Here is a 144,179-nt window from a genome sequence, read left to right on the forward strand (position 1 = left end):
AGGAAGATTTAATTGCTGGATGGCCCTGTGCTCTCCACATTGTCAGCATTATTGCTGCTAGTTCCCCCAGCAGGTAGGGAGTCTGCCTGGAGACCTTTGTGGGACCTGGTCACTGGAGGTTAAGTTCTCATTTGATGACCGATGTGCACTTCCTCCAGACTCCTTCCCTTGCTCCTGTTCCTAATCAGGTAGGCAATCTAGGATCCCTTCCCCCTTCCCCTCTCCTCAGCAGAGGATGCATTGTTGGACCATGCTCCATGATTAGATGTAGGCAGTTTTGCTTAGAGGCACCGATGGGTGTTTAGGCACATGGGTCCCTGTGCATCCTTATGACCTGCTGGTGTTTTGTGCACCATATGAGTTGCTCTCCATTTCTTCTCTCTGCTTACCCCTGTGGAGGTGTCTTGGCACTTTCTCCTCTTCCAATCAAGCACTTGGGTACCCTTATGGTTCTTTCCTACCAGCCTTCAAGAGCTGGCTGGCTGTCTAATATGAAGAATGGGACATTCTGGATAGTCTGTCTCTCTCTCTTTGATATGAAGGACGGGACATTCTGGGTAGTCTGTCTCTCTCTGACAGGAAGGATGGGAGATTCTGGGTAGTCTGTCTCGGTCACTAATATGAAGGACGGGACATTCTGGGTAGTCTGTCTCTCTCTGATATGAAGGACGGGACATTCTGGGTAGTCTGTCTCTCTCTAATAGGAACGATGGGAGATTCTGGATAGTCTGTCTCTCTCTGATAGGAAGTACAGGACATTCTGGGTAGTCTGTCTCTCTCTGATAGGAAGGATGGGACTTTCTGGGTAGTCTGTCTCTCTCTGATAGGAAGGATGGGACATTCTGGGATGTCTCTCTCTCTCTCTCTCTCTGATAGGAAAGACGGGACATTCTGGGTAGTCTGTCTCTCTCTGATAGGAAGGATAGAACATTCTGGGTAGTCTGTCTCTCTCTGATAGGAAGTATGGGACATTCTGGGTAGTCTGTCTCTCTCTGATAGGAAGGATGGGACATTCTGGGTAGTCTGTCTCTCTCTGATAGGAAGGATGGGACATTCTGGGATGTCTCTCTCTCTCTCTCTCTCTGATAGGAAAGACGGGACATTCTGGGTAGTCTGTCTCTCTCTGATAGGAAGGATAGAACATTCTGGGTAGTCTGTCTCTCTCTGATAGGAAGTATGGGACATTCTGGGTAGTCTGTCTCTCTCTGATAGGAAGGATGGGACATTCTGGGTAGTCTGTCTCTCTCTGATAGGAAGGATGGGACATTCTGGGATGTCTCTCTCTCTCTCTCTCTCTCTCTCTGATAGGAAAGACGGGACATTCTGGGTAGTCTGTCTCTCTCTGATAGGAAGGATAGGACATTCTGGGTAGTTTGTCTCTCTCTGATAGGAAGTACGGGACATTCTGGGTAGTCTGTCTCTCTCTGATAGGAAGGATGGGACATTCTGGGTAGTCTGTCTCTCTCTGATAGGAAGGATGGGAGATTCTGGGTAGTCTGTCTCGGTCTCTGATATGAAGGATGGGACATTCTGGGTAGTCTGTCTCGGTCTCTGATATGAAGGATGGGACATTCTGGGTAGTCTGTCTCTCTCTGATATGAAGGATGGGACATTCTGGGTAGTCTGTCTCTCTCTGATAAGAAGGATGGGACATTCTGCGTAGTCTGTCTCTCTCTGATATGAAGGATGGGACATTCCGGGTAGTCTGTCTCGGTCTCTGATATGAAGGATGGGACATTCTGGGTAGTCTGTCTCTCTCTCTGATATGAAGGATGGGACATTCCGGGTAGTCTGTCTCTCTCTGATATGAAGGACAGGACATTCCGGGTAGTCTGTCTCGGTCTCTGATATGAAGGATGGGACATTCTGGGTAATCTTTCTCTCTCTGATATGAAGGATGGGACATTCTGGGTAGTCTGTCTCTCTCTGATATAAGAGGTAGTCTGTCTGATTTTGGAGGTTTCTGTTTTATTATGTATACCTTTGTTGTTATCTCTGTTTATTTAAGACTTTTCTATCTGTAGTAAAATAACTTTTTTAAACAGTTGGTTGCATAAGAGTTAGGTTTATTGTTTCTTACTTTTTTTTAGTTATTTTGGCACTTCCCTGATATCTCTGTAAGGTAGATACAATGCTGGAATGGGTATTAGGGGACATTTCTCGGGGCTGCAGTTCCTCTGAACTCCACAAGATGGTGATCTCATTTTTACCCAGACAGGACTTCTCTATGGAATACAGACAGGAAGTGATGTCAGGTACAGACAGGAAGTGATGTCAGGAACACACAGGAAGTCATCTGGAAAAAAGACAGGCTGTGCCATGCGGTGTGAAGGATATCGGAGACATTGGTGGACATGGCAGCAGAGGGGGTATTAAGATGTTATGTTCTATTTATACCCAGTAACCCCCCTTCGTGTCCGTCCTCTTCCTCCATAGTCACTGTGACGTCTTTTATCTCCAGCAGATAATAATACACACGTTGATGATACAAATCAATATTTAGATGGACACAAGGATCTCTACAAGAACATCATGAAGGACAATCAGCCGCCCCTCACATCACCGGGTAAGAGGAGACTTTATTGTAAAGGAGAGAGCAGTACGGAGGATCCACCTAGATCCCCCATCATCTGATAAACACATAGAAACAATGGATTCAGTCAGTGTGTGTGTTTCCTACAGATGGATCCAGTCATGGGAACCCACCAGAGAGATGTCCCCGTCCTCTGTATTCCCGGGATTCCACACAGGAAGGTCACACTATCCCTCACCATCATCAGGTAGATGATGACAATTATTGGTAGTTGTGATTTATACACAGCATGTTTGTTACAATGAATGTTTTATTATATCTTTCAGAGTGGAATCCTCGGGGATGATAATATTGATGTTAAAGAAGAGTATAAAGAGGAGGATGAGGAGTATGGAGTGATGGAGGAGTTTTCAGAAGGACACAAGGATATGATGGAGCCACCTAATACCAGGAACCCACCAGAGAGATGTCCCCGTCCTCTGTATTCCCGGGATTCCACACAGGAAGGTCACCATTACAAGGTTGGTGGGATGGAGAATCTAGAACATGGACTCATAGAGACAACGTGTGGATATTTTTATGTGACCTTACATTTTACAGATGATATTTTCTCCCATTTTCTTGATTTAGAGTGGAGATCCAATCGATATAGAATTTGAGGTGAAAGCAGAAGAAGAAGAGGCGTATGTGAGGGATGATCAGCAGTCTATGGAGGAGGATGGAATAACGGGGACATTTATAGAGGAGGACACTCCTACAGAGATCAGCACAGGTGGGTCATGAACACTAAATCCATTCCTCCACCCATACTGCTCACTGATTGGTCCAGAGTAGGGCGGGGACTGGGTGATATCAGCCTGTAATCCCCTGGTCACTTTCCTGAGCTGTGTTCCCCGTTCTGTATTCCTGGATTTCTCTCGGATAATCTTCCTTCTCTGTGCTGCAGACACAATTTATGTATCTAGACTGGATTTATGGAGGTTCTGGGGTTCAGCTGGCAGCAAAATGTTCATTTTCACCATAAGTGTTTCTTGACCTAGGCACCTGGGGTGTGTGCTTTTGATATTCTGCCCTATGTTTGGGTCTAGTAAGATCTCTGACAGAACAATTCTCCCAGGGTTCCTTGCTCTGTTATCTGCTGGCTGTGCCGGGTGGAGGGATATGTCTGTAGTGTCTCAGACCCAAGTCACTGAGTGCAGTCTCAGGAGATGGGAGGCAGCGGTGTTGGACCTACATAGTTACATAGTTAGTCTGGCTGAAAAAAGACATTCCATCTAGTTGTACCATTAAAAATAAAAGTTATAATCCTACACTCACAGTGGATCCACCAGAAGGCAAAATCCAAGCAAAGCACGATCCAATCTGCTCCTGCTGGGATAAAATTCCTTCCTGATCCCCGAGAGGCAATCGGATATTCCCGGGATCAACTTTCCCTATAAATGTTATATCCAGTTATATTCTGTGTATCCAAGAAAGAATCCAGGACTTTCCTACAGCAACCCCCCCCCCTTATGTATTATACATGGAGATCATATCCCCCCCTTATGTATTATACATGGAGATCATATCCCCCCTTATGTATTATACATGGAGATCATATCCCCCTTATGTATTATACATGGAGATCATATCCCCCCTTATGTATTATACATGGAGATCATATCCCCCCTTATGTATTATACATGGAGATCATATCCCCCCTTATGTATTATACATGGAGATCATATCCCCCCTTATGTATTATACATGGAGATCATATCCCCCTTATGTATTATACATGGAGATCATATCCCCCCTTATGTATTATACATGATGATCATATCCCCCCTTATGTATTATACATGGAGATCATATCCCCCTTATGTATTATACATGGAGATCATATCCCCCCTTATGTATTATACATGGTGATCATATCCCCCCCCCCTTATGTATTATACATGGAGATCATATCCCACCTTATGTATTATACATGGTGATCATATCCCCCTTATGTATTATACATGGAGATCATATCCCCAATTATGTATTATACATGGAGATCATATCCCCCCTTATGTATTATACATGGAGATCATATCCCCCTTATGTATTATACATGGAGATCATATCCCCCCTTATGTATTATACATGGAGATCATATCCCCCTTATGTATTATACATGGAGATCATATCCCCCCCTTATGTATTATACATGGAGATCATATCCCCCCTTATGTATTATACATGGAGATCATATCCCCCCTTATGTTTTATACATGGAGATCATATCCCCCCTTATGTATTATACATGGAGATCATATCCCCCTTATGTATTATACATGGAGATCATATCCCCCCTTATGTATTATACATGGAGATCATATCCCCCTTATGTATTATACATGGAGATCATATCCCTCCGTTATGTATTATACATGGAGATCATATCCCTCCCTTATGTATTATACATGGAGATCATATCCCCCTTATGTATTATACATGGAGATCATATCCCCCTTATGTATTATACATGGAGATCATATCCCCCTTATGTATTATACATGGAGATCATATCCCCCCCTTATGTATTATACATGGATATCATATCCCCCTTATGTATTATACATGGAGATCATATCCCCCCCTTATGTATTATACATGGAGATCATATCCCCCCCTTATGTATTATACATGGTGATCATATCCCCCTTATGTATTATACATGGAGATCATATCCCCCCTTATGTATTATACATGGTGATCATATCCCCCCTTATGTATTATACATGGAGATCATATCCCCCCTTATGTATTATACATGGTGATCATATCCCCCCCTTATGTATTATACATGGAGATCATATCCCCCTTATGTATTATACATGGAGATCATATCCCCCCTTATGTATTATACATGGAGATCATATCCCCCTTATGTATTATACATGGAGACCATATCCCCCTTATGTATTATACATGGAGACCATATCCCCCTTATGTATTATACATGGAGATCATATCCCCCCTTATGTATTATACATGGAGATCATATCCCCCCTTATGTATTATACATGGAGATCATATCCCCCCTTATGTATTATACATGGAGATCATATCCCCCCCTTATGTATTATACATGGAGATCATATCCCCTTATGTATTATACATGGTGATCATATCCCCCCTTATGTATTATATATGGAGATCATATCCCCCCTTATGTATTATACATGGAGATCATACCCCCCTTATGTATTACACATGGAGATCATATCCCCCCTTATGTATTATACATGGAGATCATATCCCCCTTATGTATTATACATGGAGATCATATCCCCCCTTATGTATTATACATGGAGATCATATCCCCCCTTATGTATTATACATGGAGATCATATCCCCCCTCTTATGTATTATACATGGAGATCATATCCCCCCTTATGTATTATACATGGAGATCATATCCCCCCTTATGTATTATACACGGAGATCATATCCCCCCTTATGTATTATACACGGAGATCATATCCCCCCTTATGTATTATACACGGAGATCATATCCCCCCCTTATGTATTATACACGGAGATCATATCCCCCCCTTATGTATTATACACGGTGATCATATCCCCCCTTATGTATTATACATGGAGATCATATCCCCCCTCTTATGTATTATACATGGAGATCATATCCCCCCTTATGTATTATACATGGAGATCATATCCCCCCTTATGTATTATACATGGAGATCATATCCCCCCTTATGTATTATACACGGAGATCATATCCCCCCTTATGTATTATACACGGAGATCATATCCCCCCTTATGTATTATACATGGAGATCATATCCCCCTTATGTATTATACATGGAGATCATATCCCCCTTATGTATTATACATGGAGATCATATCCCCCCCTTATGTATTATACATGGAGATCATATCCCCCCTTATGTATTATACATGGAGATCATATCCCCCCTAATGTATTATACATGGAGATCATATCCCCCCCTTATGTATTATACATGGAGATCATATCCCCCCTTATGTATTATACATGGAGATCATATCCCCCCTTATGTATTATACATGGAGATCATATCCCCCCTTATGTATTATACATGGAGATCATATCCCCCCTTATGTATTATACATGGAGATCATATCCCCCCTTATGTATTATATTATGTGTTCTTTTTGTGATTTGGAGCCCAAAACTGAACTGCATATTCCACATGAGGTGTTACCTGATGATTTGTACCCGGGGGGAGGGGGGGGTGATATCTCTCTCTGCAGTCTATACCTCTCCTAATACGAGAGGATTTTGCTCACTTTAGAACACATAGTTTTGCATTGCATGCCATTATTGAGCTTGTGATCTACTAGAAACCCCAGATTCTTTTCCTTCATTGACCACCCCAGATTCTTCACCACTGACCCCTACCCCTCCAGACCCTTCTGCACAATTGCCCCCCAGATCCTTCTCCACCATTGACCCTCCCAGATCCTTCTCCACCATTGTCCCCCAGATCCTTCTCCACCATTGTCCCCCAGATCCTTCTCCACCATTGTCCCCCAGATCCTTCACCATTGACCCCCACAGATCCTTCTCCACCATTGACTCCTCCAGATCATTCTCCACCATTGTCCTCTTCAGATCCCTCTCCATCATTGACCCCCTCCAGTTGTACCCCCCCTAGTATGTATGATGCGTGCTTATTCTTAGCCCCACCCAAGTGCAGAACCTTACATTTATCACCATTAGCCCTCATTGGCCCCATAGTCCCCCAATTACACAGAGCATTGAGGTCGGCTTGTAAGTTGGAGACATCCTGTAAGGACGTTATTCCCCGGCACAGCTTGGTGTCATCTGCAAAGACTGAGATCCCCGACACCATATCGTGTATATAGATTACAGAGTGAGGGTCCCAACACTGAACCCTGGGGTACCCCACTAATAACACTGAGCCTTGGGGTACACCACTGACACCCCCAGACCATTCAGATTATGAATCATTAACCACTACTCTCTGAATACGATCTTTTAGCCAGTTTTCTATCCATTTACATTCAGATTTTCCAGCCCATAGACTTTACCTTACACATTAGCCGTGTATGGGGAACTGTGTCCAAGTATACCACGTCCACGTCCACCCCTCTGTCCAAGTATACCACGTCCACGTCCACCCCTCTGTCCAAGTATACCACGTCCACGTCCACCCCTCTGTCCAAGTGTACCACGTCCACCGCCACCCCTCTGTCCAAGTGTACCACGTCCATCGCCACCCCTCTGTCCAAGTGTACCACGTCCACCGCCATCCCTCTGTCCAAGTATACCAGGTCCACCGCCACCCCTCTGTCCAAATGTACCACGTCCACCGCCACTCCTCTGTCCAAGTATACCACGTCCACCGCCACCCCTCTGTCCAAGTATACCACGTCCACCGCCACCCCTCTGTCCAAGTATACCACGTCCACCGCCACCCCTCTGTCCAAGTATACCACGTCCACCGCCACCCCTCTGTCCAAGTATACCACGTCCACCGCCACCCCTCTGTCCAAGTATACCACGTCCACCGCCACCCCTCTGTCCAAGTATACCACGTCCACCGCCACCCCTCTGTCCAAGTATACCACGTCCACCACCACCCCTCTGTCCAAGTATACCACGTCCACCGCCACCCCTCTGTCCAAGTATACCACGTCCAAGTTTGGGGGAATCAATCAGCTCCTGTCTAGTAATCCTCTTTGTCTTTGTATTTTAGTCCATGGCCGGGAGATGAGGAAAACCTCCGAGGATTGTCTCACTTTGTCTCCAGACTGGAAAGTAGAAGATGAGGACATCACACAGTATAGTCCAGGAGAAAACCCGGCTCCCACCAATGTCCATCCGGCACCACCCTGTGTAGATGGACCATCAGATTCCTCACATCTTGAGGAACCTCAGACTGTGCGGGACCGGGCCGGCCTTCCAACAGGAAAGAGCTTTTCCTGTACTGAGTGCGGGAAGGGTTTCCAGTGTAAATCCAATCTTAATAGGCATAAAAGATCTCACACAGGGGAGAAGCCGTATTCCTGTCCTGAGTGCGGGAAATGTTTTTCAGTCAAGTCCAATCTTTACACACATCAAAGATCTCACACAGGGGAGAAGCCACATTCCTGCCCTGAGTGTGGGAAATGTTTTTTGCAGAAGTCTGATCTTTACACACATCAGAGAACTCACACAGGAGAGAAGCCGTATTCCTGTCCTGATTGTGGGAAATGTTTTTCAAAGAAGTCCAGTCTTCACAGACATCAGAGATCTCACACGGGGGAGAAGCCGTATTCCTGTTCTGTGTGCGGGAAATGTTTTTTGCAGAAGTCTGATCTTTCCACACATGAGAGATCTCACACAGGGGAGAAGCCGTATTCCTGTCCTGAGTGCGGGAAATGTTTTTCACAGAAGTTTGATCTTTACACACATCAGAGATGTCACACAGGGGAGAAGCCGTATTCCTGCCCTGAGTGCGGGAAACGTTTTTCAGTGAAGTCCAATCTTTTCAAACATCAGAGATCTCACACAGGGGAGAAGCCACTTTCCTGTCCTGAGTGTGGAAAATGTTTTTCAAATATGTCCTGTCTTCACAGACATGAGAGATCACACACGAGGGAGAAGCCATATTCCTGTCCTGAGTGCGGGACATGTTTTTCACAGAAGTCCAATCTTCACAGACATCAGAGATCTCACATGGTGGAGAAGCCATATTCCTGCCCTGAGTGTGGGAAATGTTTTTCAGAGAAGTCCTATCTTTCCAGTCATCAGAGATCTCACACAGGGGAGAAGCCGTATTCCTGTTCTGAGTGCGGAAAATGTTTTTCAGATAACTCTAATCTTCACAAACATCAGAGATCTCACACGGGGGAGAAGCCTTATTGCTGTCCTGAGTGTGGGAAATGTTATTCACTGAAGTCCCATCTTTATACACACCAGAGATCCCACACAGGGGAGCAGACATATTCCTGTTCTGAGTGCGGGAAATGTTTTGTATACAAATCAGAACTTGTTATACATCAGAGATATCACACGGGGGAGAAGCCATTTTCTTGTCCTGAGTGCGGGAAATGTTATTCACAGAAGTCCCATCTTTCCAGACATCAGAGATCTCACACGGGGGAGAAGCCACTTTCCTGTCCTGAGTGAGGGAAATGGTCCTCTCTGAAGTCCTGTCTTCCTGTACATCAGGGATCCCACACAACCCTGGAGGTGTATTAGTGCCTTGAGTGCGGGAAATGTCTTCTAGATGAATGTTGCTGGACATCCCAGCTCTCATGTGGGGAAGAAGCACACCCTGATATACACCTCAGATATACTCCATGGCTGATCTTCATCATGGAAGAAACAGTTTGAAAGGAGATCAGAGGCCCCCAAAGACATGGATGAAGTGTGGGACCGGGTCCGCCATTGATGGCAGGAGAAGAATAAAAATGGAGTCAATGTTCTAGCGGAAGCTCTCACAAACACTTGGAGGTCTGATGGAGGTGTGGAAGTGTGAGGTCCTGCCACTGTGACAATGACACAGGGTCCTCCTGGCTGCTGTTTGAGAATCTCCAACATGTATTTTGTGAGCAGAGAAAACTGTGTTCTAGGTTGTCAATGGATTTGGTAGTTCCGGGTCAGGACCTGGAGCTTGAAGGTTCCAGAGATTCTTGGTGGGGACAAGACCTTCAGTCCCATGTCCAGGCTTTGCTAGATGCCTGCAGCCTGTGTGAGTACATAGGTGGGCAGGATCATTATAGGCCAGGTCTTCTGCCATTTGGAGACAGGACCCTGTCAGGAGATCTGGGGGTTCCTGCTGGAGACTTCATCCCTTGTGAGGTGGGATTCCTTGCCCAAGGACTGGGAAAGTTAGGACAGCTCCAAGAGTCTGGGGGACCTGAAGTGGCTTGTGAGTCCAGGGGTCTGGAGGGAGTCCATGGAGGTGGAGGGAGTCCAGAAGTCAATGGAGGAGTGATCAAGCTTGAGGGGGGTGGGGAACCCGATGTAGAGGCCAGGAGTGGACCTGTGTAGTGAGGGGCTGTAACCAAGGCTGAGTAATCCTGAAGAAGTCCTAGTCCGGGGACCAGTGTAAAGATCAGGGGTGCTGCTGAAGTGTAGCCAGGTGAGCTCGCATTTTCAGTGATCTGATGTATTGACAAAGCTGGACAATCCCCTGCGTGGGAAACCTTATGGTGTAAAGACTTTCATTTTCCTTCTTAATAAAAGTGGGCTGCCGTGCCGATAAACCGCAAGTCTTGACTGACGTGGACTCACTTACAAACATCTACCACAGGAGCTAACAAACCCCCATATCACAGAGGGATTTCAGGAAAATACTGCATTGAGGCCACTAGATGGAGCTGACCATCATAGGAAATCATTGTGTAAAATAAATGATGGGCAGAATGTATCTCGGCGGGGGAAATGCTCCTCACATTTGTCCAACTAACTTTCACTTGCAGTAAGTTTTTATAATTAAAGTTTTGTAGGATACATTGTGCAACTCGTACAAATGTTCAGAAGTAACCAACCCATGAAAACAATTCCAGCGTGCATCCGTAAATCATACAAGAGAATACAAGTGATGGATATAAAGATCAATGAGCGCGGCGTGTTACAAGATCGGGTTTACAGTAACCATACACATTGTAAGAATGACAACAAGAGGATAATTAGGGAAGGAGAAGAGAATAAAATGAGGGGGAGGGGAAATCTTGAGTTAGCCATAATTTGGGAGACACTCTTGGATTGGGTGTGAGAGTCGGGTCCTGCACAGAGGATAGGCAAGATACCCAGTAACCAAGGCCTCCCAGGTCAGGGGGCCGAGAGAAAAGGAAGAGGGAAGGAAATAGAACAAGGTGGTAAGATGAAGAACAGAGGGAGGACATCGGGGACCCCCTTACCAGAAACCTGGGGCCTCAATGCCTATAGCAGTGTGTAGGTGTCAGGGGACATGGGGGGGTGAGTGTAATGTATCCACGGGGCCCAGGTTTCTAAGAATTTCTTATTAGGCATCTTTCTTAGACGACATCTTTGCTAAGATGGACTTCCACGAGGGGCCAAGCTCTTGTTTCCAAGTCTTTGTTTTGCCGCTAGTAGAACATTTATAGCCAATTTAAATTGTGAACTCGTAAGGCCTGGGGGTTTCAAATGCCATAAGATGTACCGAGGGTTCCTGGGAAGGTGGCAGATTAGTAACGTTTGTAACCATTTTAGGATTGCCCAAAAGAGGACAGAGAGGCAAGTGAGGGGATATGAAGTTGCTGGAATATTTATCAGAGTTCCAGGTGCAGAGTGTGTGACCCATCAAGAGGCTGATAGACGTAGCTCTGGATTTAGGAGGACTCCATGGGAGTGAATGGTGAGAAGTTTGAGAACAGAGCAATGCTTCTAAGTCAGCCCATAAGGAGCCATGTATTGTGGTGTAAAGGGGGGTTAGTGGGGTAATCTGGGCACCAAGAAATATTTAGTAACATTTGGAACACCCAAACCTCCTTGTTTCTAATGTATAAACATATATAAAGAAAATGCAGCGCTGTGTGATGTTGCTATATTGCGGGCAGATATAAATAATAAATGAAACCAAAGCAAAATTAATAAATAAATCACAGTCCAGTAATGGTGCTCGCTGATTCCCAGTGCAAAAGTTAGAAATGCGCACTAACCAGAAACGTATTAATAATACGCATGTGTATATGATATCATGGAGATTCCCCTCTCTTTTCTGGTCTGGTAATGGGCAGGAGCTGGAGATAGTAGAGATGAAGCACCCTCGTGTGACGAAATGGAGGTCCAGCAGGTCACAGAAATCCTTACAGAAGTGTGTGAAGGATTCTGTAAGGATTTCTGTGACCTGCTGGACCTCCATTTTGCCACACGAGGGTGCTTCATCTCTACTATCTCCAGCTCCTGCCCATTACCAGACCAGAAAAGAGAGGGGAATCTCCATGATATCATATACACATGCGCATTATTAATATGTTTCTGGTTAGTGCGCATTTCTAACTTTTGCACTGGGAATCAGCAAGCACCATTACTGGACTGTGATTTATTTATTTATTTATTCATTTTGCTTTGGTTTCATTTATTATTTATATCTGCCCGCAATATAGTAACATTACACAGCGCTGCATTTTATTTATATATATATTTTTGGGACTTTTATGTGTTTTCCTTGAATGTTCAGCTGCTCACTGTATTTTTTATACTTTAATGTATAAACATAGCATGTCTTGAGATTCGTGGCCCTTTGTCTGCTCAGTTGAATCACAAGACCTGATTTTAAAAAGATTTCAGAGTATAGGAGGAGATGGGGATCGGTGGGGGTGGGGATGGGGAAGAGTACAGGACAAGTAAAGGAGTTTTGGTAAAATTGCCAATTTTCCATCACTGATCCTCCCTATCCAGGAGAGGTGAAGATGAGTCCAGGACAGAAGTAGGACTCTCAAGTATTTGAAAGTGGGGATGTAGTTGGCTTCATGGAGTGTGTTGTACGAGCGAGGGAGATGAATGCCCAAATAATCCAGGTAGGAGGTGGGCCAAGGAAACTATCATTCTGTTTTATAGAGGTGAGCGCTGCATTGGAAGGGAAATGTCTGGAGTACAGAGAATAGGACTGGCAGGGAGGTGTTGGGTTGGACCAAAGTAAGTAAAAGATCATCGGCAAACAAAGTGACTTTACCCAGTTCAGGACCGACCACCACACTTATACTGCAGCAGGGCAGTCCCGCTTCGCCAGATCACATACAGTACATGTACACGTGTGAGCCCACCGCCCTGACTGTGCTGTCACTCGGTACAACACAAACCAATTATCAGGTCCAGGCCAATGATTTCTGGCCTGGACCTGCTGATCACCTGCACCTGCTGATCACCTGGACCTGCTGATCCCCTGTACAGAATCAGAGATCATTCTGTGTCCATATTTATAAACACAGGAACTGGAAAGGTACACTAGTGAAGAGGAGCACAAATAATACAAAGTATTCCCACAAGCAGCTAAAAAAGGTGATCAATAATCAATAAACCAACTTAACAGTGGATTCAACTAAAAAAATGCTGCCCACACCTAATCATACTCATATAAATGTGTAAAAATGTCAATAAATAGAAATACAGCGCCGCGCTTTCCTTAACCGCTTTAAGTCCGCCCTATAATAGAAATACTGCCACAGGGCGGACTCCCTGCACAAAATCATGTGTATATGTATATATATATTTATATATGTGGTTCGTGCTCCTGTGGTGACCGCACGCATGCACCAACCTGCCATTGCCGTGATTCAGTTCCTGACCGATCAATCATCATGTTCAGGCCAGTGATGTTCGGCCTGGATCTGATGATCGATCCCTGCCCTATCAGAGATCTTCCTGTACCTGTGTTTACATTACACAGATACAGGAAATGATGAAATCTTCTCTCTCTGGGCACATTCCATCCCATAGAGAAAAGAAAGATCCATGCACTGCACACACACAGTAAAATCACATTTAAGACACATTTAACCCCTTGATCACCCCCCAGTTAACCCCTTCGCTGCCCAGTCACCAGTGTCATTAGTACAGTGTACAGGTTGTTTGCTGATCACTGTATTAGTGTCACCAGCGACTTCAGATAGCATTAGCGTCAGTTAGTGTCCCTCCCAGATGGTGTCAGATTGTCCGTCACTACATCAGTCATCACATTTAAAAATACAAATTAACTTGTGAGCCACTGAGGTATACTGACAAATATGTGTATTAGGTCGCTGGTTAGTTTGCCCACTCTCAGAAGATGTGCATTTAATATCAATTAAATATTTATGTAATTACCGCGCTCTAATACCAATAACAGTGTTTATAAAAGAATAAAGATACAATATATGGTGACTTATGTGATTAAATAATAAAATTCAATAAAATAAATTAAAATGGTGATATCATAATACCAAATCACTGAATGTGCAATATTCATATAGATGTGCAAATGTTCCATAAATAAACCACAGAAAAATTCATGGTGGAATAAATATAAAAACTAAATACTATATAATGTGAAATCATCAACAATACTGTCCCAAGTGACACTGTGCAAATGATATTCCAGCAAAAGCAGATCTACTCTCCTTCAATATACGGATTGGTTCTTTGCAGTAATGCTGTGAGCCTGTGAGGGATACTCCCTCCTTTGATCCGTTTCTTAATCCACTGCCTTTGTGTTCCTCGTATGTCTCGTGTAAAAGAGGAAAAAACAACATATGGTGCCTTATCCCAGAGATAAAAACAGCTTTAATGTGCTTCCATAATGCACTCACATGTATTATATAACATTGCGCTTTAGATGTGTCAATATCCGCAATTTGCAGTAAAGGACAAAGCAGATATTTGTGTCCACACAAATTCAGTGCTCGCCGTATGGTAGATGAGATGCGCGGTGACGTCACTGCCCCTCCCCAACGCGTTGTGCTACAGGGATTTTGTAGCTTCGTCCGGGGGATGTTGTGTAGCGCAACACGTTGGGGAGGGGCAGTGACGTCACCACGCATCTCATCTACCATACGGCGAGTACTGAAGGTGTGTGGACACACACCCTCTGCTTTGTCCTTTACTGCAAATTGCGGATATTGACACATCTAAAGCGCAATGTTATATAATACATGTGAGTGCATTATGGAAGCACATTAAAGCTGTTATTATCTCTGGGATAAGGCACCATATGTTTTTTATTTCAGTCATCACATTTAACCCCTTGATTGCCAGGAAGACGCTCAAACACAATAAACCTCCATTGCTAGTATAATGTCTGAGCGGATCAATATCTTTGATCAGATCAGCACTATACCAACATTCTCAATAGTATAGAGTCCCCAAAAATGCAGCATTAGTGGGATCAGCCCCGGCACCTGCCAGCACCTGCGTTTAGCCCCTACGATTACCCCCCCCTTCTCCCCCAGCAAGTGCAGTGTCAGTAGGTCACTGTCACAGGATACATTGCACACAAAACCGCAGTGTTGGCAGAATCAGGCCTGATCTCTGTTAGTACTTGGAAGCCAGTTTTTTTGTAGCAGTTCAAGCAGTCCCTGACAGCCAGACGCTCTTTTTCCCGGGAGTCGCGCTAGCTACCTAAAAATTTAGTGGCCAAAATGTCCAACGGAAGGTACTCTAGTGAAGAGGCCTACAGGATTCTGAGCATGTCAGGTGAGAGTGAAGGGGAAGACTCACTGACACAATCAGAATACGAACCTGTAGACAGCTGTGGCACCCTAACAGATCGCTCAGACGATGGAGAAGACGTCCCTGCTAAGGTCAGGTGTACCCGACCCCATTCCCAGGGTGCTGAGGTGTTACAATTGCATGATGACTCTCATATGCAGCAGAGTGCCGGTACTAGTACCATGCTACCTCTTGGTGAACTGGCGATCACCAGCGGCCTAGTACATCCTGGTCTTTCACATACCAGCACTGCAGTATCACTTGGTGACATGGTGAGTCCCATAAGTGCAGTACAAGCTGGTGAGGTGGTGAGTACAAGTATTGTCCCGCAGCCACCAAGAATTCACAGACAGGACTGTAGAGCCCCTAGTATCCTTCCAGATGCGCTTGCAAATCCCGATTGGCAGCCCACAAATTCTGCAGGACCCGTACTTCCCCCATTCACTTCCCAACCCGAAATTCAGGTGGAAACAGCTAATTTAACTCCTCCCCTTGATTTTTTGGAGCTGTTTTTCACGGAGGATCTGTATCAAAGCAATTTACATGCACAACAGTTTATCGCCACCAACCCAAATTCAAACCTTGCCAGACCAGTTACATGAAAACCCATTACGGCTTCTGAATTTAAGGTTTTTTTGCGCCTAACCCTCAACATGGGCATTACTAAAAAAAACGATTTGCAGTTGTATTGGTCCACAGATCCAATTCATCATATGCCGTGTTCTCTGCTGCCATGGCAAGGCATAGATATTAGTATATAATGCAATTTATGCATTTCAATGACAACACACTCTGTTGTCCTCGGGGTGACCCTGAATTTGATTGGCTCCACAAAATTCATCCCCTTGTAAATCACCTTAACCAAAAATCTGCAGATGTCTATACACCCCACCAAAACATCTGCATTGATGAGTCCTTCATTAATTTTTCTGGCCACCTTGCATTCAAACAATTTCTCACCAGCAAGCTGGCCAGATATGGGGTCAGACCTGTATATCAGACCTGTGATTTGGAGGGGTTGGTTCTATCCTGGCGTCAGGGCCTCCAAAACTGTGATGGGTAGTGAGGAAGTGAAATGAGGAAGCTACACACCTTCAGGCTTTCAAAGTGGTCATTGGATTTCAGGCTCCTGTATGTGGCTAGGCTCCCAAAAAGTCTCACACATGTGATATCTCCATACTCGGTAGAAGTAGCGGAATGAATTTCGGGGTGTAATTCCACATATACCCATGGCTTGTGTGAGAAATATATCATTTAAGTGTCAATTTTGTGTAAAAAAGAAAACTTGTGTAAAAAAAAAAGGCATTGCACCAAAGAGGATTACACCAAAGAGTTCCACATTCATATGATTGGTGTTATGGTGTCCAGGAATTCTGGTCAGTTTCTATCATTGCACCATGGAGAGTATTCTTCCCATCCACACTGCAGTGTAGTATGATGGCTGTAGGATGGAGGATAGGAAGTGTCGGTCTCGGGAGGAGAAATAAAGCACAGCGGATCATAGGTACAGATCTATTGAATTTGGACACAGCTATGCCAGCAGACTAAAAAAGAGAGCAAATGGCAGAGTGATCCATCCCGGTTACAGTGTGTTTGTATCTATGATAAATGACAGGCTAAACCCACCTGGAGACTTTCTCCACACCTGGAGTGTGCTGAGTTCTTGGAGAACGTCTACACAGTGTTTCCAGATTGGCTTTATCACCCCAACGAGCTCGCTCCAGTTCATGGATGTCATCATTATGTTTGGAGGATCTCACCAGTCAGGAGCCTTTCCTGTCATCCTACATGTTCCCTTCTGAGGATTGTTCTATCCTTCCAAACAAATGTATGAAATCATGGATGAGTCCTCCTTCTATGTGATCTAGAAGATCTTCAATCACAATGTCTTTATGGATGAAGTGGATGGCCCAGTTTATATATTATTTATTGCTTTACAGCTTTATTCCCTCCAGGATTCATTCTTTATTTATAGAACCATTCAAGGAAGTGTTCTTACTTTGAGAGATCTCCACCACCATTCCTCTGTGACCATTACATCCTTGTCATTTATGTCTAACATCTTCATTATGAGAGGTTTGATTTATATTTTTATACTTTAAAGAATATTTTTACATTTTTGTGAAGAACCGTCCCTTTCTGATAACATTTTGCTTTTTCTGTTTCAGTTTTCTCCCCTTTGTAAAGCTGTATATGTTAGCGGCTGTTATGGAGACAAACATTCTACACTGTTTAGGGAAATGTGACCTTGTAGTCTTTCACTTCTATAGAGTTCATACTGTATTTTTGTGTTGTAGGGTTTTGTTGTGGGTGGGGAAAACCCAGTGCCAGGATGTCTGGTGGGGGTGAAGCTGTATATACTGAGCTGTGCTTAATAAAGATTGATTCATTTCACCCTACGTGAAGTTCCGACTCGTGGTTTGGGATATCAGGGAAAGGATTGGTTTTGAGCTCTAATACCTGCCTTGGCAGAGCACTGGAAGACGTGCCAGAAAAGGGGACCATTGGCTGAGATGCATCGCTCCGCACGAGGAAGCCCAGGCGGAACGGTTCCGCCACAATTTTCTTTACCAAAAAGATTTGATTTCAAAAGGAATCTGTTTTAATTTATTTTCTATATGTAATAAAATATCTTTGTTAAAGTGTTGGTTCCATAAGAGCTAGAATGATTTGTTCTTCCTTATCTTGTGTTATATTTGAATTTCCCTGGTAGCCGTGTAAGGTAGATATTTCACAGGAATGATTATTCAGGCTCCATTCACACAAATGCGTTTTTTAATGCTTTTTGCTTGTTTTTGGAAAGGGTCAGGGACTTATTTTTGAAAGCAAAAAGCAGCATTTTTGCTACAATAGAGTTCAATGGAGTATCTGCTGAAATGCATGGCAGTGTGTTTTTGCATTTTTATTCTGCCCAACAAAAAAATATTTCACTTTGAAAAAAAAGAGCTGAACAAAACACAAAACACGGTGAAAATGCATCACAAACGTATCAACATGCAAGTGTACAATCCAAACACTCATGTTCCTGTGTTAAAAATGGCGGTGTGTATAAGTGGGTGCTGCAGTGACCGTCGGCTGGAACTGAACAGAATCAGCGAGGGAGAATGTCACCAGCACACCGAGGATCACCAATATGGGGCCAAAAGTTTTAATGAACGATCACATAGTTACAGCAAGGCAATGTTTCAGAGTCTCGCAGGACCCCTTCATCAGGCATGTGACAGAGGGGTCCTGCGAGTCTCCAAAATGTTGCCTTGCTGTAACTATGTGATCGTTCATTAAAACTTTTGGACCCATATTGATGATCCTCGGTGTGCTGGTGACATTCACCCTTACAAACATATCAAAAACTCAAAATGAACTGCAAAAAGTACTGCAAAACAAACAAAAAGCAAACTGCAAAGATGTGACTGGAGCCTTACAGATGTTTCTCAGGGCTGCAGTTCCTCTGAGCTCCACAAGGTGGTGATATCACTTCTGCCCAGACAGGAAGTCTCTATGGAAGACAGACAGGAAGTGATGTCAGGCAGGAAGTTCCAGGTGGTTTTGAAGTAGAAAAGAGACGTTACCAGAAGTGGCAGCAAAGGAGGTAATAAGATGTTATTTCCTATTTACATCCAGTAACCCCCTGTCATGTCCGCCCTCTTCCTCCACAGTCACGTCCGCCCTCTCCCTCCACGGTCACGTCCGCCCTCTCCCTCCACGGTCACGTCCGTCCTCTCCCTCCACGGTCACGTCCGTCCTCTCCCTCCATGGTCACGTCCGTCCTCTTCCTCCACGGTCACGTCCGTCCTCTTCCTCCATGGTCACGTCCGTCCTCTTCCTCCATAGTCACGTCCGTCCTTTTCCCCCACAGTCACGTCCGTCCTCTCCCTCCACGGTCACGTCCGTCCTCTACCTCCACGGTCACGTCCGTCCTCTTCCTCCACGGTCACGTCCGTCCTCTTCCTCCACGGTCACGTCCGTCCTCTTCCTCCACGGTCACGTCCGTCCTCTTCCTCCATAGTCACTGTGATGTCTTTTATCTCCAGCAGATGATGATACACACATATATAGTGTGGGAACCCAGATGAACCCCTTCAGGGGCAGAACATTCCCCCACTTCCGGGGCCGGAACATTCTCCTCATTGTGGAGATAAATTCTAGTAATATGGTCCTCTAAACAAACAGCACTGACAATAAATAGACAAGACAAGGACCATCCTGACCATACATGGCCTACAAAGGGCAATGATGACACTACACAGGCAGCCAATGGGCAATCATTACACTATGCAGCCAACACAATGATGGAGTGCCGGGGTCAGGAGTATGGAGCATAGAGCCCCTTACATTGCTGCTCAGGAGGAAGAAAACATTCCTTTTTAACAAGAAATGTATATAAATCTGAGGCTCTTTTAGGAATGTCCGGGGGGGGGTAAAGAATGAAAGGGGCTTTATAGCGACTAAAACATTTAATATGTGTAACATTCGCTGTTTATCTCCTCTTCCCCTCCCCCACCTGTCTCCAGCACCGCACCCGGGGACTAGCAGGGAGGGGAGAGACCTTGCAGTGTAATGAGAACCGATTGGCTGCTCCTCAGGAAAGGGGAGTGTCCAGCTTATCCTTTCTTCCTTTCACTCCCAGAGACATTTTTGCATTTTTTGCACACGTTTAAAAAAATCATTTTAGCCCTAAAGATGACACAAAACCACCAATATATACATTTTCTAAAAGTAGAGACTTTAGAGAATAAAATAGCGGCAGTTCTAATTTTTTATTTCGCAAAATATTATCACAAAGTCTAGGAAATGCCAAATTTCAGTAAAATATACACTTAAGTTAGTTTCAGGGCACAAAAAAGCAATAAATTACACCATAAAAGCCGAGGTTGCAGCGAGTAAATAGATATCCAACATGTCAAACCTTAAGTTGTGTGTGCTGAAATGGTGACAACCTTTAGTCCCGGTATTATCTATAGGGGACACATTTATAGCCCCTTCTAGGTCATCAGTATAGAGTACGGAGGAGGTCTGCTCCTAGAATTATCCTCTCATTCTGGTGTGACCGGCGATATGTAACGTGTATCACAATCAATGTTATCACGTGTAGGCGCTCCAGCGTGTGCTCTTACGTTTGGTTGTGCATATATGTGGGGGTGGAGGGCCTTAAAAAATTTTAAAGGGAGGAGTTATGTACTTGGGTGTAACTTTAATTCTTTACAATTAGGTTCTCTTTATTTAGACATCCAGGGTCTAAAAGACCCCCAATGTCTCCCCTGTACTCCAATGGATGTAATGTAGTGCACATCGCACCGCATTACATTCTTTGCCGGCCTCAATGTGTCAGGAATCAGGGTATGACCAGAGGTATGTGGACTGATGCAGGGAAACGCAGGCTTCAGATATGGTATAAACAATATAATTTATTAAGACTAACAATACAAAACGCAGTGCAAAACTAAACATAAACACAGTGCAAACAAACCAAACCAAACCACCCACAGATAACAATACATACAATGCAAGAGTCGTCAGGCAGGCCGGGTCAGTAGCAAACGGGCAAACGGAGTACCAGGAACAGGCGGGAGAGTGGTCGGGGTCACAAGCTGGGTTCATTAACTCACGGGCAGCGCAGTACAGAGGGTCAGGCAGAGAATGGTCAGGGTCACAAGCCAGGGATCAAGCAGAAGTCCGCAGAGGTCAGGATCAGGCAGGGTCGGCAACAAGTCAGACAGGAACAGGAATACAGGATATAAGATACAGGGGCCCATGGAAAACACACACCATGGCCTTGACTGTGAGTCTGGCCATTCCTTAAATACAACCCCTGCAATCAGCTTCAGGTGATTGCTGAGAGCACCCGCTGGCCAGCCCTGGTACTGCAGCCCACAAGGCAGGTGAGTCCCACCATTATTGGCAAGTCCATTCCTGACAGTACCCCCCCCCAAGGAGCGGCCTCAGGACGCTCCAAACAGTCCTAGCTGGGTAAAATGTTCCACCTCCCGGGTCCGGTAACTGGCGGGATATCAAAGACTGGCACATCGGGCTGGGCACCGGACAGAGGCACATCAGGCTGGGCACCGGACAGAGGCACATCAGGCTGGGCACCGGAGAGAGGCACATCAGGCTGGGCACCGGACAGAGGCACATCGGGCTGGGCACCGGACAGAGGCACATCGGGCTGGGCACCGGACAGAGGCACATCGGACTGGGCAACGGACAGAGGCACATCGGGCTGGGCAACGGACAGAGGCACATCGGGCTGGGCAACGGACAGAGGCACATCGGGCTGGACACCGGACAGAGGCACATCAGGCTGGACACTGGATCACCAGGCGGAGTAGCGGGCACCGGGCCACCAGACGGAGCAGCAGGCACCGGGCCACCAGACAGGGCAGCAGGCACCGGGCCACCAGGCGGAGCAGCAGGCACCGGGCCACCAGGCGGAGCAGCAGGCACCGGGCCACCAGGCGGAGCAGCAGGCACCGGGCCACCGGGCGGAGCAGCAGGCACCGGGCCACCAGGCAGGGCGGCAGGCACCAGGCCCCCAGGCGGAGCACCAGGCACCGGGCCCCCAGGCAGAGCGGTGGGCACCGGGCCCCCAGGCGGAGCGGCAGGCACCGAGTCATCTGGCAAGACAGCGGGCACCGAGTCATCTGGCAAGACAGCGGGCACCGAGTCATCTGGCAAGACCGTGGGCACCGAGTCATCTGGCAAGACCGCCGGCTTCGAGTCATCTGGCAAGACCGCAGGCTTCGAGTCATCTGGCAAGACCACGGGCCCCGAGTCATCTGGCAAGACTGCGCACCCCGAGTCATCTGGCAAGACATCGGGCTCCGAGTCATCTGGCAAGACAGCGGGCTCCGAGTCATCTGGCAAGACAGCGGGCCCCGAGTCACCAGGCACGACAGCGAGCTCTGAGTCAACTGGCACAACAGCGGACACCGGGTCATCAGGTACCGGATCGTCTGGCTCGACAGCGGGCACCAGGTCATCTGGCTCGACAGCGGGCATCGGGTCACCAGGTACGACAACGGGCACCGGCTCATCAGGCAGTGGATCGTCTTGCTCGACAGTGGGCACTGGGTCATCTGGCATCAGGTCATCTGGCTTGACAGCGAGTACCGGGTCATCAGGCATTGGATCGTCTGGCTCGACAGCAGGCATTGGGTCATCAGGCACGACAGCGGGCATCGGGTCACCAGGCATGACAGCGGGCACTGGGTCATCAGGCATTGGATCGTCTGGCTCGACAGCGGGCATTGGGTCACCAGGCATCAGGTCATCTGGCTTGACAGCGGGCACCACGTCATCTGGCAAGGCAGTGGGCACTGAGTCACCAGGCACGACAGTGGGCTCTGAGTCAACTGGCATGACAGCGGGCATCGGGTCACCAGGCACGACAGTGGGCTCTGAGTCAACTGGCAGGATGGTACTGGTTGGAAAGAATTTTTTGCTTTTTTCTCATTTTAGTTACTGGAGCACTGTAAGTAAATGCAGGTCTGTACATGAATGGAGCAGCTGAAGACAGAGAAGAGCTGGAGGATGGAACAGAGGAGGGAGCAGCCGCCACAGCGGACCTCTCCACAGGGCCAAAGAAAGGATAGGTGCAGCGAGTGGGAGCAGGGGACTGGTATGTGGTAGTTAGCAGAGTATACTGGGCCGTCACTGGGGGTGCTGTCGGGGATGCAGGAAGAGTGCCTTGAGCAGAGGAATGATGTTGCAAGCTGACTGAGGGTGGGTGCAACAAATCTGTCCATGTCTGCAGTACTGGTTGAACAAAACTCAGCTTACACATAGCCTGTCTGATCAAAGACTGCACTGCGTTTATACAATCCATAAGCACATGTGATGGACATGCTGCATAGTGCTCATGGAAGCAATCTGGATCCTCCTCCAACAACCATACCAGTGATTCCACTTGATCCACACTAAATGGGGGAAAAAGTCATCCCTGCTTTCAGGGGTACAGGACCGAGCCAACTCAGCACAAACCTGGATCAATGGCTGCACCTCAGAAAACTCTGTGCCCTGATCTACTAGACAATGAGCGATCCTTATACACTCTAGCAGTTGATCCCGGGGATACTCCTTCAGAGTCTGATAAGCATAGTCTTTGTCATCAAACACTAGCAGAGATAAATACACAACCTCATCAACATTCATCCTTCCTAGCAACAATAAGCCAAGATAGCCTCCCTGTGCAGCCACTTCTGGTCAGGATTGGCCTTGGTGTAATGTCAGGAATCAGGGTATGACCAGAGGTGTGTGGACTGACACAGGGAAACGCAGGCTTCAGATATGATATAAACAATATAATTTATTAAGACTAACAATACAAAACGCAGTGCAATATTAAACATAAACACAGTGCAAACAAACCAAACCAAACCACCCACAGATAACAATACATACAATGCAAGAGTCGTCAGGCAGGACGGGTCAGTAGCAAATGGGCAAACGGAGTACCAGGAACAGGCGGGAGAGTGGTCGGGGTCACAAGCTGGGTTCAGTAACTCACAGGCAGCGCAGTACAGAGGGTCAGGCAGAGAATGGTCAGGGTCACAAGCCAGGGATCAAGCAGAAGTCCGCAGATGTCAGGATCAGGCAGGGTCGGCAACAAGCCAGACAGGAACAGGAATACAGGATATAAGATACAGGGGCCCATAGAAAACACACACCACGGCCTTGACTGTGAGTCTGGCCATTCCTTAAATACAACCCCTGCAATCAGCTTCAGGTGTTTGGCTGATTGCAGGGATGAGTCTCTGATTGCTGAGAGCACCCGCTGGCCAGCCCTGGTACTGCAGCCCACAACGCAGGTGAGTCCCACCATTATTAGCAAGTCCATTCCTGACACAATGGTCGGGAAATCTGTCATAACATCACTTCTGGGTCAGGACAAGAAGGAAGTGAACGTGTCCCCTCTACCCTCCGACACCCACTGACCCGGGCCCACAGATGGGCAAGCAGAGCCGGGGAAGCATAGTAGGTACAGGAGAGGTTCACACACACCCACACACAGACCATCCCTGCATGATGAGCCGACATTGACCTCACAGCACTGCCTCAGAGCAAACTAGTCATAGAAAGGATCAGATTTATCATTCCTTGTCTGCAGATCTAATACTCATCAAACCAGTTCAGAGACCAAACAAACCCAACAGAGAAAAGGGGCCCCGGACCTCAAAATTGTAGTAAACACTAAACAGTCCAAACAAAATGTCTTCCCATGGGGGGAGTAGTTCTTCAATGTCCAGCAACCCTCCTATTCCCCCCTCACATCCACATCCTATTATTGTGTGACCAATACCATCCAAATCATTCTTACTTTCATTTCCCAAAGTTATCCGTCTACAAGGAGACCTGTATAGATCACATGATGGCACCAATGAGGATGGAGGAGGACCGGAGTCACATGACTGAGAAGATACTAAACCTCACCCTGGAGATCATCTACCTGCTGACCGGAGAGGTGAGGAGGATTCTGGGAGGTCACATGACATCACTCTCATCTCTATTAATAAACACAGACCTGACCGGAGAGGTGAGGAGGATTCTGGGAGGTCACATGACATCACCCCTATCTCTATTAATAACACACAGACCTGACCGGAGAGGTGAGGAGGATTCTGGGAGTCTAACATGATATTCCTATTGGTTCCTCAATACAGAGATTTTCTCTTCTGAAGTCAGGTGATCATATGACCATCACAGTGCCTCCATGTGACTCCCTAAACCCTGAGAGACACAACATGCAGAAGATTCTAGAAGTCACCAAGAAGATGATGGAGCTGCTGACAGGAGAGGTGAGCGGTGCCGGGAATTCTGGGACATTCTCCAGTAACAGACAAGGGATGTGTCTGGATGGTGACTGTATCATTGTGTGTGTCAGGTTCCTATAAGGTGTCAGGGTGTCACTGTCTATTTCTCCATGGAGGAGTGGGAGTATTTAGAAGGACACAAGGATCTCTACAAGGACGTCATGATGGACAATCAGCCGCCCCTCACATCACCGGGTAAGAGGAGACTTTATTGTAAAGGAGAGAGCAGTACGGAGGATCCACCTAGATCCCCCATCATCTGATAAACACATAGAAACAATGGATTCAGTCAGTGTGTGTGTTTCCTACAGATGGATCCAGTCATGGGAACCCACCAGAGAGATGTCCCCGTCCTCTGTATTCCCGGGATTCCACACAGGAAGGTCACACTATCCCTCACCATCATCAGGTAGATGATGACAATTATTGGTAGTTGTGATTTATACACAGCATGTTTGTTACAATGAATGTTTTATTATATCTTTCAGAGTGGAATCCTCGGGGATGATAATATTGATGTTAAAGAAGAGTATAAAGAGGAGGATGAGGAGTATGGAGTGATGGAGGAGTTTTCAGAAGGACACAAGGATATGATGGAGCCACCTAATACCAGGAACCCACCAGAGAGATGTCCCCGTCCTCTGTATTCCCGGGATTCCACACAGGAAGGTCACACCATCCCTCACTATTACAAGGTTTGTTGAATGGAGCATCTAGAGCTTGGTCTCGTGGAAACAATTTGTGCACTTTTCATGAGAATTTATATTTTACAGATGATATTTTCTCTCATTTCCTTGATTTAGAGTGGAGATCCAATCGATATAGAATTTGAGGTGAAAGCAGAAGAAGAAGAGGCGTATGTGAGGGATGATCAGCAGTCTATGGAGGAGGATGGAATAACGGGGACATTTATAGAGGAGGACACTCCTACAGAGATCAGCACAGGTGGGTCATGAACACTAAATCCATTCCTCCACCCATACTGCTCACTGATTGGTCTAGAGTAGGGCGGGGACTGGGTGATATCAGCCTGTAATCCCCTGGTCACTTTCCTGAGCTGTGTTCCCCGTCCTGTATTCCTGGATTTCTCTCGGATAATCTTCCTTCTCTGTGCTGCAGACACAATTTATGTATCTAGACTGGATTTATGGAGGTTCTGGGGTTCAGCTGGCAGCAAAATGTTGATTTTCACCCTACACAATCCTAGAACTAGGCCCCTAGGGCATGTGCTTTTGATCTTTTGCACAATGTCCAAGTCTAATAAGATCTCTGACAGAACATTTCTCCCAGGGTTCCTTGCTCTGTGGTCTGCTGGCTGTGCCGGGTGGAGGGATATGTCTGTATAGTCTCAGGCCCAAGTCACTGAGTGCAGTCTCAGGAGATGGGAGGCAGCGGTGTGGGATCTCTGCAACTTGTCTTGTGTAGACATTGAAAGTGGTTGTAAACCCTCCTGTAATCCCCTCATCACTGTCCCTCCTATAAAAGACAGTTCTGGTTGTTTCCTCACTCTCTGACTAAGGTCCATGAATAAAGAAATGACCTGGTAGGAGATCAGAGGAGCCATTTCCTAGTTCCCTTGAGGGTGGAATTGTAAGCTCCTCAGAGACCAAGCTGCCTGATGTGGGCGGAGTCCTGGTTTGGGGGAACCAATCACCTCCTGTCTAGTAATCCTCTTTGTCTTTGTATTTTAGTCCATGGCCGGGAGATGAGGAAAACCTCCGAGGATTGTCTCACTTTGTCTCCAGACTGGAAAGTAGAAGATGAGGACATCACACAGTATAGTCCAGGAGAAAACCCGGCTCCCTCCAATGTCCGTCCGGCACCACCCAGTGTAGATGGACCATCGGATTCCTCGTATCCTGAGGAACCTCAGACTGTGCGGGACCGGGCCGGCCTTCCAACAGGGAAGAGGCTCTCCTGTACTGAGTGCACAAAGGGTTTCTGCTATAAATCCCATCTTAATGTGCATAAAAGATCTCACACGGGGGAGAAGCCACATTCCTGTCCTAAATGTGGGAAATGTTTTTCAGATAAGTCCAATATTTACAGACATCAGAGATATCACACGGGGGAGAAGCCGTATTCCTGTCCTGAGTGCGGGAAATGTTTTTCACAGAAGTCAAATCTTTACACACATCAGAGATGTCACACGGGGGAGAAGCCGTATTTGTGTCCTGAGTGTGGGAAATGTTTTTCACGGAAGTCCAATCTTTACACACATCAGAGATGTCACACGGGTGAGAAGCCGTATTCCTGTTCTGAGTGCGGGAAATGTTTTTCAGATAAGTCCAGTCTTTACACACATCAGAGATCTCACACGGGGGAGAAGCCATATTCCTGTCCTAAGTGTGGGAAATGTTTTTCACGGAAGTCGGATCTTTACAGACATCAGAGATCTCACACAGAGAATATCCACTTTCCTGTCCTGAGTGAGGGAAATGTTCCTCACTGAAGTCCTGTCTTCCTGTACATCAGGGGTTCCACACAACCCTGGAGGTGTATTAGTGCCTTGAGTGCGGGAAATGTCTTCTAGATGAATGTTGCTGGACATCCCAGCTCTCATGTGGGGAAGAAGCACACCCTGATATACACCTCAGATATACTCCATGTCTGATCTTCATCTTGGAAGAAACAGTTCAAAAGGAGATCACAGGCCCCCAAAGACATGGATGAAGTGTGGGATCGGGTTGGCCATTGATAGCAGAAGAATAAAAATGGAGTCCTGCCCTGTGATTGGCTGAGTATATTTTGTGGTGGGAGATTTCACAAACACTTGGAGGTCTGTTTAAAAATAAATATTTCTACCTCCTGTATACCGGACACTTCCACCCCCTTCCTGCCCAGGCCGACTGGTAACTATCAGCACTCTCACACTTTGAATGACAATTACACAGTCATGCAACATTGTACCCAAATTATATTTTTGTAATTTTTTCAAATAAATAGATATTTATTTTGGTGATATTTAAACACCACTTTTTACCATTTTTCTTGTTTTTACAAATAAATGGTCTTTCCTTATAAATGTAGACAAAGGTGTATTCTGCGCCATTTCTTGGGTACAATAACCCCAATCAGTGTCTATGATTCAGTGTGTAGGAGAGTTATAGAGTCTACAAACTATGGGATAGATGTCTGAAAATCCATCATGTCTGATGACGGCAGATCTCATTTCTGAGGATCAAAAACACCAGAACGGTACAAATTGTCAGAACTTTATCTGTGAGGAAATAATCCGTATACAATTCATGGAAACAGGCGGGATCTGGAATGAAGGAGATTCCCTACTAATTCTCACAAAGTAACCGACATCCCAGTTCTGTATTTGTGATAATTGGAAGACAAAATAAAACACAATAATGTGCAAAAATATATATTTATTAATAATATAAATCAGTACAAAATGGGGATGAAATATAATAGGTGATGATAAATAATAAACAATACAAGATAACAGTACAATGATCTAATCCACAATAATGGGGAGAAATACAAGCCAGCAATTACTTCCAAATATTAATGAATTACATCCAACTGTCTGGAAATGTCGTGTAAGAAATCAGTAACTCAGCAACATGTGACAACAGATATACAAATCCCCCCGTGATCTCTCTACACCCAGATATTCAACGCTCAACGTGTACCTTGCCATGACTTGATCTGGAATCCCATACACAGGCCAATCCAATCCGCTTACAATCTGAGATGAAGATGTAATGTTACATGAAGTAGTCTGCCTTGTCATATATATACTGTATACATCCGGATAAACCATTGACTAGAAGCCAGAATCAGCTTCAGGGATATGTAAAATCAATCTTCCCCAGAGGAGGGAAATGATAATAATTTATACTGCAGGTAAAATGACGTCACATCCCCTCCTGTGCTCACCAGAACCGTTATCGGACTAAACAATGTATCTGGAGATATAAGGGGAGTACAAGTTATCTGAGGAAAATGAAAGTTCTAGTTCCCAATATGGACTGTATGGTGTCAGTGATGTCAGCTTTCAGTGCGCTCACTTCAGGGGGTGTCTGTGTCCGTCTGTTGCCCCTTGTCTCCTGTCTTGTGGGGTCTTGTTTTGTGATGTGTGTCCTCTTCTCTGTCTCTTACTTTTATCCCTCCAAATAAAACCTAGGCGGGCAAAGCTCATCTCTCCTCACAATGACGTCAGACTAGGTGCTATTTTCTCTACTAATTGATTTCAGTGACCTGAAGGGGGCAGTATAGGATGAGGAATTCTCTGACATGTCTTCTGGAACATGACAAGGGTTGACCTTTAACCTTGGCTGGTAAGGACATGACTACATTTAGAGGGAACTGCTTTTCTGGCAGGTTTGGTGTCACACAGACTGGTACCCATGTCACTGCTAATAATGTATTACTGAAAGTGGTTGTAACCCTAAAAAACACAAATCAGTCCAATCCTGCAGTTGGGTAGATTTTACCTTTACTGAGCCATTCAGCTTAGTCTGGAATCTTGAAGCAATCCCTTTCTCCAGACATCCCGCCTGATCTTCTGAGCAGAATAAATCTGACACCAGCAGAAATATGGTGTCACCACTCCCCTTCTCCTGTGAGTGACAGGCCGTGCTGAGGAGGAGACCAGTATGAGCCTCCATGTAATACACTGCAAGGGGTGGGGGAGGGGGTGTCCTCTCCATGCTGGTCTCTGCCTTCACAAGATCCACAACTCAGCACTCATCATCACCAGTGATTGTTCTTGAGCCGAGGCTGGAGGGGGTATAACTGGGGGATTGTGTGACATCACATCTCCGCCTACTATTCTCTGATCCTAAGCCACGCCCACAGACCAGCAGTTTTTGGAGGGATGAGACAAGCTAAAGGAACATTTTTCTGAGGTACACTCACAGCTGAATGGATGTTTACATTAAAATGTATTCATTTATGGAAAAAAGTACATTTTTTAAAATTTGGGTTTACAACCACTTTAAGTGATTCTGGAGAAAAAAAATCTACCTTTATATCCTACAAATGATGAGGTCATTATACTGAGACTTCTTATCTCACGTCTTCTGTAACATAACAACGTTGTCATACAATGAACTCAAACTAATACTTTATAATGTTACAAACAGAATATCCCCAATATATCAATATGTATTCATTGTTAAACCATTTCATATACTTGGTGTCATTCTGGACTCCAACCTGTCCTCCAGCCCCAAGTCCAATCTTTAACAAACTCATGCAGACTCCACCTCCGCAACATCACCAAAATCCGCACGTTCCTAACCCCAGAAACCACTAAACAGCTCATCCACTCCCTCATCATATCACGACTCGACTACTGCAACTCCCTCCTCACTGGCCTGCCTCACCGCTGGCTATCCCCGCTTCAGTCCATCCTGAATACGGCTGCCAGACTCATTCACCTTTCCAACCGCTCTGTCTCCGCCACCCCCCTCTGTCAATCCCTCCACTGGCCTCCACCCCCCTCTGCCAATCCCTCCACTGGCCTCCACCCCCCTCTGCCAATCCCTCCACTGGTCTCCGCTCAGTGTCCTCCACCCCTCTCTGCCAATCCCTCCACTGGCCTCCACTCAGTGTCCTCCACCCCCCTCTGCCAATCCCTCCACTGGCTTCCGATTGCCCAACAGATCAAATTCAAAATCCTAACACTGACGTACAAAGCCGTCCACCATACTGCCCCGAACTACATCACTGACCTAATATCCAAGTACCACCCAACACGCACACTCCGCTCCTCACAAGACCTCCTACTCTCTCTAGTTCCCTGGTCTCCTCCTCCCATGCCCGCCTCCAGGACTTCTCCAGGGTGTCACCCATCCTCTGGAACTCCCTGCCCCAACCCATCAGATTATCACCTACTCTCCTCTCCTTTAGGCGCACCCTGAAAACCCATCTCTTCAGGGAAGCCTACCCCACCCCCTGCTAACTTGCCGACCTCCTCCACTCTTCCTACCACTCCATCCCCCACAGCTATCTCCTCCTGTACCACCATCCCCTCCCTCCTAGATTGTAAGCTCGAAAGAGCAGGGCCCTCGATCCCGTCATGTATCACATTGTATTGGTATTGTTCTGTCACATGTTCTGTCCCCCTTTGTAATGTACAGCGCTGAGCGAACTATTGGCGCTTTATAAATACTGTATAATAATAATAATAATATATGTATATGGAAATGGAATATAGAATGATAAACCTGGATGACATAAGTAAGCAAGCATTCACTTCATGTAATACTAATAATAATACAATTGACATTTTTGGATCAGATATTCCTGTCACATAATAATAACATCATATACAATGTAAGGTATAATATGCACTCTTTCCAGAGGATCATGGGAAATAATCATTGTGACCAGTTCTTGTGTCCTTTGTTCCATCTAGACATGGACTCATCCATTTATCTTACCACTTGGTGTCATGTCTAGTCTTCATCTTGTAGCCGTCTGATCCCACCATACCTCCCCCCAGATTTATAACCTGGGAACATAAGCTGTAACCACCTTGGAATGCTCTTAGAATCTGAGTTCAGAAACCATGAAATAGAATATACAGAACAAAATGGCTTCCAGCATGTCCATGTAGTGATGATAAGTTCAGCCTTCCTGTTTCATTCTGTGATCCCAGAACAGTGCCGACAACCTGGTGATCTACTATTGGCTCATATCCCTGTGGGGTGGTAACCTGTAGGCACCTGCTGATCTATGATTGGCTCATAACCCTGTGGGGTGGTAACCTGTAGGCACCTGCTGATCTATGATTGGCTCATACCCCTGTGTATCCTGATCAGATGATAATTGCAGCACTCCCAATATTGTTCATGTAATGGAGTGCACAGTGTGTTCCATCCAAGAAGGGCAGCAAGGTAGAAGCCGGCAATTACAGGCCAGTGAGTCTAACATCGGTGGTAGTCAAGTTAATGGAATCACTCCTGAAAGGAAGGATCATTGATCATCTAGAAACACACAACTTGCTGGATCCAAAGCAGCATGGCTTTACTGGGGGCAGACCATGGCAGACTCGACTGATTGGACTTTTTGACTATATTACCAATGATTTGGACCAGGGTGGTGCTGTGGACATAGAATATCTTGATTTCAGCAAGGCATGTGATACAGTTCCACATAATGATCTAATACAGAAGTTGGACAAGCTAGGACTTAGCCCTTGGGGGGTTCAGTGGATGTGCAGTTGGATAAATGATAGATACCAGAGTGTGGTTGTAAATGGGGTTCACTCAGAACAGAGACCAGTCACTAGTGGTGAACCCCAAGGCTCTGTACTAGGACCTGTTCTATTTAATATATATGCAAGTGAGAGAACTAAAGGGTTGTTGGGTAAGGGGATGTCTCTTTGCTAAAGACATAAAGGTGTGTAATAGGGAGGATATCCCTGGAGGTGTCTGTAACATGGAACAGGATTTGGCATTGCTGGAAGATTGATCAGAGAATTGGAAATTGCAGTTCAATGTTTCTAAATGTAAAATAATGCACCGAGGGAAAAAGAAATCCCTTGAGAGAATACAACATGGGGGTTATGTTGCTTGCCAGCACTTCAGAAGAAAAGGATTTGGGGTACTTATTTAGATCTTTTTATCACTAGAGGGGTCACCGGCAGGAGGAAGGAGGTCTCAATTCCTCTATATAAATTGTTACATTACCAGAGGGGTCACCGGCGGGAGGAAGGAGGTCCTGATTCCTCTATATAGATCTTTCTATCACTAGAGGGGTCACCGGCAGGAGGAAGGAGGTCCCGATTCCTCTATATAGATCTATATATCATTAGAGGGGTCACCGGCAGGAGGAAGGAGGTCCTGATTCCTCTATATAGATCTTTATATCACTAGAGGGGTCACCGGCAGAAGGAAGGAGGTCCCGATTCCTCTATATAGATCTATATATCACTAGAGGGGTCACCGGCAGGAGGAAGGAGGTCCCGATTCCTCTATATAGATCTATATATCACTAGAGGGGTCACCGGCAGGAGGAAGGAGGTCCCGATTCCTCTATATAGATCTATCACTAGAGGGGTCACCTGCAGGAGGAAGGAGGTCCTGATTCCTCTATATAGATCTTTCTATCACTCGAGGGGTCACCGGCAGGAGGAAGGAGGTCCTGATTCCTCTGGATAGATCTTTATATCACTAGAGGGGTCACCAGCAACCTCATGTAGAATACTGTGTCCAGTTCTGGAGACCTCACTTACATAAAGGTATTGATAAGATAGAACGAGTCCAGAGACGGGGAATACAAATAGTGATATCAGGAGAGACTTCAGGAACGTAACATGTCCAGTCTGGAGGAGAGAAGGGAAAGGGGAGACATGACTGAAACCTTTACATACAACAAGGGAGTGAAGAAGGTTCAGGAGGGCAGGATTTTCAATATGAAACCAAAATGAAGAACACGAGGACATGACCTCCAACTAACTGGAGGAAAGTTCACAACTAATCTCAGAAAATATTATTTTACTGACAGTAGTAGATGCCGGGAATAAATTTTCAGTAGAGGTAGTGAGCCAGTGACAAATCACAGAAATCATCACAATAGTACACAATGGATGGTTATGAATGAAAGCCATTCATTGTGTACAGCTGTCATGTGATCACTGTGATTGGTCATAGCAATCACATGGTACTGGGCTGGCTTGGTACAATGATTTTTCATCTGGTGGACACAGCAGGTGACATATCAAGATACAGCAGAGCCACTAGACTTGGAGGACTTCATATGATGTCCACCCAGGATGGGAGAGATCCCGCTCAGCTGTCATTCTGCTATAGGCCTGGTGGGAAGCAATTCATTACAGGGGACACTGTACAGGTTCTATATGTAGTCTCGGGGGTCCCTGTGGAAGTCCATGTATGGACATTTCTACCTATGATAAATGACAGGCTAAACCCACCTGGAGACTTTCTCCACACCTGGAGTGTGCTGAGTTCTTGGAGAACGTCTACACAGTGTTTCCAGATTGGCTTTATCACCCCAACGAGCTCGCTCCAGTTCATGGATGTCATCATTATGTTTGGAGGATCTCACCAGTCAGGAGCCTTTCCTGTCATCCTACATGTTCCCTTCTGAGGATTGTTCTATCCTTCCAAACAAATGTATGAAATCATGGATGAGTCCTCCTTCTATGTGATCTAGAAGATCTTCAATCACAATGTCTTTATGGATGAAGTGGATGGCCCAGTTTATATATTATTTATTGCTTTACAGCTTTATTCCCTCCAGGATTCATTCTTTATTTATAGAACCATTCAAGGAAGTGTTCTTACTGTGAGAGATCTCCACCACCATTCCTCTGTGACCATTACATCCTTGTCATTTATGTCTAACATCTTCATTATCAGTGGATTGATAGATATTTTTATACTTTAGGATGTATTTTTGCATACTTTACCCAAAAAGATCTGTTTTGGAGGTTTCTGTTTTATTAGGTATTTTGTTTTTATCTTGTGTTTTGTGTCTTCAAGACTTTTCTATCTGTAGTAAAATATCTTATTTAAACAGTTGGTTGCATAAGAGTTAGGTTTATTGTTTTTTATGTTTTTTAGTTCTTTTTGAACGTCCCTGGTATCTCTGTAAGGTAGATACAATGCTGGAATGGTTATTAGGGGACGCTTCTCGGGGCTGCAGTTCCTATAAAATTTACAAGATGGTGATCTCATTTCTCCCCAGACAAGAAGTCTCCATGGAATACAGACAGGAAGTGATGTCAGGTACAGACAGGAAGTGATGTCAGGTACAGGCAGGACATTCCGAGAGGTGAGTTGGGAGGAAGCAGATCGGAGATATTTGTGGACGTGGCAGCAGAGGAGGTAATAAGATGTTATTTCCTATTTACACCCAGTAACCCCCATCATGTCCGTCCTCTTCCTCCATAGTCATGTCCGTCCTCTTCCTCCATAGTCATGTCCCTCCTCTTCCTCCATAGTCATGTTTGTCCTCTTCCTCCATAGTTATGTCTGTCCTCTTCCTCCATAGTCACGTCCGTCCTCTTCCTCCATAGTCATGTCCGTCATCCTCCTCCATAGTCATGTCCGTCCTCTTCCTCCATAGTCACTGTGACGTCTTTTATCTCCAGCAGATGATGATACACACATATATAGTGTGGGAACCCAGATGAACCCCTTCAGGGGCAGAACATTCCCCCACTTCTAGTAATATGGTCCTCTAAACAAACAGCACTGACAATAAATAGACAAGACAAGGACCATCCTGACCATACATGGCCTACAAAGGGCAATGATGACACTACACAGGCAGCCAATGGGCAATCATTACACTATGCAGCCAACACAATGATGGAGTGCCGGGGTCAGGAGTATGGAGCATAGAGCCCCTTACATTGCTGTATTTACTTTCCAGACCTCCTTACAGAACTCCTATCAGGAAAGGAAGACAACCTTCACCTTCTTACCATCTCATTATTTTCCAGTATACCAAGTGGAATGAAGGAGGTCGGTCTTTCCCCCCTTGGTGGGCACTTGTTCTTAGAGGAGGTCTGTTGGTGCATTTTTTACTAAAAGGTAGTCAGGGGTCAGTGCTGAACATCTTCAGGAGACACTCCAATACCTTCCCATGACACAGGCTCTGGCAGTGCCCGGTGCTGGAATTCAGAGCCCCAGGAACCCACCACCACTCTGTACAATGTCCTGGATATCACAGTATACTTGGCAATGAAGAGAACTAACCCCTCCCTTATGTTGTTCTCCTCCTACCCACGATGGGCTGTCATTGGAGGGAAGAGAACAGACTCCCCCCCAGAGCTCTCTATTACACCAGTAGCATCCTCCTGCTATCCAACCCAATATCTTCTCTTATTGCAGAGAGTGACAGTGACATCACTCCTGTCAATCAGCAGCCTGCTAGAGATTGGAGCCTTGCAGTCAGAGTTCTGGCTATTAAAGTCAGCAACTCCGGCCAAAAGTCCTCAAGTTCCCCTTCGTGGACATCATGATGACCCGACATTGACCTCACAGCACTGCCTCAGAGCAAACAAGTCATAGGAAGGATCAGATTTATCATTCCTTGTCTGCAGATCTAAAACTCATCAAAACCAGTTCAGAGACCAAACAATCCCAACAGAGAAAAGGAGATTTCTGATATGACAGGCCAAGATAGTGCCAGGACCTTCAAGATGTAGCAAATACTAAACAGTTCAGATGAAATGTGTTCCCATGGGGGGAGTAGTTCTTCAATGTCCAGCAACCCTCCTATTCCCCCCTCACATCCACATCCTATTATTGTGTGACCAATACCATCCAAATCATTCTTACTTTAATTTCCCAAAGTTATCCGTCTACAAGGAGACCTGTATAGATCACATGATGGCACCAATGAGGATGGAGGAGGACCGGAGTCACATGACTGAGAAGATACTAAACCTCACCCTGGAGATCATCTACCTGCTGACCGGAGAGGTGAGGAGGATTCTGGGAGGTCACATGACATCACTCTCATCTCTATTAATAAAACACAGACCTGACCGGAGAGGTGAGGAGGATTCTGGGAGGTCACATGACATCACTCTTATCTCTATTAATAAAACACAGACCTGACCGGAGAGGTGAGGAGGATTCTGGGAGGTCACATGACATCACTCTTATCTCTATTAATAAAACACAGACCTGACCAGAGAGGTGAGGAGGATTCTGGGATTCTAACATGATATTCCTATTGGTTCCTCAATACAGAGATTTCCTCTTCTGAAGTCAGGTGATCATATGACCATCACAGTGCCTCCATGTGACTCCCTAAACCCTGAGAGACACAACATGGAGAAGATTCTAGAAGTCACCAAGAAGATGATGGAGCTGCTGACAGGAGAGGTGAGCGGTGCCGGGAATTCTGGGACATTCTCCAGTAACAGACAAGGGATGTGTCTGGATGGTGACTGTATCATTGTGTGTGTCAGGTTCCTATAAGGTGTCAGGGTGTCACTGTCTATTTCTCCATGGAGGAGTGGGAGTATTTAGAAGGACACAAGGATCTCTACAAGGACGTCATGATGGACAATCAGCAGACTTTCAGGAAGATTGTAAGGAAGGAATTTCCCCGGAATGAGACGATATTGAAGCTCACCCTGGAGATCCTCAGCCTGCTGACTGGAGAGGTGAGTGTAATGAAGGGGTTAAATAAAGAAAAACTCCTCTTGTGCTGCCAAACCTAATATGATGAACTAAGAGTGTCTGCAAACACCAAACTGCGTTCCCACAACACTAAAAAATAAATGGAGAGATAAATAGTGCTGCACTACTCACTAAAGCTAACCATAAAGTAAACACCTGACAGAGCCCCTAACTAAGGTGATAGAAGTGCATACCTAGAGAATCACCAAACACAAGGGAAGGAAAAGATCCAAAAACAATGGATGTCCTGCTAGGCAACACCAGATCTTGGTCTTGGTCTTCCAGATATTGCTTTAACTTCCACTGTTCCTGATGACTGCCATTTCTTAATTACATTCCGAACAGAGGATATTGACATCTGAAAACGCTTTGCTATCTTCTTATAGCCTTCTCCAGCTTTGTGAGTGTCAACTATTTTCAGTTTCAGTTTTCTAGACAACTGCTTAGAAGAACCCATGGTGCTGATTGTTGGGGCAAGGTCAGATGAGTCTGGGCATTTAAAACCTTTGAGATTGACATCACCTGGTCTTCCCAGACGATGATTGAGAACAATCCATGACACTGGCAGGTCTCAGCTTGGCAAAGGGGGCAGTGCATGCTATAAATTCTGCAGGGTGTCCAAACTTTTGCAGACGCCATTTTTTTGTTTTCTGTTATTTTGAAAGTGTAAATGATGGAAATAAAATCTAACTTTTGTTGACATATTATAAGAATGTCTAATCTGTAATTTGATGCCTTTTGGAGATTTTTCCATCTTTCCTTGGCTTCTTTATGCACATTAATACAAATTTTTAGCTGGGGTGCCCAAACTTTCCATCCCCACTGTATATATCAAGGCATAAATAATAATATATATAACAAAGCACACAAAATATAAAGATAATAATATTCCATTAAACACCCGGCTGAGCCCTCAACACAGTGACAGTCTATGAATAAATGTCTGTAAATGCAGGAAAAATCAAGATCTGTAATACAGAAAAATCTTCATATCAGCAGATATTCCACATGTGACTTGGAAGACGCCTCCACCAGCGAGCGTGCACGCTCCCCTCCCATTTTCATCTCGGAATATATGTAAAATGTGCTTTAATATCAACCCGAAATCCAACCAGCTCTCCTCTGTAAGTACTTTACTGGCTCCTCCAATTCCTCATCAGAAATCCATGTTCAAAAAAAATCAGAGGACATCTCATAGTGTGATACTTCATGTTTAATGTATAAAACCGGGTATAGAATACTCAAAATCGGGCCAGCAGACCCATACAAGCATTGGTAATAACATACACAGGGACAGGTGTACCAAGATGGCGGCCACCGCCTGACTGGAAATGATGTCATCACACTTTCTTCATTACATAATGAATCATGTGACTTCCTCAGGGACATGGATTCCTGATGGGGAATGGGAGGAGGAGCCAGTAAAGTACTTGCAGAGGACAGCTGGTTGGATTTCAGGTTGATATTAAAGCACATTTGATCTATATTCCCGATATGTTTTGGACTTGGTTTTTTATTTTGTTTTTTGTCTGAGTATAGATCTATGTTTGTCCCAAGCATGTTTGATGATATTTGCTGTTGACTGGCTCACTACCTCTGCTGGAAGTTCACTCCAAACATCAACTACTCTTTCAGTAAAATAATACTTTCTGAGATTAGTTGTGAACTTTCCTCCAGTTAGTTGGAGGTCATGTCCCGTGTTCTTCATTTTGGTTTCATATTGAAAATCCTGCCCTCCTGAACCTTATTCACTCCTTTGTTGTATGTAAAGGTTTCAGTCATGTCTCCCCTTTCCCTTCTCTCCTGCAGACTGGACATGTTACGTTCCTGAAGTCTCTCCTGATATGTTCTATCCCCCCCAGACCTTTCACCATTTTTGTTCCCCGTCTCTGGACTCGTTCTATCTTATCAATATCTTCATGTAAGTGAGGTCTCCAGAACTGGACACAGTATTCTACATGAGGTCCAACTAAAGATCTACTGTATATAGGGGATTCAGGACCTCCTTCTTCCCGCTGGTGACCCCTCTAGTGATATAAAGATCTATATAGAGGAATCAGGACCTCCTTCCTCCCGCCGGTGACCCCTCTAGTGATATAAAGATCTATATAGAGGAATCGGGACCTCCTTCCTCCTGCCGGTGACCCCTCTAGTGATATAAAGATCTATATAGAGGAATCAGGACCTCCTTCCTCCCGCCGGTGACCCCTCTAGTGATATAAAGATCTATATAGAGGAATCAGGACCTCCTTCCTCCCGCTGGGGACCCCTCTAGTGATATAAAGATCTATATAGAGGAATCAGGACCTCCTTCCTCCTGCCGGTGACCCCTCTAGTGATATAAAGATCTATATAGAGGAATCGGGACCTCCTTCCTTCCGCTGGTGACCCCTCTAGTGATATAAAGATCTATATAGAGGAATCAGGACCTCCTTCCTCCTGCCGGTGACCCCTCTATTGATATAAAGATCTATATAGAGGAATCGGGACCTCCTTCCTTCTGCCGGTGACCCCTCTAGTGATATAAAGATCTATATAGAGGAATCAGGACCTCCTTCCTTCTGCCGGGGACCCCTCTAGTGATATAAAGATCTATATAGAGGAATCAGGACCTCCTTCCTCCTGCCGGTGACCCCTCTAGTGATATAAAGATCTATATAGGGGAATCAGGACCTCCTTCCTCCTGCCGGTGACCCCTCTAGTGATATAAAGATCTATATAGAGGAATCGGGACCTCCTTCCTCCTGCCGGTGACCCCTCTAGTGATATAAAGATCTATATAGAGGAATTGGGACCTCCTGCCAGTGACCCCTCTAGTGATGTAAAGATCTATATAGATGAATCGGGACCTCCTGACGGTGACCCCTCTAGTAATATAAAGATCTATATAGAGGAATCGGGACCTCCTTCCTCCCGCCTGTGACCCCTATAGTGATAGGATCTATATAGAGGAATCGGGACCTCCTTCCTCCCGCCTGTGACCCCTATAGTGATATAAAGATCTATATAGAGGAATCGGGACCTCCTTCCTCCTGCCGGTGACCCCTCTAGTGATATAAAGATCTATATAGAGGAATTGGGACCTCCGTCCTCCTTTATGGACCCCTCTAGTTATGCATTCTAGAATTCTGTTCGCTTTCCCCACTGTTTGCTCATTTTGCAATCATCTGAAATAAGTACCCAAGTCCTTTTCCTCTGTAGTGTTGGCCAACACTGTACCTCCAATGTTGTACTCTCTCAAGGGATTATTTTTCCCTGGGTGCATTATGTTACATTTAGAAACATTGAACTGAAATTTCCACTTTTTTGACCAATCTTCTAGCAATGCCAAATCCTGTTCCATGTTACAGCCACCTCCAGGGATATCCTCCCTATTACACACCTTTGTGTCATCAGCAAAGAGACATCCCCTTACCCAACAACCCTTTAGTTCTATCCCTTACATATAGATTACATAGAACAGGTCCCAGTACAGAGCCTTGGGGTACACCACTAGTGACTGCTCTCTGTTCTGAGTGAACCCCATTTACAACCACACTCTGGTATCTATCATTTAGCCAGCTGCACATCCACTGAACCCCCCAAGGGCTAAGTCCTAGCTTGTCCAACTTCTGTATTAGATCATTATGTGGAACTGTATCACATGCCTTGCTGGAATCAAGATATTCTATGTCCACAGCACCACCCTGGTCCAAAACATTGGTGATATAGTAAAAACAAACCCAATCAGATGCCCTGGTCTGCCCTCAGTAAAGCCATGCTGCTTTGGATCCAGCAAGTTGTGTGTTTCTAGATGATCAATGATCCTTCCTTTCAGGAGTGATTGCATTAACTTGACTACCACCGATGTTAGACTCACTGGCCTGTAATTTCCGGCTTCTACCTTGCTGCCCTTCTTGTGGATTGGTACAATATATGCTGTCCGCCAGTCATGGGGAACTTCTCCTGTTAGAAGAGATTGATTAAAAAGATCAGTTACTGGTCCAACAACTAGACCTCGAAGTTCTCTGAGATCTCTGGGATGATCCATCAGGGCCCATTGATTTTTTAATCTTTAACTGAGCCAATTCCTCTGCCTCTGTCTCCGGAAATCCTAAAAATGATCCATCATTACTGGAACCAATATGATCTCCCAACATATTATTGTTAGTATAATTTATTTCTGAGAAGACAAAAGTCATTGTTTAAGTGGTTTGCTACATCCAGGTCTCCCCCAACACAGGTGTTGTGCCCAGATTTCATTTTAGTGATCCCATCATATTTTTTCTATCACTAATGTACCTAAAAAAGGTTTTATCTCCTTTCTTCATAGATTTAGCAATTTCCTCCTCTTTCTGTGCTTTGGCAGCGCTGATAATGTGTTTGGCCTCCTTTTGTATATTTTTTTATCAGTTTTTTCTTCTGTTTATTCTTACTAACTTGCCTGACATATAATCTAGTTGCCTCCAGGATGGTAGACTCTAACAGTGCCCACTGATTACTTACTCCGGTCCTTTTACTCCAACCTTTCAACTCATTTTTTTAGAAATTCGCCCATTTCACCAAAATTTGTCTTTTTGGAATCTAAATCTTTTGTTTTTGATTTTTCAGTTCTTAATTTAATATCAAACCAAAGACATTGGTGATCACTAGAACCCAAGTTTTCTTCTACCTCAATATTAGACAGTTGATCCCCATTTGTCAGTATTAGGTCTAGAATATGATCACCTTGGGTTGGACTTTTTACTGTTTTAGAGAAGCCCCATTCAGTGGTTCCATTACATCCCTGCTCCTGCTTGTAATAACAGTTTGATAATTCCAGTTAATGTCAGGCGTGGTGACGTCACTCTTAATGAAAACCTCCCCCTTCATTGCCATTTGAGTTATCTCATCAATCAAGAAGTCCTCCTAATCTTCAGCCTGTCCTGGGGGTCTGTATATGACACCAATTCTAAGGGAAGATCCCTCTCTGGTTGGAAGGCAGACTCAGAGGGTTTCCAGTATTTCATTTGTTGTTTGAATTAATGTTCTCCTTATGCTATTTCTGACATATATGACAACTCCACCTCCCCTCCCCCTTCTCTGTCTTTCCTGTATAGTGTATAGCCTGGTATAGTTCCCAGTCATCTGAATCCTTGAACCACGTCTCTGTAATTACAAGAAGGTCCAAGTGATCCCTAGACATAAGAGCTGTCAGCTCACAAAGCTTGTTGCCTAAACTCGGAGCATTAGTGCAATGACATGACAAGCACTGCCATCTACTGCTTTATGTTTACCAGCAGAAACTGTAACTGAAGTGACCCCATCAGCCCCGTCCTGAGCAACACCAACCTCACATTTGTTTCAGCCTGCTGGGGACAGAAATGATCCTCAACAATGACATCTCTGCCCCCAATTCTCAGTTTAAATGCATGTCCAAAAACCTCCTAAATTCCATAGTAAGGAGCTGAGCGCCCTTGTGTGAGGGATGCAGACCATCTCTATTGTACAGCTCAATGTCAGACCACCTGATGGCATCATGACTAACAGAACCAAAACCTTCAGCTTTGCACCAATCCTTTCACCAAACATTGGACTCTGCTATACCAAGTACTTCCTCTTGTTGTCCATTATGGACAGGTAAGACCTCTTTGTATCACACAGAACTGTACAGGAGTCATGAAGAAATCTACCGACAATGACACAAGAAGGAGATCTCATCGTATGACCACAAGATCCTCGAGAATCCAGAATCCCATCACCATCCCCCCACCTCCATCCCTGATCCCTACAAGACAGAAGACACAGAAGATTCTAGAAGTCACCAAGAAGATGATGGAGCTGCTGACAGGAGAGGTGAGCGGTGCCGGGAATTCTGGGACATTCTCCAGTAACAGACAAGGGATGTGTCTGGATGGTGACTGTATCATTGTGTGTGTCAGGTTCCTATAAGGTGTCAGGGTGTCACTGTCTATTTCTCCATGGAGGAGTGGGAGTATTTAGAAGGACACAAGGATCTCTACAAGGACGTCATGATGGACAATCAGCCGCCCCTCACATCACCGGGTAAGAGGAGACTTTATTGTAAAGGAGAGAGCAGTACGGAGGATCCACCTAGATCCCCCATCATCTGATAAACACATAGAAACAATGGATTCAGTCAGTGTGTGTGTTTCCTACAGATGGATCCAGTCATGGGAACCCACCAGAGAGATGTCCCCGTCCTCTGTATTCCCGGGATTCCACACAGGAAGGTCACACCATCCCTCACTATTACAAGGTTGGTGGGATGGAGGATCTAGAACATGGACTTGTAAAGATGATGTGTGGATTTTTATGTGACCTTATATTTTACAGATGATATTTTCTCTCATTTCCTTGATTTAGAGTGGAGATCCAATCGATATAGAATTTGAGGTGAAAGCAGAAGAAGAAGAGGCGTATGTGAGGGATGATCAGCAGTCTATGGAGGAGGATGGAATAACGGGGACATTTATAGAGGAGGACACTCCTACAGAGATCAGCACAGGTGGGTCATGAACACTAAATCCATTCCTCCACCCATACTGCTCACTGATTGGTCCAGAGTAGGGCGGGGACTGGGTGATATCAGCCTGTAATCCCCTGGTCACTTTCCTGAGCTGTGTTCCCCGTCCTGTATTCCTGGATTTCTCTCGGATAATCTTCCTTCTCTGTGCTGCAGACACAATTTATGTCTCTAGACTGGATTTATGGAGGTTCTGGGGTTCAGCTGGCAGCAAAATGTTGATTTTTCCTATAAGCATTGCATAATGTAGGCACCCAGGACATGTGACTGGGGTCTCCTGCCTTGTGCCTGACTCCTCCAGGGGACCTTCTCTGTTATCTGCTGGCTGTGCCGGGTGGAGGGATATGTCTGTAGTGTCTCAGACCCAAGTCACTGAGTGCAGTCTCAGGAGATGGGAGGCAGCGGTGTGGGACCTACATAGTTACATAGTTAGTCTGGCTGAAAAAAGACATTCCATCTAGTTGTACCAATAAAAATAAAAGTTATAATCCGACACCCACAGCTGATCCACCAGAAGGCAAAAACCCAGCAAAGCACGATCCAATCTGCTCCTGCAGGGGAAAAAAATCCTTCCTGACCCCCCGAGAGGCAATCGGATATTCCCTGGATCAACTTTCCCTATAAATGTTATATCCAGTTATATTCTGTGTATCCAAGAAAGAATCCAGGACTTTCCTACAGCAACCCCCCCTTATGTATTATACATGGAGATCATATCCCCCCTTATGTATTATACATGGAGATCATATCCCCCCCTTATGTATTATACATGGAGATCATATCCCCCTTATGTATTATACATGGAGAGCGTATCCCCCCCTTATGTATTATACATGGAGATCATATCCCCCCTTATGTATTATACATGGAGATCATATCCCCCCTTATGTATTATACATGGAGATCATATCCCCCCTTATGTATTATACATGGAGATCATATCCACTTTATGTATTATACATGGAGATCATATCCCCCCTTATGTATTATACATGGAGATCATATCCCCCCTTATGTATTATACATGGAGATCATATCCCCCCCTTATGTATTATACATGGAGATCATATCCCCCCCTTATGTATTATACATGGAGATCATATCCCCCTTATGTATTATACATGGAGATCATATCCCCCTTATGTATTATACATGGAGATCATATCCCCCCTTATGTATTATACATGGAGATCATATCCCCCCTTATGTATTATACATGGAGATCATATCCCCCCCTTATGTATTATACATGGAGATCATATCCCCCCCTTATGTATTATACATGGAGATCATATCCCCCTTATGTATTATACATGGAGATCATATCCCCCCTTATGTATTATACATGGAGATCATATCCCCCCTTATGTATTATACATGGAGATCATATCCCCCCTTATGTATTATATATGGAGATCATATCCCCCCTTATGTATTATACATGGAGATCATATCCCCCCCTTATGTATTATACATGGAGATCATATCCCCCCTTATGTATTATACATGGAGATCATACCCCCCCTTATGTATTATACATGGAGAGCATATCCCCCTTATGTATTTTACATGGAGATCATATCCCCTCTTATGTATTATACATGGAGATCATATCCCCCCTTATGTATTATACATGGAGATCATATCCCCCCCCCCTTATGTATTATACATGGAGAGTGTATCCCCCCCTTATGTATTATACATGGAGATCATATCCCCCTTATGTATAATACATGGTGATCATATCCCCCCTTATGTATTATACATGGAGATCATATCCCCCCTTATGTATTATACATGGAGATCATATCCCCCCTTATGTATTATACATGGAGATCATATCCCCCCTTATGTATAATACATTGAGATCATATCCCCCCTTATGTATTATACATGGAGATCATATCCCCCCTTATGTATTATACATGGAGATCATTTCCCCCCCTTATGTATGATACATGGAGATCATATCCCCCTTATGTATTATACAGGGAGATCATATCCCCCTTATGTATTATACATGGAGATCATATCCCCCTTATGTATTATACATGGAGATCATATCCCCCCTTATGTAGTATACATGGTGATCATATCCCCCCTTATGTATTATACATGGAGAAGATATCCCCCCTTATGTATTATATATGGAGATCTTATCCCCCCTTATGTATTATACATGGAGATCATATCCCCCCTTATGTATTATACCTGGAGATCATATCCCCCCTTATGTATTATACATGGAGATTAGAGATGAGCGAAGAAATGAAAAATTCGATTCGACTGATTCGGCGAATTCGTGGACAATATTCGATTCGAGTCGAATAAATTCGCTGTGAATTTAACTTAAAAAAGGGTGTTTCTAGGCTTCAGAGAGACTTAATATTAGTGCAGAACACTGTACCTTTAATTTAAATGCCCTTGGAGTCTGCTGGGGAAGAGAAATAATACTGTCAGTCAGTATGACATGCAGATGAGTGCCGTCGATCTTAGAATCACCGCACACTTCACTCATTTGGGCAGTCACGGGGCCAAAACCAGAGTGTGGAGCCACAGTGTGGCGGTGGAGGCAGCAGCAATGGGAGGCCATACAGCACCCTATGACAAAAATGGAAACCACCAGCAGTGTGAGGAGACCTGAAAGTGGCACATGGCAGAGTGTGGCGATAGAGACAGCAGCAATGGGAGGCCGTACAGGGACCCATGACACACTCTGGACCTGGCAGCAGCATGAGGAGGCGGTACAGGGGCCCATGACAGATTACGGGCCTGGCAGCAGCATGAGGAGTCGGTACAGGGGCCCATGGCAGATTACGGGCCTGGCAGCAGCAATGGGAGGCCGTACAGGGACCCATGACACACTCTGGACCTGGCAGCAGCATGGGGAGGCGGTACAGGGGCCCATGACAGATTACGGGCCTGGCAGCAGCATGAGGAGTCGGTACGGGGGCCCATGACACACTCTGGACCTGGCAGCAGCATGAGGAGGCGGTACAGGGGCGCATGACAGATTACGAGCCTGGCAGCAGCAACTTGGACAGGAGGACGTTCAGCTTCTGCACCGTCGGGTGCGTGCTCGCAAACTGTTGTCTCTTGGAAACGGATTCCAAGAAAGACTGCTGACGGAATCCGTGAAGAGGAGTAGCAGGAGAAGGAGCATCTGAACGAGCGGAATATGCCAACAAGCGACAACAGTGGCCCATGACAGATTACGGGCCTGGCAGCAGCATGAGGAGTCGGTACGGGGGCCCATGGCAGATTACGGGCCTGGCAGCAGCTATGGGAGGCCCGTAATCTGCCAGCACCCTATGACAAAAAATGGAACCCACCAGCAGTGTGAGGAGACCTGAAAGTGGCACATGGCAGAGTGTGGCGATGGAGACAGCAGCAATGGGAGGCCGTACAGGGACCCATGAGAGACTCTGGACCTGGCAGCAGCATGAGGAGGCGGTATAGGGGCCCATGGCAGATTAGGGGCCTGGCAGCAGCTATGGGAGGCCCGTAATCTGCCAGCACCCTATGACAAAAAATGGAACACACCAGCAGTGTGAGGAGACCTGAAAGTGGCACATGGCAGAGTGTGGCGATGGAGGCAGCAGCAATGGGAGGCCGTACAGGGACCCATGAGAGACTCTGGACTTGGCAGCAGCATGAGGAGGCGGTATAGGGGCCCATGGCAGATTAGGGGCCTGGCAGCAGCTATGGGAGGCCCGTAATCTGCCAGCACCCTATGACAAAAAATGGAACACACCAGCAGTGTGAGGAGACCTGAAAGTGGCACATGTTTGGGGCATGATTCATGGCGGATTTAGTCAGTTGTGTCAGGAACTGGTGGTTTGAAATCCAGACTAATCCACGCCTGATTCATTTTCACAAACGTGAGTCTCTCCACACTTTGGGTGGACAGTCGTGTCCTCCGCGGAGTTGCAATACCTCCTGCCGCACTAAACACGCGCTCCGATGCCACGCTACTGGCCGGGCATGACAGCCTTTCAAGGGCAAATTCAGCTAGTTGGGGCCAAAGGTCAAGTTTCGTTGCCCAGTAGTCAAGGGGATTGTCTACCTCGGTTGGCAGGGTGCTGTCCAAGTAGGCCTAAGCCTGTTGTTTGAGGTCCTGCTCCAGGTCCACCTGATGCTGCTGCTGCTGCTGCGGCTGGTTAGTAGTTTCCTCACTGCGCTGGTGAAGAAAGCTACTCATCATCGACTGCAGACTGAGGCAGCCGCTGCTGGTGGAGCTGCCACTGCTCCTACCACCCCACCCCTCCCCTGCTGCCATGGCAGCGGAACACGAGCGCACAGGGCCCACAGTGTCTGAGGATGGACGTTGGCGCAGACAGGCAGAGACCAGCTGACTACATAGGTGTTTTTTATAGTACGTTATTTTGGCCTCCCTCTCAGCAGGTGTGAAAAAGGCCACCATTTTTGAACGGTAGCGAGGGTCCAACAAGGTGGACAGCCAAAAGTCATCCCTCTGTCTGATGGTTATTATTCGGCTGTCGCTACGCAAGCAACCGAGCATGCTATGGGCCATTTGTGCCAAGGAATGCGAGGGACTCCCTGCCTCCATCTCCACAGCATACTGCCACGGTGCGTCTAGGTCCTCTGTCTCCTCTTCCTCCTCCTCTACCAGATGCTCCTGCTCCTCCACTCCTGTCCGCTGAGTGGAAAAACCACCCATTTCACTCAATAATTCCTGAGCACCAATGTCCTCCTCTACCTCCTCCTCTTCTTCCAGTCCTGCCCCCACAGGGGCCATGTGGCGTTGAGATCTGTGCGCCACGTCTACCGCACCCTGACCAGCCATTGTTAACAGCATTTGTTCCAGGACGTGCAACAGAGGAATGACGTCGTTCATCCCATAGTCCTGCCGACTCACGAATAGCGTGGCCTCCTCAAAGGGCCTGAGCAAGCGCAGGTGTCACGCATGAGCTGCCAATGGCTGACATCTAAGTTACACAGGGAGTACCTTTATCTGCTTTTAACATCAGGAAATCTGTGATGGCCTTTTGCTGTTCGTAAAGGCGGTCTAACATATGTAGGGTTGAATTCCACCTTGTTGCAACGTCACAGCATGAGGAGTCGGTATAGGGGCCCATGGCAGATTAGGGGCCTGGCAGCAGTTATGGGAGGCCCATAATCTGCCAGCACCCTATGACAAAAAATGGAACACACCAGCAGTGTGAGGAGACCTGAAAGTGGCACATGGCAGAGTGTGGCGATGGAGACAGCAGCAATGGGAGGCCGTACAGGGACCCATGAGAGACTCTGGACCTGGCAGCAGCATGAGGAGGCGGTATATAGGGGCCTACGGCAGATTAGGGGCCTGGCAGCAGCTATAGGAGGCCCGTAATCTGCCAGCACCCTATGTCAAAAAATTCAACACACCAGCAGTGTGTGAGGAGACCTGAAAGTGGCACATGGCAGAGTGTGGCGATGGAGACAGCAGCAATGGGAGGCCGTACAGGGACCCATGACAGACTCTGGACTTGGCAGCAGCATGAGGAGGCGGTATATAGGGGCTTATGGCAGATTAGGGGCCTGGCAGCAGCTATAGGAGGCCCGTAATCTGCCAGCACCCTATGTCAAAAAATTCAACACACCAGCAGTGTGAGGAGACCTGAAAGTGGCACATGGCAGAGTGTGGCGATGGAGACAGCAGCAATGGGAGGCCGTACAGGGACCCATGACAGACTCTGAACTTGGCAGCAGCATGAGGAGGCGGTATATAGGGGCCCATGGCAGATTAGGGGCCTGGCAGCAGCTATAGGAGGCCCGTAATCTGCCAGCACCCTATGTCAAAAAATTCAACACACCAGCAGTGTGAGGAGACCTGAAAGTGGCACATGGCAGAGTGTGGCGATGGAGACAGCAGCAATGGGAGGCCGTACAGGGACCCATGACAGACTCTGGACTTGGCAGCAGCATGAGGAGGCGGTATATAGGGGCCCATGGCAGATTAGGGGCCTGGCAGCAGCTATGGGAGGCCCGTAATCTGCCAGCACCCTATGTCAAAAAATTCTACACACCAGCAGTGTGTGAGGAGACCTGAAAGTGGCACATGGCAGAGTGTGGCGATGGAGACAGCAGCAATGGGAGGCCGTACAGGGACCCATGACAGACTCTGGACTTGGCAGCAGCATGAGGAGGCGGTATATAGGGGCCCATGGCAGATTAGGGGCCTGGCAGCAGCTATGGGAGGCCCGTAATCTGCCAGCACCCTATGTCAAAAAATTCAACACACCAGCAGTGTGTGAGGAGACCTGAAAGTGGCACATGGCAGAGTGTGGCGATGGAGAAAGCAGCAATGGGAGGCCGTACAGGGACCCATGAGAGACTCTGGACCTGGCAGCAGCATGAGGAGGCGGTATATAGGGGCCTATGGCAGATTAGGGGCCTGGCAGCAGCTATGTGAGGCCCGTAATCTGCCTGCACCCTATGTCAAAAAATTAAACACACCAGCAGTGTGAAGAGACCTGAAAGTGGCACATGGCAGAGTGTGGCGATGGAGACAGCAGCAATGGGAGGCCGTACAGGGACCATGACAGACTCTGGACTTGGCAGCAGCATGAGGAGGCGGTATATAGGGGCCCATGGCAGATTAGGGGCCTGGCAGCAGCTATGTGAGGCCCGTAATCTGCCTGCACCCTATGTCAAAAAATTTAACACACCAGCAGTGTGAAGAGACCTGAAAGTGGCACATGGCAGCAGAGTGTGGCGATGGAGACAGCAGCAATGGGAGGCCGTACAGGGACCATGACAGACTCTGGACTTGGCAGCAGCATGAGGAGGCGGTATATAGGGGCCCATGGCAGATTAGGGGCCTGGCAGCAGCTATGTGAGGCCCGTAATCTGCCTGCACCCTATGTCAAAAAATTAAACACACCAGCAGTGTGAAGAGACCTGAAAGTGGCACATGGCATGAGAGACTCTGGACCTGGCAGCAGCAGGAGGAGGCGGTATAGGGGCCCATGGCTGATTAGGGGCCTGGCAGCAGCTATGTGAGGCCCGTTATCTTGCAGCACCCTATGTCAAAAAATTTAACACACCAGCAGTGTGAAGAGACCTGAAAGTGGCACATGGCAGCAGAGTGTGGCGATGGAGACAGCAGCAATGGGAGGCCGTACAGGGACCCATGAGAGACTCTGGACCTGGCAGCAGCAGGAGGAGGTGGTATATAGGGGCCCATGGCAGATTAGGGGCCTGGCAGCAGCTATGTGAGGCCCGTAATCTGCCTGCACCCTATGTCAAAAAATTTAACACACCAGCAGTGTGAAGAGACCTGAAAGTGGCACATGGCATGAGAGACTCTGGACCTGGCAGCAGCAGGAGGAGGCGGTATAGGGGCCCATGGCTGATTAGGGGCCTGGCAGCAGCTATGTGAGGCCCGTTATCTTGCAGCACCCTATGTCAAAAAATTTAACACACCAGCAGTGTGAAGAGACCTGAAAGTGGCACATGGCAGCAGAGTGTGGCGATGGAGACAGCAGCAATGGGAGGCCGTACAGGGACCCATGAGAGACTCTGGACCTGGCAGCAGCAGGAGGAGGTGGTATATAGGGGCCCATGGCAGATTAGGGGCCTGGCAGCAGCTATGTGAGGCCCGTAATCTGCCTGCACCCTATGTCAAAAAATTTAACACACCAGCAGTGTGAAGAGACCTGAAAGTGGCACATGGCAGCAGAGTGTGGCGATGGAGACAGCAGCAATGGGAGGCCGTACAGGGACCCATGAGAGACTCTGGACCTGGCAGCAGCAGGAGGAGGTGGTATATAGGGGCCTATGGCAGATTAGGGGCCTGGCAGCAGCTATAGGAGGCCCGTAATCTGCCAGCACCCTATGTCAAAAAATTCAACACACCAGCAGTGTGAGGAGACCTGAAAGTGGCACATGTTTGAGGCATGATTCATGGCGGATTTAGTCAGTTGTGTCAGGAACTGGTGGTTTGAAATCCAGACTAATCCACGCCTGATTCATTTTCACAAACGTGAGTCTCTCCACACTTTGGGTGGACAGTCGTGTCCTCCGCGGAGTTACAATACCTCCTGCCGCACTAAACACGCGCTCCGATGCCACGCTACTGGCCGGGCATGACAGCCTTTCAAGGGCAAATTCAGCTAGTTGGGGCCAAAGGTCAAGTTTCGTTGCCCAGTAGTCAAGGGGATTGTCTACCTCGGTTGGCAGGGTGCTGTCCAAGTAGGCCCAAGCCTGTTGTTTGAGCTCCTGCTCCAGGTCCACCTGATGCTGCTGCTGCTGCTGCGGCTGGTTAGTAGTTTCCTCACTGCGCTGGTGAAGAAAGCTACTCATCATCGACTGCAGACTGAGGCAGCCGCTGCTGGTGGAGCTGCCACTGCTCCTACCACCCCACCCCTCCCCTGCTGCCATGCCAGCGGAACGCGAGCGCACAGGGCCCACAGTGTCTGAGGATGGACGATGGCGCACAAAGGCAGAGACCAACTGACTACATAGGTGGTTTTTATAGTACGTAATTTTGGCCTCCCTCTCAGCAGGTGTGAAAAAGGCCACCATTTTGGACCGGTAGCGAGGGTCCAACAAGGTGGACAGCCAAAAGTCATCCCTCTGTCTGATGGTTATTATTCGGCTGTCGCTACGCAAGCAACCGAGCATGCTATGGGCCATTTGTGCCAAGGAATGCGAGGGACTCCCTGCCTCCATCTCCACAGCATACTGCCACGGTGCGTCTGGGTCCTCTGTCTCCTCCTCCTCCTCCTCTACCAGATGCTCCTGCTCCTCCACTCCTGTCCGCTGAGTGGAAAAACCACCCATTTCACTCAATAATTCCTGAGCACAAATGTCCTCCTCTACCTCCTCCTCTTCTTCCTGTCCTGCCCCCACAGGGGTCATGTGGCGTTGAGATCTGTGCGCCACGTCTACCGCACCCTGACCAGCCATTGTTAACAGCATTTGTTCCAGGACGTGCAACAGAGGAATGACGTCGTTCATCCCATAGTCCTGCCGACTCACGAATAGCGTGGCCTCCTCAAAGGGCCTGAGCAAGCGGCAGGTGTCACGCATGAGCTGCCAATGGCTGACATCTAAGTTACACAGGGGAGTACCTTTATCCGCTTGTAACATCAGGAAATCGGTGATGGCCTTTCGCTGCTCGTAAAGGCGGTCTAACATGTGTAGGGTTGAATTCCACCTTGTTGCAACGTCGCAGATCAGGCGATGCTGTGGAATTCCGTTCTGCCGCTGCAGCTCAATGAGGGTGTTCTTTGCGGTGTAGGAATGGCTGAAATGCATGCACAGTTTACGTGACATTTTAAGGATGTCTTGCAGTGGGATGGTGGATTTTAGGAACCGCTTGACAACCAGATTGAACACGTGAGCCATGCATGGCGCATGGCACAACCTTCCTTGACGCAGAGCAGACACCATGTTCTTTCCGTTGTCAGTCAACATGGTTCCGATTTTTAGTTTGCGCGGAGACAGCCATCTGTCGATTTCTCTGTTCATTACACTCAGCAGTTCCTCCCCTGTGTGACTACGTTCGCCAAGGCATACCAGGTGCAGCACAGCGTGACACCGTTGCGCCCTGCACATGTGATATGCCGGTCGGGTAATGGGACTTGGCACGGGGGTGGCGGCTGAGGACACGGCGGAAAAAGAGGTGGTAGAGGCGGACATGCTTGCTGGACCAAGGACGTGCAAACGTGGAGGCAAAAGCGTCGTGACCTGTCCAAGTTGCTGGTGCGGCTGTGCCGGCACCACGTTCACCCAGTGGGCCGTAAATGACATGTACTGTCCCTGACCGTAGTTACAGCTCCACACGTCGGCGCTGCCGTGCACTTTGGCAGAGACCGACATGCTCAAAGACTGGCCCACCATCTCTTCTACATGTGAATGCAGGGCTGGCACTGCCTTTTGGGCAAAGAAATGACGGCTTGGCACTCTCCACCGCGGCGCGGCACAAGCCATCATTTCTCGGAAAGGTGCTGAGTCCACCAGTTGGAAAGGGAGGGACTGCAGCACCAGCAACTTGGACAGGAGGACGTTCAGCTTTTGCACCGTCGGGTGCGTGCTCGCAAACTGTTGTCTCTTGGATACGGATTCCAAGAAAGACTGTTGACGGAATCCGAGAAGAGGAGTAGCAGGAGAAGGAGCATCTGAACGAGCGGAAGATGCCAATGAGCGACAACTCCCCTCAGCAGAGGTGTTGGAGCCTTGACTGGCTGATAGAGGGCGATTGACGACGTCGGGTGACGGAGCAAGTAACGGAGCGGGTGATGGAGCGGGGGCTGGGGCAGGCAGAACCGCCGTATGTTTATCACGGTTTTCCCAGGCCACCGAATGGTGACGCTGCATATGCTGACGCAACGCTGTAGTCCCAACATGGGCCCCCTGGCCACGCTTGCATTTCTGGCCACATAGTCGACATACGGCTACATTTACTTCCTCGGGCGGCTTGAGGAAAAATTGCCACACCACCGAGTAGGAAACTTTGCCCCCGCTACTCTTCACTGGCTGACTGCTACTTCCTCCGTGCGCACCGGCACCACTACTGGCCGTGGTGGTAGGCTGCAGTGGAGCTGGTGCTCTACTCCGTGGACGTTTGGCTCCACTGACACTGATGCGACCCTGCTGCTGTCTCCTGGGCAACCCACCGACTGTTTTGCTCGCTGCCAAGCTGCCACCCTCTTCTCCTGATGATGCGGAAGAAATTGCCTGATGACGACGAGGCTGCCAAGTGCGATCAACCTCCTCATCATCAAGTAGGGTCTCCGCCTCACTACTAGCCCCCTCGGCTGCGTCTGGGTCAGGAGACAGACCTGTCTCTAGACCGGCTACCGAGCCACTCTCCTCGCCAGTACTTGTTCGCTTGGCTGCTGAAAAGGCCGATGTCTCCCCCCGTTCCTGACCGCCCTCTGTTAGCTCTTCCTCACTGTACAGTGGGGCTGAGCCCACAGCATGCGATACTTCGCTTGGTGAGGGAACAGCAAAGGACAGGGGCAGGTAGAGGACACGTGATTTCAGTGGGCTTGGTCCCGGGCCATGCCAACTAACGGTTGTGTCTGACGTACCCACCGACCGTTGGCTGTAGGTGTCAGAGGTGACCTGGGAAGAGGAAGACGACCGAGCCAACCAATCAATGACGGCAGGGTTGTCGGTGGAGACACGACCGCTGGATGACACCGGGAGCACTGGCCTCTGGCTGCGAATACTGCTGCCTCGACCCCTTCCTCTGCTGCCACGTCTGCTCGCTCCTAAAACATTGCCTCCTCTGCCACTCCTCTGCATGTTGTCTGACATACTATTTAATTCAACGATTAGGTGTCCCTGAGTAACAATTCTCTGGCACTCAGTAACAATTCTGTCTGTCCCTGAGTATGAATTCTGTGGCCCTGAGTAACAATTCTGTGTCTGTGCGAGTAACAATTCTGTGTCTGTGCGAGTAACAATTCTGTGTCTGTGCAAGTAACAATTTTGTGTCTGTGCGAGTAACAATTCTCTGGCACTCAGTAACAATTCTGTCTGTCCCTGAGTAACAATTCTCTGGCACTCAGTAACAATTCTGTCTGTCCCTGAGTAACAATTCTCTGGCACTCAGTAACAATTCTGTCTGTCCCTGAGTAACAATTCTCTGGCACTCAGTAACAATTCTGTCTGTCCCTGAGTATGAATTCTGTGGCCCTGAGTAACAATTCTGTGTCTGCGCGAGTAACAATTCTGTGTCTGTGCAAGTAACAATTTTGTGTCTGTGCAAGTAACAATTTTGTGTCTGTGCGAGTAACAATTCTCTGGCACTCAGTAACAATTCTGTCTGTCCCTGAGTAACAATTCTCTGGCACTCAGTAACAATTCTGTCTGTCCCTGAGTAACAATTCTCTGGCACTCAGTAACAATTCTGTCTGTCCCTGAGTAACAATTCTCTGGCACTCAGTAACAATTGTGTGTCTGTGCAAGTAACAATTCTGTGTCTGTGCAAGTAACAATTTTGTGTCTGTGAGAGTAACAATTCTCTGGCACTCAGTAACAATTCTGTCTGTCCCTGAGTAACAATTCTCTGGCACTCAGTAACAATTCTGTCTGTCCCTGAGTATGAATTCTGTGGCCCTGAGTAACAATTCTGTCTCTGTGCGAGTAACAATTCTGTGTCTGTGCAAGTAACAATTTTGTGTCTGTGAGAGTAACAATTCTCTGGCACTCAGTAACAATTCTGTCTGTCCCTGAGTAACAATTCTCTGGCACTCAGTAACAATTCTGTCTTCCCTGAGTAACAATTCTCTGGCACTCAGTAACAATTCTGTCTGTCCCTGAGTATGAATTCTGTGGCCCTGAGTAACAATTCTGTCTCTGTGCGAGTAACAATTCTGTGTCTGTGCAAGTAACAATTTTGTGTCTGTGAGAGTAACAATTCTCTGGCACTCAGTAACAATTCTGTCTGTCCCTGAGTAACAATTCTCTGGCACTCAGTAACAATTCTGTCTGTCCCTGAGTATGAATTCTGTGGCCCTGAGTAACAATTGTGTGTCTGTGCAAGTAACAATTCTGTGTCTGTGCAAGTAACAATTTTGTGTCTGTGAGAGTAACAATTCTCTGGCACTCAGTAACAATTCTGTCTGTCCCTGAGTAACAATTCTCTGGCACTCAGTAACAATTCTGTCTGTCCCTGAGTAACAATTCTGTCTGTCCCTGAGTATGAATTCTGTGGCCCTGAGTAAGAATTCTCTGGCACTCAGTAACAATTCTGTCTGTCCCTGAGTATGAATTCTGTGGCCCTGAGTAACAATTGTGTGTCTGTGCAAGTAACAATTCTGTGTCTGTGCAAGTAACAATTTTGTGTCTGTGAGAGTAACAATTCTCTGGCACTCAGTAACAATTCTGTCTGTCCCTGAGTAACAATTCTCTGGCACTCAGTAACAATTCTGTCTGTCCCTGAGTATGAATTCTGTGGCCCTGAGTAACAATTCTGTCTCTGTGCGAGTAACAATTCTGTGTCTGTGCAAGTAACAATTTTGTGTCTGTGAGAGTAACAATTCTCTGGCACTCAGTAACAATTCTGTCTGTCCCTGAGTAAGAATTCTCTGGCACTCAGTAACAATTCTGTCTGTCCCTGAGTAACAATTCTCTGGCACTCAGTAACAATTCTGTCTGTCCCTGAGTAACAATTCTGTCTGTCCCTGAGTATGAATTCTGTGGCCCTGAGTAAGAATTCTCTGGCACTCAGTAACAATTCTGTCTGTCCCTGAGTATGAATTCTGTGGCCCTGAGTAACAATTGTGTGTCTGTGCAAGTAACAATTCTGTGTCTGTGCAAGTAACAATTTTGTGTCTGTGAGAGTAACAATTCTCTGGCACTCAGTAACAATTCTGTCTGTCCCTGAGTAACAATTCTCTGGCACTCAGTAACAATTCTGTCTGTCCCTGAGTAACAATTCTCTGGCACTCAGTAACAATTCTGTCTGTCCCTGAGTAACAATTCTCTGGCACTCAGTAACAATTCTGTCTGTCCCTGAGTAACAATTCTGTCTGTCCCTGAGAATGAATTCTGTGGCCCTGAGTAAGAATTCTCTGGCACTCAGTAACAATTCTGTCTGTCCCTGAGTAACAATTCTCTGGCACTCAGTAACAATTCTGTCTGTCCCTGAGTATGAATTCTGTGGCCCTGAGTAACAATTGTGTGTCTGTGCAAGTAACAATTCTGTGTCTGTGCAAGTAACAATTTTGTGTCTGTGAGAGTAACAATTCTCTGGCACTCAGTAACAATTCTGTCTGTCCCTGAGTAACAATTCTCTGGCACTCAGTAACAATTCTGTCTGTCCCTGAGTAACAATTCTGTCTGTCCCTGAGTATGAATTCTGTGGCCCTGAGTAAGAATTCTCTGGCACTCAGTAACAATTCTGTCTGTCCCTGAGTATGAATTCTGTGGCCCTGAGTAACAATTGTGTGTCTGTGCAAGTAACAATTCTGTGTCTGTGCAAGTAACAATTTTGTGTCTGTGAGAGTAACAATTCTCTGGCACTCAGTAACAATTCTGTCTGTCCCTGAGTAACAATTCTCTGGCACTCAGTAACAATTCTGTCTGTCCCTGAGTATGAATTCTGTGGCCCTGAGTAACAATTCTGTCTCTGTGCGAGTAACAATTCTGTGTCTGTGCAAGTAACAATTTTGTGTCTGTGAGAGTAACAATTCTCTGGCACTCAGTAACAATTCTGTCTGTCCCTGAGTAAGAATTCTCTGGCACTCAGTAACAATTCTGTCTGTCCCTGAGTAACAATTCTCTGGCACTCAGTAACAATTCTGTCTGTCCCTGAGTAACAATTCTGTCTGTCCCTGAGTATGAATTCTGTGGCCCTGAGTAAGAATTCTCTGGCACTCAGTAACAATTCTGTCTGTCCCTGAGTATGAATTCTGTGGCCCTGAGTAACAATTGTGTGTCTGTGCAAGTAACAATTCTGTGTCTGTGCAAGTAACAATTTTGTGTCTGTGAGAGTAACAATTCTCTGGCACTCAGTAACAATTCTGTCTGTCCCTGAGTAACAATTCTCTGGCACTCAGTAACAATTCTGTCTGTCCCTGAGTAACAATTCTCTGGCACTCAGTAACAATTCTGTCTGTCCCTGAGTAACAATTCTCTGGCACTCAGTAACAATTCTGTCTGTCCCTGAGTAACAATTCTGTCTGTCCCTGAGAATGAATTCTGTGGCCCTGAGTAAGAATTCTCTGGCACTCAGTAACAATTCTGTCTGTCCCTGAGTAAGAATTCTCTGGCACTCAGTAACAATTCTGTCTGTCCCTGAGTAACAATTCTCTGGCACTCAGTAACAATTCTGTCTGTCCCTGAGTAAAAATTCTGTGGCCCTAATAACGTTTCTGTGGCCCTAAGTAACAATTCTCTGGCACTGAGTAACAATTCTGTCTGTCCCTGAGTATGAATTCTGTGGCCCTAACTAGCGTTTCTTTGTCCCTAAATAACGATTCTGTGGCCCTCATTAACAAGTCTGTGTCCCTGAGTAATGGTTCTCTGTCCCTAAGTAACTTCTCTCTGTCCCCAATTCTCGTTTCTGTGGCCCTAACTCTGTCCCTGTCCCTAGTACAGAGCGGTCTGCCTCTGTTCAATGACTGCAGGCAAATGAAGATTTCCAAAATGGCCGCTATATATACCTCGACCATTACACAGTGCTGGCTGGCTGGCTGCTGATTGGCTGATGCGATCACATGTCGTTGAGGAATGCATTATGGGGCAGCGCGCCTTGTCTGCGCGCCTTCCCCGACATCCCCGCTCCGTCGCCGCACATGTCAGCCGCCATTTTCGGAAAAATTTCGATTCGCGCGTCCGAATTAGGCTGTTTTTCGGATTCGGCACGAATCGAAATTTTTCCGATATTCGACTCGAATTCCACTTCGGATACTTCGATTCGCTCATCTCTAATGGAGATCATATCCCCCTTATGTATTATACATGGAGATCATATCCCCCCTTATGTATTATACATGGAGATCATATCCCCCCCTTATGTATTATATATGGAGATCATATCCCCCTTACGTATTATACATGGAGATCATATCCCCCCTTACATATTATACATGGAGATCATATCCCCCCTTACGTATTATACATGGAGATCATATCCCCCTTATGTATTATACATGGAGATCATATCCCCCCCTTATGTATTATACATGGTGATCATATCCCCCTTATGTATTATACATGGAGATCATATCCCCCTTTATGTATTATACATGGAGATCATATCCCCCTTATGTATTATATATGGAGATCATATCCCCCCTTATGTATTATACATGGAGATCATATCCCCCTTATGTATTATACATGGAGATCATATCCCCCCTTATGTATTATGCCTGGAGATCATATCCCCCCTTATGTGTTATACATGGAGATCATATCCCCCTTATGTATTATACATGGAGATCATATCCCCCCTTATGTATTATGCCTGGAGATCATATCCCCCCTTATGTATTATACATGGAGATCATATCCCTCTTATGTATTATACATGGAGATCATATCCCCCCTTATGTATTATACATGGAGATCATATCCCCCCTTATGTATTATACATGGAGATCATATCCCCCTTATGTATTGTACATGGAGATCATATCCCCCCTTATTTATTATACATGGAGATCATATCCCCCCTTATGTATTATACATGGAGATCATATCCCCCCTTATGTATTATACATGGAGATCATATCCCCCTTATGTATTATACATGGAGATCATATCCCCCCTTATGTATTATACATGGAGATCATATCCCCCCTTATGTATTATACATGGAGATCATATCCCCCCTTATGTATTATACATGGAGATCACATCCCCCCTTATATATTATACATGGAGATCATATCCCCCCTTATGTATTATACATGGAAATCATATCCCCCCTTATGTATTATACATGGAGATCATATCCCCCCTTATGTATTATACATGGTGATCATATCCCCCCTTATGTATTATACATGGAGATCATATCCCCCCTTATGTATTATACATGGAGATCATATCCCCCTTATGTATTACACATGGAGATCATATCCCCCCTTATGTATTATACATGGAGATCATATCCCCCTTATGTATAATACATGGTGATCATATCCCCCCTTATGTATTATACATGGAGATCATATCCCCCCTTATGTATTATACATGGAGATCATATCCCCCCTTATGTATTATACATGGAGATCATATCCCCCTTATGTACAATACATTGAGATCATATCCCCCCTTATGTATTATACATGGAGATCATATCCCCCCCTTATGTATTATACATGGAGATCATATCCCCCCTTATGTATTATACATGGAGATCATATCCCCCCCTTATGTATTATACATGGAGATCATATCCCCCCTTATGTATTATACATGGAGATCATATCCCCCTTATGTATTATACATGGAGATCATATCCCCCCTTATGTATAATACATTGAGATCATATCCCCCCTTATGTATTATACATGGAGATCATATCCCCCCTTATGTATTATACATGGAGATCATATCCCCCCTTATGTATTATACATGGAGATCATATCCCCCTTATGTATTATACATGGAGATCATATCCCCCCTTATGTATTATACATGGAGATCACATCCCCCCTTATGTATTATACATGGAGATCATATCCCCCCTTATGTATTATACATGGAAATCATATCCCCCCTTATGTATTATACATGGAGATCATATCCCCCCTTATGTATTATACATGGTGATCATATCCCCCCTTATGTATTATACATGGAGATCATATCCCCCCTTATGTATTATACATGGAGATCATATCCCCCTTATGTATTACACATGGAGATCATATCCCCCCTTATGTATTATACATGGAGATCATATCCCCCTTATGTATAATACATGGTGATCATATCCCCCCTTATGTATTATACATGGAGATCATATCCCCCCTTATGTATTATACATGGAGATCATATCCCCCCTTATGTATTATACATGGAGATCATATCCCCCTTATGTACAATACATTGAGATCATATCCCCCCTTATGTATTATACATGGAGATCATATCCCCCCCTTATGTATTATACATGGAGATCATATCCCCCCTTATGTATTATACATGGAGATCATATCCCCCCCTTATGTATTATACATGGAGATCATATCCCCCCTTATGTATTATACATGGAGATCATATCCCCCTTATGTATTATACATGGAGATCATATCCCCCCTTATGTATAATACATTGAGATCATATCCCCCCTTATGTATTATACATGGAGATCATATCCCCCCTTATGTATTATACATGGAGATCATATCCCCCCTTATGTATTATACATGGAGATCATATCCCCCTTATGTATTATACATGGAGATCATATCCCCCCTTATGTATTATACATGGAGATCATATCCCCCCTTATGTATTATACATGGAGATCATATCCCCCCCTTATGTATTATACATGGAGATCATATCCCCCCTTATGTATTATACATGGAGATCATATCCCCCCTTATGTATTATACATAGAGATCATATCCCCCCTTATGTATTATACATGGAGATCATATCCCCCCTTATGTATTATACATGGAGATCATATCCCCCTTATGTATTATACATGGAGATCATATCCCCCCTTATGTATTATACATGGAGATCATATCCCCCTTATGTATTATACATGGAGATCATATCCCCCCCATATGTATTATACATGGAGATCATATCCCCCCTTATGTATTATACATGGAGATCATATCCCCCTTATGTATTGTACATGGAGATCATATCCCCCCCTTATGTATTATACATGGAGATCATATCCCCCCTTATGTATTATACATGGAGATCATATCCCCCCTTATGTATTATACATGGAGATCATATCCACTTTATGTATTATCCATGGAGATCATATCCCCCCTTATGTATTATACATGGAGATCATATCCCCCCTTATGTATTATACATGGAGATCATATCCCCCCCTTATGTATTATACATGGAGATCATATCCCCCCCTTATGTATTATACATGGAGATCATATCCCCCTTATGTATTATACATGGAGATCATATCCCCCTTATGTATTATACATGGAGATCATATCCCCCCTTATGTATTATACATGGAGATCATATCCCCCCTTATGTATTATACATGGAGATCATATCCACTTTATGTATTATACATGGAGATCATATCCCCCCTTATGTATTATACATGGAGATCATATCCCCCCCTTATGTATTATACATGGAGATCATATCCCCCCCTTATGTATTATACATGGAGATCATATCCCCCCTTAATCTCCTCTTCTCAGTAGAGAATACATTCAGTTCCTCTAATCTTTCCTCATAGCTGATCTCCTCCATGCCTCGTATCAGTTTGGTTGCCTTTCTTTGTACTTTCTCCAGTTCCCCAATGTTCTTTGACCCCCCCAAATCCTTCTCCACCATTGAGTCCCCCCCAGATCCTTCACCATTGACCCCCCCCAGATCCTTCACCATTGACACCTCCAGATCCTTCTCCACCATTGTCCCCCCCAGTTGTATCCCCCTAGTATGTATGATGCATATTCTTAGCCCCCCCAAGTGCAGAGCCTTACATTTATCACCATTAGCCCCCATTGGCCCCATAGCCCCCCAATTACACAGAGCATTGAGGTCGGCTTGTAAGTTGGAGACATCCTGTAAGGACGTTATTCCCCGGCACAGCTTGGTGTCATCTGCAAAGACTGGAATGGGGTTTATAATCTCACACCCCATATTGTTTATATATATATTAATAAGTAAGGGTCCCAACACTGATCCCTGGGGTACCCCACTAATGACACTGAACCTTGGGGTACCCCACTAATCACACTGAGCCTTGGGGTACACCACTAATAATACTGAACCTTGGGGTACACCACTAATAATACTGAACCTTGGGGTACCCCACTAATAACCCTGACCCTTGGGGTACCCCACTAATAACACTGAACCTTGGGGTACCACACTAATAACACTGAACCCTGGGGTACCCCACTAATCACACTGAACCTTGGGGTACACCACTAATAATACTGAACCTTGGGGTACCCCACTAATAACACTGAACCCTGGGGTACACCACTAATAATACTGAACCTTGGGGTACCCCACTAATAACCCTGACCCTTGGGGTACCCCACTAATAACACTGAACCTTGGGGTACCCCACTAACACTGATCCCTGGGGTACCCCACTAATAACACTGACCCTTGGGGTACCCCACTAATAACACTGAACCTTGGGGTACCCCACTAACACTGATCCCTGGGGTACCCCACTAATAACACTGAACCTTGGGGTACCCCACTAATAATACTGAACCTTGGGGTACCCCACTAATAACACTGAACCTTGGGGTACCCCATTAATCACACTGAACCTTGGGGTACCCCACTAATAACACTGAACCTTGGGGTACCCCACTAATAACACTGAACCTTGGTGTACCCCACTAATAACACTGAACCTTGGGGTGCTCCACTGACACCCCCAGACCATTCAGAGTATGAATAATTAACCACTACTCTCTGAATACGATCTTTTAGCCAGTTTTCAATCCATTTACATTCAGATTTCTCTGTCCAAGTATACCACATCCACCGCCACCCCTCTGTCCAAGTATGCCATGTCCACCGCCACCCCTCTGTCCAAGTATACCACGTCCACCGCCACCCCTCTGTCCAAGTATACCACGTCCCCCCTCCACTCCTCTGTCCAAGTATACCACATCCCCCCGCCACTCCTCTGTCCAAGTATGCCATGTCCACCGCCACCCCTCTGTCCAAGATACCATGTCCACAATCACCCTTCTGTCCAAGTATGCCACGGCCACCCCTCTGTCCAAGGATTTTCTCACCTCCAATCTAACCTGTTTCATGATGGTTTAATCCCAGCTCACCTCTACATGTTGTCTACAGTAAACATTTAAGCTTCCACTGATTACAGAATACTAATACTGTGAGTCCTTACCCTTATACTATATAACTTGTACATTACATACTCCTGACCCCTGCACTATATACTCTATGTTGTACATTACATACTCCTGACCCCTGCACTATATACTCTGTTGTACATTACATACTCCTGACCCCTGCACTATATACTCTATGTTGTACATTACATACTCCTGACCCCTGCACTATATACTCTATGTTGTACATTACATACTCCTGACCCCTGCACTATATACTCTATGTTGTACATTACATACTCCTGACTTCTGCTCTCCCCCTCCCCCCACTGCTATATATACACATAATATGTATTCTCTTTTGTTCCCCCATTTCCTCCCAGCTTGACATTTTATATCGGATGATGTGATTGGAGCACAGACTTTTACATGGTGATAATAATGTGATAACATCCTCCAACTTTGGACCCTTAAACAGAAAGTGATAATGAGGGAGGAGTCAATACCCCAATGATGGTGGTCTTCAGGATCAGTCCAGTCTTCATCTTGGTTGTTCTCCCCCCATCCTCACTCTCTGACCTCTGGTGGGGCTCAGCCCCGCTGTTCTTCATGACTAAATCATGGAGTAAATAAGGAAGTGCAGTACTTCTTGTGTTGGGAAGATGGCGATGAGTGATAGAGGGGGTGGGGACCCTCGTCCTATAATCCCTTCATCACTGTCCCTCCTATAAAAGACAGTTCTGGTTGTTTCCTCACTCTCTGACTAAGGTCCATGAATAAAGAAATGACCTGGTAGGAGATCAGAGGAGCCATTTCCTAGTTCCCTTGAGGGTGGAATTGTAAGCTCCTCAGAGCCCAAGCTGCCTGATGTGGGCGGAGTCCTGGTTTGGGGGAACCAATCAGCTCCTGTCTAGTAATCCTCTTTGTCTTTGTATTTTAGTCCATGGCCGGGAGATGAGGAAAACCTCCGAGGATTGTCTCACTTTGTCTCCAGACTGGAAAGTAGAAGATGAGGACATCACACAGTATAGTCCACGAGAAAACCCGGCTCCCTCCAATGTCCATCCGGCACCACCCAGTGTAGATGGACCATCGGATTCCTCGTATCCTGAGGAACCTCAGACTGTGCGGGACCGGGCCGGCCTTCCAACAGGGAAGAAGTTCTCCTGTACTGAGTGTGGGAAATGTTTCCGTTATAAATTTGGTCTTAATAGGCATCAGAGATCTCACACGGGGGAGAAGCCATATTCCTGTCCTGAGTGCGGGAAATGTTTTTCACAGAAATACGGTCTTCACACACATCAGAGATCTCACACGGGGGAGAAGCCGTATTCCTGTCCTGAGTGTGGGAAATGTTTTTCAACTAAGTACTATCTTTACGCACATCAGAGATCTCACACGGGGGAGAAACCATATTCCTGTCCTGAGTGCGGGAAATGTTTTTCACAGAAATACGGTCTTCACACACATCAGAGATCTCACACGGGGGAGAAGCCGTATTCCTGTCCTGAGTGTGGGAAATGTTTTTCAACTAAGTACTATCTTTACGCACATCAGAGATCTCACACGGGAGAGAAGCTGTATTCCTGTCCTGAGTGTGGGAAATGTTTCCGTTATAAATTTGGTCTTAATAGGCATCAGAGATCTCACACGGGGGAGAAGCCATATTCCTGTCCTCAGTGCGGGAAATGTTTTTCACAGAAATACGGTCTTCACACACATCAGAGATCTCACACGGGGGAGAAGCCGTATTCCTGTCCTGAGTGTGGGAAATGTTTTTCAACTAAGTACTATCTTTACGCACATCAGAGATCTCACACGGGAGAGAAGCTGTATTCCTGTCCTGAGTGTGGGAAATGTTTTTCAACTAAGTACTATCTTTACACACATCAGAGATCTCACACGGTGGAGAAGCCGTATTCCTGTTCTGAGTGCGGGAAATGTTTTTCATGCAAGTCCCGTCTTTCCATACATCAGAGGTCTCACACAGGGGAAAAGCCGTATTCCTGTCCTGAGTGCGGGGTATGTTTTTCAGCGAAGGCTAATCTTCAGAAACATCAGAGATGTCACATGGGGGAAATGCCATATTCGTGTCCTGAATGCGGGAAATGTTTTTCAGTGAAGTCCAGTCTTCAGAAACACCAGAAATCTCACACAGGGGAGAAGTCATATTCCTGTTCTGAGTGCAGGAAATGTTTTTCAGATAAGTCCAATCTGTACATACATCAGAGATCTCACACAGGGGAGAAGCCATATTTCTGTTCTGATTGTGGGAAATGTTTTTCACAGACATCTGATCTTTACAGACATCAAAGATCTCACATGGGGGAGAAGCCGTATTCCTGTTCTGAGTGCGGGAAATGTTTTTCACAGAAGTCCAGTCTTAACACACATCAAAGATATCACACAGGGGAGAAGCCGTATTCCTGCCCTGAGTGCCGGAAATGTTTTTCACAGAAGTCCAGTTTTTACTCACATCAGAGATCTCACACGGGGGAGAAGCCATATTCCTGTTCGGAGTGTGGGAAATGTTTTGCAGAAAAATCAAAACTTGTCAGACATCAGAAGTCTCATGTGGTTGAAAAGCCATTTTCCTGTCTTGATTGCAGGAAATGTTTTTTGAAGAAGTCCAGTCTTTACACACATCAGAGGTCTCACACGGGAAAGAAGCCACTTTCCTGTCCTGAGTGAGGGAAATGTTCCTGTTAGAAGCCTTCCATAACCTAATATCATTACTAACATATGTATGAATGTGTTGGATCTTAATAAAATAATTGATTTATTATATTTCAATTTTTCTAGATTTGGAAAAGTGAGATAAACAGACTATTGTTAGTCTATGTGAATACATATGTATATGGATATATATCTTGGGTTTGTTCTCTACATTCTAGTAACATGTGGTAGTAATTAGTCATGAATTGGTTAGCTGGCTTCCCTCCCCCATCTCTGTGGGGAGGAGCTAAAGTTTCACTAATAGGAGAATTGTAAGAATCTATTTCATACATGGTAAGCTTACACATTTTATACTGTAATATTTCTTGATTAGGATATTTCTATATGATATAACTTTTATATTAAGATTACTTTTGGGAGAATATATATATGTATAGTATATATGTGTAACACATCCCATCCCCCCTGACTGATGGAATGTCAGTGAAGGTTTGATTAGAGGTCCCAAGGATTCATTTTCAGACTCCCTCCTAGGGGAGGGGAGAAGACTGAAGGTTTGTTCTATACATCTGTCACCAGATATTATTGTGGGACTATAAGAACCAGAGAGGAAAACCAGCCAACTTTTAGGAGAAGGTGGGGGCTGAATTGCTCCTTTATAGAGCAGAACAAAGACTTTTTGGTGGCACACTTTTTAGAAGCTGGGCTGAGGAGACTACAGATTCACACAAACAATTTTACATACAATTTTTTTCTCAAGAACATAACTATATTTTTGGACATTATCTAAACATTCTGAATTCCAGTATTTTATTTCTAATTGTATGCAATATTATCATTAAACACATTTTTGAGTTTATGTAAGAGTTGGAAGGACTTTCTATTTTGGAGTTTTCTCATCAATACAAGTTTTAAGGTCTTTTTTTTTTTTTAAATAATGTTATTGGGAAAGTTAAGGCTGATCAATGTACAGTGGGGATCGAAAGTTTGGGCACCCCAGCTAAAAATGTGTATTAATGTGCATAAAGAAGCCAAGGAAAGATGGAAAAATCTCCAAAAGGCATCAAATTACAGATTAGACATTCTTATAATATGTCAACAAAAGTTAGATTTTATTTCCATCATTTACACTTTCAAAATAACAGAAAACAAAAAAATGGCGTCTGCAAAAGTTTGGGCCCCCTGCAGAGTTAATATCTTGTACTGCCCCCTTTGGCAAGTATCACAGCTTGTAAACGCTTTTTGTAGCCAGCCAAGAGTCTTTCAGTTCTTGTTTGAGGTATCTTTGCCCATTCTTCCTTACAAAAGTCTTCCAGTTCTTTGAGATTTCTGGGCTGTCTGTCACGCACGGCTCTTTTAAGGTCTATCCATAGATTTTCAATTATGTTGAGGTCAGGAGATTGTGAAGGCCATGGCAAAACCTTCAGTTTACGCCTCTTGATGTAATCCCCCGTGGATTTCGAGGTGTGTTTAGGATCATTATCCATTTGTAGAAGCCATCCTCTCTTTAACTTCAGCTTTTTCACAGATGGCATCAGGTTACCATCCAAAATTTGCTGAAATTTTATTGAATCCATTTTTCTTTCTACTCGTGAGATGTTCCCTGTGCCACTGGCTGCAACACAACCCCAAAGCATGATTGATCCGACCCCATGCTTAACAGTTGGACAGAGGTTCTTTTCATTCAATTCTGTGCCCCTTCTTCTCCAAACGTACCTTTGCTCATTCCGGCCAAAAAGTTCAATTTTAACCTCATCGGTCCACAGAACTTGTTTCCAAAATACATCGGGCTTGTCTATATGTTTATTTGCAAAGTTCAAACGATGATTTTTGTGGTGAGGACGTAGAAGAGGTTTTCTTCTGATGACTCTTCCATGAAGACCATATTTGTACAAGTATCTCTTTATAGTGGAATAGTGACCACAACTCCAGTGTCTGCCAGATCTTTCTGGAGGGATCGTGCAGTCAAACGTGGGTTTTGAATTGTTTTTCTCACAATCCTATGAGCTGTTCTGTCTGATATTTTTCTTGGTCTTCCAGATCTTGCTTTAACTTCCACTGTTCCTGATGACTGCCATTTCTTAATTACATTCCGAACAGAGGATATTGACATCTGAAAACACTTTGCTATCTTCTTATAGCCTTCTCCAGCTTTGCGAGCGTCAACTATTTTCAGTTTCAGTTTTCTAGACAACTGCTTAGAAGAAGCCATGGTGCTGATTGTTTGGGGCAAGGTCAGATGAGTCTGGGCATTTAAAACCTTTGAGATTGACATAACCTGGTCTTCCCAGACGATGATTGAGAACAATCCATGACACTGGCAGGTCTCAGCTTGGCAAAGGGGGCAGTGCATGCTATAAATTCTGCAGGGTGCCCAAACTTTTGCAGACGCCATTTTTTTGTTTTCTGTTATTTTGAAAGTGTAAATGATGGAAATAAAATCTAACTTTTGTTGACATATTATAAGAATGTCTAATCTGTAATTTGATGCCTTTTGGAGATTTTTCCAACTTTCCTTGGCTTCTTTATGCACATTAATACAAATTTTTAGCTGGGGTGCCCAAACTTTCCATCCCCACTGTATATTCAATAGGAAACGAAATAGGCATTTTACCAAATCCATCACACAAGTATTCCACGTCCACCGCCACCCCTCTGTCCAAGTATACCACGTCCACCCCTCTGTCCAAGTATACCACGTCCACCCCTCTGTCCAAGTATACCACGTCCACCGCCACCCCTCTTTCCAAGTATACCACATCCACCGCCACCCCTCTGTCCAAGTATACCACGTCCACCGCCACCCCTCTGTCCAAGTATACCACGTCCACCGCCACCCCTCTGTCCAAGTATACCACGTCCACCGCCACCCCTCTGTCCAAGTATACCACGTCCACCGCCACCCCTCTTTCCAAGTATACCACGTCCACCGCCACCCCTCTTTCCAAGTATACCACGTCCACCGCCACCCCTCTGTCCAAGTATACCACGTCCACCGCCACCCCTCTGTCCAAGTATTCCACGTCCACCGACACCCCTCTGTCAAAGTATTCCACGTCCACCGCCACCCCTCTGTCCAAGTATTCCACGTCCACCGCCACCCCTCTGTCCAAGTATACCACATCCACCGACAACCCTCTGTCCAAGTATACCACGTCCACCGACACCCCTCTGTCCAAGTATACCACGTCCACCGACACCCCTCTGTCCAAGTATACCACGTCCACCGACACCCCTCTGTCCAAGTTTACCACGTCCACCGACACTCCTTTATTCAAGTTTACCACCTCCACAGCCACCCCTCTTTCCAAGTATACCATGTCCACCCCTCTGTCCAAGTATACCACGTCCACCACCACCCCTCTTTCCAGGTATACCACGTCCACCACCACTCCTCTGTCCAAGTATACGATGTCCACCAACACCCCTCTGTCCATGTTTACCACCTCCACAGCCACCCCTCTGTCCAAGTATGCCACGTCCACCGCCACCCCTCTGTCCAAGTATACCACGTCCACCGCCACCCCTCTTTCCAAGTTTACCACCTCCACAGCCACCCCTCTGTCCAAGTATACCACATCCACCGCCAACCCTCTGTCCAAGTATACCACGTCCACCCCTCTGTCCAATGATTTGCTCACCTCCAATCTAACCTGTTTCTTGATGGTTTAATCCCAGCTCACCTCTACATGTTGTCTACAGTAAACATTTAAGCTTCCACTGATTACAGAATACTAATACTGTGAGCCCTGACCCTTATACTATATAACTTGTACATTACATACTCCTGACCCCTGCATTATATACTCTATGTTGTACATTACATACTCCTGACCCCTGCACTATATACTCTATGTTGTACATTACATACTCCTGACCCCTGCACTATATACTCTATGTAGTACATTACATACTCCTGACCCCTGCACTATATACTCTGTTGTACATTACATACTCCTGACCCCTGCACTATATACTCTATGTTGTACATTACATACTCCTGACCCCTGCATTATATATTCTATGTTGTACATTACATACTCCTGACCCCTGAACTATATACTATATAACTTGTACATTACATACTCCTGACCCCTGCACTATATACTCTGTTGTACATTGCATACTCCTGACCCCTGCACTATATACTCTATGTTGTACATTACATACTCCTGACCCCTGCACTATATACTCTATGTTGTACATTACATACTCCTGACCCCTGCACTATATACTCTATGTTGTACGTTACATACTCCTGACCCCTGCACTATATACTCTATGTTGTACATTACATACTCCTGACCCCTGCACTATATACTCCATGTTGTACATTACATACTCCTGACCCCTGCACTATATACTCTATGTTGTACATTACATACTCCTGACTTCTGCTCTCCCCCTCCCCCCCACTGCTATATATACACATAATATGGATTCTCTTTTGTTACACCCATTTCCTCCCAGCTGGACATTTTATATCGGATGATGTGATTGGAGCACAGACTTTTACATGGTGATAATAATGTGATAACATCCTCCAAATTTGGACCCTTAAACAGAAAGTAATAATGAGGGAGGAGTCAATACCCCAATGATGGTGGTCTTTAGGATCAGTCCAGTCTTCATCTTGGTTGTTCTCCCCCCATCCTCACTCTCTGACCTCTGGTGGGGCTCAGCCCCGCTGTTGTTCATGACTAAATCATGGAGTAAATAAGGAAGTGCAGTACTTCTTGTGTTGGGAAGATGGCGATGAGTGATAGAGGGGGTGGGGACCCTCGTCCTATAATCCCCTCATCACTGTCCCTCCTATAAAAGACAGTTCTGGTTGTTTCCTCACTCTCTGACTAAGGTCCATGAATAAAGAAATGATCTGGTAGGAGATCAGAGGAGCCATTTCCTAGTTCCCTTGAGGGTGGAATTGTAAGCTCCTCAGAGACCAAGCTGCCTGGTGTGGGCGGAGTCCTGGTTTGGGGGAACCAATCAGCTCCTGTCTAGTAATCCTCTTTGTCTTTGTATTTTAGTCCATGGCCGGGAGATGAGGAAAACCTCCCAAGGATTGTCTCACTTTGTCTCCAGACTGGAAAGTAGAAGATGAGGACATCAAACAGTATAATCCAGGAGAAAACCCGGCTCCCTCCAATGTCCATCCGGCACCACCCAGTGTAGATGGACCATCGGATTCCTCGTATCCTGAAGAACCTCAGACTGTGCGGGACCGGGCCGGCCTTCCAACAGGGAAGAGCTTCTCCTGTACTGAGTGTGGAAAGAGGTTCAGTTCTACATACCATCTTAATAGGCATAAAAGATCTCACACGGGGGAGAAGTCATATTCCTGTCCTGAGTGCGGGAAATGTTTTTCAGTTAAGTCCAATCTTTACATACATCAGAGGTCTCACACAGGGGAGAAGCCATATTCCTGTCCTGAGTGCGGGAAATATTTTTCACAGAAGTCCAATCTTTACACACATCAGAGATCTCACACGGGGGAGAAGCCATATTCATGTCCTGAGTGCGGGAAATGTTTTTTGGTGAAGTCCAAACTTCATAGTCATAAGAGATGTCATACGGGAGAGAAGCCGTATTCTTGCCCTGAGTGTGGGAAACGTTATTTAGATGAGTCCAGTATTTACAGACATCAGAGATCTCACACGGGGGAGAAGCCGTATTCCTGCCCCGAGTGTGGGAAATGTTTTTCAGTGAAGTCCCATCTTTACATACATCAGAGATCTCACACAGGGGAGAAGCCGTATTCCTGCCCTGAGTGTGGGAAATGTTTTTCAGACAAGTCCAGTCTTAACACACATCAGAGATCTCACACAGGAGAGAAGCCGTATTCCTGCCTTGAGTGTGGGAAATGTTTTTCAGCGAAGTTCCATCTATACATACATCAGAGATCTCACACAGGGGAGAAGCCGTATTCCTGCCCTGAGTGTGGGAAATGTTTTTCAGTGAAGTCCCATCTTAACACACATCAGAGATCTCACACAGGGGAGAAGCCGTATTCCTGTCCTGACTGCGGGAAATGTTTTTCACAAAAGTCCCATCTTTCCAGACATCAGAGAACTCACACAGGGGAGAAGCCACTTTCCTGTCCTAAGTGAGGGAAATGTTCCTCACTAAAGTCCTGTCTTCCTGTACATCAGGGGTCCCACACAACCCTGGAGGTGTATTAGTGCCTTGAGTGTGGGAAATGTCTTCTAGATGAATGTTGCTGGACATCCCAGCTCTCATGTGTGGAAGAAGCACACCCTGATATACACCTCAGATATACTCCATGGCTGATCTTCATCATGGAAGAAACAGTTCATGAGGAGATCAGAGGTCCCCAAAGACATGGATGAAGTGTGGGACCGGGTTGGCCATTGATGGCAGGAGAAGAAGAAAAATGGAGTCCTGACCTAGAGCACTGGGCTGACTCTCATTGGGGTGCAGCCTATATTCTAGAGATGGTTTGCACCTACATGGATGGGGGTCTGCTGTGCTGGGGGAGGGGTTTATGGGAAGGTTGGAGGAGTATATAAACTAGGATGGAGGGGGGAGAATGCAATTATAACGGGGTAGACAGATCAGACCGGGGTCAGTACTTATTGGGGGGTAAAAAGAAAAACTAAAAATCCTCCTGCACTGATATGGAAATCCCCTAACCAATAGCGGCCAACACCCAATGATAATACCAATCAGATCAAGAAAACAATTGAAAATGAATGGTGCAGCGCTAACTACAAAAGTGAATAAAAATAAATGTAACCAAACACTCATAAAGTGCTAATAAATCAACAAACCAAAATATACATAACAATATAGTGCTGATCAGAACCGTGGTAACAACGTGGACAATACTAGTGTATGAGTCACCTTAGTGACCTAAAAATGGTGATAAACACATAATAAAATAGACTGGTGTTAAGTGTCCTTGATAGCAATCAGAAAACCTTTTATAACAAGTACTAATAAGTCCATAAAGTAACAAGTGGTGATAAAACGTGATAAAACACCATGCAATGTGTTAAACGTGAACACTTCATGCAAGTGCCGGCACACTTTAAATCCACTGCAGCTGCAGTGCCTCCTCACCTCCTTCCTGCGACCCAAAAGGGCCCAACAGGTATTCAGGATCACTCTGGATCCTTTATATCTCCGGCTAATACCTCTCCAGAAAGCCAAGGATCATAAACGGTCTCCTGTTCAGCCTCCAAATGCTTCCTCCTCTGCCTTTTATAAGGATACTCTGTAGGGTATATTACTCACAATCCCAGTGAGTGATAAAAAGATCCTCCATAGTGTAGTATTATTAATAATGCAGTCTTTATTTAAACATAGGAAGTACACTCACATGAACCTGCAGTCCCTTCCTCCTGCTATATGTGGGTATGCTGCATCCATGTGGTACTTCCTGGGTGTACTAAGATGGCGTCCTCCACCGGACGTGCGTCACTCATACCGGAAGCTGCATATCGGTGTTACCTACGCGTTACGTCACGTAGTCTCGTGACTTCCTCGGGGTATCGCCAAGTAGACACAGCTGCTCCTTTTATATTGGCATTGGCGCATATCCCGCCTCCCAAGCTGATAACAGACACGTGGCCATTTTCTAGAAGCCTAAAAATGTAGATATGGCGCATACCTGGTCTCCCAGGCTAATAATTAGCTGCGACCATTGGATGGAAGCCAAAACAGTATTAAATATATATATATGTTCATAATAAACTAACCTCCATACCCAGGAAAAAGACATTAGATCCAGCTAAAAACCCCAACACAGTCAGGATCCAAAATGATCACTAAAAAAACCTTTATTATTGAAACAACTCTAAATAAATTCTACTAATATTAACTATTTAAAAAAGGGGAATAAACCAGGTGGAAATAAATGTATTCTAACATATACACTCCCCAGAAAGATGAAGTGTATATAAGAATAAAAATAAATAACTATATACGTAAAAATATAAGTATACCCATATCGATATAAAAAACTCTCAGAACACCTTTTGAAGACAAAAAATGATAAATAAAAAATAAGTATATAAATAAAATAAAAATGACCACATATGTATGCAATATACCCACACATGAACATAGATTGATACCTAAATAAATAACATAATTCCATAAATACAATTACAATAAAAAATAAATAAAATATATATGGAATATATAATAAAATGTATAAAAAATATATAGACAGTCAACGATCTAAAAACTAAAATATTTATTAAAAATCACTGATAAAACAATTGAGATCAAACTCAGCATTCAACCCTCTAGGGACCATAGTTTTCATATAATAAATCCAACGTGACTCGGCTTGGCTGAGGGATCTAATTTTATTACTGCCTCTCCAGTGTCTCTTACATTTTTCTATCCCCCAGAATTTGATATTACTGGGATCCTTGTTGTGATGTGTGGTACATTGCCTAGAGACATTGTGCTTAGGGAACCCTTCCTAATGTTTTGAACGTGCTCCCTGAGTCTCTTCCATAGCGCTCTTTTAGTTCTGCCAATATATTGTAATCCACATTCACATTCTAAGCAGTATACTACCCCTCTGTTGTGCATGAAATGAAGTCTTTAATGATGAACTCTTGTCCAGTAGTATTAGCAATACAGTTCTTACGTCTGGTATTTCATCTTCTAGTGGCTATACAGGCGTAGCAATTTCTGCATGGGTAAAAACGTGACTTTATTCTGACTGGGAGGATCTAATACACTCTTAACCACCTTTGATTTCACCGTGGGTGCTTTTCTATACACAAATTTGGGAACAGCTGGTAAAACACCTCTTAAAATGGGGTCTGCCCTTAAAATACCCCAATGTTTGCTAAAAATTATTTCTATTTTTTGTAATGGATATTAAAATCTAAGATTATTGATAGGTTGTTCTCTGTATTCTCTTCTTTCTTATTATCTTGTAAGAATGTACTTCTATCCCTATTTCCCACTTCTACTATACTCCGGGTGATCATATCCTTAGGATACCCTTTATCCACAAATCTAGATCCCAACTTCTAAATAATCACTAACTAGGGTACGGTTCCTCCTGACTCTCACAAACTGACCCTTTGGGATATTAAACAACCAAGGGGGGAAATGACAACTCCCCATTGGTATATATCCATTACGATCCACACTTTTAAAATATGTTTTAGTTAAAATTTTTCCATTTATAATTTTAATATTTAAATCTAAAAACTGTATTTCTTCCTTGCTATGTTCCCATGTAAATCTGATATTCTTATTATTTTCATTCAATTTCTTTAAAAACTTCAATAAGGTGTTTTCCTCTCCTTCCTAAATAATAATCACGTCATCTATATATCTTTTACACACTTTTAACTCCTTCGGATACTCTTGATATACCTCCGTTTCTTCCCAGTGTGCCATAAATATATTGGCTACACTTGGTGCAAAGCGGGCACCCATTGCTACGCCCCTATTTTGTTCATAGTTGGTGTGCTCATGCCAGAAGTAATTGTAACTCAAATCAAATTCAAGACTCAAATCAAATCCAATAAAAACTTTCTTTGAGTCCAAGGCAGATGGCTGTACTTCCTGAGCCCCCATCCAACTGTCTCTATAGCATCCTCATGCCCTATGATTGTATACAAGGAAGATACGTCCGCACTTGCTAAATAAATATTTCTTCCTCCTTTGAATTCCTCCAGAACCTGAATCAGATGTTTAGTATCATGTAAATATGCTGTAGTACTTTTTACCACTGGTTGCAAAAATTAATCTATGTAATGTCCCAATCTAGCCCCCACTGACTGTATGCCGTTTACTATGGGTCTGCCCGGTGGTTTTGTGGCATTTTTATGTATCTTCGGGACCGTATATTTTCAATTTTTTCCATGAGAAAGGACTAGAATTGGTCATGTTCCTACTCAAAAGGAAACAAAAAAAGTTGAGGAAATTAGAAGCAGAAATTGGTGAAATGAAGGAAAAGACTGTACCATTTAAGGAAACAACAGAGCACCAGCGGCCTAGTACATCCTGGTCTTTCACATACCAGCACTGCAGTATCACTTGGTGATGTGGCAAGTCCCACAGGTGCAGTACAAGCTGGTGCAGTGGCGAGCACAAGTATTGTCCCGCAGACACCAAAAAGTTGCACACATGCCTGTAGAACCCATGGTGTCCTTCCGGATGTGCTTGCAAATCCCGATTAGCAGCCCACAAATTCTGCAGCACTCGTACTTCTCCCATTCACTGCCCAACTCGGAATTCAGGTGGAAACAGCAAATGTAACTACTCCTATCACGTACCTGGTGATGGAGGCCAATGGAGAGAGGGCTTCCCTTGCGGCTAAGTTCCAGACTCCCCTGAAAGTGGGACAGCAGCAGTCAGGCCCAAAGTGGCACAGGTCGCCTGTAGGAGTGCTGGTTGGTGGTCCACTCAGAAGCACAGCTGGTGCACGGAGATAGGTCTGCAGACAGGAGGTGCCTGTGCGTGGTATGCAAGCCCTTCTGGGATCTGGATGTTTACGCAGTAGTTGGTTCAAGCCAAGGTCAGGTACCAGGTGGAAATCAGAGCAGACGTAGTCAGATGGGAAAGCTGAGGTCATTCACAGAGAAGCGAGAGAGAGAGTATCCATAAGCCAAGCCGAGGTCAGATCAGGGGTAAATCAGAGTAGACAGGTCCAGGAGCAAGCCGAGTTGGTAACAGGAGATCACAAGTCAGAAACACAGGAACCAGGAATAGGGCACGGGGAGCTAGAGATCATCCAGCAACCAGAGGAAGTGATGAGCCTCCTTATAAAGGCCGTCTGGCACCAGACTGAGGCTGATGTATCCTTCTGCGGCCATGTAGAGTATTGGCAGAAATGCCAGATCTTCCAGAACTCCTTCCGTGGACAGGACCCTGACAACTCTCTTTGATTTCTGGAGTTGTTTTTCATGGGATATCTGTATGCATTGATTGTGGATCAAAGCAATTTATATGCAGAACAATTTATCGCCGCCAACCCAAATTCAAACCTTGCCATACCATTCGCATGGAAACTCAATACGGTTTCCAAATTAAAACATTTTTTGTATCTAACCCTCAACATGGGCATTACTAAAGAAAAATGAATTGGGGTTGTATTGGTCCGCAGACCCGATTCATCATATGCCGTGTTCTCTGCTGCCATGGCCAGGCATAGATATGAGAGTATAATGTGTTTTATGCATTTCAATGACAATACACTCTGTCATCCTCGGGGTGACCCTGAATTTGACCGGCTCCACAAAATTCAGCCCCTCGCAAATCACCTTAACCTAAAATTTGCAGATGTCTATACTCCCCAGCAAAACATCTGCGTTGATGAGTCCCTCATTAATTTTTCTGGCCGCCTTGCATTCAAACAATTTCTCCCCAGCAAGCGTGCCAGATATGGGGTCAAGATGTAGAAGACCTGTTAGAGGACAACAGGCTATACTTATAAGTTTTGGATGTACAAAGGAAAAGATAGTCACGTGGAGCCCCCTGGATGCCCAGACTACATGGGGAGCAGTGACAAGATAGTTTGGGACTTGGAGTCATCCTTTTTCCATATGGGGTACCACTTATACGTGAACAATTTTTATTCAAGCGTGCCACTATTTAGACATTTGTACAATCTTGGAATTGGGGCATGTGGCACCATGTGACCTAATGTATGCCCACCATTAGAAGTGGGTGGATGCAGGGTGTTATATTCTAATGGTGGGCATACCACACACTTTTTCTGGCAGAGATTTCTTCTCTTTTTTTCATTCAGTCCACAGATTGCATACAAAGAAAAAATAGAACATAGCATATATACTCAAAAAGAACCTGTGACGTATGGTACATACCTAGACTTTGAATGGTTATACCAGGATGAAGCCTACAGCTGCAGGCATCGTCCTGGTATCAATTTTTTCAGCCGGCGATCGGTTTTCATGTAAAAGCAATCCTAGTGGCTAATTAGCTACAGGATTACTTTTACAACTATGCCCCCCCCCCCCCCACTGCCTTCCATGGCCTTCTCGGGCAGTCCCGTGCCATCGGGGGAACCTGAGAATGCACCCGGTGTTTCTGCCAGCTGACCATAGAGCTGATTGGAGACCAGAATGGTGCCAATCATCTCTATAGTCTAAGAATTCGGAAGCTATGAGCATTTCATCACTTCAGTTTCGCAGGATATAAACAGCACCATTTGTAAATTGGGAAAGCAGCTGATCACCGATGTTGGTTTGATTAGATAATGTAAGGGCAGAGGAGATATCTAGAGTCTGATAGAACCCAGATTTCTCAAAAAAGAATATATGACAATGCCCATTGAAGTTATCGGGAATATTTGCAATTTCTGTGATAGCATTAAAAGTGATAAAAAAAAATGAAAGGGACAGTGTAAAAATAATTAAAAAAATCAAAATAACTTACAAAAAAGTACCCTCACCCCCCCGCACCTGCGTTTGTGAGCGATGACCCTGTGCCAGTATGTAAACAGCGGTTTCACCATGTATGTGAGGTATCACCACGAACATCAGATCAAGGGCAGTAATTCTAACACTAGACCTCCTCTGTAAATCTAAAATTGTAGCTTGTAAAGGCTTTTAAAGCATTGCCTATGGATATTAAAAATGTATGCAGTTTGTCACCATTGCACGGGGCATGCGCAATTTTAAAGCATGTCATGGTTGGTATCTATTTACTCAGCATACCATCATATTTTATATTTTACCAAATAATTGGCCAATATATTGTGTTTTTGTGCATTAAAAGTAAAAAAAGTGTATTTTTTAAAAACAATTGTGTTTGAAAAATTGCTGCACGAGTACAATGTGACATAAAAAAATTCAGTAGTATGTGACATAAAAAATTGCAGCACCCACCATTTTATTCACTAGGGTGTTTGACAAACAATTTTTTTTTTTTTTACACAAAATTGTCATTTACATGATTTATTGCTCACACATGCCATGGTTATATGTGGAATTACTCCCCAAAATACATTCTGCTACTTCTCCTGAGTATGGGGGTACCACATGTGGGAGACGTTTTGGCAGTCTAACCAAGTACAGGACCCCAAAATCCAATAAGCACCTTCAGGCTTTTAAAGGGCTTTATTTCCTCATTACACTTCCTGACTACCTATCACAGTTTCGGAGGCCAGGATAGCACCAAACCCCCCCAAATGACCCCTTTTTGGAAAGTAGACACCCCAAGGAATTTGATAAGAAGCATGGTGAGTATTTTGCAGATCTCGTTTGTTGCCACAAGTTTTTGAAAATTGAAGAAAAAAAACAAACATATTTTTTGTTTTCTTTTTTAATATTTCAAAACCTTGTAAGAAAAAAATTAAATCTGCAAAATACTCACCATGCCTCTTTTTAAATTCCTTGGGGTGTCTACTTTCCAAAAAGGGGTCATTTGTGGGGGTTTGGTGTTATCCTGGCATGTCAGGGCCTCCGAAACTGTGATAGGTAGTGAGGAAGTGTAATGAGGAAGTTACGCACCTTCAGGCTTTCAAAGTGGTCATTGGATTTCAGGCTCCTGTATGTGGCTGGGCTCACAAAACGTCTCACACATGTGGTACCCCCATACTCGGTAGAAGTAGCAGAATGTATTTTAGGGTGTAATTCCACATATACCCATGGCTTGTGCGAGAAATATACAATTTAATTGACAACTTTGGGTTTTAAAAAATGTAATTTTCCAAAAACTTGTGGAAAACAAAATCTTCCATGGACTCAATATGCCTCTCAGCAGATAGCTTAGGGTGTCTACTTTCCGAAAAGGGGTCATTTGGGGGTGTTTGTACTGTCCTGGTATTTTAGCACCTCAAGAAATGTGATGGGCAGTCAGAAAGTAAAAGCTGTAAATTCCATTATCTCTCCCATAGTTTGTAGACGCTATAACTTTCACACAAAGCAATCAATATACACTTATTGGGATTATTTTTAACCAAAAACATGTAGCAGAATACATTTTGGCCCAAATTTATGATGAAATTTTGTTTTTTTTATATATTTTTTTATGACAGAAATGAGAAAATGTTTTTTTAAAAAAAAAAGTCAAAATTTTTTTTGTTGATAGCACCGAAAATAAAAAGCGCAGAGGTGATCAAATACCACTGAAAGAAAGCTCTATTTGTGTGAAAAAAAGGACGTAAATTTCATTTATTTACCATATTTCATGACCGTGCAATTGTCAGTTAAACTAGCGCAGTGCTGTACAGCAAAAAAATGGCGTAAATTGCAGTATCTATCCCATAGTTTGTAGACGCTATAACTGTCACACAAAGCAATCAATATACACTTATTGGGATTATTTTTAACCAAAAACATGGAGCAGAATATTTTAGTATTTTTTAATATTTTTATGACAGAAATGAGAAAATGTCATTTTTTTAGAAACTTTTTTTGCAAAACTTTTTTTCGTTTATAGCACCAAAAATAAAAAATTGCATAGGTGATCAAATACCACTGAATTTCTATTTGTGTGAAAAAAAGGATGTAAATTTTGTTTGGGTGCAGCATTGCATGACCGCACAATTATCAGTTGAATTAGTGCAGCACCGAGTAGCAAAAAGAGGTGTGGTCATTAAGGGGGCAAATAATCTGGAGGGCAAGGGGTTAAACATGTCCAGCAAAAAGAAAAGAAAAATCAAATTTTGTCATAAATTTCGGCCAAAATGTATTCTGCTCCGTGTCTTCGCTAAAATAAAATCGCAATCCGTGTAAATGAATCTGTTTATGTGAAAGTTATAACATCTACAAATGGCGGGATAGATACTGGAATTGTATTTTTGTTACTAGTGTGATAGATATTTTGGACCTACAATAATTTTTACCATCATTGTGAACTTTTGATAGAAGTCTCAGTCTCAGTTCCTGCAACTTCCCGGAACTGCACTTTCTAAGTGGACATTGACTGTATATAAGATTTCCCAGGTGTTTTATCACCCCAACACCCCCCATGAAGGTTTCCTGTAGAGGTTTATGGCAATATGGACACCTGGCTGATGTAAGGAATAAGCCCCGGACCCGTCATTCCTAACACCTCCTAGAGAGTATTGTCATCCATCTTCCTGCGGGAACTGAATTCAGAGGAGTAATGATCAGCGATTGTCATCCATCTTCCTGCGGGAACTTGAAGGGAAATGTATGTCTTTTAGGTCTGTCATTTTGTTTTCCCCACTCCATTTTGTACCAACATGTTGATTAATTGTTTTGTATTATAACCAGAATGAGTTAATGAAAATATGCTATGTCAGTTATGTATTACAGAACTATACTCACAACATTCTTCTATCTTTTATCTTAGCTTAGCCTTGGTAGAGACGGTGAAAGTATCCAACTATTTCTTTGTATTAACAAGCACCTGTTTCTGTTATGATACAATTAAATGTCAAATATTTCTGTTCCATGAGAAAATAATTGTTTGTTACTTATAACTAATTACAAATGCCTGAGAAAGATCATGTTCATAGCCTTGAAAAGTATCTAGCCAGATTCTATTGTATGTAGCAGATAAGTTTTTATGTAATATTATAGACATTCCTTATTCTTGAAAAAGTTAACACTATATTGTACTATAAAAGAGAGCTTTCGTTGTGGAATAAATTAGAAGTTTTTTGGTTACTGACAAGACGGTGTCATGTGTGATTACTTGTAACCAATGCTTCTCCAGGCCTGAGGAGACAGAACGAGTGACAGAGAATTTAGACCAGGGGTCTAAAGGGTCAACAGAACCAACAGTTTTGGGGGCTCGTCCGGGATATCGGAATCACCCGCTCAGTGACCATCCACTTGTCCGGTGAGTAGAATTATTTTCTATATAACCTGTACAAGTTGGATATAAGGAAACTGGGAGGCTCTGATTAGTCCGATATCCATTTAAGCCAAAATGTGTTCAGGGAACACAACACTCCGGGAGTGTTAGAAAAATTGTCTCAGGGAGACTAAGAAATCTCAGGGAGATTGCCAATAAAGTGTTCAGGGAACACAACACTCCAGGAGTGTTAGAAAAATAGTCTCAGGGAGACTAAACAATCTCAGGGAGATTGCCTATAGTCACTCATTCTGTGTCTAAAGTTTGTTATTTTCCACATATAGAAGTATAAGATTATTTGTTTTGTATGAGTAGTAAATCTGAGGTGGTAAGTGTACAGACCGAAATCACTGAAGACCTATTGTCAGAAGGTGTAAGACGCACCACCCTCTCAGCTAGACCTTATTGGTTGTTGACCTGAGAAAGGTGAACGCATGGTGACACCAACTGGGAGGTCTATGTAATGACATGTACATTGTGTAAATGTGGGTTGCTGATACATTATAAAGGTCGTGATCGTAATAATCACGTTATTGTAGATGTTGTAAATAGACCTTATAATCAAGGTGAAGTATATACCAGAAGGGGTCAGTTGTATAAAATTAATTGTCATATACCAGTGCCGCATATGTTTATAGGCCAAACGTTGGGACAATTAAGATCCTTTGAAAGAAGGTATTATCTGTAAATGACTTGCAAATATTGTGTCTGTGGGGTGATTTTTCAGAAAGACAGTCAGGGAAAGGACTCTGATCTCATTTTGACAGTATCCAACTTGAAAGATTGATTTTACCTATCACTGTGTGTATGTGTATGTCTGTTGTCTTTCTCTTCTGAGATGAAGTCAATCTCCCCGACGCGTCCTTACCTGAAACTGACTATAAAGACTGATAGCCAGGGGCTATGGACAACCTTTCATTGAGTCTCCGGGAGACTCAGATAAGGAAAGGTGATTTATGTAGACGGGGTCTACATTTTAAATACCTAGACGGGGTCTAGGTATAATTTACAGAGTCTTAACTAGTCTGTTGGGGGTAACCAACTTTCTTTTCTTTGCTTCTATTATCAAATGCATAGAGTAATAAGATAATTTGTTTATGCAAATAAGTGAACCTGGTTGGTAAGTGAACGGGTCAAAGTTATTGAAATAGAGTCAGTATTTAAGTTCTTATTGTCTATCTTTTGTTGAGAGTGATAAGTGGTTATGTGTTACTAGACCCGCTCCGTACTGTCAGCTCCGTACTGTCAGAATATATCCTTCCTTCTCCAAAGAGGACATGAATTTTTTATTGCAGCACAGCAGCAAATCCAATCCACAGCCTCATCCACTGTCCCAGTCCAGGACGCTGTGGAAGATCAACCTAAACCCCCACCCAAGGAATTCCTGATTCCACACAGAATGAGGAAACTTTTTTTTTCCTGCTGAAGGATTAAAAGAGATATCAGGGTCCCTATTAGTAGACTTGGCAAATAAAGCAGGAATAGATAAAATTTTCTGTCCCGGACCGGCAGGTAGAACCAGATACAAGGTGGCGATATAAACCAAGCAATATCCATTTCTCACTGTAGGAGACACATTAATAATTAAATGTTTAGAAATAGAGGACATTGACTGTGTTACAAAATATTGTTCTGTTGGTGTTTGACATTCCATTTTTTTTACAGCCATACCGTCTGATGCTGAATGTTTTTCAATAATTGATTTAGCAAATGCATTTTTTAGCGTCCTTGTTGATGCAGAGACACAGCCCATTTTTGCTTTCTGTTTAATGCCTCAGGGTTTTTGTAGATTTTTCTGTAGTCTACTCAACTGTTCTCCAAGCCACTCTGAGGGAGTGGACACCGGACTATGGGTCAGTCCTGCTGCAGTACGCAGATGTCATCTGCCTCTGCAGTCTCACTAAGGGGGCCGGCCTGAGGGATGGGGAGAGTTTGTTGAAATGTTTTTTTGAAAGTGAATACAAAGTGTCAAAGAAAAAACTACAATGGTGTAAAATAAGTGTTGAATATCTGGGTTTTGTGTTTACAAAAGGAGGAAAGGAAAGTCAGTCCAAAGAGAGCTGTGGCTCTCCTGAAACTTGCCCGCCCACAAACCAAGAAAGACATGCTCACCTTTCTTGGAGCCATTGGTTACTGCCGCCAGTGGATACCTGACTGTTCCTATTATGACAAGTCACAACCCAGCAAATGTCAGAAATTGTTAAGTGGTCAGATGACATGGTTGATGCATATGTGTATTTGAAAAATGCAATGGTAACTGCCCCAGGCCTTAGCCTTCCTGATTATGTAAAAATGTTTCATGTGTATGCAAGGGACAATTGTAAGACCATGGCTGGTGTACTCGCCCAAGAGCATGGAGGCAGACTTCGCCCTGTAGTTTTTTTCTCAAAAATGGTGCCAGTTCAGGTCCAAGGCATGCCTGCGTGTCTCAAAGTGTTGGCATTTTATGTTATGACTGTGGAGATGTCTATGTTATTCACCTTAGGACACCCCATGATATTGCACACTACACATAATGTAGCTATTTTATTAAGAAATATACACACTCAGCACATGTTCTCCCAACAACTCAGCGGATATGAGGTTATCTTGATGAGCAACCCCATGTTGCATATCAAGTATAGCGCAAACAACTCAGGTCCAGCCATGATCCTAAACGCACTGTTGGGTCTCAGATTGTCAAACGATCTAGGACCCGAGGCTCATGACTGCTTCAAATCCATTGAGGCTAATATTTCACCCAGACTGGATTTATCAAAGATTCCAATCCTAAATGCTGATGTTGTTTTCATAGATGGCTCCTGCACTAGGCCAAATGACAAATCCTTTTTCAATCAGCCCAGGCTGCTGAATTGATTGTTTTCACTAAAGCATGTGAACTGTACAAAGATCAGTCTGTCACTATTTACACGGATTCTAATATGCCTATGGAACAGTGTATGACCATGGTGTATTATGGTTTCTCAGAGGCTACATAGGAGCTGATGGGAAAAGGATTGCCCATTCCCAACTATTAGCCAATTTGCTCAAGGTTCTCACACTTCCCAAGGAACTTGCTGTCATACACTGCAGAGCACATACCAAAGGGGACGATGATATAACAAAAGGTGACGCTCTAGCAGATTATGAAGCAAAAAAGGTAGCTCAGTAATAACTTGTTTTACTGCAGATACCCACTTTGTGCCCCATCCTCCCAGATGATTTTTAATTGATCACAACTTTGTAGCAGTCAGCTTCCACAAAGGAGTTCGAAGATTGGTGCTACCCTATTTACAGAAGAATCCAAGGACTGGATTAATCTGCAAAGAGGGGAAATTATACATCCCACGGTGTAATGTCCTGATATACATTGCACAATACCACAGGATAGGACATATAGGATGAAAGGCAACCTTAAAACAACTCCAAAAAGATTTTTATATCACAGAAGTGGTGGAGTTAGTACAAGATTTTGTGAAAAGATGCATCACATGTATCAGGAGTAACCCAAACAACCCAAATAAAGCCATGCATCAATACCTGCCTTACCCCACAACACTTTTTTTTTTTACACATCTTCAAATTGACTTTACACACATACCCCAACAACAGGGAGGACAACAACCAGCTTGTGTGGTCACAAATGTGTTTTCCCGATGGCAAGAAATGTATCCCACAAAAAGAGAACGATATTATCTGCAAGTTTCCATTTTTTTTTTACAGGAAAATACCCACCCGTTCCAGGCCGGAGATCGTATTGTGGTGAAACAGCTGATGAGAAATAGCAGGATTTAGTCTATGGACCAGAAATTACAGTCGTAGCAGTAACCAGAACAGCAGTTCTCACTGAACATAGTTCCATCTGGATCCATGCTTCCAGAGCAAAGCTGGTCGAGAAAGGCCCAGGACCAGACCCAAGAAGCAAGAAAGGAGGTACTAACGGGGGCAGAAAGCCCTGACCTCGAACAGGACAATCAAGGAAAGAGGGTACTAACGGGGGTAGAAAACCCTGACCCTGAAGAAGATGAACTGCTTCCCAAATTTTGGACCATGGTTCTGCCACTTTCTCCTGATCATACTGATTTTGTTGGCATCTAGCCATGGTGAAGTGGTGATAATACAGGACTCAGGCCACACTATATTGTGGTATAATTCATCAAATACTGAGGTTGCTACCTTTATTATTGATTACTGCCAAAGTGTACAATGTCCCCATAACTCCCACTTACTCTGGTTGTGTAATATGTATCATACTGCACATGCTGTTAGCCATGTATATATAGATACCATAGGGGTACCAAGAGGGGTTCCAGATGAATTTAAGGCCAAAAAAACCAAGCAGCAGCAGGATTTGAGTCTATATTTCTCATTGTCACCGTAAACAAGAATGTTGATTGGATAAATTATATATATTACAATCAACAGAGGTTTGTCAACTACACCAGGGATGCATTAAAGGGGATAGCGGAGCAGTTGCAGGCTGATTCCACCATGACATTTCAAAATCGTATGGTCTTAGATATGATGCTTGCAGAAAAGGGTGGTGTGTGTGCAATGATAAAAGGAACAGGTACTTGTTGTACCTACATACCTGATAATACTGGGCCTAATGGGAAGATCACGTTGGCCATAAAAAGTTGGAGGACCTTTCTGAAGAGCTAAAAACAAACTCAGGCATTGATAACCCGTGGGACCAGTACTTTGGATGGTTTACTAGTTAGAAACAAGCATTAGTGCAATTTTTCATTATTATCGTTATTATCATGGTAATCATAGGTTTAGTTGTATGTTGTGTAATCCCTTGTTTCCGTAAAATGCTTAGCAAAGGCATTGAAAATGCCTCCATGCTCTCCATAAGTCTTGAACACACACGATTATTTGATAAAAAGCCCAATGACTATTCTGTTTATGTTGCGAAACACAAAGAGAGGAAGAAAGGTAGCCCAGTTATTTGACGGATGGGGGCGGCCCTTATGCCACCTGGGATTCCAAGGATGCTAGCATCGCCATACCCATTGTATGTAGCCAGAGAGTTGCCAAACCTCTGATGACGTCAAGGTAACTGTGGATTGAAGTAATAAAATCACCCAATTAGAAATAGTTGATTTTAAGAGGGGATTGAAGGGAAATGTATGTCTTTTAGGTCTGTCATTTTGTTTTCCCCTCCACTCCATTTTGTACTAACATGTTGATTAATTGTTTTGTATTATAACCAGAATGAGTTAATGAAAATATGCTATGTCAGTTATGTATTACAGAACTATACTCACAACATTCTTCTATCTTTTATCTTAGCTTAGCCTTGGTAGAGACGGTGATAGTATCCAACTATTTCTTTGTATTAACAAGCACCTGTTTCTGTTATGATACAATTAAATGTCAAATATTTCTGTTCCATGAGAAAATAATTGTTTGTTACTTATAACTAATTACAAATGCCTGAGAAAGATCATGTTCATAGCCTTGAAAAGTATCTAGCCAGATTCTATTGTATGTAGCAGATAAGTTTTTATGTAATATTATAGACATTCCTTATTCTTGAAAAAGTTAACACTATATTGTACTATAAAAGAGAGCTTTCGTTGTGGAATAAATTAGAAGTTTTTGGTTACTTATAAGACGGTCTCATGTGTGATTACTTGTAACCAATGCTTCTCCAGGCCTGAGGAGACAGAATGAGTGACAGAGAATTTAGACCAGGGGTCTAAAGGGTCAACAGAACCAACAGAACTGAATTCAGAGGAGTAATGATCAGCGACAGTCATCCATCTTCCTGCGGGAACTGAATTCAGAGGAGGTACAATCAGCGATTATCACCTATCTTCCTGCGGGAACTGAATTCAGAGGAGGTACGATCAGCGACAGTCATCCATCTTCCTGCGGGAACTGAATTCAGAGGAGGTACGATCAGCGACAGTCATCCATCTTCCTGCGGGAACTGAATTCAGAGGAGGTACGATCAGCGACAGTCATCCATCTTCCTGCGGGAACTGAATTCAGAGGAGGTACGATCAGCGACAGTCATCCATCTTCCTGCGGGAACTGAATTCAGAGGAGGTACGATCAGCGACAGTCATCCATCTTCCCGCGGGAACTGAATTCAGAGGAGGTACGATCAGCGACAGTCATCCATCTTCCCGCGGGAACTGAATTCAGAGGAGGTATGATCAGCGACTATCATCCATCTTTCTGCGGGAACTGAATTCAGAGGAGGTATGATCAGCGACAGTCATCCATCTTCCCGCAGGAACTGAATTCAGAGGAGGTATGATCAGCGACAGTCATCCATCTTCCTGCGGGAACTGAATTCAGATGAGGTACGATCAGCGATTGTCATCTATCTTCCTGCGGGAACTGAATTCAGAGGAGGAACGATCAGCGATTGTCATCCATCTTCCTGCGGGAACTGAATTCAGAGGAGGTATGATCAGCGACTGTCATCCATCTTCCTGCGGGAACTGAATTCAGAGGAGGTATGATCAGCGACTGTCATCCATCTTCCTGCGGGAACTGAATTCAGAGGAGATACGATCAGCGATTGCCATCCATCTTCCCGCGGGAACTGAATTCAGAGGAGATACGATCAGCGATTGTCATCCATCTTCCTGCGGGAACTGAATTCAGAGGAGGTATGATCAGCGACTGTCATCCATCTTCCTGCGGGAACTGAATTCAGAGGAGGTACGATCAGCGACTGTCATCCATCTTCCTGCGGGAACTGAATTCAGAGGAGGTACGATCAGCGATTGCCATCCATCTTCCCGCGGGAACTGAATTCAGAGGAGATACGATCAGCGATTGCCATCCATCTTCCCGCGGGAACTGAATTCAGAGGAGATACGATCAGCGATTGTCATCTATCTTCCTGCGGGAACTGAATTCAGAGGAGGAACGATCAGCGATTGTCATCCATCTTCCTGCGGGAACTGAATTCAGAGGAGGTATGATCAGCGACTGTCATCCATCTTCCTGCGGGAACTGAATTCAGAGGAGGTATGATCAGCGACTGTCATCCATCTTCCTGCGGGAACTGAATTCAGAGGAGGTATGATCAGCGACTGTCATCCATCTTCCTGCGGGAACTGAATTCAGAGGAGGGATGATCAGCGATTGTCATCCATCTTCCTGCGGGAACTGAATTCAGAGGAGATACGATCAGCGATTGTCATCTATCTTCCTGCGGGAACTGAATTCAGAGGAGGAACGATCAGCGATTGTCATCCATCTTCCTGCAGGAACTGAATTCAGAGGAGATACGATCAGCGATTGTCATCTATCTTCCTGCGGGAACTGAATTCAGAGGAGGAACGATCAGCGATTGTCATCCATCTTCCTGCGGGAACTGAATTCAGAGGAGGTATGATCAGCGACTGTCATCCATCTTCCTGCGTGAACTGAATTCAGAGGAGGTATGATCAGCGACTGTCATCCATCTTCCTGCGGGAACTGAATTCAGAGGAGGTATGATCAGCGACTGTCATCCATCTTCCTGCGGGAACTGAATTCAGAGGAGGGATGATCAGCGATTGTCATCCATCTTCCTGCGGGAACTGAATTCAGAGGAGATACGATCAGCGATTGTCATCTATCTTCCTGCGGGAACTGAATTCAGAGGAGGAACGATCAGCGATTGTCATCCATCTTCCTGCAGGAACTGAATTCAGAGGAGGTATGATCAGCGACTGTCATCCATCTTCCTGCGGGAACTGAATTCAGAGGAGGGATGATCAGCGATTGTCATCCATCTTCCTGCGGGAACTGAATTCAGAGGAGATACGATCAGCGATTGTCATCTATCTTCCTGCGGGAACTGAATTCAGAGGAGGAACGATCAGCGACTGTCATCTATCTTCCTGCGGGAACTGAATTCAGAGGAGGAACGATCAGCGACTGTCATCCATCTTCCTGCGGGAACTGAATTCAGAGGAGGTATGATCAGCGACTGTCATCCATCTTCCTGCGGGAACTGAATTCAGAGGAGGTATGATCAGCGACTGTCATCCATCTTCCTGCGGGAACTGAATTCAGAGGAGATACGATCAGCGATTGTCATCTATCTTCCTGCGGGAACTGAATTCAGAGGAGGAACGATCAGCGATTGTCATCCATCTTCCTGCGGGAACTGAATTCAGAGGAGGTATGATCAGCGACTGTCATCCATCTTCCTGCGGGAACTGAATTCAGAGGAGGTATGATCAGCGACTGTCATCCATCTTCCTGCGGGAACTGAATTCAGAGGAGGTATGATCAGCGACTGTCATCCATCTTCCTGCGGGAACTGAATTCAGAGGAGGGATGATCAGCGATTGTCATCCATCTTCCTGCGGGAACTGAATTCAGAGGAGGTACGATCAGCGATTGCCATCCATCTTCCTGCAGGAACTGAATTCAGAGGAGGTATGATCAGCGACAGTCATCCATCTTCCTGCGGGAACTGAATTCAGAGGAGGTATGATCAGCGATTGCCATCCATCTTCCTGCGGGAACTGAATTCAGAGGAGGTATGATCAGCGACTGTCGTAGAAAGGATGGCGCTCTACTTCCTGCTCTCTTTGCTTTCCATCCCCCATCAACCAATCACAATGTGTCCACAATCACCATGGAAATGATCAGATCAATGAAACGTTTGTCATAGACAGACCATCATGTGCCGATCATATACACAGACATTTGTATCACGGGAAACATACAAGAAGAAACATGTATGGAGAAAGACACGGGAAAGTCCCAATATGTGCATTCACCAATCACTCCTTCATTCCCGGTATACACACAATTCCATTGCTTCCATGTGTACACCATCAGTCACTCTTCTAGAATTGGGCCATTTTATTACCACCCACCTCTTCAGTGATCCCCCACCATGCAAGTATTGTCCTCACCTCCAACTGTGGGCCTAATGAGTGCTTGGAACATTTGTCTACAAAGTATTAATAATAGACCTCCAAGTGTTTGTGAAATCTCCCACCACAAATGTACTCAGCCAATCACAGGGCAGGACTCCATTTTTATTCTTCTCCTGATATCAATGACCAACCCGGTCCCACACTTCATCCATGTCTTTGGGGACCTCTGATCTCCTTATGAACTGTTTGTTCCATGATGAAAATCAGCCATGGAGTATATCTGAGGTGTATATCAGGGTGTGCTTCTTCCCAACATGAGAGCTGGGATGTCCAGCAACATTCATCTAGAAGACATTTCCCGCACTCAAGGCACTAATACACCTCCAGATGTGTGGGACCCCTGATGTACAGGAAGACAGGACTTCAGTGAGGAACATTTCCCTCACTAAGGAGTGGAAAGTAGCTTCTCCCTCGTGTGCAAACTCTGATGTTTGTAAAGATGGGACTTCTGTGAAAAACATTTCCCACACTCAGGACAGGAATACGGCTTCTCCCCTGTATGAGATCACTGATGTGTATAAAGACTGTACTTCACTGAAAAAAATTTCCCGCACTCAGAACAGGAATACGGCTTCTCTCCTGTGTGAGATCTCTGATGTCTGTAAAGATGAAACTTTTGTGAAAAACATTTCCCGCACTCAGAACAGGAATACGGTTTCTCCCCTGTGTGAGATCTCTGATGTTTGTCAAGATCAGACTTCTCTGAAAAACATTTCCCACACTCAGGACAGGAGTACGGCTTCTCCCCTGTGTGCAATCTCTGATGAGTGTAAAGACTGGATCTATCCGAAAAACATTTCCCGCACTCAACGCAGGAATATGGTTTCTCCCCTGTGTGAGATCTCTGATGTGTGTAAAGACTAGACATGTCTGCAAAACATTTCCCGCACTCAACGCAGGAATATGGTTTCTCCCCTGTGTGAGATCTCTGATGTCTGTAAAGACTGGACTTCACAGAAAAACATTTGCCGCACTCAGTACAGGAATACGGCTTCTCCCCCGTGTGAGATCTTTTATGCACATTAAGACCAGATTTACAATGGAAACCTTTCCCGCACTCAGTACAGGAGAATCTCTTCCCTATTGGAAGGCCAACCCGGTCCCGCACAGTCTGAGGTTCCTCAGGATACGAGGAATCCGATGGTCCATCTACACTGGGTGGTGCCGGATGGACATTGGAAGGAGGTTTTCTCCTGGACTATACTGTGTGATGTCCTCATCTTCTACTTTCCAGTCTGGAGACAAAGTGAGACAATCCTCGGAGGTTTTCCTCATCTCCCGGCCATGGACTAAAATACAAAGACAAAGAGGATTACTAGACAGGAGCTGATTGGTTCCCCCAAACCAGGACTCCGCCCACATCAGGCAGCTTGGTCTCTGAGAAGCTAACAATTCCACCCTCAAGGTGTCACGGTCGCCCCCTCACCTGCTGTTCCTTCCTCCCCCTCCCCTCAGTTCAGGTGGCCTGCAGCAGCTCTCCCCTCGCTCTCCTTTGATCCTCCTCCCTCCCTTCCCCTATGCAGATTCCTCACATCCTGCACAAGGAGAAAATGCCCCCTGTGGTGCGGGAAGCACCTCTCCTCAGTGAAGCTGCCGAGGAGTCAGGCACCCCACTGGACCCACATAGCACGGGCCTCCGGGGTGTCTCTGCACCCCCCCGGCGGGCGCAACGTGGGAACGAGCGTGGCCAGAGTGAGGGGGGCGTGCCTCATTGCCCCGGAAACCCAACACTGGACCGGCCATTGCCTGGGCAACCAGGAAGCATCAGGCTCCGGCATAAGAGGTCCAGAGCGGGACCCGGGAGGTTGTTGGTCCCCTGCACATCACCGTGAGTAGCTGTTGGAAGGTCTGAGCTGAGGCCAGACCCCCACAGCCAGACCCTGCTGAGTACTTTGCTGATCCCTGGGGGCTAGAGGTGCCTGCTGTCTGCTGTGTAACAAAGAATACTCCTGCCTGTTATCCATTGTGTGCCAAAGAGTACTCCCGCCTGTTATCCATTGTGTGCCAACGAGTACTCCTGCCTGCTATCCATTGTGTGCCAACGAGTACTCCTGCCTGCTATCCGCTGTGTGCCAACGAGTACTCCTGCCTGCTATCCGCTGTGTGCCAATGAGTACTCCTGCCTGCTATCCATTGTGTGCCAATGAGTACTCCTGCCTGCTATCCGCTCTGTGCCAACGAGTACTCCTGCCTGCTATCCGCTGTGTGCTAACGAGTACTCCTGCCTGCTATCCATTGTGTGCCAACGAGTACTTCTGCCTGCTATCCACTGTGTGCCAACGAGTACTCCTACCTGCTATCCGCTGTGTGCCAACGAGTACTCCTGCCTGCTATCCGCTGTGTGCCAACGAGTACTCCTACCTGCTATCCACTGTGTGCCAACGAGTACTCCTGCCTGCTATCCGCTCTGTGCTAACGAGTACTCCTGCCTGCTATCCATTGTGTGCCAACGAGTACTCCTGCCTGCTATCCGCTGTGTGCCAACGAGTACTCCTGCCTGCTATCCGCTGTGTGCCAACGAGTACTCCTGCCTGCTATCCGCTGTGTGCCAACGAGTACTCCTACCTGCTATCCACTGTGTGCCAAAGAGTACTCCTACCTGCTATCCACTGTGTGCCAACGAGTACTCCTGCCTGCTATCCGCTCTGTGCTAACGAGTACTCCTGCCTGCTATCCGCTCTGTGCTAACGAGTACTCCTGACTGCTATGCATTGTGTGCTAACGAGTACTCCTGCCTGCTATCCGCTGTGTGCCAACGAGTACTCCTGCCTGCTATCCGCTGTGTGCCAACGAGTACTCCTGCCTGCTATCCGCTGTGTGCCAACGAGTACTCCTGCCTGCTATCCGCTCTGTGCCAACGAGTACTCCTGCCTGCTATCCGCTGTGTGCTAACGAGTACTCCTGCCTGCTATCCATTGTGTGCCAACGAGTACTTCTGCCTGCTATCCACTGTGTGCCAACGAGTACTCCTACCTGCTATCCGCTGTGTGCCAACGAGTACTCCTGCCTGCTATCCGCTGTGTGCCAACGAGTACTCCTACCTGCTATCCACTGTGTGCCAACGAGTACTCCTGCCTGCTATCCGCTCTGTGCTAACGAGTACTCCTGCCTGCTATCCATTGTGTGCCAACGAGTACTCCTGCCTGCTATCCGCTGTGTGCCAACGAGTACTCCTGCCTGCTATCCGCTGTGTGCCAACGAGTACTCCTGCCTGCTATCCGCTGTGTGCCAACGAGTACTCCTGCCTGCTATCCGCTGTGTGCCAACGAGTACTCCTACCTGCTATCCGCTCTGTGCCAACGAGTACTCCTACCTGCTATCCGCTCTGTGCCAACGAGTACTCCTACCTGCTATCTGCTGTGTGCCAACGAGTACTCCTGCCTGCTATCCGCTCTGTGCCAACGAGTACTCCTACCTGCTATCTGCTGTGTGCCAACGAGTACTCCTGCCTGCTATCCGCTGTGTGCCAACGAGTACTCCTGCCTGCTATCCGCTCTGTGCCAACGAGTACTCCTGCCTGCTATCCGCTGTGTGCTAACGAGTACTCCTGCCTGCTATCCATTGTGTGCCAACGAGTACTTCTGCCTGCTATCCACTGTGTGCCAACGAGTACTCCTACCTGCTATCCGCTGTGTGCCAACGAGTACTCCTGCCTGCTATCCGCTGTGTGCCAACGAGTACTCCTACCTGCTATCCGCTGTGTGCCAACGAGTACTCCTGCCTGCTATCCGCTCTGTGCTAACGAGTACTCCTGCCTGCTATCCATTGTGTGCCAACGAGTACTCCTGCCTGCTATCCGCTGTGTGCCAACGAGTACTCCTGCCTGCTATCCGCTGTGTGCCAACGAGTACTCCTGCCTGCTATCCGCTGTGTGCCAACGAGTACTCCTGCCTGCTATCCGCTGTGTGCCAACGAGTACTCCTACCTGCTATCCGCTCTGTGCCAACGAGTACTCCTACCTGCTATCTGCTGTGTGCCAACGAGTACTCCTACCTGCTATCCGCTGTGTGCCAACGAGTACTCCTACCTGCTATCCACTGTGTGCCAACGAGTACTCCTGCCTGCTATCCGCTCTGTGCTAACGAGTACTCCTGCCTGCTATCCGCTCTGTGCTAACGAGTACTCCTGACTGCTATGCATTGTGTGCTAACGAGTACTCCTGCCTGCTATCCGCTGTGTGCCAACGAGTACTCCTGCCTGCTATCCGCTGTGTGCCAACGAGTACTCCTGCCTGCTATCCGCTGTGTGCCAACGAGTACTCCTGCCTGCTATCCGCTGTGTGCCAGAGGTTACTCCTGCCTTATGTTCGCTGTGTGCCAGAGGTGACTGCTGCCTAAACCGTGAGTTTTCATATCCTCCTGTCTGAACTACCCCCCATGGGTCTCCCTATTTTCCCTGCCTGGACTGTCCATGAATCCCCCTATTACCTTGCCTGGACTGGCCCCATTGAATGCCCCTATTTTCCCTGCTTGGACTGCCGTTGAATTTCCCTCTTGTCCTGCCTGGACTGCCCCATTGAACACTCATACCTTTCCTACCTGGATTGCCCCATTGAACCCCCCTATTACCTTTGCTGGAACTGCCTGCTTGGATTAATACTTGCTCAGGCCATTGATACCCAAATTGCCCTATCGTGGGCCGGATTACAATTGTTTTGGGCTCCTCCCCTCTCTTCCCCTTTTGGGTACCCAGACGCTACCTTCCTATACTGACTGAGTGCCTCCCATAGTTCAATACAGCTTTGTGTGTTTATCATCCTCCGTGTGTGTTGTGTCCTGCCTACACTTCCATCACACAAGGGAACTAGGAAATGGCTCCTCTGATCTCCTACCAGGTCATTTCTTTATTCATGAACCTTAGTCAGAGAGTGAGGAAACAACCAGAACTGTCTTTTATAGGAGGGACAGTGATGAGGGGATTATAGGACGAGGGTCCCCACCCCCTCTATCACTCATCGCCATCTTCCCAACACAAGAAGTACTGCACTTCCTTATTTAGTCCATGATTTAGTCATGAAGAACAGCGGGGCTGAGCCCCACCAGAGGTCAGAGAGTGAGGATGGGGGGAGAACAACCAAGATGAAGACTGGACTGATCCTGAAGACCACCATCATTGGGGTATTGACTCCTCCCTCATTATCACTTTCTGTTTAAGGGTCCAAAGTTGGAGGATGTTATCACATTATTATCACCATGTAAAAGTCTGTGCTCCAATCACATCATCCGATATAAAATGTCCAGCTGGGAGGAAATGGGAACAAAAGAGAATCAATATTATGTGTATATATAGCAGTGGGGGGAGGGGGAGAGCAGAAGTCAGGACTATGTAATGTACAACATAGAGTATATAGTGCAGGGGTCAGGAGTATGTAATGTACAACACAGAGTATATAGTGCAGGGGTCAGGAGTATGTAATGTACAACATAGAGTATATAGTGCAGGGGTCAGGAGTATGTAATGTACAACATAGAGTACATAGTGCAGGGGTCAGGAGTATGTAATGTACAACATGGAGTATATAGTGCAGGGGTCAGGAGTATGTAATGTACAACATAGAGTATATAGTGCAGGGGTCAGGAGTATGTAATGTACAACATAGAGTATATAGTGCAGGGGTCAGGAGGATGTAATGTACAACACAGAGTATATAGTGCAGGGGTCAGGAGTATGTAATGTACAACATAGAGTATATAGTGCAGGGGTCAGGAGTATGTAATGTACAACAGAGTATATAGTGCAGGGGTCAGGAGTATGTAATGTACAACACAGAGTATATAGTGCAGGGGTCAGGAGTATGTAATGTACAACAGAGTATATAGTGCAGGGGTCAGGAGTATGTAATGTACAACACAGAGTATATAGTGCAGGGGTCAGGAGTATGTAATGTACAATATAGAGTATATAGTGCAGGGGTCAGGAGTATGTAATGTACAACACAGAGTATATAGTGCAGGGGTCAGGAGTATGTAATGTACAACATAGAGTATATAGTGCAGGGGTCAGGAGAATGTAATGTACAATATAAATTATACAATGTAAGGGTCAGGATTCATAATATTAGTATTCAGTAATCAGTGGAAGATTAAATGTTTCCTGTAGACAAGTTGCAGAGGTCCCACACCGCTGCCTCCCATCTCCTGAGACTGCACTCAGTGACTTGGGTCTGAGACACTACAGACATATCCCTCCACCCGGCACAGCCAGCAGATAACAGAGCAAGGAACCCTGGGAGAAATGTTCTGTCAGAGATTTTACTAGACCTGGGCAAGGGGCAGGAGGCCCAAATTACATGCCCCAAGTAATGCTGATTCATGAGCATGTCTAGTAATGCTCATGAATCAACATTTTGCGGCCAGCTGAACCCCAGAACCTCCATAAATCCAGTCTAGATACATAAATTGTGTCTGCAGCACAGAGAAGGAAGATTATCTGAGAGAAATCCAGGAATACAGGACGGGGAACACAGCTCAGGAAAGTGACCAGGGGATTACAGGCTGATATCACCCAGTCCCCGCCCTACTCTGGACCAATCAGTGAGCAGTATGGGTGGAGGAATGGATTTAGTGTTCATGACCCACCTGTGCTGATCTCTGTAGGAGTGTCCTCCTCTATAAATGTCCCCGTTATTCCATCCTCCTCCATAGACTGCTGATCATCCCTCACATACGCCTCTTCTTCTTCTGCTTTCACCTCAACTTTTATATCAATCAGATCTTCAACCTAAAACAAAATAATAATAGAAGAGTTCATCTGTAAAACATGAACTCCAATATTGTGGCATCACATTAAAAAAATTACTTCTATGAGTCCTTTTTCTGAATGCTCCATCCCACCAACCTTGTAATGGTGAGGGATGGTGTGACATTCCTGTGTAGAATCCCGGGAATACAGAGGACGGGGACATCTCTCTGGTGGGTTCCTGTAGCTGGATGACTCCACCATGGTGTCCTGGTACAGATCTTTGTGTTCTTTTAGAAGCTCTGACTCCTCCATCCCCCCATCCTCATCCTCCTCCTCTTTTATCTCTTCTTTAACCTCAACTTTAGGATCTCTCAGGTTTCCACTCTGAATATATAATAAAAATGACATCAATGGTAACAATGCAGATAATGTACAGATCCTAATGATACTATCAGTGATTGTTCCTCATCTACCTGATGATGGTGAGGGATGGTGTGACCTTCCTGTGTGGAATCCCGGGAATACAGAGGACGGGGACATCTCTCTGGTGGGTTCCCATGACTGGATCCATCTGTAGGAAACACACACACTGACTGAATCCATTGTTTCTATGTGTTTATCAGATGATGGGGGATCTAGGTGGATCCTCCGTACTGCTCTCTCCTTTACAATAAAGTCTCCTCTTACCCGGTGATGTGAGGGGCGGCTGATTGTCCATCATGACGTCCTTGTAGAGATCCTTGTGTCCTTCTAAATACTCCCACTCCTCCATGGAGAAATAGACAGTGACACCCTGACACCTTATAGGAACCTGACACACACAATGATACAGTCACCATCCAGACACATCCCTTGTCTGTTACTGGAGAATGTCCCAGAATTCCCGGCACCGCTCACCTCTCCTGTCAGCAGCTCAGTGATCTCTCTGGTGACTTCTAGAATCTTCTTCTTCTTTCTCTCTTCTATCAGGGAGGGAGGTGGAGGCAATGTGATGTCATATGATCTCCAGACTTCACAGGAGGAAAACTCTACATCTGAACACAAATAGTCACATCAAATGATATTCCCAGAATCCTCCTCACCTCTCCATTCAGGTCTCCATTTTATTAAAGCCCCACTTCAGGCTGAGGTATAATTCCCCCCCACAGGACCCCCACACTACGCAGGGTATAGGCTTGTTGCAGCATTCTAATGTCATTACATACAACGCAGGACCAACAGTCCCACTTTACATGTGAGGATACCAAGGGACCCCACATCCTAAGAGCATCAGAAAAAATCAGATGGAGGGACATTGGGAGGAGGAGCTGTGAGGTCAGTGTGATGTCATAGGATTCTCTGACTCTGGATGGAGGGACATTGGGAGGAGGAGCTGTGAGGTCAGTGTGATGTCATAGGATTCTCTGACTCTGGATGGAGGGACATTGGGAGGAGGAGCTGTGAGGTCAGTGTGATGTCATAGGATTATATGACTCTGGTTGGAAGGACATTGGGGGAGGAGCTGCGAGGTCAGTGTGATGTCATAGGATTCTCCATTCCCCGCCACTTATAAAAGTGGTATAATCCATTAGTATAGACTGATGAGAAGGTGACACCTCTCCACAATGAGGAGAATGTTCCGGCCCCGGAAGTGGGGGAATGTTCTGCCCCTGAAGGGGTTCATCTGGGTTCCCACACTATATATGTGTGTATCATCATCTGCTGGAGATAAAAGACGTCACAGTGACTATGGAGGAAGAGGATGGACGTGACTATGGAGGAAGAGGATGGACATGACTATGGAGGAAGAGGACGGACATGATTGGGGTTACTGGGTGTAAATAGGAAATAACATCTTATTACCTCCTCTGCTGCCACTTCCAGCAACGTCTCCTCTCTGCTTCCTCCCAACTCAGCTCTCACCCGGAACTTCCTGCCTGTACCTGACATCACTTCCTGCCTGTACCTGACATCACTTCCTGCCTGTACCTGACATCACTTCCTGTCTTCCATAGAGACTTCCTGTGTGGGTAGAAGTGAGATCCCCACCTTGTGGAGCTCAGAGGAACTGCAGCCCCGAGAAGCATCTGGTAGTGTGACCCCGGCCTTGTGCTGGGTGTGTATGGACTGTAGATCCTTGTGTAGGGGAGGAAATGACTCCTATCTGTGACTGCTGTAACCTGCTGACTGTCATCTCCTGTGAAATCTGACACTTGCCCTGGATACACACAAGGCAGTCAGGGATTTCAGCCCCTCCCTTCTCCTCTCAGACTGTAATACAGAGAGAGCCAATCAGAAGAGGTATTTAAGGAGCCAATGACAGGGACTTTCTCAAGCAGGAGGTGCAGCTGCAAAGCATTGTGGGATATGCAGTCCTGAACAGAAATGTCCTGATAGGCTGATATCAGGGATGGAACTACAGAGACCAGCATGCTTAGTGAGAGCAGAGTGAAGGACTCCATCTTGTTTTTCCTGAGGGGAGGCAGTCTGCATGTGGCAGGAGACAGTCTGGACCTGGCAGAGAAGTGCTCAGGGTCAGTTCACTCCATGTTTAGGTATCTGCATCAGTCAGGGAACATCCAACCTGAGAGATGTGGCCTACAGTACAGTGCCTACACCGACAGTGTGAAGGGCTCATCGTGAGGTGACCACAGGAGCCGGTCATTTCCAGGACCATGGTTTGGGCCTTAGTCCCAGGATCTGGTGAGAGGGATTTTGCCCCCTGGCAGATGACAGGAACACGGCACACAGAGACATGACACTTCTCCCATACTCACCAGGCACTGGGTTGTGTAGATGGTCCTGCTATACAGACACAGTGTTTGCTTTGCTATACAAATCCTGCCACGGGATTACAATGATACTTTACCATAGGAGTGTAAGTGCACCAATGAAAGTGTCTCGCTGAAGACCCCAACATTCATCCTGTTACCAAGAGACTGAAGTTACTGGTGCCATACGGGCACGCGCATGCGTATTCAGGCCTCTATATTGCATGGTGTGGGAGGGAATAGCTCTACCTTGGAAAGTAGCTATGAAGCATCAGTTGGGCGCAGTGTTTGCCTATTGGGCTTGTGGTGTCGGGGGTTAGAAGGGAGAAGTCTGACACCACAGAGAGTCATCCTTCTGCTCTCCTCCTGCTTGGACATCATAGAGCTGAGTTTATGTAAAGGGGTTTAGACCCACTTTGAGGGCGCCATGTAAGTGTTTCCTCTGCTCTTGGGGTTATTCACGGTTGGAATCCCCTGAAAGCAGCCTGAGTGTAAAAGTGAGTTATATTGCTTCCGGTCTCAGGATTTGCTGTTCTCTTGATTCACCGAACGTATACCTGTTGTTCATGTTTATTACTTCCCATAGAGGTCTTATAGTAAAGCTGATCTCTGTGTTTATTATACCGTGTGTGCTTTTCATTGGTCCTTGTACTTCACTATTGTCAGAGGTGTTAGTTGGGGCTGAGACAGTTCTTGGGGTTGGGAGGCAGAGTGGTGGAGTGAACAAACTTACCCCCTTTGGGGGGATCGCTACACTTATAGAGGGGTCACCTCCACTCCCACCAAGGGGGACAGAAATATATGACTGCCTAGTCCAGCCTTTCTCAGCCAGGGGTCCTCCAAAGGGTTCTTGGGGTAAAGCTGCATCTTTGGAGACTGACAAGCACTAGGCTTGCTCAACCTGATAGTACAAGAAATGGCCGCTGCCCCAGTCTATAACTGGCCTTCACAGCAAGGAGCACTTGAACGGGCAACGCATGTCACACAACAAAAGAGAAAAGTTCCCGGCTCAACTTACCAGCCATCCTGCAAACAAACCAAATTACCCCGTCTAACAGTATGCGTTAAAAACGGGGGTTTAGTTAGCACACATTTGCAATCACATTGTAAGCTACAGAGCCACGTCACGACACCCCAATATTCTGTAGTCCTAACTCTACAAATTAATTGAACCCCCATAGTAGAGGCACATGTATTTAATGGCTAGACCAAGGGCAGGTGGACCTGTGGGAACCCACCCCTCTTTAACCACTCCAAGTTCAGACACTTTCACCCCCTTCCTGCCCAGGCCAATTTTCAGCTTTTCAGCGCTGTCATGCTTTGAATGACCATTGCGCAGTCATGCAACACTGTACCCATATGATTTTTTTAGCATTTTTTGAGACAGATAAAACTTTATTTTGGTGGTATTTTTATTTTTTTGCTTTATAAGTGCAAAAGTCCAAAAATTTTGAAAAAAAAGTGTTTTTCTTACAAAATTTTGCAAATAAATATTTCATCATACATCTTGGCCAAAATGTATTCTGTTATCTTTTTAGTAAAACAAAAAATACCCCAAATTAGTTTATAACGAAAAATTATAATTTTTAAAAAAATATTTTAATTTTAATTTTTTTTTTTATATTATTATTTTTTTTAACATACTGTCACCATGCTGACACTGTACTACCTGTGGGGGGTGATGAAGATTTTTTAAATTCTTTTTTACACCGATTGCTTTTACACCCATAAAGAGGAATAATTTCTCCTCTCTGGCTGCATTCTTGCAGCCATTGAGAAATACTGTGTGAGCTGTGATTGGTCACAGGTTGTCACATGGTACAAGGCTGTGGTGAATAGCCCTGTACCATGTGACCTCTGTGATCATTTACAGATTTCACACGTAGTAAGCAATGATGTCAGAAGTGACATGTGATCGCTGATTGGTCAATCAGTGATCACATGATCGTGACCTCGCACATAGGTCCCGTACGATGAACGGTGTTCCACTGTGTCTGGAGGACACAGCGGGCACCGGATTGTGGTGCTGCATGCTCCCAGGGAGCGCACACAAGCAGGGGGCGGGGAGGCCATTTATAAATGGCCACCCACCCCTGCACTGCCACCGTCCGGCTGTTTATATACAACGGCCGGACAGGAGGTGGTTAAAGGTACAGGAGTGCACCGGACACCCAGCGTATAGCCCAATGGCAGCCAAGGTGTCCAGTGTGTCTCCTCCCCAACAATTCAACAGAACAAAGAATGGCCACTGCCCCAGTACCCTGATAGTCAGGAATCGTGTTTGTGTAGTTAGTGCCGGGACACGGCTAGGATTTTGGTTTTGAGGTTTTTGCCGTTACTTTGTGGAACATTGTACAGCACCTGTAATCAGCACCAATAAGCACTGCACTGTGTGACACCACATCACTGGACTGGTATCTGTCCCTGAAAGTGTGCCCATCCCAGGGAGCTTTGTACCCGCTACCCATCCCCAGCCCACGATTCAGAAACATTGAACTGCAATTTCCACTGCTCTGACCAGTCTTCCAGCAACACCAAATCCTGTTCCATGTTACAGGTACCTCCAAGTTCTATATGTAGTCTCGGGGGTCCCTGTGGAAGTTCATGTGTGGACATGTCTACCTATGATAAATGACAGGCTAAACCCACCTGGAGACTTTCTCCACACCTGGAGTGTGCTGAGTTCTTGGAGAACGTCTACACAGTGTTTCCAGATTGGCTTTATCACCCCAACGAGCTCGCTCCAGTTCATGGATGTCATCATTATGTTTGGAGGATCTCACCAGTCAGGAGCCTTTCCTGTCATCCTACATGTTCCCTTCTGAGGATTGTTCTATCCTTCCAAACAAATGTATGAAACCATCGATGAGTCCTCCTTCTATGTGATCTAGAAGATCTTCAATCACAATGTCTTTATGGATGAAGTGGATGGCCCAGTTTATTACATCTTTGTAATTTATGCCTAACATCCTCATTATGAGTGGATTGATATATATTCTTATGCTTTAGGATGTATTTTTGCATTTTCTTCAACAAAAGGATCAGTTTTGGTGGTATCTGTTTAATTAACTATACATTTAGTTTTTGTGTTCTGTGTTTTTAAGACTTTTTTTATATGTAATAAAATATCTTTATTAAACATAAGAACTATTTATTATTATTATTTATTATTTTTGAACTTCCCTGGTAGCCCTGTAAGGTAGATATTTTTATGTTTCTGCAGTTCCTCTGAAATCCACAAGGTGGTGATCTCACTTATACCCAAACAGAAGGTCTCTATGGAATACAGAAAGGAAATGATGTCAGGTACAAACAGGAAGTGATGTTGGGTAAAGACAGGAAGTCATCTGGAATAAAGACAGGAAGTTCCATATGGTAGAAACCAGCAAGGAGACGTTGGTGAAAGTGGCAACAGAGGAGGTAATAAGCTGTTATTTCCTATTTACACCCAGTAACCCCCGTCATGTCCATCCTCTTCCTCCATAGTCATGTCTGTCCTCTTCCTCCATAGTCACTGTGACATCTTTTATCTCCAGACGATGATGATACACACATATATAGTGTGGGAACCCAGATTAACCCCTTCAGGGGCAGAACATTCCCCCACTTCCAGGCCGGAACATTCTCCTCATTGTGAAGATAAATTCTAGTAATATGGTCCTCATGGATGAAGGGGAGCTGAGGGGTCTCTTTTGGGGTACAGAGGATGGAGGACTTTGGGGCCCCTTGGAGGGTAGTGGATCCCAAGTTCTCTGAGGGGGTAGAGTAGCTGAAGGACTCTGGGTCCTTGATAGGAGATCTCTGAGAGAAGAGGAGGTACTATGGCTCAGGGAATCGCTGAGTTAGGGAGGGGGCTGTTGGTCTATGATGGTCCTCCTACCTGAACTTACTTTCAGTCCCCCTTACAGAACTCCAGCCAAGAAAAGAAGGCGACCTTCACCTTCTTACCATCTCACTGGTCAAATAATATTGTCCAAGTGGAATGAAGGACAGTTCTTTACCCCTTGGTGGGCACTTGTTTCTAAAGGAGGTCTGTATGCTCAGCATAGACTAAGAGGTAGTCAGGGGTCAGTGCTATACATCTTCCAGAGACAGTCCTATACGTTCCCATGACACAGGCTCTGGCAGTGCCCGGTGCTGGAATTCAGCACACCAGGAACCCACCACCACTCTGTACAATGTCCTGGATATTACAGTATATTTGGCAACCAAAGGTCTTCCCCCTGTTGTCCACCCTCCTACCCACACTGATCTGCCAATGGAGGGAGGAGAACAGACTCCTCCCCAAAGCTCTCTCTGCTCCACCAGCAGCATCCTCCTGCTATCCAATCCAATCCCTTCTCTTACTGAAGAGAGTGACAGTGACATCACTCCTGTCAGTCAGCAGGCTGCCGGAGATTGGGGCCTTGCAGCTGGATATCGGGCAATTATCCTGATTATCCAGCAACTCCAATCAAAAGTCATCAAGTTCCCCTTCCTGGACCTCATGATGAGCCGACATTGACCTCACAGCACTGCCTCAGAGCAAACAAGTCATAGGAAGGATCATATTTATCATTCCTTGTCTGCAGATCTAAAACTCATCAAAACCAGTTCAGAGACCAAACAAACCCAACAGAGAAAAGGGGATTTCTGATCCAGCAAGCCCAGGACCCAGGACCTTGAAAATGTACTAAACGTTAAGCAGTCCCAGCGATGTGGAAATTTATCAAAAAACTATTTGTCCAAGGGACTAAATCCGGGTCCCAAACTACTTGTCCCTCATGACAATCTACTTGTCCTGATAAAAATAATAATTGAACCCAAACCATATTTAAATCCGGTGTTTATTGTTCTACTATTACTGAATGAGACGTTTTATCACGAAGGACTGTCAATGGCTGGATGTCCCTATAAAGCATGAAATTACTTTGCCAGGGTGGAGAATATGAAGGTTGATGCACATGGGAGCACTTGGGTGCTCAGTACAAGCACATGCTGAGCAGACAAATCAAGCTCCAGTGTCCTCCAGGATTGGATCATTTTGTTTTCTGTTCAGCCCACTGATTGGATGAACAATATGAGTAATGTATGGACTGCCTTAATGAGCCGACCTTAAAGAAGGATTTCATTCCAACCAGCAACTGTTGGGACAATGAACATATTAGTCAGGTCTACATACAACATAATGTATAGAGTGCAGGGGCCAGGAGTAAGTACAAACACAACATATAGCATGCAGGGGCCAGGAGTAAGTACAAAACACAACATATAGAGTGCAGGGGCCAGGAGTAAGTACAAAACACAACATAGAGAGTGCAGGGGCCAGGAGTAAGTACAAAACACAACATATAGAGTGCAGGGGCCAGGAGTAAGTACAAAACACAACATATAGAGTGCAGGGGCCAGGAGTAAGTACAAAAACACAACATATACAGTTCCAAGAAAAAGTATATGAACCCCTTAGGATTACGTGGAGTTTTGCATGAATTGGGCATAAAATGTGCTCTGAACGTCATCTAAGTCACAACAATAGAAGAACACAGTCTGCTGAACATAATACTACACAAACATTTCAATCGGGTTGAGGTCAGGACTCTGACTGGGCTACTCCAGAAGGTGTATTCTGTGCTGTTGCAGCCATTGTTTTGTTGAATGACTTGTATGCTTTGGGTCATTGTCCTGTTGCATCCCCCATCCTCTGCGGAGCTTCAGTTGGCAGACAGATGGTCGTACGTTTTCCTGCAAAATGTCTTGATAAACTCTGGAATTCATTTTCCCATCAATGACAACAATCCGTCCAGGCCCTGAGGCAGCAAAGCAGCCCCAAACCATGATGCTCCCTCCGCCATGTTTCACAGTGGGAATGAGGTTTTGATGTTGGTGTGCTGGGCCTTTTTTTCTCCACACAGTGTTGTGTGTTCTTCCCAAACAACTCAATCTTGGTTTCATCTGTCCACAGTATATTTTGCCAGTAGTGCTGTGGAACATCCAGGTGCTCTTTGGCAAACTTCAAACGTGCTGCAATATTCTTTTTGGACAGCAATGGCTTCCTCTGTGGTGTCCTCCCATGTACTCCATTCTTCTTTAATGTTTTCCTTATTGTAGATGTGTCAACAAAAATGTTAGCATGTGCCAGAGATTTCTGTAGGTCTTTAGCTGACACTCTGGGATTCTTCTTTACCTCATGCAGCATTCTGCGCTGTGCTCTTGCAGTCATTTTTACAGGACGACCACGCCTAGAGAGAGTAGCAACAGTGCTAAACTTTCTCCATTTGTAGACAGTCTGTCTTACCGTGGACACATGAACATCAAGGCTTTTGGAGATACTTTTGTAACCCTTTCCAGCTTCATGCAAGTCAACAATTCTTGATGGTAGGTCTTCTGAGAGCTCTTTTCTGCGAGGCATGGTTCACATCAGACAGTGCTTCTTGAAACCAGTAAACCCAAAACAGGTGTGTGTTTTTTAAGGGCAGGACAGCTGTCAGCAACACATCCAATATCATCACACTGATTGGAGTCAAGGTTGGCTCACTCCTGGCTCCAATTAGCTCTGGGAGAAGTCATTATCTAGGGCCTCTGTCAGAGATCCGGGTGTGACCAGAAATGTGTGGACTGACACAAGGAAGTAACAGGCTTCAGGAATGATATAACAACAATATAATTTATTATTGGCCACCCAAATATACAAACACACAGTAAACACACCAACCTTCCACTAATATTAGTATGTGCAGGAACACAGGTGTAGTCAGGGCTGGAGAGGTGGAATGGTCAGGCTGGCCATATGGTTCTGTTAACAACCGTCTGGTGGTACCTCTAGCAGTCCTCAGGACAGGATTCCCCAGGGCGCAGAGTCTAAGTCCCAGTCTGCTATTTCACCAGGGCCCCTGATGGTGGGGATGGACTTGGAGCAGACAGGAACCAGGTCACGGCCCGAGTACACTTGCTCGTGGTAGAGGGTACCGCCAGAGGTATATGCAGGTAGAGAGCCTGATATGAAGAGGCAGAAGGTGTGAGCCGGGATGGCTGGATCCGTGCAGGATGGATGGATGAGTAATTAGTGAGGTCAGAGGGGCCGGGTCAGTAACAGCGGGTCAGCATGGTACTAGGCAGCAGGCAGAAGAGTAGTCGGGTCACTCGCCGTGGTCGGTAACAGGAGTTCAGATCAGATTAGGGATGTCCAGGAGAGTAGTCAAACAAGCCAGGGATCAAGCAGGAGAAGTCAGCAGAGGGCAGGATCAGGCAGGGTCGGCAACAAATCAGATAGAAGAACAGGAACACAGGATACAAGGTACAGGGGCTCATGGGAAACAATACCAAGGCACTGATCACAGGCCTGGTCCTGCTTAAATACACCTCCTGCAATCAGCCTCAGGTGATGGCCTGATTGCAGGAGTGAGATTCTGGCTGCTGAGAGCACCCGCTGGCCAGCCTTGGTACTGCAGCCCACAAGGCAGGTGCGTCTCACCGCCATTGGTGAGTCCATTCCTGACAGCCTCACATACTTTTTCCTCCCTGCACTGTGAATGTTTACATGTTATGTGCATTTAAACCTTGGCAACATCTAATGTTTGTGTAGTATTATGTTCAGCAGACTGTGTTCTTCTATTGTTGTGACTTAGATGACGTTCAGAGCACATTTTATGCCCAATTCATGCAAAACTCCACGTAATCCCAAGGGGTTCACATACTTTTTCTTGCAACTGTAGAGTGCAGCAGTCAGGATGAGCACCATGTTCACATAAGAGTCCCCCCTTGCATCAAAGTCCCCATCTTTACCCCCGCGGAGTCCCCCCCCTTACGTCAGTGTCCAGCGGAGTCCCCCCCCCCTTACGTCAGTGTCCAGCGGAGTCCCCCCCCCCCCTAACGTCAGTGTCCAGCGGAGTCCCCCCCCCCTAACGTCAGTGTCCAGCGGAGTCCCCCCCCCCCCCTTACGTCAGTGTCCAGCGGAGTCCCCCCCCCCCTTACGTCAGTGTCCAGCGGAGTCCCCCCCCCTTACGTCAGTGTCCAGCGGAGTCCCCCCCCCCTTACGTCAGTGTCCAGCGGAGTCCCCCCCCCCTTACGTCAGTGTCCAGCGGAGTCGTCCCCCCCCCCTTACGTCAGTGTCCAGCGGAGTCCCCCCCCCCTTACGTCAGTGTCCAGCGGAGTCCCCCCCCCCTTACGTCAGTGTCCAGCGGAGTCCCCCCCCCCTTACGTCAGTGTCCAGCGGAGTCCCCCCCCCCTTACGTCAGTGTCCAGCGGAGTCCCCCCCCCCCTTACGTCAGTGTCCAGCGGAGTCCCCCCCCCTTACGTCAGTGTCCAGCGGAGTCCCCCCCCCCTTACATCAGTGTCCAGCGGAGTCCCCCCCCCCCCTTACGTCAGTGTCCAGCGGAGTCCCCCCCCCCCCCCCCCTTACGTCAGTGTCCAGCGGAGTCCCCCCCCCCCTACGTCAGTGTCCAGCGGAGTCCCCCCCCCTTACGTCAGTGTCCAGCGGAGTCCCCCCCCCTTACGTCAGTGTCCAGCGGAGTCCCCCCCCCCCCTTACGTCAGTGTCCAGCGGAGTCCCCCCCCCGCCTTACGTCAGTGTCCAGCGGAGTCCCCCCCGCCTTACGTCAGTGTCCAGCGGAGTCCCCCCCCCCTTACGTCAGTGTCCAGCGGAGTCTCCCCCCCCTTACGTCAGTGTCCAGCGGAGTCCCCCCCCCCTTACATCAGTGTCCAGCGGAGTCCCCCCCCTTACGTCAGAACTCAGCAGAGTCCCCCCCCCCTTACGTCAGAGCTCAGCTGCTAACTGGACATGGAATAGGGAAGTGTGAAGCTCCTGGAAGAACAGGGAGGGGGGAGGTAGATAAGGAGAGAAGGGGAGGAGGTGGGGAAAGCTCCATGGTAGAGCAGAGATCGCTCACCCCCAGGCTGCTCTCTGCAGGCTCAGACATCGCCAATTGTACAACCGGATGGATCTTCAAATATCCCGCCCACGGGGCAGTCACAGAGCAGAGGGGCGGGAAGAGGCGGAGCAAAACAGAATCTCTCTCCTCCCCCATCTATGCGGGGAGGGAGGAGGGAAGTGCTCTGTCTGAACAAGTGTCACAGACACTGAGTGTGCCCAGCTGCTGCTTGCCTGCAACAGGGATAAATGTAAGAAAACATCCTGCACTGCGCCCGGAACTACATGTCCCGAGAGTCAAGAGATAGGATTTGTAAATTCCTGAGTCAAAACTAAATGTGTTCCCATGGAGGCAGTAATTCTTCAATGTCCAGCAACCCTCCTATTCCCCCCCTCACATCCACATCCTATTATTGTGTGACCAATACCATCCAAACACCAGCCGACGCGACCCCCTCAACCTCATACATGCACCCCTCCTCCCCATACCTATCCCCCCTCTCTCGGTTGCACTCCTGAATGCCCGTTCGGTTTGCAACAAACTTACCGCCATCCACGACCTCTTCATCTCCCGCTCCCTAAACCTCCTAGCAGTCACCGAAACCTGGGTACAGGCCACCGACTCCACTTCCCCTGCCGCACTCACCCATGGAGGTCTCATCTGGACCCATTCGCCAAGACAGAGCGATTGCAGAGGTGGTGGTGTCGGCCTGCTCCTTTCACCGCTGAGCACCTTCCAGGTCCTCCCTAACCCACCCTCTCTATCCTTCCCCTCCTTTGAGGCGCACTGCATCCGACTCTTCTCACCCACCCCCCTAAGGATCGCAGTGATCTACAGACCTCCTGGGTCCATACCCCACTTCCTGGACAACTTCGCCGCCTGGCTCCCCTTCTTCCTCTCCTCTGAGCTACCGACCATCATCCTCGGGGACTTCAACATCCCCATCAACGACAACAACCCGGCCACTTCCCAATTCCTCCACCTAACCTCCTCCTTCGCGCTCACACAGCACACTCAATCCTCCACCCACATCGATGGGAACACCCTGGACCTCGTCTTCTCCCACCTCTGTACCCTCAACCAGTTCTCTAACACCCCCTTCCCTCTCTCTGACCACCACCTCATCACGTTCTCCATCTCCCCTTCCCCCAACCCCCCCCCCCAAAAAAAACGCCAAACCATCACCAGCCGCAATCTCCGCAACCTGAACCCGGCCCTCCTCCACTCAGCCGCCGACCGCCTACACGACAGCATCCTCCCACTGTCATGTCCTGACATAGCCACCACCTTGTACAACGACTCACTGTCAGCTGCCCTAGACTCTCTGGCACCCCTAACCACACGCACCATCAAACCCAGACCGCTTCAACCATGGCAGAACGACAGCACTAAACGCCTCAAACGTCGCAGTCACGCACTGGAGAGACTATGGAGCAAAACCAGGTCCCCTCACGCATTCTCCCTCTACAAATCTGCCTTCCTCACTTACACCTCCTCCCTCCACGCCGCCAAGCAGGCCTACTTTGTTAACCTAATCAACACCCTCTCCACCTGCCCTCGCTGACTCTTCTCCACCTTCAACTCCCTGCTCTCTCCCCCCTCCTCCACTCAGTACCTCACTCACCGCCCACGAGATTGCCACCCATTTCCGTAACAAGATTGACGCTATCCATAAGGACATTGTCAACTCGCAATATACCTCCCCACCTAGCCTCCCCACCCCCATCACCCCTTCTTCTCCCCCCTCCTCTGCCCTCACAACCGCACTGCCCTCCACCTCTCCCAAGGCCCCGCCCACCGTAACCCCCCCTGCACTGCACTCCCTCAGCCCTGTCACTACTGAGGAAGTCGTCAAGGTCCTCTCAGAAGCCCGCCTCACTACCTGCCCCCTGGACCCTATCCCCTCTCAACTCCTCCGGTCACCCCGCTCTTCCCTCATCCGCTCCCTTAACCACATCTTCAATCTCTCCCTCTCTACTGGTGCATTCCCCTCCCACCTAAAGCACGCACATATCACCCCCTTCCTCAAAAAGCCCTCCCTGGATCCCGCGGACCCCAACAACCTCAGACCCATCTCCCTGCTGCCACTCACCTCCTAGCTCCTTGAGCGCATAGTCTACGACGACATCTCAGACTGGATGTCGCTACATTTCCTCAAGCTCAACCTCTCCAAAACCAAACTCCTCATCTTTCCCCCTGCCCACACCCCCCCCCCCCCCCCAGCCTATCCATCTATCCATCACCACCACCAACACCACTATCATTCCCGCCCCGCAAGCCAAAGTCCTTGGCGTCATTCTTGACTCGAACCTCTCCTTCCTGCCTCATGTCAAATCACTTGCAAAAACATGCAGGCTCCACCTCCGCAACATTGCCAAGATACGTACCTTCCTCACCCCAGACACCACCAAACTTCTTGTACACTCCCTCATCATCTCACGCCTTGACTACTGCAACTCCCTCCTCACCGGCCTACCCCAGTGCAGGCTCTCCCCGCTCCAGACCATCCTGAACTCAGCAGCCAGACTCATCCACCTCACCACCCGCTCCACCTCTGCCACCCCCCTCTGCCTCTCCCTCCACTGGCTCCCGATTGCCCAACGCATCAAATTTAACCTTCTAATCCTGACCTACAAAGCCGTTCACAACGCTGCCCCTGACTACCTCACCAACCTGATCCCCAAGTACCACCCTACCCGTACGCTTAGCTCCTCACAGGACCTCCTTCTATCCTGCTCCCTGGTCTCCTCCTCCCATGCACGACTGCAGGACTTCTCCAGGTCCTCCCCTATCCTCTGGAACTCACTGCCCCAATCCATCCGACTGTCGCCTTCCCTCCCCACATTCAGGCGCTCCCTCAAAACCCATCTCTTCAGGGAAGCCTACCCCACCTAACGGCCATCCTCCCTCATTCCTCCCACCACTTCATCCCCCTCAGCCACTTCCTACTGTACCATTACCCCCTCCCTCCTAGATTGTAAGCTTGAAAGAGTAGGGCCCTCTTACCCCTCGTACGCTGTCTGTTTTTGTTGTACTGTGCCATGTATTGTCCCCCCTATTGTACAGCGTTGAGCAAACCCTTTGGCGCTATATAAACTCCATGTAATAAATAAATAAATAATAATCATTCTTACTTTCATTTCCCAAAGTTATCCGTCTACAAGGAGACCTGTATAGATCACATGATGGCACCAATGAGGATGGAGGAGGACCGGAGTCACATGACTGAGAAGATACTAAACCTCACCCTGGAGATCATCTACCTGCTGACCGGAGAGGTGAGGAGGATTCTGGGAGGTCACATGACATCACTCTCATCTCTATTAATAAAACACAGACCTGACCGGAGAGGTGAGGAGGATTCTGGGATTCTAACATGATATTCCTATTGGTTCCTCAATACAGAGATTGAAGTCAGGTGATCATATGACCATCACAGTGCCTCCATATGACTCCCTAAACCCTGAGAGACACAACATGCAGAAGATTCTAGAAGTCACCAAGAAGATGATGGAGCTGCTGACAGGAGAGGTGAGCGGTGCCGGGAATTCTGGGACATTCTCCAGTAACAGACAAGGGATGTGTCTGGATGGTGACTGTATCATTGTGTGTGTCAGGTTCCTATAAGGTGTCAGGGTGTCACTGTCTATTTCTCCATGGAGGAGTGGGAGTATTTAGAAGGACACAAGGATCTCTACAAGGACGTCATGATGGACAATCAGCCGCCCCTCACATCACCGGGTAAGAGGAGACTTTATTGTAAAGGAGAGAGCAGTACGGAGGATCCACCTAGATCCCCCATCATCTGATAAACACATAGAAACAATGGATTCAGTCAGTGTGTGTGTTTCCTACAGATGGATCCAGTCATGGGAACCCACCAGAGAGATGTCCCCGTCCTCTGTATTCCCGGGATTCCACACAGGAAGGTCACACCATCCCTCACCATTACAAGGTTGGTGGGATGGAGAATCTAGAACATGGACTTGTGGAGATGATGTGTGGATATTTTATGTGACCTTATATTTTACAGATTATATTTTCTCTCATTTCCTTGATTTAGAGTGGAGATCCAATCGATACAGAATTTGAGGTTCAAGCAGAAGAAGAAGAGGCGTATGTGAGGGATGATCAGCAGTCTATGGAGGAAGATGGAATAACGGGGATATTTATAGAGGAGGACACTCCTACAGAGATCAGCACAGGTGGGTCATGAACACTAAATCCATTCCTCCACCCATACTGCTCACTGATTGGTCCAGAGTAGGGCGGGGACTGGGTGATATCAGCCTGTAATCCCCTGGACACTTTCCTGAGCTATGTTCCCCATCCTGCCTGATGGGGGTGGAGTCCTGGTTTGGGGGAACCAATCAGCTCCTGTCTAGTAATCCTCTTTGTCTTTGTACTTTAGTCCATGGCCGGGAGATGAGGAAAACATCCGAGGATTGTCTCACTTTGTCTCCAGACTGGAAAGTAGAAGATGAGGACATCACACAGTATAGTCCAGGAGAAAACTCGGCTCCCTCCAATGTCCATCCGGCACCACCCAGTGTAGATAGACCATCGGATTCTTCGTATCCTGAGGAACCTCAGACTGTGCGGGATTGGGCTGGCCTTCCAACAGGGAAGAACTTCTCCTGTCCTGAGTGCGGGAAATGTTTTTCATGGAAGTCCGATCTTTACATACATCAGAGATCTCACACGGGGGAAAAGCCGTATTCCTGTCCTGAGTGCGGGAAATGTTTTTCACGGAAGTCCAATCTTTACACACATCAGAGATCTCACACGGGGGAAAAGCCGTATTCCTGTCCTGAGTGCGGGAAATGTTTTTCAGAGAAGTCCACTCTTTACACACATCAGAGATCTCATACGGGGGAGAAGTCATATTCCTGTCCTGAGTGCGGGAAATATTTTTCACAGAAGTCTAATCTTTACACACATCAGACATCTCACACGGGGGAGAAGCTCTATTCTTGTCCTGAGTGTGGGAAATGTTTTTCACGGAAGTTCGATCTTTACATACATCAGAGATCTCACACGGGGGAAAAGCCGTATTCCTGTCCTGAGTGCGGGAAATGTTTTTCACGGAAGTCCAATCTTTACACACATCAGAGATCTCATACGGGGGAGAAGCCGTATTCCTGTCCTGAGTGCGGGAAATGTTTTTCAGACAAGTCCAATCTTATTGCACATCAGAGATCTCACACGGGGGAGAAACCGTATTCCTGTCCTGAGTGCCGGAAATGTTTTTCACAGAAGTCCCATCTTTACACCCACCAGAGATCTCACACAGGGGAGAAGCCATATTCCTGTCCTGAGTGCGGGAAATGTTTTTCAGACAAGTCCAATCTTATTGCACATCAGAGATGCCACACGGGGAGAAGCCGTATTTCTATCCTGAGTGTGTGAAATGTTTCTCAGAGAAGTACAGTCTTTCCAAACATCAAAGGTATCACACGGGAGAAGCTGCTTTCCTGTCCTGAGTGAGGGAAATGTTCCTCACTGAAGTCCTGTCTTCCTGTACATCAGGGGTCCCACACAACCCTGGAGGTATATTAGTGCCTTGAGTGTGGGAAATGTCTTCTAGATGAATGTTGCTGGACATCCCAGCTCTGATGTGGGGAAGAAGCACACCCTGATATACACCTCAGATATACTCCATAGCTGATCTTCATCATGGCAGAAACAGTTGATAAGGAGATCAGAGGCCCCCAAAGACATGGATGAAGTGCAGTAAATGGGGTGCAGAGTGGTCAGTAGATCCTGGAAATGAAGGACACAACTTCAGCCCTTCTTGGGTGTCGGAGTTGCGTTTCCTGATAATGATATAGCGGGTTACAGAGCTAGAAGCCGGGAGAGCCCAGATCTCGTTATCGGTGAACTTTACACAGACAACAAGAACTTCTGAAGTTGATGTCCTTCATTTCAAGGCTCTACAGAACAGTGGTGACCCCGAAGCGTCTCTCTGTCTTCAGTCCATCCTTCTCCCATCCCCCAACAGGAGGGAAGGAGAACTCCGCCCCAAACTAGGCGGGAACTTTCCTCTCATTATTTCCCTTTGCTTCTGTGTGGGTTTGGGTGGTTGGAGGGAACACAGCTTGTTGTTCTATGTCTACATATGGGGTCTGGGTAGAGGGGATCCACCGGAAAATATTTTTACTCTTTGATTTTGTGCAAATTGTTTCTGTTTTCACTTTGAAGGGCGATATTATGTGTGGTTTGTAAAAGGGATTGGCCCAATAGATACCACCCCAATAGATGAACTAATATGACCAGCATTCATTCAGCCATGTCCCATGTTGGTCTTTTCATACAGTGATTTCCTATGATCATTGGCTCCATCTAGTGGCCATAATGTGGTATTGAACTGTTTTTCCTGATTGAGGCATTTTGGAAGTAATACATTATTATGGCCGCTAGAGGGAGCTGATGATTATAGGAAGTCACTGACTATTAAAATACAGCCAGAATTTGTCAGGGCTGGACACATGCTTGCCACACTCCCCCAACATATTTTTCACATAGACCCCTTAGTTTACTGTGTCAGGGGTGGTTTCATACAAATACCTGAGATCACACTCATACATTTTCAAGTACAGTAGACATTGAAGACATAAATTACATAAAACCACAGAATTAAACCATCCATTGATTTTAACCAAAAATACCTCAATTGGTTTTTAGATGACGCTAAGTATCCTAACAATTAGCACCATCTAGTGTCCAAATTGTCAGGGAACACCCGAACAATTGATTTAGTCAGATAAATCAATCAAATCACAGTGTCTCCAATACAAAAAATGATTTACAAAAATAATTTGACTTAATTAATCTGAAAACTTCTTTAAGAACTCAAACAAGATCTGTGTGGGTATAGACTGCAGAGTATGAAAATCAATATTTGTTTACATACGTCACTTACAAACACCATAAATAATAGTCAGATTGTGATTTACACTGACACTAAGATGTTTCTGTAAAAGCTCTAAAATAGAGTGAATTAAATTTGATAATCAGTCTCCCTGTAAACAACATAACCAATGAAAACGGACAATAATCTGTCTCCTGCAGAAGGAATAAATTATGCAGAATAGTCCACCAGTATGGCCTAAGAACAGGAACATTTTTATAAATGACTTAACTTGAAGTGATGTTATCATGGGGAGAGTTATTAGGTTACACAAAGGAATGTGGCAATTGACTTACTAGTCTAAACAAGCAAAATCAACAGAAAATATATAATTACCCTCCAAGTATCAGGTCATCTTTTAGAGAACTGATGATCAGACTCAAAGATGGCTGCTGATTAATGGGTGGATTTGAGCTTCTACAAAATGGCGTCTCTTCTTCAGTTGATAAGTGTCTTTAGATGATCTGAGTGTGAGATGATGTCTACCTTCCAGATGGCTGTGTAGATGATCTGAGTGTGAGATGATGTCTACCTTCCAGATGGCTGTGTAGATGATCCTCCCTCTGTGAGTTTTCCTGCCGGTTTTATCTAGTTATGACTAATAGACTCATCAAATCTGAATAAACCTGGTCCAGAAGGCGGAACCTTCTCTGTGATTGGGGAATCTGATTATCTAACCCATGTTTACTCAAGCATTACCTCCCATGGCCACTGGGTGTCATCCTTGGATAAGAATTGTCTGGTCTGAGTTTATCTGGGGACAGAAGTAACTAATCTGTGATCGGGAAAAATGAATATTTCACTATAACAAATTGTTCCTTGTGAAATCTATAGAATGCCTTGGAGAGTAGATATTATTCCTCATTTATAATGATTACGTTTTGGTGTAACAGTGATTAAATGGAGAATTGTAACTATCAGGAGGTTGGATTACATAAAGCGATTAGAATAATAGTTGTACACACAGAGGAGAGATAATAAAATAATAATTTGTATACTGATCTACTGATTGATTACGGCTTTGGTAGCATGCATACAATATTCCTAACAATACCGATAAACTCCAACACACTAAATATATATCATGGGAATACAAATCAGCAAACATACCATAATATACGTCCTACATTCTTATGAGACAATCTGGTATTTTATCCCCATCACGTCTTTTCGTATAATCTGAAATATATGGAAATGGAGGTTTCTTTTTGTACCTTTTCACCAAAAACGAAATGAGTCTCAGCAGTGTTACTGGAGTCACCTTGTTACATAGTTACAGAGTTCATCTGGATGGAAAAAAGACACCAATCCATCCAGTCCAACCAACATAAAAAACAAAACACACAAATAGAACATTACATGAGGAAATGCACATTTTACTGTAAAGGTCTCAGTAATCTATAAACAGAAGAATCCAGAAAAGAACTCTCACAGATCTGCAGCTTTGTAGAGTTAGCATTCATAATACACGGCTCAAAAAATGAAAGGGAGACTTAATCCGAGTCTAGCATCAAGTCAATTAAACTCCTGGGATATGGATCTGGTCAGGTAAGTAGCAGAGGGGGTTGTTCATCAGTTTCAGCTGCTTTGGTGTTAATGAAATTAACAACAGGTGCTCTAGATGGGCAACAATGAGACAACCTTCAAAACAGGAATTTACAGGTGGAGGCCACTGACATTTTTTTCCCTACTCATCTTTTCTGACTGTTCTTCACTAGTTTTGCATTTGGCTAGGGTCAGTGTCACTACTGGTAGCATGAGGTCATACCTGGACCCTACAGAGGTTGCACAGGCAGTCCAACTCCTCCAGGATGGCACATCAATACGTGCCATTGCCAGAAGGTTTGCTGTGTCTCCCAGCACAATCTCAAGAGCATGGAGGAGATTCCAGGAGACGAGAGCACGGAGGAGATTCCAGGAGACGAGAGCACAGAGGAGATTCCAGGAGACGAGAGCACGGAGGTGATTCCAGGAGAAGAGAGCACGGAGGAGATTCTAGGAGAAGAGAGCACGGAGGAGATTCTAGGAGAAGAGAGCACAGAGGAGATTCCAGGAGACAGGCAGTTACTCTAAGAGAGCTGGACATGGCCAAAGAAGTTTCTTAACCCACCAGCAGAACTGTATCTGCTCCTTTGTGCAAGGAGGAACAGGATGAGCACTGCCAGAGCCTGACAAAATGACCTCCAGTAGGCCACTGGTGTGTATGTCTCTGATCAAACAATCAGAAACAGACTTTATGATAGTGGCCTGAGGGCCTGACATCCTCTAGTGGGCCCTGTGCTCACTGCCTGGCACCATAGAGCTCCATTGGAATTTGCCATTGAACATTAGAATTGGCAGGTCCACCACTGGCACCTTGTGCTTTTCACAGATGAGAGCAGGTTCCCCCTGAGCACATGTGACAGACATGAAAGGTTCTGGAGAACATTCTGCTGCCTGTAACATCATTTAGCATGACCGTTTTGGTGGTGGGTCAGTGATGGTCTGAGGAGGCATATCCATGGAGGGATGCACAGACCTCTACAGGCTAGACAATGGCACCCTGACTGCCATTAGGTAACGGGATGAAATCATTGGACCCATTGTCAGACCCTACACTGGTGCAGTGAGTCCTGGGTTCCTCCTGGTGCAGTGGGTCCTGGGTTCCTCATGGTGCATGACAATGCCCAGCCTCATGTGGCAAAAGTGTACAGGAAGTTTCTGGAGGATGAAGGAATTAATACCACTGAATGGCCCCCATGCTGGCCTGACCTAAATCCAATAGAACACCTCTGGGATGTGATGTTTCAGTCCATCCGATGCCACCCTGTTGCACCTCAGACTGTCCAGGAGCACTGTGATGCCCTGGTCCAGATCTGGGAGAAAATCCCCCAGGACACCATCTTCCATCTCATTAGGAGCATGGCCCAACATTGTCAGGCATGCATACAAGCACTTGGGGGCCATACAAACTACTGAGGACCATTCTGAGTTGCTGCAATTACATTTCGGTAAAATGGATTCGCCTGCTGTATCATTTTTTTCTTGATTTTTGGGGTGTTTTTGTTTTTAGTCCTCTGTAGGTCAATAATTTTCATTTCCATCAAATGATGGGGCATCCTTACATTCCTAACACATTATCCAGTCCATATCAGTATAGAGATCCAGCAGCAAATTTGTCCCCATTGAGATATGATGGGTTTTCAAAGTCTTCCTTTCATTTTTTGGAGCAGTGCGTAACATAAATTTAAGAGTTGGGTAGCTGAGATGTGATCAGTAGAAATATGTAATTGTAGATCTAGATTAATTCCATGTTATTACAGATCAGTATTCAGTAATCAGTCAGATTACATATGTTCTCAATTAGCATCTGAAAGGACAGAGCATCTTCTAGGCTGGAGGTGACACCTAGATGTCAATAAAATATTGTCACCTATGTAGCCAGAGTTTGCCACTTTCTTGAACCTAGAAGAAGAATCCTAGTCATTTTGGCTACAAGAGTCAGCAGGAGACCTTGAGAAGGCTCTGAAGTGTTTGTCAGCTTTGATTTATATCCACAAATCAAAGGAATTTATTTCATCTCTCATAAAAGCTAAAATATTTGTTGCAGAGGGATGAAAATACTTCTTTCTGTTTGGATACACTGTAGGCTACATCTGCATGTAAAACTGTATTTGTAGCCCCTGTGGAATCCCAGAGAAACACAAAACGGTTCTATGGTGCCTGATTGCAACAGCTGAACAGCGATTGGTTCTGTTCTGTTCAGACTAACACACTGGTGTTGGAAATTCTATCCCTGACCAAGTGATCCAAACCATTCCTGGCCCATTCAGCTCTGGGCACTTCAGAACCCAGAACATCCTGTGGGCTGCTACAGGAACACCCCCCAGGGTTGATTGGCCAAGGGCTAATGTGCAGCCCACATCCATATTTTAATAAATTGAGGACCCTGAGAAATGGACGGTGTGATTTGTATGGAGCCGGTTCCATGTGACTGGTGAATCACAGATTTTCTCTGACTTGCTCCAGTCACAGGATAAATCTTGGTAAAAGTTCTATTTCTGGTTTTATTCCCTTTTATTTTATTGTGAATAGCCAATTGTGTGCATTTTTGTATTTTCTGCAACTTTTTTTTTCTTTGTACATATTTAATACATTGCCCACTTTTGGGATATTAAATCATAAAATGAATAAGTGACTTCTGTGTACTAAGCTCGGGCTCATATCTCCGGAGAGATTGTTGTATTGTAGAGTCTATGTGCTCGGTCTAAGTTCATTGCCAATCTGTATGCAATTGCACTGTGTGTTGGCAGATTGTCTGCAGATTGTAACATAGCAGATCTTCCAGACGGAGAGCTCTGTGTGTGTGTAGTGGACCAGCAGACGAGTCTGTGGACAAACTGTTGGTTGGTGGGAAGCTATCGTTTGTTGTGTGTCTGGTGTGGGGGGTGTGTGGACAGTGGAAGAGTGATTAACACCGGGGTTCTAGCTTGTTGGATAGCTGGAGGATTCCTAGAAGGGTGTGCCAATTGCTAGACTGCTCCTCAACCCTTCGTGTGCACCAGATTGTATATAAGATTTGTATCTGCCTGTGTGTGGTCAGCCAGCTGGCGTAGAGTCTCCCTCTAGTGTTGGCCAGAGGTAGTGCGGGCTGTGAAAGGGTATCCTGACCAGTCTTATATGCTCAAAGTCCTCATTCCCTCTTTACCCCAAGTCACGGGCTGACCATGCCTTGGTTAGCTAGTCATTGTGGGTGTGTGCTTTATCTGTGACACAGTGTATAATCCATGATGTGGGACTTCTCTTGTCCTCATTACATTGGAGGACAGAAACTCTTCCATTGTGATAGAATAAATATAAATCAGCACACGTATATATATAAAATCCTCAGAAATCCCTTAAAGTCATATCAATATCCTTCCCCTGAAGTACTAATAAAACATATATTCATTGACTTAAACCCAAAAACCCACAGATCCTTGTTGACAAAGTCCGGAAGAGACGAAACGCGTCCAGGGCACGTGACGTTCCCAGAAGTGCTGCGGCAGCCATTTTGGATTCTGGAATCCCTGTGTGTTGGAGGTCTGGAGAGTAACGGTGCACTTCAGGTATCCCCCAGAGCTACAAAGTGATAGTGCTGGATAGGAGTAGCAAGGGGGAATTACCTGGTGATCGGGAGACCCTCTACACACGGAAAGGGGATCGTATACTGGGCATGAGGAATTTGATGCTGTCTTGCTGATCTTATCGTTTTTATATGTAAGTGGCTACAATACATTTTATATATGATTATAATTCACATACTGATTCCTGGTCTGTTTGTGAGGTCCTGAGGAACAAGAGGATACCAATCTAAGGACACTCTGTACATATGTGGTTGATTACAAGCTGGAATCTGTTGGTTTTAGGGTAATTATGCACTTTATATATAGTTTGCAGTGATATTTATTAATTTATTTTTCACATGAGTGCTGTGACACTGGAGTGTTTTTTTGCATGATACATGTGTGGCACTTTAGTTCTGGGATTTAAAAGGTAATATACTATGTTGAGATTTTGTTTTTTGAGGTATTTGAAGAGCACCTGTGATTGATTTGCATCTTCTTCTGTGGAGTAGGAAGCGTCTTCCTATCAAGAAATTGATCTTTGTTTGGACACATTATTTGGACTCTTTGCATATTGGAACTTTATTTTATTTTTGTTCTTTTATATATATTTTATATTTTTTATTTTTGGGTAATCTCTTTGGGTCTTGATTTTTTCACTATAATTGTGGGTTTTTGGGTTTAAGTCAATGAATATATGTTTCTTCCATTGTGATGTTTATTCCCAAGCTCTCCCAGAATCCCTCAGCTTGGAATAATGGTCCCTGTGTCTGCAGAAACGTAGAGAATACTTCCATATACCGCGTCTCTTCATCTTGTTCATCCTTCTTGTTGGCAGAACAATGACATCTCAGCTAGACTAGAGGATGTGGGGACCACCACGGGATTATTTGGTGTTTGTAATCACCCCCCCCCCCCTTGTTCCTGCACTGAGGGGTCCCGGCTTCCATTCCTTCTCTATACACAGAACTAAATACTTCAGTTGGGAGAAGTTTGTCCCTTGTGGGACTTGAGACCTGAAAATGACCCTTGTCTATTATTTGGTTTAAAAACTCCCATGGAAAACGATGAAAATATGATCTTCCTCATAGAAATTCTAACAAAATGCAACATTTTCCATTTTAGGTCAAAAATCATTTTAAATTGTTTCCCATCACACAGAAGGAATGTACATGCTTTGTCACTGAGTGGATTGCTAGACAAATGTTTTTATCAATAGACCCCTAAATGTCAGGAGATATACTGTATTCTATTATATTGTATTATATTATGTTATTTTAAATTATATAAAGACGGGAACAGATTCAAACATGATAGTTCAATCAAAATATGAAATATAAATATACATATAAAGTGCTTAAAAGGTGAAAATCTAATAAAGTGCTTGAATGGTGAAGAATCACTACGATGTGATCGGAATATATAAAGTCTATTTGAAAAACACGGTGATCCACCTTAACTCAATGTTCCTCCACCTCAAAAATCGTATGGATGGCCGCTCTCCTCCTACCATGGACCTATGAATGAATACAGGTCAACCAAGCCTGGTAATTCCGATGCTCTAGATGTCAGCAGATGACAGGCACCACCTTCCATAATAATGTAAAACGGAATTCTTCTCACATGATAGAAGCAGTAACATAGCGATTTGCATTTCAAAACTCCCGCTCTGTAAAAAGCTGGTAATTATGTCACTAGGCTCCGCCGCCACGCGTTACACCACCAACCACGTGGCTTCGTCAGGGAAAAGCCCATATATGCATCTAGGTAACCATGACTACTATTCCTGCTTCATTCTGTAGAGCCTGCAACATCCCACAGCTACATTCCAGCACATAAACTCCCCCTTCTGTCTTGTATGTAATACAATCTCTCATTAAATCACCTTTATTTGTACTTATTGCTTTAAAATTAGTTATTTTCTGTTTAATCCCTTTAGTTCTTGTACATCCATAGCATTTTTTGCATGGGACAAATCCTTTACCCGTGAAGAAAGAAAACTCACTTTTCTTAGGGGGATTCACCACATTTTTAACTATATTTATCAAAATATTTACCAACCCAACCAAAGTTTGTATATAGAGAGCCCCAAGGTTGTGTGACCGCATAGCTAAAAATGTGTTGAATCCCCCTAAGAAAAGTGAGTTTTCTTTCTTCACAGGTAAAGGAATATTTTGTTTTTTAATTGTATTGCTTTTTACCTGTTTACTGACTAGATTGGATATATGTCAGGTATTCTATTTCTCTGGGGTTAGGAACCTTTCTTATACATGTCTGTTACAGACCCCATGGTGCCGGGAAGCGTCTATGTGATCTTCCTAATTGGAAGACTCTCCCCACTGCTATGCTTTGGTGGAGACTCTTCCAGTCCTTGACCTTGTGTCTGGGTTATTTGGTGTTTTACAGTTTTATGCTGCATATTGTTGTTTTACCACTTGAACTGACGATAGCCATTTTCTGGGTGTCTTTTGTCTCTATCCTATTTCTTCCTTATTTTTTTATTGTTTTTTATTGAGGGTCATCTTGAGAATTTTTATTTGGTTATGGATTCTTGATCTCCCCTACGGGGGGATGTGTGGGTCTCTCCATCGCTGTCTTGCATTTTTCTATGTCCACCTTAAGACCTAATAGTGTTGTTGTTCCCTTACTCTCCCATAATGTGCAGGTTTGGGATCCCCTCTAAGCATCTCAAGGTTTTTTCTCGTTATAAGTTCCTCGGAGCTGATATACAGTAGGTGCTCTGCAGGAAACCCATTTTGTCTCCTCTTTCACACCACGGTGTATTCATAGAGATTTCCCTGTGTGCTTTTTTGCTAATGCATCTGGGAAAAAACAAGGGGTAGCGCTCTGTTTGGCCCAGCGGTTATCATTTACTGAATCTAAAGTGATACGAGACAAGGAAGGGCGATATCTATTGGTTAAAGGCCACTTGGGGGGAGACTTAGTGACTTTCCTGATTTACTACACCCCTAATGTGAATCAATTAGCCTTTTTTCGATCCCTGTTTCAATCTTTAGCTCCGCAACTGGAAGGCAATGTCATTTTAGTGGGGGATTTGAATTTGGCTTTAGATCAAAGGCTTGATAAATCGCATGCGACCAAACTTGTGTCCCCCCAAAACAAAGTCACAAATTTGCTCAACTTTTATATCGCTATAATTTGGTGGATGCATGGAGAGAGGCCAATCCTACTTCTAGAGACTACTCTCATTTCTCTAGAGCTCACAACCGGTATTCACGTATAGACCACATCTTTCTCCCTATGGAGTTGCTGCCTAAGTTGTGTTCGGCTAAAATTGTATGGACACCCTGGTTAGATCATGACTCGGTGATGCTAACAATCTCCAATTTAACTGCCAATCTGGCCAAGTCACACTGGCAATTGAATGAGTCCCTTCTTAGCAATGAGTCAACTCGCCTTGAAGTGGTGGAGCATTTGAACTCTTACTTTACCATTAGTACAGCGGAAGACACGACCCCGGCTATTAACTGGGCAGCTCATAAAGCTTCTATCAGAGGTTTTTTTTATCCAACAAGTCTCTAGACTAAAGTGATCTCATGAAGAGTTGATTTCTGCCAAAACTAAGGAATACGAGGCTTTACTGGCCCAACATAAAATTTCTCCAACCCCGGACTTGTTACTTAAGGTAGAACAGGCTCGTTTGGAGCTTAATCTTTGTCTCACCACAAAACTGGAAAATGATGGAGGAATCATAACTTCTTCACATGGCGAGACAAACCGGATTCTAAACTTTACCCTAAACATACTTACTGGGCGCTTCCTAAGCTTAGGCTTCCTGGAGGTCACATCTCACAGGATCCTCAGAAATCCTTCAGGAATTTAATACGTTTTATTCTACCTTATATAGTCCACCCCAGTTTGTTGAGCCTTCCATACTTCAAGATTTTTTAGGACTCTTGCATCTCTCTTCCCTTGTGGACGCCCTGTCAGGAATGGACTTGCCAATAATGGTGGGACTCACCTGCCTTGTGGGCTGCAGTACCAGGGCTGGCCAGCGGGTGCTCTCAGCAATCAGAGACTCACCCCTGCAGTCAGCCAAACACCTGAAGCTGATTGCAGGGGTTGTATTTAAGGAATGACCAGACTCACAGTCAAGGCCTTGGTGTGTGCTTCTATGGGCCCCTGTATCTTGTATCCTGTATTCCTGTTCCTGTTTCTGTCTGACTTCTTGCCGACCCTGCCTGATCCTGACCTCTGCTGACTTCTGCTTGATCCCTGGCTTGTAACCCTGACCATTCTCTGCCTGACCCTCTGCACCGCGCTGCCTGTGAGTTACTGAACCCAGATTGTGACCCCGACCACTCTCCCACCTGTTCCTGGTACTCCATTTTGCCCATTTGCTACTGACCTGGCCTGCCTGACGACTCTTGCATTGTATGTATTGTTATCTGTGGGTGGGTGGTTTGGTTTGTTTGCACTGTGTTTATGTTTAGTTTTGCACTGCGTCTTGTATTGTTAGTCTTAATAAATTATATTGTTTATACCATATCTGAAGCCTGCGTTTCCCTGCGTCAGTCCACACACCTCTGGTCATACCTAGAATCTTGACACGCCCACAGGGAACTTATGGAACGACCTATAACTAGTGAGGAACTTGGTAAAGTTATTAAAATGCTAACATCACATAAGTCCCCGGGCCCCGACGGTTTACCAGATGTTTACTGTAAAACCTTCTCTGACCATCTTCTCCCCATATGGCTCTTTACTTCAGTTCCTTGAGAGAAGACGGGTGATTCCTTTAGATGAAAATAAAGCAGATATTAGTGTTCCTAAACCTAATAAAGATGCGACTGATATCCTTAATTATCAGCCTATTTTGCTAATAAATTGCGACCTGAAAATATTGACAAAACTTTTGGCCCTGCATCTTAATTCCTTTTTGGCGCAGTATGTTCACAAAGACCAATCAGGTCTGATTGCCAAACGTTAGATCAGATTTGAAGGTCCGTAGCTTTGATTTCTGCTGTTCGCTCTAATTGGGATGCCCCTCTTTCTTGGGAATTGCTGATTCTTTCTTTGGACCTCCATAAAGCTTTTGATAGCTTAACTTGAGAATATTTGTTTACTGTTTTGCGAGCTTTTGGATTTTGTGCTGCGTTTCTTGTGCTTTTGAAGTCATTATATAACACCCCCTCAGGTCAAGTGTCCATTAGAAGTTACAGATCCCCGTGTTCCAAATTTGACGTGGCACTAGACAGGGTTGCCCACTCTCCCCACTGCTTTTTGCTTTGACAATAGAACCCTTAGCTATGGCGATCCGCTCTCATGCCGGAATCCATGGGGTCCTCTGTGGTCATCAGAAACATAAATGCACTTTTTTTGCTGATGATGTCCTCATGTATGTTACATCCCCTCTGGCCACTTTACCTAATCTATTGTCTCTCTTGTGTCACTTCTCTGAACTTTCTGGGCTGACTCTAAATTCTCATAAAACGATAGCCCTTAATGTTTTGTTACCTTCTTCAATGGAGCAACGGCTTCAAACTCTATGACTTTCAGCAACTCCTTACCCTACTTGGGGGTTAATTTGACGGCCTCAATTGAGACCCTATTATACCAAGCGAACTATCCCCCTCTTTTCAAATGACTTCGGGAAGATCTTCATCGTTGGGCTGCTTACTCTATATCTTGGTTTGGCAGGATCAGCTCTATTAAAATGACTTTTTTAACTCGAATATTATACTTCTTTTGGACCTTACCGGTACCAATTCTGAGACACGAGCTGTGGCTCCTACAGGCAGAGGTGCTTCGTTTTGTGTGGAACGATAGAAGATATTATACATAAATTTTCAGATATAATCAAATTGCCACTTTTATCTACTTGAAAATTGTTTTACTAGATGGAGCGCCCATTCTTACCAGTTTTGAACTTTCCTGTCAGCATACAAATCTCTCTAGAGGCCGTATTTCTGTGGTGTACATCCTTCTTGCTGATCCAAACTGTAACTCCCCTATATGGATCAATGGGAACAGGACCTGAATGTTAGTTATGATCTATCTGATTGGCAAGACATAGCCCTGGAATTATCTAAAGTTTCCATCATTACTACCTGAATTGAAGCAAACTATAAAGCTATTGCGATGGTACCGGGTCCCAACTCAGACAGCGAGGACCATCCTTCTGCCTCACTAATGTGCTTTCAGTGTTGCAGCCAGATGGGTTCTATGTTCCACGTTTGGTGGCAATGTCTGATAGTTACTAGATTTTGGATGTGCATGTTTAACCTTATCTATAGGGTGATGGGGGTTAATGTTTGTAGGGCCCCGGAATCCGCCCTCTTCCATAAATTTCCACTTACAGTACCAAAAAAGACCCTTAACCACTTGCTGACCGCAGATAGCTGAATGACGGCTTTGCTTCAGTCGGCCGGTTCTGGGAGGGCATCATATGATGCCCTCCCACTCACCCCCGGAGCACGCACTCTGAAATCCCCATGATTGCTGTGTTCTATGGACATAGCTGATCACATGATGTGGTAAAAGGCCAATAACAGTGGCCTTTTAGCACGTGATCAGTCATGTCCAATGACACAGCAGATCACCGGGAAATGCAGTTGTTAGTTATTGGCTGCACTTTCCTCACGCTGTCACAGTGTGAGGACGGTACTGCCGATAACTAAATTGTCAGAGGAGGGATTGGCACTGATCATAAGGGCACTGATGTTCAGTGCCCAGCAGTGCCACCCACCTGTGCCCACCATTGCCACCCACCAGTGCCTCCCAGAAGTGTCATCAGTCAGTGCCCAGCAGTGCTGCCAGTCAGTGCCACCCATCAATGCCATCTATCAGTGCCCAACATTGTTGCATATCAGTGCAGTATCATCAGTGCCACATATCAGTGCCCATCAGTGCTTCCTATCAGTGCAGCCTCATCAACGCACATTAGTGAAGGATAAAAATTACCTCTTTGCAAAATATTATAATAGAAACAAAGAAAACTTTTTTCACATTCTTGCTCTTTTTTTGTTTAGAGCTCAAAAAATAAACCCCCCCCCAGCGGTGAGTAAATACGACCAAAAGAAAGTTCTATTTGTGTGAAAAAAATGCTAAAAATGTCATATGGGTACAATGTTGCATGACCGCGCAATTGTCATTCAAAGTGCGACAGCTCTGAAAGCTGAAAATTGGCCTGGTCAGGAAGGGGGAATATGTGCCCGGTAGGCGAGGGGTTAAGCATCTTACTTCTATGCTGTTAGCAGCGAGAATCACTATTGCTGAATATTAGAAGAGATCAATTATTCCGCTTCAATATGTTCACAACAAATGAGATTGGATCCTGACTAACGACAGACTCACCTGTGTTTTACATCATAATACCAACATGTGTGATAAAACGTGGGATCCGTGGAGTCCTTACATCTCCGTGCCCTAGTACTTCCTGATACGGCTCTCTTCTCCTCTCCTCTCTTCTCCTCTCTTCTCTTCTCTTCTCCCCTCCCCTCTCCTCCTCCTCCCCTCCTCTCTCCACCTCATCCCCTCTCCTCTCCTCCCCTCTCCTCTCCTCCTCCTCTCCTCTCCTCCTCCTCCTCCCCTCTCCTCCTCCTCTCTCTTCACCTCTCCTCTCTTTTCTTCTCCTCTCCTCCTCTCCCCTCCCCTCTCCTCCTCCTCCTCCCTCCCTTCCTTTCTCCTCCTCATCCCCTCTCATCTCCTCTCCTCCTCGTCCCCTCTCCCCTCCCCTCCCCTCTTCTCTTCTCTTTTTTTCTTCTCTTCTCTTTTCTCTTCTCTCCTCTCATTACTGTTACCCTCTTTTCTTCCTTTCTGCTGTCTCTTTTATTTTTCCATGTTCTGGTGCTAGTGTAGTTCCATGTTGTATGTGTTGTGCACTATGTGTGGTGTGTATGATGAATGCTCTGTGTGATCCATATGTCTCCTATTATTGCTTCCCCTGTACAAGGTGGACTTAATGCTGGGAATGTTCTGTGTGACGTCTCCAGTCATTATTGCACACATTTCCTGCTTCCCTGCGGGATGTCTGTTGTTTATTCATCCGCCTGTTTGTTGGGGAGATTTCATACCTTATTTTATAACATGACACTTATCTATTACATTTTCTGTAACTTCAAACATTTTAATAAAAATATTGGAAAATAAATAGTTGGTTGCAAAAGAGCTAGATTTATTTTTTCTCAGATTTTTTTTTTTAGTTATTTTTGATCTTTCATGGAAACCACAGGAACGGATATTTTAATGTTTCTCGGGGCTGCAGTTCCACTGAGATCCACAAGGTGGTGATCTCACTTCAACACAGACAGGAAGTTATTGTAGAACAGAGGCAGGAAGTGATGTCAGGCACAGACAGGAAGTGATGTCAGGCAGAGACAGGAAGTCATCTGGAATAAAGACAAGAAGTTCCATACCATATGAAGTGGTGAGGAGACTTTGGTGGAAGTGGCAGCAGAGGAGGTAATAAGATGTTATGTTCTATTTACACCCAGTAACCCCCGTCATGTCCGTCCTCTTCCTCCATAGTAACGCCCGTCCTCTTCTTCCATAGTCACGCCCGTCCTCTTCCTCCATAGTCACGCCCGTCCTCTTCCTCCATAGTCACGTCCGTCCTCTTCCTCCATAGTCACGTCCGTCCTCTTCCTCCATAGTCACGTCCGTCCTCTTCCTCCATAGTCACGCCTGTCCTCTTCCTCCATAGTCACGCCCGTCCTCTTCCTCCACAGTCACGTCTGTCCTCTTCCTCCACAGTCACGTCCGTCCTCTTCCTCCACAGTCACATCCGTCCTCTTCCTCCACAGTCACGTCCGTCCTCTTCCTCCACAGTCACGTCCGTCCTCTTCCTCCATAGTCACGTCCGTCCTCTTCCTCCAGTCACATCCGTCCTCTTCCTCCATAGTCACTGTGACGTCTTTTATCTCCAGCAGATGATGATACACACATATATAGTGTGGGAACCCAGATTAACCCCTTCAGTTCTAAGTTATGAGAGAGTTAACTAAGTTATGAGAGAGTTAACCAACTTATGAGAGAGTTACAAAAAAAGATTTGTGGATGGCTTTGTAAGTTGTTAGTATTTTGGGTATAATTTGTTGGGTGAGTGGAAGCCAGTGGAGGGATTGGCAGAGAGGGGTAGCAGACAGTGAACGTTTGGTACACTACACAGGCAGCCAATGGGCAATCATTGCAATATGCAGCCAACACAATGATGGAGTGCCGGGGTCAGGAGTTTGGAGCATAGAGCCCCTTACATTGCTGCTCAGGAGGAAGAAAACATTCCCCAGCCGGCCATGAACAATATGTTCCATCATTGGTGTCAGAGGGAGGGACATTCTGAGTGAAGTAGAGGAGCTGAGGGGTCTCTCAGGGGTTACTGAGGATGGGAAACATTGGGGCCCCTGAGAGAGTAGTGGAGTTCAAAGGCTTTTAGGGGGTAGAGTAGCTGAAGTAATCTGGGTCTTTGATAGGGTTGGCGGGGAGCAGGGCTCTGAGGAAAGAGAAGTTTGTCAGGCTCAGGGGGACACTGAGGTAGGGAGGGGGGCTCCTGGTCTCTAATTGTCCTCTTACCTGCACTTACTTTCTAGACCTCCTTACAGAACTCCTACCAGGAAAGGAAGACAACCTTCACCTTCTTACCATCTCACTGGTCAAATAATATATTCCACGATACCAAGTGGAATGAAGGAGGGCAATCTTTCCGCCCTTGGTGGGCACTTCTTCTTAGAGGAGGTTTGTTGGTGCATTATTGACTAAAAGGTAGTCAGGGGTCAGTGCCGAACATCTTCAGGAGACACTCCAATACCTTCCCATGACACAGGCTCTGGCAGTGCCCGGTGCTGGAATTCAGAGCCCCAGGAACCCACCACCACTCTGTACAATGTCCTGTGTACTACAGTATACTTGGTAACCAAACCCCTCCCTCCTTCTGTCCTCCTTCTACCCGCACTAGGCTGTCATTGGAGGGAAGAGACAGAATTATCCTGATTAGCCAGGAAAAGTCATCAAGTTCCCCTTCCTGGACATCATGATGAGCCGACATTGACCTCACAGCACTGCCTCAGAGCAAACAAGTCATAGGAAGGATCATATTTATCATTCCTTGTCTGCAGATCTAATACTCATCAAAACCAGTTCAGAGACCAAACAAACCCAACAGAGAAAAGGGGATTTCTGATCCAGCAGGTCCAGAGGGTCCCGGGACCTCCTAAATGTAAGAAATATTAAACAGCCCCAACTAAATATCTTCCCATGATTGTAGTAGTTCCTAAATGTTCAGCAACCCTCCTATTCCCCCCTCACATCCACATCCTATTATTGTGTGACCAATACCATCCAAATCATTCTTACTTTCATTTCCCAAAGTTATCCGTCTACAAGGAGACCTGTATAGATCACATGATGGCACCAATGAGGATGGAGGAGGACCGGAGTCACATGACTGAGAAGATACTAAACCTCACCCTGGAGATCATCTACCTGCTGACCGGAGAGGTGAGGAGGATTCTGGGAGGTCACATGACATCACTCTTATCTCTATTAATAAAACACAGACCTGACCAGAGAGGTGAGGAGGATTCTGGGAGGTCACATGACATCACTCCTATCTCTATTAATAAAACAGACCTGACCGGAGAGGTGAGGAGGATTCTGGGAGGTCACATGACGTCACTCTTATCTCTATTAATAAAACACAGACCTGACCAGAGAGGTGAGGAGGATTCTGGGAGGTCACATGACATCACTCTTATCTCTAATAATAAAACACACACCTGACCAGAGAGGTGAGGTGGATTCTGGGAGGTCACATGACATCACTTATCTCTATTAATAAAACACAGACCTGACCGGAGAGGTGAGGAGGATTCTGGGATTATAACATGATATTCCTATTGGTTCCTCAATACAGAGATTTCCTCTTCTGAAGTCAGGTGATCATATGACCATCACAGTGCCTCCATGTGACTCCCTAAACCCTGAGAGACACAACATGCAGAAGATTCTAGAAGTCACCAAGAAGATGATGGAGCTGCTGACAGGAGAGGTGAGCGGTGCCGGGAATTCTGGGACATTCTCCAGTAACAGACAAGGGATGTGTCTGGATGGTGACTGTATCATTGTGTGTGTCAGGTTCCTATAAGGTGTCAGGGTGTCACTGTCTATTTCTCCATGGAGGAGTGGGAGTATTTAGAAGGACACAAGGATCTCTACAAGGACGTCATGATGGACAATCAGCCGCCCCTCACATCACCGGGTAAGAGGAGACTTTATTGTAAAGGAGAGAGCAGTACGGAGGATCCACCTAGATCCCCCATCATCTGATAAACACATAGAAACAATGGATTCAGTCAGTGTGTGTGTTTCCTACAGATGGATCCAGTCATGGGAACCCACCAGAGAGATGTCCCCGTCCTCTGTATTCCCGGGATTCCACACAGGAAGGTCACACCATCCCTCACTATTACAAGGTTGGTGGGATGGATCATCTAGAACATGAACTTATAAAGATGATGTGTGGATGTTTATGTGACCTTACATTTTACAGATGATATTTTCTCTCATTTCCTTGATTTAGAGTGGAGATCCAATCGATATAGAATTTGAGGTGAAAGCAGAAGAAGAAGAGGCGTATGTGAGGGATGATCAGCAGTCTATGGAGGAGGATGGAATAACGGGGACATTTATAGAGGAGGACACTCCTACAGAGATCAGCACAGGTGGGTCATGAACATTAAATCCATTCCTCCACCCATACTGCTCACTCATTGGTCCAGAGTAGGGCGGGGATTGGGTGATATCAGCCTGTAATCCCCTGGTCACTTTCCTGAGCTGTGTTCCCCGTCCTGTATTCCTGGATTTCTCTCGGATAATCTTCCTTCTCTGTGCTGCAGACACAATTTATGTCTCTAGACTGGATTTATGGAGGTTCTGGGGTTCAGCTGGCAGCAAAATGTTTATTTTCACCATAGGCGTTGTTCTACCTAGGCCCCAGGACATGTGAGTTGGGTATTCTTCCCCATGTCCGGGTCTAGTAAGATCTCTGACAGTACATTTCTCCCAGGGTTCCTTGCTCTGTTATCTGCTGGCTGTGCTGGGTGGAGGGATATGTCTGTAGTGTCTCAGGCCCAAGTCACTGAGTGCAGTCTCAGGAGATGGGAGGCAGCGGTGTGGGATCTCTGCAACTTGTCTACAGTAAACATTTAAGCTTCCACTGATTACTGAATACCAATATTATGAGTCCTGACCCTTACACTGTATAATTTATATTGTACATTTCATACCCCTGACCCCTGCACTATATACTCTATGTTATACATTACATACTCCTGACCCCTGCACTATATACTCTATGTTGTACAATACATACTCCTGACCCCTGCACTATATACTCTGTGTTGTACATTACATACTCCTGTCCCCTGCACTATATACTCTATGTTGTACATTACATACTCCTGACCCCTGCACTATATACTCTATGTTGTACATTACATACTCCTGACCCCTGCACTATATACTCTATGTTGTACATTCCATACTCCTGACCCCTGCACTATATACTCTATGTTGTACATTACATACTCCTGACCCCTGCACTATATACTCTATGTTGTACATTACATACTCCTGACCCCTGCACTATATACTCTGTTGTACATTACATACTCCTGACCTCTGCACTATATACTCTATGTTGTACATTACATACTCCTGACCCCTGCACTATATACTCTATGTTGTACATTACATACTCCTGACCCCTGCACTATATACTCTGTTGTACATTACATACTCCTGTCCCCTGAACTTTATTCTCTCTATGTTGTATATTACATACCACTGATCCCTGCACTATATACTCTATGCTCCTGTCTAGTAATCCTCTTTGTCTTTGTATTTTAGTCCATGGCCGGGAGATGAGGAAAACCTCCGAGGATTGTCTCACTTTGTCTCCAGACTGGAAAGTAGAAGATGAGGACATCACACAGTATAGTCCAGGAGAAAACCCGGCTCCCTCCAATGTCCATCCGGCACCACCCAGTGTAGATGGACCATCGGATTCCTCGTATCCTGAGGAACCTCAGACTGTGCGGGACCGGGCCGGCCTTCCAAAAGGGAGGAGCTTCTCCTGTACTGAGTGTGGGAAGGGTTTCCATTTTAAATCCCATCTAAATATTCATAAAAGATCTCACACAGGAGAGAAGCCATATTCCTGTCCTGAGTGCCGGAAATGTTTTGCACTAAAATCAGATCTTGTCAGACATGAAAGGTCTCACACAGGGGAGAAGCCGTATTCCTGTTCAGAGTGTGGAAAATGTTTTTTATTGAAATGTCATCTTTACCAACATCAGACATCTCACACGGGAGAGAAGCCATATTCCTGTCCTGAGTGCGGAAAATGTTTTTCAGTAAAGTACCATCTTTACAGACATCAAAGATCTCACACGGGGGAGAAGCCATATTCCTGTCCTGAGTGTGGAAAATGTTTTTCAGTGAAGTATCATCTTTACAGACATCAAAGATCTCACACGGGGGAGAAGCCATATTCCTGTCCTGTTTGTGGGAAATGTTTTTCAGTGAAGTCCCACCTTTACACACATCAAAGATCTCACACAGGGGAGAAGCCGTATTCCTGTCCTGAGTGTGGGAAATGTTTTTCAGATAATTCCAATCTTTACAGACATCAGAGATCTCACACGGGGGAGAAGCCATATTCCTGTCCTGAGTGTGGAAAATGTTTTTCAGTGAAGTCCCATCTTTCCAAACATCAGAGATCTCACACGGGGGTGAAGCCGTATTCCTGTCCTGAGTGCGGGAAATGTTTTTCAAGCAACTCTAATCTTTACACACATCAGAGATCTCACACAGGGGAGAAGCCGTATTCCTGTCCTGAGTGTGGGAAATGTTTTGCACATATGTCCATTCTTCACAAACATCAGAGATCTCACACGGGGGAGAAGCTATATTCTTGTACTGAGTGCGGGAAATGTTTTTTAGAGAAGTGTTATCTTTCCAGACATCAGAGATCTCATACAGGGGAGAAGCCATATTCCTGTTCTGAGTGCAGGAAATGTTTTTTGCAGAAATCAGATCTTTCCAGACATCAGAGATCTCACACGGGGGAGAAGCCGTATTCCTGTCCTGAGTGTGGGAAATGTTTTTCACAGAAGTCCGATCTTTCCAGACATCAGAGATCTCACACGGGGGGAGAGGCCGTATTCCTTTCCTGAGTGAGGGAAATGTTCCTTACTGAAGTCCTGTCTTCCTGTACATCTGGGATTATAATGAGGTAGACCGATCAGACAGGGGTCAGTACTTATTGGGGGGGTGGAATGGGGAAAGATGGGGGGGAGGGCTATGGCAGATGATAAGAAGGTTTCCATGTTACAAACAACCAATGAAATTGGTACCATTTGTATTAAAATAAAAAATACAGAAAATCCGTGTGAACAAGGCGTCAGTGAATGAAAATGTTCCCCAATGCCAGAAGTGTGCCCAGCACAATAGGTGAGTTGGAAGGTTTGGTGCATGAAGAGAACTAGGATTGAATTGGTATTGCTGAATCTTGGCTTCATTCCTCACATGACTGGGCCATTCATATTCCTGGCTAGGTTCTCTTTCGGAGAGACGGGGGAAATAGGAAAGGTGGTGGTGTCTGTCTCTATGTGAGAAGTGATCTCAGAGCGAGTGTGAAAGAGGACCTAGTTGATGGAGAGTGTGATGAGGCTGAAGTATTATGGGTGTAACTGCGCATGGGGGGCGGTACTACAAAGGTCATCATTGGAGTTTGTTATAGGCCTCCCAGTGTTAATGAGGAGGTGGAGACTCAGCTCCTCCCACAGATGGAAAGGGCTGGGACAGTGATAATAATGGGGGATGGTAACTACCCAGAAAGTGACTGGAGTAATGGTACTGCAGGAACAGTTAAAGGGCAAACATTTTTAAAACTACTACAAGACAATTGTACTGTGCAATTCATAGAGGCCCCAACTAGGAATGATGCTCTGCTGGACCTGGTCATCTCCAACCATGCAGAGCTTATTACGAATGTCCATATAAAAGAACATCTGGGTAGCAGTGACCATAACATGATTTCATTTATTGTTAGCTGTAAACAGCGAGCACATACAGGAAAAATAAAAAAACGCTCAATTTTAAGAGAGCTAATTTTCCAAGGCTGAGATCTGCTCTCCAAGACTTAGACTGGGAGGGAATATTGGCATCGATGAACACAACACAGAAATGGGAGTTCTTCAAAAAGACTGTATGTGACCACACTGCAAAATATATTCCCATGGGCAACAAGTATAAAAGGCTAAAAATCAAACCTATGTGGCTTACGGCCAAAGTTACAAAAGCTACTGTCAGGAATGGACTCAGCACTGGTGGTGGGACTCACCTGCCGTGTGGGCTGCAGTACCAGGGCTGACCAGCAGATGCTCTCAACAGCCAGAAGCTCACTCCTGCAGTCAGCCAACACCTGGGGCTGATTGCAGGAGGTGTATTTAAGGAATGACCAGGCCTGTGATCAGGGCCTTGGTGTATTGTTTCCCATGAGTCCCTGTATCTGGTATCCTGTGTTCCTGTTCTGCTGACTATCTGATTTGTTGCCGACCCTACATGATCCTGATCTCTGCTGACTTCTCCTGCTTGATCCCTAGCTTGCCTGACCATCCTTCTGTCTGATCCTCCGATACCTCACTGCCCGCACGTTGCTGACCTGGCCTTCGTGACTACGCCTGATGCTACCCAGACGAACCATCCATCCATCCCGCATGGATCTGTCCCTGTTACCAGGTCTGCCAGCCTCTTCACGTCAGGCTTTCCCCCGGTACATACCCTCGGCGGACCCCTCTACCACAGTTGGGTGCACTCAGGGGCCGCGACTTGGTCTCAGTCCCGCGCCAAGTCCATCCCCACCATCAGGGGCTCTGGTGAAAAGACAGACTGGGGCTTAGACTCTGCGCCCTGGGGAATCCCATTCTTTGGGTACTAGAGATCCCGCCGGGCGGTGCCTGACAATACCTAACGGCCTGCCTGATCATTCCACCTCTCCAGCCCTGACTACGCCTGTGTTCCTGAAGCCTGCTACTTCCCTCTGTCAGTCCACACATTTCTGGTCATACCCGGATCCCTAACAGCTACAGATAATAAGAAAAGAGCTTTTATTAAATATAACAATGAAGGAACGCGATCATCGTTTACACATTACAAAGAATAGAACAGAATATGCAAAAAGGAAATAAAGGCACAAAAACTGAAAACAAACGACAGAAAGATATCAGGACGACCCCAAAACATTCCTCCAATCTATGAATAGTAGAAAGGTCCGGTCCCAGCATGTAGGCTCTTTACAGAACCATCTAGGGGGGGGGGACAAAGAGAAGAACAATGTATGAATTCCCTTCTTCAGCTCTGTGTATACAAAGGAGCATGGGGGGGCTCTTGTCCATAATGGGGGGTGGTACTGACACCCCCAGATGATCCACATTGGCTCACAATTGATATGATCCAGAAATATTTAGACAGAATAAAGGTGAATAAAGCCCCTGGACCGGATGGCAGACACCCACGGGGCCTTAAAGAATTCAGCTCTGTCATCTCACAGCCATTGTTTCTCATTGTTAGGGACTCTTTAATGACTGGCATAGTACCACTGGATTGGTGTAAGGCCAATGTGGGGCCAATATTTATAAAGGGGACAAAATCTTTCCCAAGTAATTATAGACCTGTTGAAAGACAGAAGTTGTCAAACAAATCTGAATTCTTTTTGTGAGGGGGTGAGCAAAACCTTGGAAGGAGGGGTGGCAGTGGTATACTTGGACAGAAGGGTGGCGGTGGACGTGGTATACTTGTACAGAGGGGTGGCGGTGGACGTGGTATACTTGGACAGAGGGGTGGCTGTGGACGTGGTATACTTGGACAGAGGGGTGGATGTGGTATACTTGGACAGAGGGGTGGCGGTGGACGTGGTATACTTGGACAGAGGGGTGGCTGTGGACATGGTATACTTGGATAGAGGGGTGTCGGTGGACGTGGTATACTTGGACAGAGGGGTGGATGTGGTATACTTGGAAAGAGGGGTGGATGTGGTATACTTGGACAGAGGGGTGGCTGTGGATGTGGTATACTTGGACAGAGGGGTGGATGTGGTATCCTTGGACAGAGGGGTGGCAGTAGTTGTGGTATCCTTGGACAGAGGGGTTGCTGTGGACATGGTATACTTGGACAGAGGGTGGCGGTGGACGTGGTATACTTGGACAGAGGGGTGGCTGTGGACATGGTATACTTGGACACAGGGGTGGCGGTTGGTGTGGTATACTTGGACACAGGGGTGGCGGTGGGCGTGGTATACTTGGACAGAGGTGTGGCGGTGGACATGGTATACTTGGACAGAGGGGTGGCGGTGGACGTGGTATACTTGGACACAGGGGTGGCGGTTGGTGTGGTATACTTGGACACAGGGGTGGCGGTGGGCGTGGTATACTTGGACAGAGGTGTGGCGGTGGACATGGTATACTTGGACAGAGGGGTGGCGGTGGACGTGGTATACTTGGACAGAGAGTGGAGGTGGACGTGGTATACTTGGACAGAGGGGTGGTGGTGGAAGTGGTATACTTGGACAGAGGGGGGCGGTGGACGTGGTATACTTGGACAGAGGGGTGGTGGTGAACGTGGTATACTTGGACAGAGGGGTGGCGGTGGACGTGGTATACTTGGACAGAGGGGTGGCGGTGGACGTGGTATACTTGGACACAGTTCCCCACACACGGCTAATGAGTAAGGTAAAGTCTATGGGCTGGAAAATCTGAATGTAAATGGATAGAAAACTGGATAAAAGATTGTATTCAGAGAGTTTGGTTAATGATTCATACTCTGAATGGTCTGGGGGTGTCAGTGGGGTGCCCCAAGGTTCAGTGTTATTAGTGGGGTACCCCAGGGTTCAGTGTTATTAGTGGGGTACCCCAGGGTTCAGTGCTATTAGTGGAGTACCCCAAGGTTCAGTGTTATTAGTGGGGTACCCCAGGGTTCAGTGTTATTAGTGGGGCACCCCAAGGTTCAGTGTTATTAGTGGGGTACCCCAGGGTTCAGTGTTATTTGTGGGGTTCCCCAATGTTCAGTGTTAGTGGGGTACCCCAAGGTTCAGTGTGATTAGTGGGGTACCCCAAGGATCAGTGTGATTAGTGGGGTACCCCAGGGATCAGTGTTATTAGTGGGCACCCCAAGGTTCAGTGTTATTAGTGGGGTACCCCAAGGCTCGGTGTTATTAGTGGGGTACCCCAAGGTTCAGTGTTATTAGTGGGGTACCCCAAGGTTCAGTGTTATTAGTGTGGTACCCCAGCGGTCAGTGTTATTAGTGGAGTACCCCAAGGTTCAGTGTTATTAGTGGGGTACCCCAAGGTTCAGTGTTATTAGTGGGGTTCCCCAATGTTCAGTGTTATTAGTGGGGTACCCCAAGGGTTCAGTGTTATTAGTGGGGTACCCCAGGGTTCAGTGTTATTAGTGGGGTACCCCAAGGCTCAGTGTCATTAGTGGGGTACCCCAGGGTTCAGTGTCATTAGTGGTGTACCCCAGGGTTCAGTGTTATTAGTGGGGTACCCCAGGGTTCAGTGTTATTAGTGGGGTGCCCCAGGGTTCAGTGTTATTAGTGGGGTACCCCAAGGGTTCAGTGTTATTAGTGGGGTACCCCAGGGTTCAGTGTTGGGCCCCTTACTTATTAATATATTTATAAACAATATGGGGTGTGAGATTATAAATCCCATTCCAGTCTTTGCAGATGACACCAAGCTGTGCCGGGGAATAACGTCCTTACAGGATGTCTCCAACTTACAAGCCGACCTCAATGCTCTGTGTAATGATCATGTTGTAACCTGAGTCCTCTACATATAGTGGGGACCCCCCATTGTTGGACACCATTTTTGGATGTTCTTATCAGTAATCCATCTCTAATACTGAATAGAGATTTGGACGTCACTAATAATTGGTGGTCTTCTTTTTGGGCGTAGTCTTCCTCCAATATAGGGGTGTTACAGGGTCTTCTATGTGTTTATTATTATTATACAGGATTTATGGCACCAACAGTCTGCGCAGCGCTGTACAATATAAGGGGGGCGGTACAATTACAATACATTTCAGTACAGAAGGAATAGGAGGGCCCGGCTCATGGAGCTTACAATCTGAAGGAAGGGGGAGGGGATACAAAAGGTGATAGCTGCGGGGGATGATTTGGTGGAGGTGATTCCAGTACAGTTCTTAGGTGGGGGTGGGGTAGGTCTCCCTGAATAGGTGAGTTTTCAAGGATCGTCTAAAGGCAGACAGGGCGGGGGGTTGACCAGATATGCTGTGATAGGGAGTTCCAGAGGATGGGAGATGCTCTGGAGAAGTCCTGGAGGCGAGCATGGGAGGAGGTGATGGGGGAGCTAGAGAGGAAGATATCTTGGGAGGAGCGGAGCAGGCGATTTGGACAATATCTGCAGATGAGGTTGGTGATGTAGCCGGGGCAGTGTTGTGGATGGCTTTGTAAGTTGTGGTTAGTATTTTGTATTTTATATGTTGGGTTAGTGGAAGTCAGTGAAGGGATTGGCAGAGAGGGGCAGCAGTCACTGATTGGTCGGTGAAGTGTATGAGTCTAGTATGAGTCAAGTTTTGAAGGGCCCAGACTGGGGCTAGTAATGCTTTCTCACAGTCATTGGATGTGATGTGTACAGGTGACAGGGAATTACTGGCATAGGCAATGATTTGTTCAGATTGTCTTGTATTTGATCCAGTACAGCATTGATACTGAGGTTTGTGAATCCAGTTCCCAGATAGAAGGGTTTTCCTCCTTCTGGATAAGCCAGGCACGGGGCTTGGGTGAGTTTCCTTGTCAGCTCATTCATGGCTCGCTCCTGAGCCCCCCATGTCCATGGTATATTCTTCTTTAGTAATGTCAATAAAGGTTTCCTGATTTCTGCCTAGTCATCAATAAACGTACGTGAGTAATTCATCACACCCACAAATGATCTCACGTCACTGATGTTGGGAGGTGTTTTACACTTCATCACGGCCTCCACTTTCTTCTTTTGTGGATTTAGGCCTTCAGAGGTCACTTCATGTCCAAGGAAGGTGACTTTGGTACGGCACCATTGGGCTTTCTGTAATGAGATCGTAACACCTGCCTCTCTCAGCTGATTTAGCCCGTCTCATGTTTTGGATATGCTTTTCAAAAGAAGTACTTTTCAATAAAATATCATCCACATATGTTACATTTCCTCTCTCTGCAGCATCAGGCATGGCCTTATGTAAGAACCAGCAAATTCATGGCCTGAGTTTATGTAACCTAAAGACATACGGGTCCAGGGATATTGTTCTTTATCCAAGGTGAAGGCCAGTCTGCATTGGTCTCCAGGACTTATCCTGACTGTCCAATAACCTTGGGCACAATCCAGCGCAGTAAAGATCTTGGCTCCCTGCATCTGTACCAAGCATTGGTCAATATATGGCACGGGTCAGCCGGACATATATACACATTTGTTGAGCTGTGTGAAGTCGGCACACAGACACCATTGGCCATTTGGTTTAAGGATCCCTAAGACAGGATTATTATAAGAACTGTGCACCGGTCTTATCATACCTCTCTGTAAGGTTCCTTATGATTTCTGACAATGAATCGTAACACGCTAGAGGAAGTCCATATTGCTTGATATAGACGGGAGGTGCATCAGGATCAGTCTGGATCCCGGCTATGTGAATGTCTGTAACACCAGTCATAAGAATCTTTACAAACATATCCTGGAATCCCATAAGGACTTCATTTAGCCGTTGGTGCTCTGGGTCATTAGATCATCCATCAGTGAAGGATATTTACATTTTCATCGGCTTCCTCAATCCTGTCAGTGAGGTCATGATATTCCTTTGTTCATTAAGAGGAGGATTAAATATAAGAGAGGATTCCTCCACCTTACAAGTACCTATCTCAGCATGGAAAGCAGACATTGAGCGAATGGTGAACAATCCTTCAGGAGAAGAATGAAATGTTTGCTCAGATATCTGTTGAATCCAAAGCCAAACCAATTATAATGTTTTTGGGCAAAGAGATTTCATTTGGGGCTCCACTATTAATAATTATTTGGGTTTTCAATGGCTGGATATTCACCATTGGTGTAGGATTTACCAAAATTCCTGATTGTTGCATCTTCTTTGAGAGACATATAAATGCATCAGGATTCTTTTTGTCCTTTTTGTACCTGTATAGGTACATCATGTGGTACTAATATGTTTCCTGCATATGGCACTATCTGGGATGATTTAAGGGCTTCATGTTCATCTATAAATGTACATAGATCCCCTTTAATCTGGTCCACAATGTGGAATTTATCAGATCCGTGTGTATAGCAAAGCGATGTACTAGATCGTTGCCAATGTAAATCTGATACCGGGGCTCATTGATTACCAGGAATAAATGATTGGCCGTTTTACCCCCAACTGAAATGGATAACATGCATTTGGCAATAATATTATGACTTTTGGAGTCATTATCCAGATCATGGATCCAGTTATCCTGAGGGTTGGGATACCTGACTACTTTAGGATTAGACATTTGTTTTAGTAGATCTCTACTAATGTAACTATTTCCCGGTGTAAAGCCAGTTTAGCCTTTTTAGTACTTCCCAGGTCATTGACTTTGAAGGGAAAGAACACATCCTCATTCACCTTTCCAATCCTTGCTAGGAATTGTGTATGATTACTGAACCCAGTAGAGTCAGTATCTTCTCTATGGAGGTGAATAGAACGTCCCCTTCCAGGCAGACATCTCTGACTCTTTCAGGGGACACACATCTGGTGTTCTCCTCCTGTCCACATAAGGTGGAGGTAGGTGTTGCCTGTAAGAAGGAAACATCTGGAATTTGGCTGTTCCTGAAATGGACCTCAATAGAGTCCGGTCTTTCCTCCATCACGTGGCAGTTACACGGATTGTGATAGGATTGG

At 45.6% G+C, this 144,179-nt stretch overlaps 4 protein-coding genes across 4 annotated transcripts; all 4 read left to right on the forward strand.

The window, feature by feature from the left end:
- Positions 1-1,483: 1,483 nt before the first annotated feature.
- LOC149451526 (uncharacterized) lies at positions 1,484-10,792 on the forward strand. The gene is made up of 6 exons (XM_089690584.1): positions 1,484-2,369; positions 2,462-2,566; positions 2,683-2,780; positions 2,860-3,054; positions 3,164-3,305; positions 8,290-10,792. The coding sequence occupies exons 2-6, from the start codon at positions 2,533-2,535 to the stop codon at positions 9,702-9,704; spliced, it is 1,884 nt and encodes a 627-aa protein (XP_089546710.1). The 5' UTR covers positions 1,484-2,369; positions 2,462-2,532; the 3' UTR covers positions 9,705-10,792.
- Positions 10,793-12,324: 1,532 nt separating this feature from the next.
- LOC149451527 (uncharacterized) lies at positions 12,325-115,916 on the forward strand. Its single transcript, XM_089690577.1, is given in 12 exon segments — positions 12,325-12,339; positions 25,609-25,732; positions 25,849-25,946; positions 26,026-26,232; positions 26,341-26,482; positions 27,229-27,433; positions 27,602-27,965; positions 65,578-67,319; positions 67,435-67,444; positions 114,319-114,375; positions 114,711-115,620; positions 115,623-115,916. Coding segments are annotated over 12 exon segments (3,990 nt in total). The 3' UTR covers positions 115,739-115,916.
- On the forward strand, positions 37,454-43,574 carry LOC149451528 (uncharacterized). Its single transcript, XM_089690593.1, has 2 exons — positions 37,454-37,646; positions 43,285-43,574. The coding sequence occupies exons 1-2, from the start codon at positions 37,488-37,490 to the stop codon at positions 43,570-43,572; spliced, it is 447 nt and encodes a 148-aa protein (XP_089546719.1). The 5' UTR covers positions 37,454-37,487; the 3' UTR covers positions 43,573-43,574.
- Positions 115,917-135,083: 19,167 nt separating the features above from the next.
- On the forward strand, positions 135,084-136,551 carry LOC149451529 (uncharacterized). Its single transcript, XM_089690587.1, has one exon. It carries the CDS (start codon positions 135,128-135,130, stop codon positions 136,439-136,441), a length of 1,314 nt encoding a protein of 437 aa, XP_089546713.1. The 5' UTR covers positions 135,084-135,127; the 3' UTR covers positions 136,442-136,551.
- The last annotated feature ends 7,628 nt before the right edge of the window (positions 136,552-144,179 follow it).

Source organism: Staurois parvus, unplaced genomic scaffold, assembly GCF_062004578.1.
Source record: "Staurois parvus isolate SC_StPar_1 unplaced genomic scaffold, SC_StPar_1.0 ptg000534l, whole genome shotgun sequence".
In the NCBI taxonomy this organism is placed as follows: domain Eukaryota; kingdom Metazoa; phylum Chordata; class Amphibia; order Anura; family Ranidae; genus Staurois; species Staurois parvus.

What these genes read in the sequence shown, in the direction of transcription:
- LOC149451526 (XM_089690584.1), top strand. Translation starts at nt 2,533, where the DNA reads ATGAAGGACAATCAGCCGCCCCTCACATCACCGG. An exon ending in GCCGCCCCTCACATCACCGG is followed by an intron (nt 2,567 to 2,682) that starts GTAAGAGGAGAC and finishes TGTTTCCTACAG; the next exon opens with ATGGATCCAGTCATGGGAAC. An exon ending in AGGAAGGTCACCATTACAAG is followed by an intron (nt 3,055 to 3,163) that starts GTTGGTGGGATG and finishes TTCTTGATTTAG; the next exon opens with AGTGGAGATCCAATCGATAT.
- LOC149451528 (XM_089690593.1), top strand. Translation starts at nt 37,488, where the DNA reads ATGGAGGAGTGGGAGTATTTAGAAGGACACAAGGATCTCTACAAGGAC. An exon ending in TCAGCCTGCTGACTGGAGAG is followed by an intron (nt 37,647 to 43,284) that starts GTGAGTGTAATG and finishes TGTATCACACAG; the next exon opens with AACTGTACAGGAGTCATGAA.
- LOC149451529 (XM_089690587.1), top strand. Translation starts at nt 135,128, where the DNA reads ATGAGGAAAACCTCCGAGGATTGTCTCACTTTGTCTCCAGACTGGAAA.